General features: G+C 43.7%; 1 protein-coding gene and 1 pseudogene across 1 annotated transcript; both read left to right on the top strand.

The window, feature by feature from the left end:
- The first annotated feature begins 75,788 nt into the window (after window positions 1-75,788).
- On the top strand, window positions 75,789-76,219 carry LOC126009405 (bromodomain and WD repeat-containing protein 1-like; annotated as a pseudogene).
- A 15,278-nt stretch (window positions 76,220-91,497) lies between these two features.
- On the top strand, window positions 91,498-139,330 carry NR6A1 (nuclear receptor subfamily 6 group A member 1; the record flags this gene model as incomplete). The annotated part of the gene is made up of 8 exons (XM_049774217.1): window positions 91,498-91,744; window positions 111,250-111,305; window positions 118,827-118,981; window positions 121,126-121,350; window positions 123,155-123,409; window positions 131,785-131,906; window positions 134,045-134,197; window positions 139,047-139,330. Coding segments are annotated over 8 exons (1,302 nt in total), but the record flags the coding sequence as incomplete, so codon positions are not given.
- Window positions 139,331-144,179: the final 4,849 nt, after the last annotated feature.

The following is a 144,179-nucleotide window of genomic DNA, read 5'->3' as shown; positions in this document are numbered from 1 at the left end:
ATTTAATGCAAGAGCTAACTCGTTAATTGATATGACTGTTTCTCGTTCGAGAACACTGAGGTTCTGGTGTTAGTTGACTTGTCAGAGTTTTTATTGCTACAATAGAGAGGGCTTCCCATACTTGCCTTCTAAAGGATACCCAAACTGCTGGGTTCAGACTAAAAGCATGAAAGTAATTATTATTCTTGGTAACTTATTCTGTATTGCCACAGTCATCACTTTTAAAAAATCATTCATCTCTCTTTTAGAAATTATTCGGAATCTCAGAATCATAGCACTTTCTTCATAACATGGCAATTATGGCTTTGTCATTTAAAATAGTCTGGATTGAAGTACCAATATTTATGTAGGTTATTTGTGGGTCATCTTTTTGGGGGTAGGAGAGGGCAATAAATTTTTCTCAAAGTTACATTGGATTCTAAGACAACTTGATAACAGGGCCTTACAGAGGAATAGTATAAAAATTAGGGGCTGGAGAGATAGAACAGCAGGCAAGATGTTTGCTGTGTATGTGCCCGACCTGGCATATGGTCCCCTAAGTACTACCAAGGACTGTCCTGAGCACTACTGGGTGTGGCCCCAAGCAAAGATAAGAAATAATACAAAGAGGGACTAGAGTGGTACAGGTGGTAGGGCATTTGCCTTGTTCACACTAAACTAGTACGGACCACAGTTTGATCCCCCAGCATCCCATTTGGTCCCCCAAGCCAGGAGCAATTTCTGAGCACAAGCCAGGAGTAATCTGAGTGTCACCAGGTGTGGCCCAAAAAAACAAAATAATAATAATAATAGAATATATAGTATAGTTGTCAAAACTCATTGGGGGAAGTTAGGTAAGAGTTAACATTTGATTAATTCCTGGTGTTTTTTTTTTTTTTTTTTTTTGAGGTAATGATGCTGCTTTGCTCATTACTTAACTTTTTTAGCATCCTATTCTTCAACTCATTTGTTCCCTTTGCGATTTCTTCTGAAATATAGAGTAAAGTGGCTATTCACACCTGCTAAATTCGTCTTTTTTTCACAGAAGCCCATCTTCTGGGCAGTTTCCATTCAGGCATACCATGGACTAAATCATCTATATGTCAAGTCTGGAACTCATCTAAAGTACAATGTTTATCTAGATAGCCACACACACATGCTGGCAACTGTCTATATTTTCCTGACCTTGTTTAGAGAAAGCTCAAAGCCAGAGGAGTTAATCCAGATGTTCCTGGGCCTGGAATCTTCAATTCAGAATTTTAGGTATTAGACTTCACTTGGAAATGTGCCAGGCTTACTCAGCAACTCCTATTGCTAACACATCACTTTTTGGTTTGTTTTCTTTTGGGGCCACACCCAGCTGTGCTTGGGGTATTGTGTGGGAATCAAAATCCTGTTGATTATATATCAAGACAGGTGCCTTACCTGCTTGCTATTCTATCGCTCCAGCCCCAACCATCACATTTTTAGTACCCAATTTCTCTTTTGCTGAGAGAAAAAAAATACCACACCGGAGCTGCATGGAAAGTGACTATCCATCATTAAAGAGGAATATTTTATTAGCTCCAGCAGCCACATTGAGGAGCATAATCCTTGCTGCCTGGAATAAAAGTAAGTGCACTTGTAACTTAATTTGTCCTTTGCCAGATCTGACCTTGTTTATGTTTAAAAGCCTAAAACATTTGGCACTAATAAAAGTAAACTATAATTTTTTCTCCCTCCCCCCAAAAGTAAACTGTTTAGAGCAGAGGTCTCAAACTCGCAGTCCCTGGGCCGTTTGCGGCCCTCCGTACAACATTTTGTGGCCCTGCCCTAGAAGAATCTTTTTTGTTTTGTTTTGTTTTAGTTGTTTGGGTCACACCCCTCAGTGTTCAAGACTTACTACTGACTTTGCACTCAAGGATCACCCTGACTTTGCCTCCTGCGGCCTCCAGGTAGATTGAGTTTGAGATTTAGAGTGAGAATTTAGATTTTGAGTGAGAAGTTGGACCCCATCTGGTGGCACCTTGCTTAGAGGCTACTCCTCTCTCTGTTTTAGGGACCCTTATGCAATATAGGGAATCAAAACAGGATGAGCTGCATCAAGGTAAACATCTTAACACCCATTCACCCTCAATACTATTTCTTTAGCCTGATATAAATGAAAGTTTTTTTGAGGGTAATTCCAGGGCACATGCCCCAGTGATGTTCAGAGGCTACTCCTGAATCAGGAATTGCTCCTGGGAGACTCAAGACCATAGCAGTGCTATGTCAGCCTATATCACACTCAGGTCAGTGATGTACAAGACAAATACCCTCCCTACTGTACTATTGCTATGGCCTACTGTTGTGAGTTCTTCAACATGTACTATTGTACTTTGAAGGATGCTCACTACTTTTTGCAGTCAGCATCTGTTGGAACACTTTCAGTGTTCAGCAGGTAGTATACAAGATGCTAATGATGTGTGTGTGTGTGTGTGTGTGTGTGTGTGTGTATAAATATCTTCTGGGTTTTTTGCGGGGGGTTTTGGTTTTTGGGTCATACCCAGCAACGCGCAGGGGCCACTCCTGGTTCTACGCTTAGAAATCGCCCCTGGCAGGCTCGGGGGACCATATGGGATGCTGGGATTTGAACCACCGTTCTTCTGCATGCAAGGCAAATGCCCTACCGCTGTGCTATCTCTCTGGTCCCAAATTTCTTTTTTTTTTTTTTTTTTTTTTTGTTTTTTGGGCCACACCCTGTGACGCTCAGGGGTTACTCCTGGCTATGCGCTCAGAAGTTGCTCCTGGCTTCTTGGGGGACCATATGGGACGCCGGGGGGATCAAACCGCGGTCCGTCCTAGGCTAGCGCAGGCAAGGCAGGCACCTTACCTCCAGCGCCACCGCCTGGCCCCTCAAATTTCTTTTTTTAATTTCAAGAAATTCACAGTCTGGTAGTAGGCATATACTTTAAATTTTAGTTCATTATTTTCATTTGTTGGTGCACTTTTTTTTTTTTTCTTTCTTCCTGGAGTTAAGTTAACTCTCCAGAAGCCAGCCCCCAAATTGACCCAAGATTAAGTCTTGGATTCCCTCAGTTCTAGAGCATGCTTTTACTTGTTTTTTTGCTTCTTATGGGGCTAGTGGGATGGATTGGGACCACATTTGAGAGTTCTCTGGGGTTACTCCTGGCTTTATGCTCCAGGTTCACTCCTTGGTGGCTCTTAGAGGATCATACGCAGTGCCAGGCATCCAGCCAGGGCTGGCTGCATGCCAAAGGCAATCCACTTTACTGTATTATCACTCTGACCCCTACTTTTCTTTTTTTTTCTACACCCAGTGGTGCTTATGGCTTTGCTCAGGGATCACTCCTAGCAGTTTTCAGGGACCATATGGGGTTCTGGCGATTGAACCCAAGCTGTCCATGTGCAAGGTAATTGCCTTATCCACTGTCTTTCTACCCCCCTCTGACTCCTGCATTTTTGCCTCTTTAAGTAATAACTCTTCTGGCTTGCCTAGAATGAAGATTTATTTGTTCAATGTGGGAGGAGAAGTGCTACTATAATATGAGAGACATTTCTGAGAAGGCCTTGGAATTGGTGGTTAGATGCCTTTATAAATGCCTTTATTTAAGAACACACATTTCTCTATGTTGATTATTAGGTTGTTATCAGGTAAGAATAGGAAAAATGACTTTGTTCTCTCTGGAATGTTTTCATCTGAATTGTTGAACAGTTTGGGCAGAGCCAGAAAGCACTTCATTGTTCTTCATAACTATTTCTGAGCAGATGAGGTCACATTTACTTAGCAGCAGTGTAGTACTATGTTGTAACCTGTAATTTTTTAGCCTTCCTCCTCACCCTCATTTTTTTTGGTGGGGGGGGGGGAGCGGGGGTCACCCAGCAGCACTCAGGGGTTACTTCTGGCTCCGCATTCAGAAATTACTCACGGTAGGCTCAGGGACCACATGGGATGCCAGGAATCAAATTGGAGTCTGTCCTTTATTGCCCAAATGCAAGCAAACACCCTACTGCTCTGCTATTGCTCTGGCCCCTCACCCTCATTTTTAAGGGTTAATATTTTCATTAGAGTTTTCTTATCAATAGGAAAATTTTAAATTGGTCATGTCCAAACCAATTAATCTCAAACAATACATAGAGTAATGACCACTCATAATAATATAATACTTAAATCCTGGGTTGTTTGTATTTTTTGTTGGGTTTTGGGCCACACCCGGCGGTGCTCAGGGACCACTCCTGGTTCTTGTATTCAGAGATCATGCCTGGTGATGTTTGTGCTCAGGGGGCCTGTGTGATGCTGGGATTGAGACTGAGTTGGCCACATTCAAGGCACAAGCCTTATTCGTCATACTATTTCTCTGGGTTTTATTTTTCTGGCTTTATATATAAGACATTTAAAATGTCTAATTCGCTGCCACCTCAATAAGAAAGGCACTTACTGCTTTACTTCTGTCAGGGAAGTAGATGAAAAGATAAGATTAAATACTTTGCCCAAGTTCAAATAACGAGTCAATGAAAGAATCAGGATTTGAACCCAGAATTTCTAGATTCATTGTGACCTTAGTTTACAGATACACCATTTCACAGTCGGTTCAACATTGCATATAAAGAGTTCCCTAAAAGTAGAAGGTAATTGGGCCAGAGAGATAATACAGCAAGTAGAGTATTTGCCTTGCACACAGCTAACCTGGATTATGGATCTCTGGAATCCTATACAGTCTCCTAAGGCATCAGCATTTCTGAGTGCACTGCAGGAGTAAACACTGAGAACTGCTGGGTGTGGTTCAACACTACCTCCCCTCAAGAAATAAGAGGTAATGCTATATAGAATTTGAGTCTCCCTATGTAGGTAGGCATTATTTGTAGACTTGCTTTATATTCAAACCTAATTTAGGAGTCAGCAAGTTAAAGTCTGTCAAAGAAGTTTTCATAATCTTGAGCAGCCATACTAATGACTCAGTTCAGATAAACTTCTTTGGGCTGGTAGAGATGAGCTTTCTGGGTTGAGAACAATACGTTGCACATGGGACACCTGGCTAGATTTCCAGATTCTCAGAACTGATCCCCTGAATGATCCCCTGAATATTGCCAGGAATGACTCGCTGGCACAGAGCAAGTAACCTCTGAGAACTTCTAGGTGTAGCCTACAAGCAAAACAATAAATTAAAAGAGGGGGGGGGGGAGAGAGAGAGAGAGAGAGAGAGAGAGAGAGAGAGAGAGAGAGAGAGAGAGAGAGAGAGAGAGAGAGAGGAGTGTGTGTGTGTGTGTGTGTGTGTGTGTGTGTGTGTGTGTGTGTGTGTTTGGATGTCATTCTCTGGTATTCCAAAGACCATATGATGTAGGGTCTGAACCCATGAGAGAGAGAGAGAGAGAGAGAGAGAGAGAGAGAGAGAGAGAGAGAGAGAGAGAGAGAGAGAGAGAGAGAGAGAGAGAGAGAGAGAGAGAGGAGAGAGGAGAGAGGAGAGAGAGAGAGAGAGGAGTATGTGTGTGTGTGTGTGTGTGTGTTTGGATGTCATTCTCTGGTATTCCAAAGACCATATGATGTAGGGTTTGAACCCATGACTGTTGCATGTAGAGCATAGTCTGTTAAACTGATTTATAGATACAAATTTGTACTTGGTGCTTTTATATTGTCACAAAGCCATGCCTATTTTTTTCACCCAACACCTAGCAGAGCTCAGGACTTATTCTTGTTGTTTTGTTTATATTTGGGGGCCACATCCGACAGAGTTCAAGGGTTACTCCTGGCTCTGCACTAAGAAATCGTAACAGGCTTGGGGGACCATATGGAATACTTGGATGGAATTCGGTCCATCCCAGGTCAGCTGCATGCAAGGCAAACACCTACTTCTGTGCTATCACTCTGGCTCCATCAGGGCTTATTCTCGTCTCTGTGCTCAGGATCACTCCTGGTGGACTAGGGGGATAATATGAGGCATTGGAGATCAAATCCAGCTTGGTAGAATGCAACCTGGATTCATTTTTTACATTTGGCCCCCCTAGAACTATTTTATGTTTTTAAATTGAAATGTTCTGAGTTTTGGGACACTCCAGGGACTGCTCAGAATCTACTCTAGCACTGCTCAATTAATTGCTTAGGGAATCTTGTGATCTTGTGTATCAGGGATTGAACCCAGCCTACCCACAGGTGAAGCATGCACTCCAGCTCAATTTCCTAGGAACTCTTTATATTAGAACAAAAATATAATAACTAACTTTATTCACAGTTTTGCTTTGCTATTTACAGAGGTGCCTCAAGTCCCCACACATGGGAAGCAGGTGCTATACATTTTTATTTTTTTTACATTTGTTTTTTTGTTTGTTTGTTTTGTTTGTTTTTGGGTCAGACCTAGCAGTGCTCAGGGGTTACTCCTGGCAGGCACGAAGACCATATGGAATGCTGGGGTGTGAACCACCATCCGTCCTGTATTGGCTGTGTGCAAAGCAAATGCCCCACCGGCCTATACATTTGGGTTTATATATATATCTTTTTTTTTGAGGGTGTGATTTTTATTTATTAATTTATTTTTGGTTTTGGGGGCACACCCAGTGATGTTTAAGGGTTACTCCTGGCTATGCACTCCTGGCTTGGGGGACCATATAGGACGCTGGGGATCAAACTGAGGTCCTTCTTGGGTCAGTTGCTTGCAAGTCAAACACCCTACCGCTGCTCTATCACTCCGGCCCCTGAATTTATATCTTTTACAGAATTTTCTCCATAGTATTAATGGATTTCTCCATAGTATTAATTAATTTTCTATGCTATACATTTTAATTTAATTTTATTTATTAATTTTTTGGGGGTCACACCCAGCAACTCTTAGGGGTTATTCCTGGCTCTGTGCTCAGAAATCACCCCTGGCAAGCTCGGGGAACCATATGGGTTGCATGCATGCAAGGCAAATGCCCTACCACTGTGCTATTTCTCCAGCCCCCTAATTTTATTTTTTAAGATGCTATAAAAAATTTAATATTATGAAAACAAAATAGGGTTCAGAGTGATAGTAGCAGATGGGGTATTTGCCTTGAACACATCCGACCAGGTTCCATCGCCAGCATTCCATACAGTCCTCCGAGTCTGCTAGGAGTGTTTCCTGAGCTCATTCAGGAGTAACTGCTGAGCACGGCTGGGTATGGCCCCAAAGCAACAACAATAACAACAAAACAAAACATAGCATTAGTATGATAATGCTGTAGTATAGTTTAGCAAATACTTAATGTATTTTGTTAAGTCAGGCTATATTTCTCCTCTTTTGGTTCTGACTAGAATCCACACATTGTAGTTATGGTACTTTCATGTGCACTTGGTTGTGGTATGCTGGAGACAGTATAGTTTTTATTACATTGGAAGTCACTAAAAGCATTTGCACTGGGATTGCATGTGGCATGTGGGGTGGTGCTAGGGATTGTGTGCAAGACAGGTTGTGTCCCTAGGCCCGTATTTCAATAAATTTTAAAAGAGATGGGGCCCGGAGAAATAGCACAGCGGCGTTTGCCTTGCAAGCAGCCGATCCAGGATCAAAGGTGGTTGGTTCGAATCCTGGTGTTCTATATGGTCCCCCGTGCCTGCCAGGAGCTATTTCTGAGCAGACAGCCAGGAGTAACCCCTGAGCATCACCGGGTGTGGCCCAAAAACCAAAAACCAAAAAAAGAGATGATACATTATTTTTCCTTTTTGGAGACTTGAAATTTATAAATAAATGATACCTAGCTATTTTTAAAGTTACATGCATAATTTAGACTGTAAACTTGCTGATATTCAGAAATCTATTTTTGTCATTTGCAAAATTGCATTCATTGTACTGTCCCATATATTTTGTGCTCTTAAAATGTAGTTCTGTTTTAAAGATAAGAGCAGAAAAAGCATTTTCCAGGCTCTAACAGGAAAACTTTTTAAAGGGAGGAAATAGTTCCACCAAATCATAGAAAATCCAATTTGTAGACAGTAATTTGCATCCTAATCTTGACTGTTTCCTAAAGTTTGACAATAGGCATGTAATTTACTTCCAAGTTTCCATATCTTCAGTTATAAAATAGGAACCAATGACAATATTGGATTATTAAGATGGTTTCTGATTAATAAATGACAATGTTTAAAAAACCTCACGTAGTAACATAGAAAAGACAAAATAGACACTAATTTTTGTTTTGTTTTGGGGTCATACCTGGCAGCGCTCAGGGGTTACTCCTGGCCCTGTGCTCAGAAATCACTCCTGGCAGGCTTGGGAGACCAAATGGGATGCTGGGAATTGAACCAGGGTCCTTCCTGGGTTGGCCGTATACGAGGCAAATGCCCTACTGCTGTGCTATCACTCTGGCCCAGATGTTATTTTCTGCTATTTGCAAAGGACATTTTTCCCCCCCCCTTGGGTCACACCCGGCAGTGCTCAGGGGAAACTCCTGGCTCCATGCTCAGAAATTGCTCCTGGCAGGCACAGGGGACCATATGGGAAGCCGGATTCGAACTGATGACCTTCTGCATGAAAGGCAAACGCCTTACCTCCATGCTGTCTCTCCGGCCCCGCAAAGAATTTTATTTTTTTTTTTTTTTTTTTTTTTTTTTTTTGTGGTTTTTGGGTCACACCCGGCAGTGCTCAGGGGAAACTCCTGGCTCCATGCTCAGAAATTGCTCCTGGCATGCACGGGGGACCATATGGGACGCCGGGATTCGAACCGATGACCTTCTGCATGAAAGGTAAATGCCTTACCTCCATGCTATCTCTTACCTCCATGCTATCTCTCCGGCCCCGCAAAGGATATTTTTTATATGCAAGTACCAAAATCAATCTTTTGCAGGTAAAAGGGTCCATCTCTTCCCCCCATTTTGCGGCTACACCCAGCAAAACTCAGCTCTGCCCTCAAGAGTCACTCCTGAGTTGTTCAAGGAACTATATGGGATGCCGAGGATGGTACCTGGGTTGGCTGCATGCAAGGCAAGTGCCCTACCTGCTGTACTATTGCTCTGGCCTGATGTGCATCCTTGTATTATAAACTCTCTTAGTTTAGCTTCAACAGATGGCAAGGAAGTTTTTATTAAATCATCAGACTTATTCACAAAGGTTCTGAACTTAAATTCAATCCCTCAGCACCCTGCATGGTTTGCCAAGTATCAGCAGGAGTGATCCCTGAGTGCAGAGTGAGGAGTAAGTCCTGAGTACTGCTGGATATGACCCAAAAAATAAAAAACAACATGTTTGTGCATAACTAAAAACTACTAAAATTAAAAATAAAACTAAGGAAACCAGAGAGATAATACAGTGGATAGGACACTTGCCTGTATGTGGCTAATCTGGATTTGATCCCCAGATCCCCAGATGGTTCCCTCAGCTCTTCTGGTTGTGGCCCTACTCTGCTCACCCTCAAAAGGGGAAAGAAATAATCTGCTGACTCTTTGCAGGGTCACTTTCCTTTGGAGGAGACTTTTGTGATTTACTTATTAACACTGATGATATTCACAGAAATATTTGTCTTATATCTCTGCTTTGTCTTATTTATAATGTATCTATTAATAGCTAAAATGCTTGTTTAAGCAGTCCTATAAAATATTATGATTGCTAAACTTTGCTGAACTCTGAATGCACTCTAGACAAATTCAAGTTCTTTTCTGAGTGCTAACTGACCTTTTCTTCCAAGCATGAATATGTTTTTGGACTACCATTGACAACAAAGGTTCATATAAGTAACTTATTAAAAGTCACCTTTTAGCTTGCCTTGCATGTGGCCAGCCTAGTTCAATCCCTAGCATCCCCTATGTTCCTTTAGTCTTTTCAGGCACTGTCTTTTAAGTACAGAAATAGGAATAAGTCATGAACTCCACTGAGTGTGGTCCCTATTACCCTAAAACAAGCTACTCCCTTTAGAGTTCAGGGAATGTGGCTCAAATGACTAGGCAATGTATTCAAACCTGGCACCGCAGAATTCTCTCACTCTGCCAGTTAAAAAACATTTTAATGGGGCCAGAGAGATAGCATAGCGGCGTTTGCCTTGCAAGCAGCTGATCCAGGACCTAAGGTGGTTGGTTAGAATTCCGGCGTCATCATACTTGAATTAATTAATTAATTAATTAAGTTTGACTACTAAAACTTTGAGAAGGGGTGCCAATAATGTACTCAGTCTAGATGATTTTTTTGTTTCTTTTAAAAAGTTTTCATTTAATATATCTTTAGAGATTTCACTTGAATTTTTTGTTTTAGTCATCAGCAAAGAAGAACTAAACTTTAAAATTATTTCCCCCTTTTCTACTTTACTTTTAATTTCTTTTTTTTTTATTATTTTATTTTACTAGGCACTATTCTTATTGCTGCTTCAAGGGCAATTACAATGCTGAATTTGAATTCTGGGCCTTTTCACATGCTACACATGTGCTCAAACTTGGGTCATGTCCCTGGCCCCCATAAATTAAGCTTGATATCATTTTATCCCTAAGTTTTTTTTTGTGTTTTTTTGGTTTTTGGGTCACACCTGGCAGTACTCAGGGGTTACTCCTGGCTCTACTCTCAGAAATCACTCCTGGCAGGCTCCAGGGACCATACGGGATGCGGGATTCAAACCACCGTCCTTCATGCATGCAAGGCAAACACCTTACCTCCATGCTATCTCTTCGGCCACTAAGATAATTTTATCGTGTGTGTGTGTGTGTGTGTGTGTGTGTGTGTGTGTGTGTGTGTGTGGGCGTGCGCGCGCACTCGGGCTACTCCTGGATTTGTGTTCAGGGATCTTGTAGGGCTTGGGGACTATACATGGTGCTGGGGACCTAAATGGTGTTTGCTGCATGCAGGGTGAACATCTTGATAAATTAGGTAATTGCTCTTCTATGCCTTTTGGCCTTTCAATTTTGTTGAAGAGACATCACTGTTATTCCAGGGTTTAAAAGCCATTGCATTGTATTCACAGAACAATGCACATGCATTTATTGGTAGAATTGGTTTAATTTTTATATCTAGAACATTATTCTATCTAAAATCTAAGCCTACGTGAGACATAATATACAGGGAGTACGGCATGCTGGTAGTTAACCAGATGTGAATTGAGATTGTTCTGATAAGGCCAGGTCGTAGGTATGGACCCCAAAGGACTGAAGAGAGCTAATTATGACAAACAATTTTTTTCTGTTTTTTTTTTTTGGGGGGGGGGTTACACCCTGCACCACTCAGGGGTTCCTCCTGGCTCTATGCTTAGAAGTCACTCCTGGCAGGCTCAGGGGACAATATGGGAAGTCAGGATTCGAACCATTGTCCTTCTGTATGCAAGGCAAACACCCTACCTCATGCTATATCTCCAGCCCCTCTGTTTTGTTTTTAATTTTTATTTTTGAGTGGATCTCCTCAGCCATGTTCAGGAGCTTAGGGACCACTCCCAGAGATACTCATCTCCACAATGTGGGCCTGGTGGTGGTTTAAAGCTAGGGCCTGGTAATGCATTTCTGCATGGAGTCCGTGGTGCTGGGGGCAACCAGGCCACTCCCAGAGGTGTTAGAGATCAAACTATAACAACCTTGCATGCAAGGTATGCACTGCAACCCTTTGAGCTGTCTCCCTGGCCCTGAATTCTTGTTTTGTAGTTATATCTTAAAAGTATCACAATGCTGGGCCCGGAGAGATAGCACAGCGGTGTTTGCCTTGCAAGCAGCCGATGCAGGACCAAAGGTGGTTGGTTCGAATCCCGGTGTCCCATATGGTCCCCCGTGCCTGCCAGGAGCTATTTCTGAGCAGACAGCCAGGAGTAACCCCTGAGCACCGCCGGGTGTGTGGCCCAAAAACCAAAAACCAAAAAAAAAAAAAAAAAGTATCACAATGCTAAGCTACCTTGTCCCACTTGTCTTACTTTCTACTTAGAGGTTAATTTCTTTCATGTTCAGTTGGATGTGTAGGTACAGACAGGTGTACTGGATATGAGCAGGCCTAGATCAGTATTGCAGTGATGGAAATGTTCTATATTATAATTACACTAAAATATCAGTTATTACATGCAGCTTAGAGTGTTTGAAATGTGCCTAATGTAACCAAGGAATTTAATTTATAATTTATTTAAATAATTAAAATTTTAAGGATTAAAGTATGAGTGCCAATTGGCTACTGTAGTAGACAGAGGTAAGGTTTGAAGTTGTCATCGAACCTTGTTTTAAATGAGTAATGATAGAATTTGAGAAAATCCAATAATTGGTAGTTTAAAAATGATTGATTTCTTTTCAAGCAAAATTAACTTTGGCATGTGTGCAAAGTCATGGGGACAAATAGGTAAAACAATTCCCAAACTGTAATCTCACTGACGAGATATCATATGGGTTTTGTGTTTGCTAATGTATATAAGAAGAAAGGTGGAAAAAGGAAACCATTGATAACATCCTGGGCCAGCACTCCTGTTGAATTGGATACTTGTCTGTCCTGTTGACACTCAGGTGGTAACAGGAAAGTCTGGATAGGTACCCATGGACAGTTTTCTCTACTCACTGATTAAGATTGGAGAATGATCTCTCTCCCTTCATCTAGAACGTCTGTCCATTTAATTTTTAGATCTAAATAGAGTATAGTTAAGGTAATTTTAAAATGAAACCAGTAGCTAAAATAATTAGCTAATCAGCAAGATTGAGATGTATTTTCCTTATTAATCCTTAGGGGTTGGATTATAGTTCTTTGTTTTAGAAAACAAACTGGGAATATAACTGTGTATCCCAGTGTATAACTGGGAAATTTTCTATATAAAATTAGTTTTTAAATTGGTATGTATCTAAGAAACTTGATGGAATTAATAAATGTGATACTTGAAAAAAATATTTTTCCTGGACTCTTGAAACTGACTCATGATTTCAGTTTGTCTAGGTATATGAAATGATTTTTTAAAGATAGAAATTTTGTCACATTACTTGTTTACTAGGCATCTTTTTTCTCTGATACCGGGCCTCTCCTTTCTATACCATTGCTCACAACTAATCAACTCTGGATGCTTTTGATTTTTCTGACTGTGTGTGGGCATTGAATGAAGTTCCTCTAGTGAGAAGAGAGAGCACATGGGACTCGTGACTTTATGTACTCCAACAATAGAGCTTTTATGACATTGGAGGTGGTTAAAAAAGCTAGAAGTAGCTCTTAAACATGGCATCTCTGTGTTGCCTTTTTTTCCCCCTTGTATTCTCATCGCTGCCAGGAGTGCATCAGGCCTGTAATTTCCTGTGCTCAGAATCCCCCATCTTTCTGCAGCTCCAAGCTTTGTGTCCTATAGCCTGTGACTCTGTGCTAACAAATCGCTATTGTCCAGTGGGGCGAATGGTGGCTGGAACTGAAGAATTGCTGTCTGGTTTCTATTCAAATCCAGGTAGTGAGATATATGAATGGACTTTTCGAATCGTCATGTGAATAACATCTGCTCGGCATGAAGGCTCAAAGCCACGCTAGGGAAGATTAACTCCTAGGCTGACTAGTAACATCCTTTGTGGAATGAGATAGAAGACCATTTTCTTCAGTTAATTTACATTTCATTTCCCAAAAGTAGAGTTACCCATTTAATTATTGGTGCTTTTCTCTCAAGTGTTGGTGTCTCTGTTGATAATAAGGAAGTTTGGGAACACGCTATTATTTTTTCACTTAGAACACTTATTTTCTGTCAAAAGTTTTCTGTGTTCACTTATCTTTATATATGTATGTATATATATATAGTATATCCCAAAAATAAGAGAGAGTTTTTCTAAGCAACCAACCCTTTAAAATTCTTTCCAACCATTGAAGGAAAAACCATCTTTCATTGCTTATCTGAAAATTTCTCCCAGAGACAAATTCTATGCAAAGTAAAATTGAAAACTTCGAATGCAATATGTTAGCAAAACAAAATGAACCTCCTTTAAATTAGGCACCAACTTAAGCCTTTGTAAGTACAGCAGAATCAAGACTTTTCAAGAACCATATTTAAAAGCTAGACTATAATTCACAATATTCTTTTATCCTTGAAAAATTCTGTTATCTTTTCCCCGTATACCTGAAAAATGTCAACACACTCGAAGGGCTGTGCTTTATACATTCTTTCCCTATCACAGGTACTATGGAATGGAGAGCCTTTTATGTTCCTTTTTGTCTTAAACTCAGACAGCTTTGTAAGCAGTAGTGTGTAGATTACAAGAGTTAGACAAAAGCAGGCGCGACTGAGAAGAGTTGGGGGCTGGAAGGGGGGGAAAAGCTCGGGGCACTTCCTGTCACTCAACACATTCCAGATCACTAAAAAATTTCCACACCCTCAACATTCCCTCTTGCCCACCCAGAGCCCAGTATTTGCTGATTCCATATGTTGTGGTATTTATCTCACTTCTCTCTATCACAGGGTTCTGACTAGACTGCTTGAGAAGAGATGCATTCCTTTAGATTGCACAAAGCATAGCTGGGAAAATGGCTGGCAGTTTCAGAATCTAGTCACGATCGCACGCATGAGCACCTCACACATCCATGCCCCTTCCCCCCCACCCCAGCCCCCCTCCAGCCCCTGCAGCTGGCTGACCTGTCTCACCCACTGCTGGCCTATCGAACGGCCTGGACTGTCTGGTTTTGGCTCATGCCTTTGTCCATGTCTGGCTTAGTTCCTCTCTGTCTACGCTTGCCTCAACCCCCACCGCCCCAGGCGGCACAAGTGTTTGGCCACACAAAACTATAGATAGAAAAGGTGGTAAAAAACTTCAAACTTTGCTAGCTTCTCCCAACAGTTCTTTTGTGAATTTCTCCCTTCTTTAAATATCCATTAAAAAAAGACACAAAATTAATTATCTAAAAGGCAAAGAATGCGAAGCAACCTTTGTGTTCCTTAGAATAACTGACTTCATAACTCTCTCCAGCTGCGTTATTGGGTATGTATAAAAAGCTTCTGTCTGAGAACAAAGGAGCACGTGCAGAAATGAGACTAAAAAATTCACTGACAGTATTTCGCGACACACATTACTTTAAAAGATTTCAGTCAAGCCTTTCAACAGATTCAATGTTAAAATGGTTTTTAGTTTTAAAAAAAAATTGAAAGTGCTTACCCAGTAAAAGAACCGAAGTAGTCCTGAACAGTTACGTAAGAGTTTTTACAGTTGGAGCTTTGTCAAAAGGGGGTGGGGGTGATGGGAGAAAGCAGCAACAACAATCAAAAAAGTTCGAGCTGCTGTGGCTAGAGAACAACTTCTGTGTTTCCAGATAGGATTCTTGTTGGAGATATGGAACTTCCAGCCTGCACAGCATCCTGTCCCGTAGAGAAATGAGTTTGTCAGTGAAAAAAATTAGATACTGGAACCCAGGCTAGACGAGGTATTGAACCGCGCCAGATTTCCTCGCAGCCCTGTCTGCTCAGCTCGCATTGAACTATATATGACCCAGATGATGGGCAGAAGCACATTCAGTCATGTGCACACTGGAAGAAAGCGGATTTGCTGGTCCCTGGCAGTGCAGGGGTTTGTCTTCTGATTGGGCTGTGCCCTGATCAGTGAAACGTGAAGCCCTCACCATTCAGAGGCTGTAATTCAGGACTGGCAGTTTGAGTGTCTGGCTGCCTGTCCTTACGGAGACTTGGAAGGTGTTGCTTTTGTTCGGTGGCATTGCCCACCCGGAGTTGCTCTACCTAGGCACTTATGTCAGGAACGCTGTGTTAGTCTTTCTGAAGGGCTAGGAGGAAGCTGACTGCCTGAATCCTGTCATCATAGATGGATGAACTTGGCTCTAACTTAATTATTTAAGAATTTCCATGATCATAACCAAGGCTGATGTCCAGACACACTTTGGTCTTGATTTATGGGGTTAAAAAGGTATAAAGGGTGACACTTGACTTAAAATTTAAAAAAAATTATGTACCCTGATTTAGGTACTGATAATGATAAGGTCTCATGCATATACTATTCTGACACCACACCCTTCACCAGAGTGTCCCCATGGGGATGTCCTTCACCATGGTTAAGTTGATTCTGTTGACCAGTTTGACTTTTGACTTTAAAGCTTTCTAGATGATAAAAATTGCCTTAATGACCAATGGGTGAATGGACAGTAGAAAAGTTTTGGATTCTGGAATCTTCAGGAAAACTTTATCTCCTACATTTTTTTTTATCGGAAACTGTCATTCTTGTCCCTAGTCACATAGCTAGCTACATAGGGGACAGGAGGATCTACTGAAGTATAGATCCCACTGAGTTGTAACATACCCTTTTATTATGTGAGATGGTCACAGTCAACTCCCTCTGGTCTATCTGGCTATCCTTGGGGTTTAGTTCCTCATCTTTTACTTTTATTTATTTGTTTGTTTGTTTATTTTGGGTCACACCCAGCAGTGCTCAGGGGTTGTTCCTGACACTACGTTCAGAAATTGCTCCTGGCAGGCTCGGGAGACCATATGGGATGCCGGGATTTGAACCACTGCCCTTCTGCATGCAAGGCAAATGCCCTACCTTCATGCTATTTCTCCGGCTCCAGTTCTTCATCTTTTTAAACCACTAGGAGATCAGGATGTGACAGGGCATTTTAATATATATATATATATATATATATATATATATGTATGTATAGGTCTTTTTAATATAAATGAGTAATTAATAAGCTCTTTTTTTAAACAATAGTTACATAACGAGTTTCTCATTGTTATATGAAATTTATTTTATATGGGGAACTGGGAGGAACGGATATTTTCCGTGTATCTGGCCAACCCGTGTTTGATCCCAGGCACCCTGTAGAGTTCCCCAAACCCACCAGGGGTGATCTCTTAAGTACAGAGCCAGGAGTAAGCCCTGAGCATAGCTGAGTATGTTTCAAATCAAGCAAACAAAAAGAAAACAACAATGAGAGAGAAATTCTACATGGAACAACCATTTTCTCCTGGGAACTTTTTGTAGTTTTAGGAATTGGCCTATTACATATTCCTAAATTGGTTTATATTTTGTCACTTTTATACTTGTAGAAATAAATCAGTTTCGGGGCTGGAGAGATAGCATGGAGGTAGGGCATTTGCGTTGCATGCAGAAGGATGGTGGTTCAAATCCTGGCATCCCATATGGTCCCTTGTGCCTGCCAGGAGCGATTTTGAGTGTGAAGCCAGGAATAACCCCTGAGCATTGCCAGGTGTGACAACCCAAAACCCAAAACAAAACAAACAAAAAAAGAAATCCAGTTTCAATATATAGCATATACCTGTTTTATTGTAAAATATGGGCTTCAATATTTATGTATTTGAAATTACGTAAATGTTAACTACATCACACAGCATTCTCTTTATGAGGATGCTTTGGATTCTTCTCATTTCTTTACCTGGGAAAAACTGAGTTTATATACTGCAACTCCAGATGGAGTTCAATGGTAGAACACATGCTTAACATGAATAGGCCCTGCCCTTGCACCATGAAAGAAGGTTTGCATATTAATACTTGTTTCTTAATTATGGTAAGATATACACGACTGGGGCCAGGAAGGTGGTGCTAGAGGTAAGGTGTCTGCCTTGCAAGCGCTAGTGTAGGACGGACTGTGGTTCGATCCCCCGGCGTCCCATATGGTCCCCCCCAAGCCAGGGGCGATTTCTGAGCGCATAGCCAGGAGTAACTCCTGAGCGTCAAATGGGTGTGGCCCCCCCAAAAAAAGATATACATGACCATAGTTCTAGGGATGTCCTCTAAGCACCTCTGAGTGTGAGCCTCCACCTATCCCCCCAAATAAAGACATAACCTAAAGTTTGCCATCTTAATCATTTAAAACATTTTTTAGTATGTTTGTTATTTTTTGTTTTGGGGTCACACCTGTTAGCGCTCAGGGGTCACTCCTGGCGCTGCGCTTAGAAATTGCCCCTGGCAGGCACAGGGGACCATATGGGATGCTGGGAATTGAACTGGTGTCTGTCCTGGGTTGACTGCGTGCAGGACAAATGCCCTACCACTGTGCTATAGCTTTGTCCCCAGTATGTTTGTTAAATGTGTTAGGTGTGTATAATTGAAAACAAATGTGTATATATAAATAATACTAAGCTAATTATGAATCAGTATTTTGGTAGTATTTTATACTTGGGAACAACTCCCAGCAGTCGACCTGGCAGTTAAGTGCTTAGGCCTGGCACGTGCACTTTGTTCCTTCAGATTGATTATCTGTCCCTACCACTAATCATTTTTAATTGCACGCTTTTATAGCATTATAGCACATCATGTTGATGCTCAGGAGTTACTCCTGACCGTGTGCTCAGTGTCCACTCACTCCTGATGGTTCTATATGAAATGCAGTGCCCGGGATTGGATTGGCATTGACTAATTGCAAAGCTCTATCACTTATACAGTCTCACCAGCCCTAATGTCAGATTTTGTAGAGAGGTGGGTTACACCTAGTGGTGTTCAGGGCCTATTCTTGGCTCTGCTCAGGAGTGACCCCTGGCTGTGCTCTGGGAACCATAGTGGTGTGGGAATTCACTGTGGGGTTAGCAGGATGTAAGGCAAGCACCTGAAACCCTGTGCTATTTTCTCTTGACTCAAGATTAAAAAAGAAAAGCTTATTTAATCTTCAAAACAACCCTACAACAAGTACTGTTGTATTTCTTTATTTCCTTTTTTTTTTTTTTTTTGGGTCACACCCTGCAGTGCTCAGGGGTTTACTCCTGGCTCTATGCTCAGAAATATCACTCCTGGCAGGCTCAAGGGACCATATGGGATGCCGGGATTCGAACCACCAACCTTCTGCATGAAAGGCAAACATCTTCCCTCCATGCTATCTCTCCGGCCCCGTATTTCTTTAATTCTTAACTTACCTAAATCCTTATAGCATGTTAAAAATATATTAGTGGTATTTTGAACTCTGGCTCTCTTGATTTCAGAGTCATCATGCAAGAGGCAAATTTAATAGTGAGATGATTAAAAAGTGGGTTTGAAATCAGGATGTTTTGCTTAAACATTGATTCCAATTGAAATTGTCCTTTTTTTTTTTTTTTGTGGTTTTTGGGTCACACCCGGCAGTGCTCAGGGGTTACTCCTGGCTCCATGCTCAGAAATTGCTCCTGGCAGGCACGGGGGACCATATGGGACGCCGGGATTCGAACCGATGACCTTCTGCGTGAAAGGCAAATGCCTTACCTCCATGCTATCTCTCCGGCCCTGAAATTGTCCTTTTAATGGGCATCAGGTGCCATATATATATATATATATATATGATTAACTCAGAGCAACCTTTGGCACCTTACTTTGGATCTTTTATAGATCTTTAACCAAAATACAGCTGTTGAGGTAAATTCCTGCATATGTCAGTTCTCTTTCACAAATTCCTTTGGAAAGTTCATGTAAATGGAATTCACTGGTCTTTGGTAGATACATACACTGCATATAAATGAGTAAGTATTGACATTGCCAGAGGTGCTGAGAAGAGTCATGACACAACAAATTTCCTGTTGAACTTGCATTCTAATGAGTCAGAAAAATAAACTAACAAAGTCATGATATTAAACAGGAGGCCATGTTGTGAAGAAGACTTTAAAAAGATAATGTGACGATGATTGATTGCAGCTGTGGTTTAGGACAGGGAACTCCTTTAATGAGGAAGTAGGAAGGCCTCTCTGAGAAATGAAACAGACACCAAGAACTTAAAATCTACAGGCTGAGAACCAAAGGCTGACAAGCAGAGCACTGGTATACAAAGAGGTGAGAGAAGGAAGATCTGGGTAGTGAGAAAAGACACATAGAACTCTAAGACAGGATCAAGCTAGCCATGTCTGTGACTACCGCAAAGAATAGGACAGTCAAGCCATGGAGTGAATGGAGTGAATCTCCATGGAGTGATTGGAGACGTGGGCTGGGTTGGTCCCTGTCTAGTGCAGGGATCGGCAACCTGTGGCTCCTCCACTGCCTCTCGATGCTCAACTAATTAATTTACAAAATTTTGGGGCCTGGTGAATTTTTTTTTTTTTTTATAAAAAAGGTAACTTGTTAATTTAACGTTTATTCCAAGAGGAGTAATTCTGAGGGGGTCAAACAAAGGAAAAAAAAAAACCATCATGCCTCAACAGATGAAAATGAAGGTAACGTCTTACAGCCCCGATGTGCAGACACAGTGTAGTGAGGTTTAGGAGCAAAAATCTCATTAAACAGCTAAATTAAATATTTTAATTGGATAGTAATTTGCGCAGATATATTTTAATTGTTAAGTGAAAAAGTTCTTTTTTTCTTCAGTTCAACAGCTAACGGCAGGATCCTGTATATAGCATTAAGATAAGAAACAATGCATGTGTTTTTTTTTTTTTGTTTGTTTTTTGTTTTTTTGTTTTGTTTTGGTTTTGGGCCACACCCTGCAGTGCTCAGGGGTTACTTCTGGCTGTCTGCTCAGAAATAGCTCCTGGCAGGCACGGGGGACCATATGGGACACCGGCATTCAAACCAACCACCTTTGGTCCTGGATCGGCTGCTTGCAAGGCAAACGCCGCTGTGCTATCTCTCCGGGCCCTCATCCACTAAATTTTGTACAGAATATAGACAAAAAACTTCAAGCAGCAGACATCGCTTTGAAAAATGTAAAAATAACAATCAAAGCAAGACTACTACTAATCCCTCCCCCCTCCTGCATTCTTTGCTTTGGAAAGGTCATTTGTGAGAATTCTTTAATTCCATTTTTTGTTGTTGTTTTTGTTTTTGGGTAACTCCGCAGTGTTCAGGGGTTACTCCTGGCTCTACGTTCAGAAATCGCTCCTGGCAGACTCAGGGGACCAAATAGGACGCCAGAATATGAACCACCGTCCTTCTGCATGTAAGCCAAATGCCTTACCTTCATGTTATCTCTCGGCCCCTCTTTAATGCCATTTCATTAAAGACTTGTATCATTAAGGCAGCTACATACTCTAGTAGGACATGGAAGCAAAGCCTAGTTCAAGTTTCAATTCTGCCACTTTCTTGCTATGTAACACCTATGTCAAAACTTTTGAGACCACTTTCTCACCTGTTACATATGCTTAGAAAACTGTAAACTTTAGGGTTTTGAAAATGACATTTTTCTAAGAAAAAGAGAAAGAAAAATATGTCAAATGTAGTATGTAATAAGGGCACTTACTACTTCATTAATCTGTGGACATACAGAAAGCTGTGGATAATGGATTTCAATATAAAACTTTTCTTATAGTAAAAAACCTAAACCACTGGCCAATAGAATGAGACTCTCAAGAGACTGGAGAAGCCAGAGTGATGGCGCAGCAGTAGGGTGCTCGCTTTGCACGTGGCTGATGAAGGACTAACCATGGCTCCATCCCTGGCGTCCCATATGGTCCCCCAAGCCAGGAGTGATTTCTGAGCACATAGCCAGAAGTAACTCCTGAGCATCACCAGATGTGGCCCAAGAACCAACCAAAAGAGAGATTCCACTGGAGATGGCTCAGACATCCCCTCCCCTAAAATAAGTATTTAAAGTGCAATTTTCTATATTTTTCTTTATTTAACCTATATTTCTCAAAGTATTTGAGAACATCATTTAAACATAACATGGGTCAAGTAGTAAGTCTATAGAAATCAGAATATCTGAAATTAACCTTATCTTCCCCAGGGAAAGATCAGTATGCCTTTAAGAAAATCATAGTTTGTTTTTTGGGGTCTACCCAACTGTGCTCAGAACTTACTCTTTGCTCTACACTCAGTGATCACCTCTGACAGGGTATGGGGGACCATAAATGGTGCTGGGGGTCAAACCTGGGTTGGTCACATGCAAGGTAAGCCCCCTTCCCTACCCGCTGTACTATCACCCTAACATGAAGGCATATAAATGCAATAGGTAGGCATCATCAAATGTCAATGACATGTTCTTCTAAATTAGTGACACAGATGTCAGATGTCATGTCTAATTAAGAACTAGATTTTAGGGGCCGGAGAGATAGCATGGAGGTAAGGCGTTTGCCTTTTATGCAGGAGGTCATCGGTTCAAATCCCGGTGCCCCATATGGTCCCCCGTGCCTGCCAGGAGCAATTTCTGAGCCTGGAGCCAAGAATAACCCCTGAGCACTGCCGGGTGTGACCCAAAAACCACACACACACACAAAAAAAGAACTAGATTTTAGGAGCCAGAGAGATAGCACAGTGGTGGGACGTTTGCCTTGCACACGGTCAACCCAGGACGAACCTGGGTTCAATTCCCAGCATGCCATATGGTCCCCCGAGCCTGTCAGGAGCGATTTCTGAGAACAGAGCCAGGAACCCCTGAGTGCCGCTGCCAGGTGTGGTCCACCCCCCCAAAAAAAAAATCTATATTTTATCCTAAATTAATCTATCTAGACAACAGCAACATATGAAGCCACTTAAAAGTAACTATGGGGGGGCCGGGCGGTGGCGCTCGAGGTAAGGTGCCTGCCTTACCTGCGCTAGCCTAGGAGACGGACCGCGGTTCGATCCCCCGGCGTCCCATATGGTCCCCCAAGCCAGGAGCGACTTCTGAGCGCATAGCCAGGAGTAACCCCTGAGCGTCACCGGGTGTGGCCCAAAAAAAACCAAAAAAAAAAAAAAAAAAAAGTAACTATGGGGGCCCAGAGAGATAGCACAGCGGCGTTTGCCTTGCAAGCAGCTGATCCAGGACCAAAGGTGGTTGGTTTGAATGCCGGTGTCCCATATGGTCCCCCGTGCCTGCCAGGAGCTATTTCTGAGCAGACAGCCAGGAGTAATCCCTGAGCACCGTCGGGTGTGGCCCAAAAACAAAAAACAAAAAATGAAGACATGGCCCTCCCCCCCCCCCAAAAAAAAGAAATGAGTACCACCATAGTACTCATGGTAGTAGGTGCATTGCAAAACTATTCATTGTAAATGGGACTGGAGAAATGGAAGCTTACTTTGCACATGCCCCACCCTAGCTTGCTCCTTTACTTCCTATATGGTCCCTTGATATAGAGCCAGAGTAAGCCCTGAGCACAGCCAGGTTTGGAGCCTCCCCAAAATAAAGCAAAAAGAGCCCTTCAAAAGAAAACTTTCTTATTATATTGGTATTGTACATTCTTTAAAGTATTTCAAGAAAAGGTATCAGGATTCAGTGAGGCAGAACCCCAAGCATCATTTTTTTTTATAAATTATCTTTATTTAAACACCATGATTACAAATATAATTGTAGTTGTATGATTATAGTCATGTAAAGAACACCCCCCTTCACCAGTGCAGGATTCCCACCACCAATTTCCCAGATCTATTTACTCCCCACCCCACCCACACCTGTACTCGAGACAGGCTTTCTTTTTCCCTCATTCATTCACATTGTTATGATAGTTTTCAGTGTAGTGATTTCTCTAACTGCACTTATCATTCTATGTGGTGAGCTTCATGTTATTAGCTGCACCTACATGGGAAGATGGGGGGAAATAAGGGTTGGGACTGAGGCAGTAAAATATTAGAAATGGTGGGCCCTGGGAGATAGCACAGCGGTGTTTGCCTTGCAAGCAGCCGATCCAGGACCAAAGGTGGTTGGTTTGAATCCCGGTGTCCCATATGGTCCCCCGTGCCTGTTAGGAGCTATTTCTGAGCAGACAGCCAGGAGTAACCCCTGAGCACCGCTGGGTGTGGCCCAAAAACCAAAAGAAAAAAAAATATATATATTAGAAATGAGATTTGTGGGGCCGGGCGGTGGCGCTGGAGGTAAGGTGCCTGCCTTGCCTGCGCTAGCCTAGGACGGACCGCGGTTCGATCCCCCGGCGTCCCATATGGTCCCCCAAGAAGCCAGGAGCAACTTCTGAGCGCATAGCCAGGAGTAACCCCTGAGCGTCACAGGGTGTGGCCCCCCCAAAAAAAAAAAAAAAAGAAATGAGATTTGTAGGGCAGTATCAAGGTCACAATACAAGATGGATGTTATGGATATATAGAAGATATGCATACAATACTATCAATAGGAAAACAAGGAGAAAAAAATTCCAGTGACTGTCCCAACATAAACCAGTACTAAAATGGCCTGCCCTCCTCCCGAAGCGCATTTTCATTAGTGTAGGGAGAGGTAGGGGGGAAGCCTGAGGACCACTAAGAGTCCACCTGAACCCACTTCTGCCCATTTGAGCTGGCACCCAGGGAAGGCTGGAGTCGGGAAAAAGACAAGGATGGCTGGGGCCCTGCCAAGCCTCCCAGCACTCCCCAGGCCAGGAAGAAGGGCTCCGATATGGGGCCTCCCCAAACCCCATACCTGGCAAGAGCTGGTCTCCAGAATCAAAGAGGAAACCGGAGGCCAGATGTCTGCCCGCCTTCCTCCCCATGCACCTCCCCCCTTGAGTACAGAAGGAGGGGGGAAGCCTAAGGACCACTAGGAGTACACTTGAACCCACTTCTGGCCCATCTGAGCCAGCACCCAGGTAGGGCCTGGAGTTCAGGGGAAAAAGAGGGGGTAGGCTATGGGGCCTGCCAAACCTCCCAGCACTCTCCAGTCTAGGGAGAAAGGCTCCGGCATGGGGTCTCCCCAAACCTCGTGCCCGGCAACACTTTCATAAGCTCAGTTTTTTTGATCTGTTAGTTCAGTGTGAAAATTTCTAATTTCAGTTGACAAATCTTCTTGATGCTTAATTTTGCTCCAGTCAAGTTTATCGATACTTTTATTGAGCTCCCTGAACATTTTCCATAATTCTACTCTAAACTTCTTATTTGAGAGGATATCTATTTGTTTCCTACTTTTTAGATTATTAGAGGAGCCATCTTGATTTCTGTAAATATGGGGGTGTACTGCAAAATTACTTCATTGGCAAGGCTGTAGATTGCTTCTTAAAATGTGCAGAAATGGAATTCAGGGGTTACAAGATAAGCGCAGCCACTTTGCTTCGCTCCGTGCTTTTCAGGTGTGGGTCCTGGAGAGATTATAGTCCTTGGAGTGTCTAGGCAGGCTCAGTAGAAAAGAGGCACAGAGCATGGCCGCCGTGCTTTATAAGTCTCTGGGTACCCAATCTTATGGCAGAAATTGGCCCCACGTGCATTGGGTGGGGACATCTTACCAGGTGTGGTTCCTGGAGAGATAGTCCTTGGAGTGTGTAGGCAGGCTCAGCAGAAAAGAGCCCCAAGCATCAATTTTTAGGCCATCAAAATCTTCAGGAGCTAGTTGGAACATAATTGGACTTAGAATTATTGAGACCTGGAATATATACTGATCTAGAACCTCACGGTTACTGGCAAGAGACAGTAGAGCAAAAAGGTACTTGACTGGTCTGAACACACATCAGCTAGGCTGTTTCAGAGTACTAAATCAGGGCTAAATTTTAGGTCACAGAGAACTGAACTTAGGCAGGTAGCAGGGCACTCAAGAGATGTGATTCTGAGGTAAGCCATTGGCCTGCTTTCCTACCTGTAATTTTCCCCACTAGGTTTATCCAAGCAAATCTATAAACCTTTTAGGTCAAGGTTGTACCTGACGCTGAAATTATGTGCTTCTGAAAAGCTTCTTTGCTTCTTACCCTTAGAGTTACGAATACCTGCTGAGAAAATACTATAGGCATAAATTAGTTTATATATTTATAAACCACTTAAACCATCTCAAGGGAGTGTTTTATAACTATACAATTTTTGAACACAGGGATGGGGATGTATGTACTTAGTGTGTACAGTATGTGCCTCACATGCATTGTGCCCTGCCCTGATGCCCAATACTACAGAAAAACACCCAGGGCCGGAGACAGTCTTAGCGTACAGAATGTCTGGGCTTCATCCCCAGTACTGCTTGAATCCTGCAGGCACTGCCAGTAGCACAGATTTGGGAGTAGTCCCTGAGCACCCACTGGACATGGTTCCAAAATAACCCCATCCCGTCCAGAACACCCAGAAGTTTTGAATATCGTTTTTTGTAAAATTTACTACATTTTCTCCCTCTTGTTTCTAAAGGCAAAATTATTAGTGCTCGAAAACTTATGAAGGAATGTCTTATTTCAATTAATAACTGCTTTTAAAGCATTTTAAAACTTTTTTTTTTTTTTTTTTTTTTTTTGGGCCACACCCGGTAACGCTCAGGGGTTACTCCTGGCTATGCGCTCAGAAGTCGCTCCTGGCTTGGGGGACCATATGGGACGCCGGGGGATCGAACCGCGGTCCATCTCCTAGGCTAGCGCAGGTAAGGCAGGCACCTTTACCTCCAGCGCCACCGCCCGGCCCCATTTTAAAACTTTTATACATCTCACATCTTTGGCTTCATATCCCCCATTATCAATATCTATCACCTGAGTGGCACATTTGGTAAAATTGGGGTGTATGTGACATTAATTTGGAGAAATGCTCAGTTACTGTTGTTCAGAAATAATGCTTTTGTTTCTTTTTCTCTCCTTTCATGTCTTTCTAATAATTGTATGTTGTACCTTTAAATGTTGTTCCTTCAGTTCATAGATCATCTTTCCCTTTGGTGAGGTGGATTTAGATTATAGACAGTTGTGCTCAGGGCGTACTCCTGGCCCTACTCAGAAGTCACTTCTGATACTTGAAGGACCGTATGTGGTGCCAGGGATTGAACCTGTGTCAGCCATATGCAAGGCAAGCATTCTAACTGTCTCTTTGGCTCAAATCTTTTCTTTTTAAATGTTATATGTCTTTTATTTCTTGACGTTTTTTTTTTGTTTTTGTTTTTGTTTTTTTTTTTTTTTTTTTTGGTTTTTGGGCCACACCCGTTTGACGCTCAGGGGTTACTCCTGGCTATGTGCTCAGAAATCGCCCCTGGCTTGGGAGACCATATGGGACGCCGGGGGGATCGAACCGCGGTCCTTCCTTGGCTAGCGCTTGCAAGGCAGACACCTTACCTCCAGCGCCACCTACCCGGCCCCATTTCTTGACGTTTTAATTTGGGAAGTTAGCCTGACCTCCAGCCCAGAAATCTCTGTTCACTCAGCTCCTGTCTGCTAATTAACCCATCTAAAGCTTCCTGTGTTTCTGTTTTAGCACTTATTATTATCACTATCATTAGTTGGTTTGGGGGCCACAGTCAGCTAGCTCAGGGCTTACCTCCGGCTCTATTCCCAGGGATCATTCTTAGTGAGTTCAGAGGACCATGTGGGGTGTTGGAAGTTGAACTTGGGTTGTCCCTATGCATGGGCAAGCTTCTTACTATCTCTTTGGCCCTTATAGCACTTATTTTATAATCTCTGGCATTTTGTTTATCTTCTTAAAATCTTTCATGTTTGTGTTTTGCATTAAAATCTAGCATATTGACTGTAGTTCTTAATTGTTCCTAATGTGATTGGTTATAGCATTCTTAAGACATGGGACACTGACTTTGATGCTTATTCAGTCTTTTCAAACTGAAATTTGCCTTTTAGTATGGCTTGTGATTTTTGTTGCTGTTGCATGTCAGACATGATAGTTACTGATTACAGGGAGCTATACTCCCAGTGGTGCTCAGGACTTATTCTTGGCTCTGAGTTCAGAGTTGATACCCGCAGGCTCGGGGGACCATCTGGGTTGTCAGGGATTGAACCCAGGTCACCCGTGTGCAAGGTAAACATCCTACCTGCTGTACTATCATGTTGGTTTCCAGTTTTGGAATATTATTATTGTTTTTGGGAGAGAGGAGGAAAGAGCTTGTAGATGGTTGTTCAGGATTCCATGCCTTTTCCAGTGCTTCTTGACTCACTGGTGATTTTATACAATGGAACGCCTCTAGAGCTGCAATGCTCAAGAGCAAGCACCACCTGGTGCTGGGGAGTGAACCGGGGTCAACACATGGCAAGGCAGACATATCCACCCCTAGACTAGCTCTTTGCTGTTGACCTCTGTATTTTTGTTGTTGTTGTTGTTGTTGTCATTTTTCATTTGTTTCTGTTTTTGGGCCATACCCGATGGTGCTCCAGGTTTACTCCTGGCTCTGCACTCAGAAGTTGCTCCTGGCAGGTTCGGAAAACCATATGGGGTGCCGGGAATTGAACCTGGTTGGCTGTGTGTGAGGCAAATGCCCTACCCACTATGCTATCGTTCCAGTTCCTGCTCTTGACCTCCTAATTACCTATATGATTTGCAAGTATTTTCTTCCACTTAGTAAATAGATTTTTTTTGGGGGGGGGGATCCCACACCCGGCGGTGCTCAGGGGTTCCTCCTGGCTGTCTGCTCAGAAATAGCTCCTGGCAGGCACAGGGGACCATATGGGACACCGGAATTTGAACCAACCACCTTAAGTCCTGGATCGGCTGCTTGCATGGCAAACGCCGCTGTGCTATCTCTCCGGCCCCGTAAATAGATATTTTACTTTTGCTTTTGATGGTCTTTGATACAAAATTTTAATTTCTTTTATTCCTTGACTATAGATTTCTATGTTCATTAGCGTGTTGTGAAATGTCTACATATTTGTAAATGTTTTATGTTTCCTCTTTCCAATTGATTTCTGTGTTCACCCTGTTATGATTAACAAAGAATCTTGCTATGATTTCTGTCTTCTTAAATTTATAACACTTATTTTGTGGAATCCTGGATTATTTTTCTGTGGCTTAGCAAGCTAAAGACTCTGAGTTCATTTTCTCATTTCATTCATTGCATGTACAGAGCTTGGTCCCAACAGTGTTGTTCTCTGTGATTCCCTAGTGTCACAGGCATTTTTTGGCTACTCTGAAACTGCAGGGGTACAAGCACATAGCCAAGGAAGTGTGTGACTTTGGGCAAAAACCTGTGAGCACACTCAACCATAATGTGTGTAAACAGCAAAACCGAAGGAGTATGACCCTCGTGAGCACATGTCCAAGTACCTCATCTACAGTGTAACCCTTGGCAAGAACTGCAACCTGCTGGCAGCCCTTAGTAAGCATCTTAGCTGAAATGCGTGAGCCTCACAGCCAGGTGTGTTTGTGACATGCTCACAAGTCATCATAGCAGCGACAAAAGGAAGGGAAGGTGGGGAATAGAATACCTTTAAAATTTGAAATAAAAGTAGTTAAAAGATGTATTTTGTGACTTTACAGGTTACTGCCGCAGTTTATACCTAAAAATCTGTAATGGCTTCTAGAATCAGAACTCTTGGATTTTAAATCCTGGCTCTGTTTTCTAGACAGCTTGCTAAGTCTTCATGTTCCATATCTATGACTGTAATAGTATTTGCTCCCTAAGTGTATTTTAAGATTAAATTAGATAATGTAGGCAAAGGCAGCACCTAAACTTGACCAGGCCCAAGGTAAGTGTTCAATTTTGTCCTCTATTACTAATACTCCAGTACTTACTTCCACTCGTTAGCATTATACTTATTTGTGCACTTGCCTTCCTCTTAGTAGAGGATTGGCATCTTGCAGAGTAAGACAATAAAACAGTCATTTTTTTAGAGAGTCATACCTGGTGGTGCTCAGGGGCTTTCCTGACCTGGTGTTAGGTGATTGGCGTGTACTTGATTGTTGGGGGAAAGGGAGAATGTACCAGGGACCAAATCTGGAGCACCCTATCCACTGTATTATCTCTTCGGCCACCTTAATTACATTTTAAGTATAAGGAATGAAGCTTACGAAGGTTAAATATGTTTTATGACCAGTTTTAGCCAGCTAATCAACTTCAGAGCTTGGACAGTTTCCACAAAACCTTGTTCTTTCATTAAATTTTCATGGCCGTGTGTCAAATTTGGAGAGATCTAAACCACGGTATCGGATTGCTACTCTCCCTGCTTTGGTAAGTCTGGCCAACTTGTTTCTTTTAATAAGCAGTTGTTCAATGCTATGGTAATGTTAGGAGAGAGAAAATCTTCAGATGAGAATCGACTGTTGGAAGAATTGATCTTAGTGTTCTTAGTGGTCCTATGTTCCCCTTTCTCTTTTATTGGGGGGAGTGACGGGGGACACATCTGACATGTTCCTCACCCTTTGTATTGTCTTCCCAGCCCCAGTCCTAGGTTTCTTTTCATTGTTGAACATACCCAGTGATACTCAGGATTATTATCTATTATCTGCTTGGGGATCTCTCCTGGCAGAGCTCAGGAGCATGTGGTACCAGAATCAAACCTGGGCCTCCAGACAAGAGAGATAGTACAACGGTTATGTTGCTTATCTTGCATGTAGCTGATCTCAGTTTGATCATGGCATCACATATGTCCTTTCAGCACTGCCAAGGGTAGCACCTGAGCATCACCAGGTGTAGCCACCAAAACCTATCCCTCAAAAGAAAACCCGTGTATCCTGCATGTAAAACATGCACTCAAAGTCCATTTTTTTAAACCCATTTAAAGTTATGTATTCTTTGGGGGCCACACCTTACGATGTTCAGGGTTACTCTTGGCTCTCCTCTCAAGAGTCATTCTTGGTGGTTCAGGAACCATATAGGATGCTGGGTCTGCCCATGCAAGATAAATGCCCTACCCGCTCTGCAATCTTCAATCCTCTTAAACTGTTCAATCTATTAAACTCTGCATTCTAACCTCTATGGAAAAGTAAAGGACCTTACTCTATCTGATGCTAGTGATTTCAAGGATTCCTTGAATAATTTTTATACCACTGACTGCTATAGGCCCAAGTGACAGCATTCTGAAAATTATGTCAACCTTTGTTGGGAAGATCCCTAGGTTTTTCCAAGTGTGGAAGCCTAGAATTGGAGTCCATTATTTGGTGACATTTTTTTCCTAGTATTTGAAGTTGAACAATTGATTGGGGAAAGTAATCTTATCTCAAATTTTTTTAGTTCAGTGGAGAGTAAACTTCCTGTTGTTAAGAGTTTAACAATTTCATGTTAATGAAATGCAATAAAATATATAAATATATAAATGCAGTAAAATATATAAAATACTACATAATATAATATATATCATAGGTAATGGTATTTAATAAAATTAATAAACTGAATGTAATGTCTTATTTCCTCCAACATGGAGGATCCAGGCTATTCAGTCATATGTTTAAGAACTTCTTAGCCTTACTTCCTTCAGTCTTCTCCTAACACACATGTACCTAAAATCCTAGTTTCACATAATTACTTACATTTTCAGAACCATCGATACTTGTAAGCTGTGATATCTTTGTATATTTTGTTGTTTCTGCCTAGAATACATTTCCTATGCCTCCTGCTGTGTGTGTGTGTGTGTGTGTGTGTGTGTGTGTGAGAGAGAGAGAGAGAGAGAGAGAGAGAGAGAGAGAGACAGACAGACAGACAGACAGACAGACAGACAGACAGACAGACAAATAGGGCATGTTGACTACTCAATCAGCAAGTCTGGTCAATTCAATGCTCAAGTCCCAGCACCATAGTTGGTGCTCAGGGCCTCCAGGGCTACACTCATTGATCAATCAGGGGATGTGGTGGGGATAAGTATTGCCAGGGATCAAATTGGAGTCCAGAGTATGGAAAAGGACTCCTGCACTCTATGCAGGATTATCCATCACCACCACTACCACAGATTTATCACACCTGCCTTTGAGTTTTCATTCACATCTTGTTTGTTCTTCTCTCTCTTCATACTGCTTTGGTTTGTGTTCTGCACATGATTTTTGGAGGACACTGACTTTTCCCCCCTAGAATTCTGAGAGCAGCAGTTATTATTATATTTCACTGGGGGCATCTTTTGCAGTATGAATTCTAGATGTGAACAATGTGATGGCAGATTTCTTTGTTTCAGACCATTATGAGATACTGGCCATCCATGTGGTGATTAATCTCATTGTGCAGATTTAACTTCACCATGTGTGCAATTTCTCTGATCCTCTTTGAGCTATCAGAGTAGATTTAGCAGTTGGCATCCTCTTTTTTTCCCCCCTCTTTGCAGGCAATTGGAGATTTGGAAAATTTGGCCTGAGGGAATAGTGACCTTGCCATGCCAATTTAGTGTGATTTCGGGGCAAAGGACGAGGCCATTGACAGTACTGGGGCAGGCCTCCTCTTACATTTGTTCAAGAAACCAGCAGTTGCATTTAGCCTCTGATGTAATTCTCTATGACATATTGAGTTTGTGTTTTAGCCTGAAGAATACTAGAGCTGTGTCCTAATTTTCCTCATGCTACCATCTAATCTTCCTATTACTTTTTGAGGGGCTGAGTGGATAAAAGGCTTCCAAGCAGTGCACAGGTGGCTTGGCTTTGCATTGGTTGGGCAATTGTGCCTGCTGTTTATCAAAGGCCCAAATCAGACCCTGTGTTGTCAGGGATTACTTGGGTGTATTCAGGGCCTCCAGGGCTAGACCTAGTGATTTTTAGGGGACTTTGGGTATTTAGTCTGGGTTGGCTGGCCGCCTTGTGCTGTCTTAACACCTTCTCCTCCCCCCTTCTCCCCCCCCCCCCCCCCGCACCATCCTTCTACCTCCTTATAATAAAGGCATTGCTGTTCTTTATTTCTCCCCTCTCCCTGCTTTGTTGTGGCTTTGATGATTGTGCATGGTCCATTGGGGGTTGCAGTACTCACATACTTGGTTGCCAGACTTGGACATTCCTGTTGTCTATGTACTGCTGGTGGTCACAAATGCACAGTGTTTCCAGTTCCTCTTCAGCCTGTGTTGGGGACTGAATGTGGCCTCCGCCTGCAAGGGAGGTGTTATATAAATGAACTAGTTCTTGCTCGGGGCCTAGGTATCGCTGAGAATTGGTTTTGCCATACAGATCAGCAAAGGACAGTTCTGAATCTTTCTTTGTATAAATACACAAAACTTACCACTACAAAGGAACTAAGTATTGGTATGGGTGGCATGTGATCTGTTGGAGGAGAGGGAAAAAAGGAGAGAGATTTAAGACTTCAATGACAAATCTGAAGTGCAGCAATTACAATCATGCCTACCATTTTCTTTTTTCCTTTTTTTTTTTGGTTTTTGGGCCACACCCGGCGGTGCTCAGGGGTTACTCCTGGCTGTCTGCTCAGAAATAGCTCCTGGCAGGCACAGGGGACCATATGGGACATCGGGATTCGAACCAACCACCTTTGGTCCTGGATCGGCCGCTTGCAAGGCAAATGCCGCTGTGCTATCTCTCCAGGCCCCATGCTTACCATTTTCTGAAAGATCATTTCTTAAGGCCCGACAGTGATCTAACCCAGCGCTGAAACATAGCAATGATATCAACCTACATGGTACTCAGGGTTTATTCCTAGGTCGCTGCCCAGGGATCATTTCTATTAGGCTCAGGGGATCCTATGAATTAAACCTGGGCTGGCCACATACAAGGCAGGCATCCTAACTACTGTACTTAGGCCCCAGTACTTTTAATGAAATATTTCTTTTAAATAGTTAAAATTTGCCCTTTCACTGGTCTTTGAAAGCAGGGACCATCAAGTTCTGTTGACTCTGAATCACTACATGAGATTTGTAGGCACCAAATAAATATTTGTGAAATAAAGGAATCAATTTGCTCTTTGAATTCTTGGATTCTTTCAACAGTTCTTAGTGGGCATGCAGTTTAGACAAGAGGACTCTTATAATCTGGTAAGAGATATCCCACAACAGATTGTCCTTTGGCATTCTTTAAGTGACCAGAGTCCTTCACCATGAAACGATTCCTGACATTTCTACTTCTGTGCTCATATTTCTCATATTTATCTTGTGTTTTATTAGCTGTCCTTTCCGTTGTTTCTTTGAACTCATTAAACATTCTCAACATTTCATCTATAAAATCACGATATTCCAGGTTAAGACTTCAGGGCTTCTATCTCCACCTGCTAACCTTAGTGTGGTTCTATGCTGCTTTTTCATGTTGCCTTTGGGAAAGGAACCCTCTGCTAGGGTTCTAGTTTTCTGAGACATCTCCCGGGCCTGCATAATGACAACAAGACATACATGATAAGTCTTTATCCTTATTTGGGGGTGAGGGGGTCACAGGGAGCAACACCCAGTGATGTTCAGAGGTTACTCCTCTGCACTCAGGAGTCATTCTTGAAATTATTCAGGGGGCCATATGGGGTACTGGGGATCAAACTCAGGTCAGCTGCATAAAAGGCAAAAAGCTCTAAGCAGTGTGCTATCACTCGGTCCCCTTTATCCTCTTTTAAAAAGATGCTTAAGATGCTTGCCTTATGTGGTCAACCTCTGTGTGAGGTCCTCTCAGTAAGCTCAGTGAGTGCTGGTCTCTTCTTTCCCCATCATAGAGATTCTCTCCCAAATTGGTGCACCTGTATAATACTGTGGAGCCTCTTGCACTGATTGAAGGAATGAATTCCTTTTTTTTTGGGGGGGGGGGGCACACACGGTGGTGCTCAGGCATTACTCCTGGTTCTGTGCTCTGAAATCGCTCCTGGCAGGCTCAGGGGACGATCATATGGAATGCTGAGTCAGCTTTGTCAGCTGTCAGCTTAGTGAGTTCAGGACAAACGCCCTACCCTACCTGCTGTTACTCTTGGGAACGAATTCTTTGGCTTGAATGTATTGCTACTCTGTGATTAGGGGTCTCTTGTTTCTTGCTCCCACAGCTACTTTTGTAGGTTGCTGGAGGGAATGATGATTGAAGAATGGGCTAATACACTGTTGGCCCAATGAGTCTGGGGTAGTCAGACAGCCCTGGTGAAAGAAAGTTCAGTAAGAGGCCAAGATGTGGACCAAACGAGATATGGAGGGAGATGAGGAACCAGGACTTCTGTTGGTTGGCCTGTGGGCGGAGCCAAGTCTAGGCCCCTTGAATTAAGGTTGCTCTGCTGACTCAACATTCAGGGTCCTGTTTCTCTTCGTTGTTGGAGGGTCTTGGTGCCATCAGGATGGGACGGACACTCACTAGGAAGTTTAGCCTTCTGGGATGTTTACAAGGAGAGGGAAGTTTTGCCAGGAACCCACACTCATAACTGGAGTTTTTAAAAAAAATGAAGTATGTTTTAAAAGTATTTGAGTAGCAGAATTGTACTGGTCATGTAATTTCAACAGTAATGACACCAGATTTTCTGCTGTGACACTTTGTTGCAGAAAATATCTTGTCATTGTGCAGCTGGCTTCTACTTATCCTATTTTAAGAAAAACTAATATAGTTCAAACAAAATTTATTTTGCCAATAGCAAGCAGTACTTATTTCATGGCATACAGTTCATACAGACAGGAGTGGCTCATGACCTTTGTTGGTACTCTGCAGAAAGGAAAAAAAATGGAGAATTTTTGTACCCTTGAAGCCTATCTATTTGTGGCCTGGAGGATAAGAATTAAGGATGGGGGGCTGGAGAGATAACATGGAGGCACGGCATTTAAAGCCTTGCATGCAGAAGGACGGTGGTTTGAATCCCGGCATCCCATATGGTCCCCTGAGCCTGCCAGGAGCGCAGAGCCAGGAGTAACCCCTGAGTGCTGGTGGGTGTGATCCCCCCCAAAAAAACAAAAACAAACAAACAGAATTAAGGATGGGCCCTGAAGACCATCAAAAATGGCAACTGGGAAGTACTGTAAGAAACAGACCTGGCTCTGGTCTGACTGGTCACTTGTGCCTGGTGTGATTAGCACAGACCAGCTAGCTAGGCTGGCTCATTTAGATGGAAAACAAAAGTCTGACCAAATCTTCCACAAAGTCTTTCCCTCAGCTTCATTGGGAACATGCACTTTTTGTTGCCTTCCCTCAAAATATTTCCCCCTACTTTAGTTTGGCTTTTGAATTTCCAAAGCCTGCTGTATATCACCTGCATCTTTTTTACCCTTTTTTTAATTTAAGTTTATTTATTGGATGAAACTATGTTCTCTAGAGAAACACAACTAATAGAGAATCTATGCATATCGATAGAAACTATAAGGAATTGGTTCATTTGATTATGGAAGTAGTAGATCTGACCAGATTGTAAGGGTTGATCAGCAGTTTGAAGAACCAAGAATGCTAAATATTGCTGTTCCTGTCTGAAGGTTGGCTGGACTATCAAAAAAAGCTGGTTTTCCTTTTTTTTTTTCAGGAGACATGAGGTTTTATTAATAAGAAAGGCCCTATCCACCATGTGCATATTTTACATGGCTTCTAAGCTGACCTTTTAAGCAGCCTCCTTTATAGCTGCCCTTCATCTATTCTGTCTCTGATCTCTCTCTCTCTCTCTCTCTCTCTCTCTCTCTCTCCCCTCTCTCTTCTCTTTCTCTCTCTTTCTCTCTCTCTCTCTCTCTCTCTCTCTCTCTCTCTCTCTCTCCCTCTCCCCCTCCATCCCTCCCTCCCTCCCTCCCTCCCTCCCTCCCTCCCTCCCTCCCTCCCTCCCTCCCTCCCGCCCTCCCTCCCTCCCGTGTCCTTCTCCTGAGGCTCCTCAGAAAGCTGGTTTTCTAGTTCAATCACAAAGGTAGTCTTCTGGAGAATTCTTTCTTGCTCAGGAGAGCCTGTCTTTATGGTGGTTTCAAGCTTTCAGCTGATTGTGTAAGGTCTACCCACATGTGGGAGGGCAGTTTGATTTTCTCAAAGTCCAAAAGTTAAATATAAACTTTATTTAGAAAGTACTTATACATAAAGGGGCCCGAATGACAGTACAGCAGGTGTGCTGTTTACCTTGCATACTGTTGACCAGGATTTGATCCCTGACAATCCATATGGTCCTTCAACCAGCAGAGCCAGGAATAAGCCCTGAGCTGAGTATAGCCAGGTGTGGCCCAAAAACTAAAACTATATAAAAAATACCTGCACACAAACACTTGACCAATTATCTGGTAAGATATCTAGATTGCCTAGCCACTACTCAGTCATCATTGGGCTGGAGAAATAGCACCGCAAACAGGGTGTCTGCTTGCTTGCTTGTGGCCTACACATGTTCAATTCCTGGCACCTCAACTGGTATCCCTGAACCAGACAGGAGTGAACAAAAAGCCGGGTATAAGTCCTGAACACAGACAGATGTGGCTAAAAATCCAAAATAATAAAAACACATTAATCATCACACTAAATTTATTTATTTATTTATTTTTGGTTTTTGGGCCACACAGCCAGTGCTCAGGGTTACTCCTGACCATCTGCTCAGAAATCGCTCCTGGCAGGCACAGGAGACCATATGGGTTGCCGGGATTCAAACCAACCAACCACCTTAGGTCCTGGATCGGCTGCTTGCAAGGCACACGCCGCTGTGCTAGCTCTCTGGCCCCACCATCACACTAGATTTAATGAACACAACAGTTAAAGGATTCTTGTTAATATTATAATAGCAATATTTTTTGTGTGTCTGTGTGATTTTTGGGTCACACCCGGCAGTGCTCAGGGGTTATTCCTGGCTCCAGGCTCAGAAATTGCTCTTGGCAGGCACAGGGGACCGTATGGGACGCTAGGATTTGAACCGATGACCTCCTGCATGAAAGGCAAACGCCTTACCTCCATGCTATCTCTCCGGCCCCAATAGCAATACTTTAGTCAAGTATTTTATATAAGCTTTACCTCCATCATAATAACAGTGAAGTTATCATAGTGGAAATGGACTCTGTCCAAAGAGAGTAGTAAGACTCGGACAATTAGGTGTCTTGTTCTCAATCACAGTGAAGGGGTAGAATGAGTAATGGCTATAACTTGTCCTATCTCTTTTGGCAGTGGAGGTGGGGGGGTGGGGAGGGGGGTTTTGGGCCACACCCGGTGACACTCCAGTTACTCCTGGCTATGCACTCTGTAATCGCTCCTAGCATCGGGGATTGAACCGAGGGCAGTCCTGGGTCAGCTGCAGGCAAGGCAAGCGCCTCACCACTGCGCTGCTGCTCTGACCCCAGGCCAGTCATTTCCCCCTCATTCATTCATTTTGTGGTAGCAGGAAAAAATCTGGAGATGTTTTTGAGAGCCTTGTGGTTTTCCTTCTTGCAGCTAGTATCCTACTACTCCTTGGAACCATTTTGGGATGAAATTTTATATAGATTAGTAGAACCTAAAGAACTTTATCTCAAGAAATGATACAAGTCCTTTAGAGCAATGAATGTGATAGAAATAAGAGGTGGAAGAGAGGAAGGAGGATATTTAGCTACAGAAATAGTAATGTCTGAAAGCAAATAGAGCAGGACAAATGAATTGTAGAGCCATGTTCAAAGCTGTTATTTCTGTATGCAGTGAGGAGGAAGGGCACTAATGTAATGTGATGGATCTGGAACAAAACCTAGGGCACTGTGAAAACTCCAGAGACTCAGCCAATGACAAGACTCAAATTGCAAGGCTTGACTGAACAATGTTTATATTTGATATCTCAGTGTACTTTTTTCGTATTGTTCGGAGAAACTGTCATGTCATGGACCTTCTTCCTTTTCTGCTTTTGGGAAGTAGAGACTCAGTATATCCTGGGCAGGAATGGGATATGAACAGGGGTTTTGGAAGAGAAACCACATAATGTGAAGCTAATTGGAGCATGGCCTACTCAGACAGATGAACTCAAGAAGTTGTCATCAGGGGCCAGAAGAATAGCACAGTGCTCAGGCACTTACCTTGCACGTGGCCGGCCCGGGAAGGACTTGGGTTCGATTCCCGGCATCCCATATGGTCCCCTGAACCTGTCAGGAACGATTTCTTTCTTTCTTTTTCTTTTTTGTGTGGTTTTTGGGTCACACCCGGCAGTGCTCAGAGGTTATTCCTGGCTCCAGGCTCAGAAATTGCTCCTGGCCGGCACGGGGGACCATATGGGACTCCAGGATTCGAACGATGACCTCATGCATGAAAGGCAAAACACCTCACCTCCATGCTATCTCTCCGGCCCCCAGGAACGATTTCTGAGTGAAGAGCAAGGAGTAATTACTGAGCGCCGCTGGGTGTGGCCCCAAAACCAAAGTGTGGCCCCGTCCCCCAAAGGAGAAGTTGTTCTTGTTAAACTTGGTATTAGAAAACTGACCTAAAAGAAGAGAGAAGGTAATACAACTGTCTCAGGACCAGATGACTTAATCCCACAGCTACTGCCACATCCAGAAAACTCCATGGCCCTTAATTAAGAAAGTAGAACTGCCATCATTTGCTAGAAGGGAAATTTCATAAATTCATCTTTTTCTCCTCTGTAAAAGCCCATATTCAGCTCTTTTTTTAATTAGTTGCTGCTACTATTATGCTACTAAAGTTTTTCTTAGTATGCAGGCACTTAGGCAATTTACCTCACCTCCAAAGCCTCGCCCTCTTTATCTCTAAATGAGTACACTTACGTCCTAAATTCTTTTTTTGGTTTTTGGGCCACACCCGGTGACGCTCAGGGGTTACTCCTGGCTATGTGCTCAGAAGTTGCTCCTGGCTTGGGGACCATATGGGACGCCGGGGGATCGAACTGCGGTCCATCCAAGGCTAGCGCAGGCAAGGCAGGTACCTTACCTCTAGCGCCACCACCCGGCCCCATCCTAAGTTCTTGATGATATTTTAGTAATAGAATACACAAAAAATTTTAACATAGGTGCCAGGCACAGAGGGCTTACAAGGATAGAAGAAAAAGTGTAGGGAGGGATGGTGATGGTATAAGTATGGGTTGTAGTGGACTCAAATTGTTTACCAAACAGCCTCAATCAGTAAATACATACTCCTCAACTCTAGCTAAGAAGGCAGAGATGGGGGCCGGAGAGATAGCATGGAGCTAGGGCATTCACCTTGCATGCAGAAGAACGGTGGTTTGAATCCCAGCATCCCATATGATCTCCCGAGCCTGCCAGGAGTGATTTCTGAGTGTAGAGGCAGGAATAACCCCTGGAGCGCTTCCAGGTGTGTTCCCACCCAAAATAGAAAAAAAAAAAAAAAGAAGAATTTGTTATTTATTTATTTATTTTTGGTTTTTGGGTCACACCTGGCAGCACTCAAGGGTTACTCCTGGCTCCATGCTCAGAAATTGCTCCTGGCAGGCTCAGAGGACCATATAGGATGCTGGGATTTGAACCACCGACCTTCTCCATGTAAGGCAAACACCTTACCTTCCATGCTATCTCTCCGGCCCCTTGTTGTTGTTTAAGATTTCAAGTACAGCTGAGAAATGACTAAACTACTAAACTAAGCATTCTTTAATCTGTGATAGGAAAGAGACATTCACACAGGACTATGACTCTAAAATATTGGACTTTGAGGACTGGAGAGATAATAAGTACAGCAGACAGGATGCTTGTCTTGTATATGGCCCTAGCATCCCATATTGTCCCCCGAGCACCATAGGAGTGATTCCTGAATGCAGAGCCAGGAGTTACTTTTGAGCATCACTGGTTATGGCCCAAAAATAATAATAAAAATAAACAGACAAAACAAATGAAAAACAGGGCTGGAGAGATAGAGATAGTTCAGTGGATGCTTGCGTTGCTTGCGGTTGACGTGGCTTCAATTCCAGGTATCCCAGATGGTCTGCTGAGCACTACCAGGATTGATTTCTGAATTCAGAGCCAGGAGTAAACCCTGAGCGTTGCTGAGTGTGGCTCACAAACATACAAACAAAAAAATTGATAAGAGTGTCGGGGAGATTGCTCAGAGAGTGGGTAGGGTATATGCATTGTTCATGGAAGCCCCAGTTTCTATCCCCAGCACCACTTCACCTCCTAAGCCCCTTTGGGTAGCACTCAAGCACTGTGAGGTCCAAACAACAACAAAAAATTAGGTAAAAATTGAATCCATTTATAGAGAGGTATAATGCAGGGTTAGAGTGCTTGCCGTGAAATGCAGCTGAAGATCATTCAAGTCCTGGCACCTCGTGCAGTTCCCAAATACCGCCACGGGACACTCCAGAGCACAAAGTCAAGAATAGTTTTAGCTGGGTGTGTGCATTGTTGATCCCCTCACTACATTCCCAAACCTCCAATTTAAGGCCAGAGAGATAGCATGGAGGTAGGGCATTTGCCTTGCATGCAGGACGGTGGTTTGAATCCCAGAATCCCTTATGATCCCCCAAGCCTGCCAGGAGAAATTTCTGAGCGTAGAGCCAGGAGGAATCCCTGGTGTGACCCCCCAAAAACAAACAAACAAACAACCTTGTATCTTGCCCAGGATCATCTTCTCAATGAGAAAGCCCTCAGTTGAGCTGTGTTTCCTGCCTTTTGGTAGAGATTTTCCAGTACTTTCAAGTTGGGTGGGACCTTTATATGTTAAGTGTATGCTCAGTTTCTGAGCTACATCTTCAATGCCAGGTTTTCTAGGACTTTTCTTGGTTTGCCAGAAATGAACCTTGTTTGTGGCTTTTTTAGACCAACCGTTACTTTCTCTGGCACCCAAATCCTTAATAATCTGATATCAAACTTGTATAAACATAAAAGTAAAGTCCCCGATACATTACAGTGGCCCAGGATTAGTCATTTGCTCACCCTTTTTAGTTGACAAGTCATCTTCTAGGTTTTTCTTCTGAAATATGACAAGGTGAAATGATCTCAGTTGTCAAGATTCAGAGCAGTGGTGTAATTTATTCGAGAATACATCTTATTGTTGAGCAGTGATCAGCAGAAAATGCTAAGGAGATGTTCGTTTACCTCTCTGAATTTATTCTTTCCTCCTCTAAGTGGGTGTGAGGGAGATAGGCTCAGTCAGGTAAATTCAATCCAATTTAAGTGTATAGACAGAGATTTTTCACAGAGAACCAGATCTCTCTACTGAAGTTTTCTTTGATTAGCAAGAACAAAAAAAGACTGTGGGGTTGCTTTAGTTATTCGTGGGCATGTGTTGTTTCTAATGAATCTCAGGAGTGTTTGATTCACTCCTTTGAAGAATGTCATAGGTATCCTTAGAGGGATTGAATTAAATCTGTACAATGCGGGGTCAGAACGGTGGTGCAAGCGGTAGGATGTTTGCCTTGCATGTGCTTACCTAGAATGAACTGCGGTTTGATCCCTTGGTGTTCCATATGGTTCCCCAATCCAGGAGTAACCCCTGAGCGTCACCGGGTGTGGCCTCACCCCCTCCAAAAAACACCTGTACAATGCTTTGGAACCTATTGCCATTTTAATGACATTGATTTTCCCAATCCATGAATAGGGTATGTGTTTCCATTTCCTTGCATCCTCTTTTATTTCTGGAAGCAGTGTTTTCTTTTTTCTTTGTAATAGGTCCTTCACTTCTTTAGTTAAGTTGGCTCCAAGGTATTTTAGTTTCTGTGGTACTATTGTGAATAGGATTGTTGATTTTTGGGGGTGGGTGGGGTCACACCTGGCAATACTCAGGGGTTACTCCTGGCTTTGTGCTTAGAATTCACTCCTGGCAGGCTTGGGGGACCATGTGGGATGCCTTCCTGTGTTGGCCTTCTGCAAGGCAAATGCCTTGCCACTGTGCTATTGCTCCAACCTGGGGTGTTTTGTTTTTTTTTTTGGGGGGGGGGGGACACCTGGCAGCGCTCAGTGGCAGGCTACAAAAATCTATGGCCGGGCCGGAGAGATAGCATGGACGTAAGGCTTTTGCCTTTCATGCAGAAGGACGGTGGTTTGTATCCCGGCATCCCATATGATCCCCCATGCCTGCCAGGGCCGATTTCTGAGCATAGAGCCAGGAGTAACCCCTGAGCGCTGCCGGGTGTGACCCCCCCCCAAAAAAAAATCAAACAAAAAGAAAATCTATGGCCTTCCTACATATAAATAATGATATAGAAGAAATAGACATTAAAAAAAACAATCCCAGGACTGGAGAGATAGCATGAGGTAGGGCATTTGCCTTACATGCAGAAGGACTGTGTTTCGAATCCTGGTATCCCATCTAGTCTCCCTAGCCTTCCAGGAGCGATTTCTGAACGTAGAGCCTGAGTGCTGCTGGTGTAAACTCCCCCCACAAAAAAGCTATGTAATAAAAAATATAGCTGACTATATAATAAACATGTACACAATAAGAAAGAAAAAGAGGGGCCGGAGAGATAGCATGGAGGTAAGGCGTTTGCCTTTCATGCAGAAGGTCATCAGTTCGAATCCCGGCGTCCCATATGGTCCCCCGTGCCTGCCAGGAGCAATTTCTGAGCCTGGAGCCAGGAATAACCTCTGAGCACTGCCGGGTGTGACCCAAAAATCACAAAAAAAAAAAAAAAAAAAAAGAAAAGAAAAAGAAAACGGGAGGAAGATATTTTGATCATACTTGTCTTTGGTTTTCTTTTTTTTTTTGTTTTTGGGCCACACCCGTTTGATGCTCAGGGGTTACTCCTGGCTATGAGCTCAGAAATCGCCCCTGGCTTGGGGAGACCATATGGGACGCTGGGGGATCAAACCGCGGTCCGTCCTACGCTAGCGCTTGTAAGGCAGGCACCTTACCTCTAGCGCCACCTTCCCGGCCCCGTCTTTGGTTTTCTTAATTGCTTCTGGGCCATTGTAGGCTCTGTGTTCATGAGCTACGACTGGCAAGTGCTTGAGGGACTGTATGTTGTACACTCTCTGAATCTAGCAGTGGTCTTTAATCTTTTGATAGACTCTAATTTGGCATTTATTTGTGATTTCAAGGGCTGCAGTATTAAACACAAGCTCAGATTAATTTTGTTTTGTTTTGTTTTGGGGCCACAACCAGCAGTGCTCAGGGAGGGGTTACTCCTGGTTCTGCACTCAGAAATCACTCCTGGTAAGGCTCCAACCCCTCAGATTAATTTTGATGGCTCACTTGGTTCATGATGACAGCCCTTTCATCCATACCTGTTTTTATTTTCTTGGGCTCGTGTCATAATTACTCTAGATTGTTGCTGGTTACCTTTTGCCTTTCTGTTCACAGTAACCGTGCTTTTTTGAACAGAAGGGAGAGAAACTCGGATATGTGTGGTAAATTAATGTACTTGTTTTATTCTTCAAAGAAAAATGGGCAAAGAAGCCAGCAACTTGAGCCTCTCTTTTCAGTGTCTCCAAGGATAGGTCTCTAGCCATCTCCTGTGGCAAGATCCTAGATGATAAAAGCTTGACATGTAAATTACTACATCCCTGGTCAAGGGGAGGGACAGTATTAGATATTGTTGTTTGTGCATAAATTCCAGTTTATTTTTCAGGATCGGGGCCAATTATAGCTCCCTGGTCTCCGAAACCTGGTATGTACTGTGCTGCCTTATGGAGTTTGTCTTTTTGTCTTCTGATCATCTTCCTCTCCACTCCTTCGCTTCATCTTGTCCTTTAGTCTGGTGGCATGCTGCCCTCTGCTGGCAGACAGTGAAATGCCCACAGCACTTTGGAGGGGTCTGACCCACTGGGAAACTGACAAACTATATGGAGACAGTTCTGCAGTTTAGCTTTAATGAATCAGCACCTCTTTTAGTTATGAAATAATAGTCATTTGAATGTATTCAAGTGTAAAGACATTGCAGCATTTGAAGTGGCTAAGGAACACAACTACCTGTTAAAATGGGTTATATTCTTTAAAAACAAATACAGAAGAATGACATTATTTTTCATGAGACAACAATAAGGCAGAGGGAGCAGGAGTGATAGTACATTGAGTAGCGCTCTTGCCCTGTACATGGCCAACCTAGGTTTGATTTCCTCAGTATTCCTTATGGTACTCCAAGCACCACCAACAGTAATTCCTGAGTGCAATTGCAGAAGAAACTGCTGAGTACTACCTGGTGTGGCTCAAAACAAAAACAAAACCAAAACAAACCATGAAGGGGGCTGGGGCTGTAACACAGTTGTAAGAGCTCATGTTTTCTGCCACAAAACCCAGCTGGGCATATACCCGTGTCAGCCATAACTGTGTTGGCGGGTTCCCTTGGCTCAAACCCAGGACGAGACAGTGCATGTGCTCCACAACTGAGCTGCCTCCTTGGCCCCATGGAGGCATTTCTTAAAACAGGATGTTAATCTAGAACCTTCAAAGTGATCAAAGCTAAAATGGTTTCCTGTGATACTTCATTAATATTGATTTTTTTTTTTTTGGGTTTTTGGGCCACACCCGGTAACACTCAGGGGTTACTCCTGGCTATGTGCTCAGAAGTTGCTTCTGGCTTGGGGGACCATATGGGACACCGGGGGATCGAACTGCGGTCCGTCCAAGGCTAGCACAGGCAAGGCAGGCACCTTACCTTTAGCGCCACCGCCCGGCCCCTTCATTAATATTGATAATAAAACAGTATGCCCAGACATTTAAAAGCTTTATATCTGTCATCTTTCTCTTCTTTATTTTTCCTTCCTTCCTTCCTTCCTTCCTTCCTTCCTTCCTTCCTTCCTTCCTTCCTTCCTTCCTTCCTTCCTTCCTTCCTTCCTTCCTTCCTTCCTTCCTTCCTTCCTTCCTTCCTTCCTTCCTTCCTTCCTTCCCTCCTTCCCTCCCTCCCTCCCTCCCTCCCTCCCTCCCTCCCTTCCTTCTCCCTCCCTCCCTCCCTCCCTCCCTCCCTCCCTCCCTCCCTCCCTCCCTCCCTCCCTCCCTTCCTTCTCCCTCCCTCCCTCCCTCCCTCCCTCCCTCCCTCCCTCCCTCCCTCCCTTCCTTCCTTCTCCCTCCCTCCCTCCCTCCCTCCCTTCTTCCCTCCCTCCCTCCCTCCCTCCCTCCCTCCCTCCCTCCCTTTCGGTTTTTGGGTCATATCCGGCAGCACTTAGGGGTTACTTCTTGCTCTATACTCAGAAATTGCTCCTGGCAGGCTCAGGGGACCATACAGGATGCCAGGATTCGAACCATCACCCTTCTGCATGCAAGGCAAATGGCTCTACCGCTGTGTCATTTCTCTGGCCCCTGGATAGGCTTTGTGTGTGTGTGTGTGTGTGTGTGTGTGTGTGTGTGTGTGTGTGTGTGTGTGTGTGGTTTTTGGGTCACACCCGGCAGTGCTCAGTGGTTTTTCCTGGCTCCGTGCTCAGAAATTGCTCCTGACAGGCACGGGGGACCATATGGGACACCGGGATTCAAACTGATGACCCCCTGCATGAAAGGTAAACGCCTTACCTCCATGCTATCTCTCTGGCCCCTGGATAGGCATTTTTAAACTTGATTTCCTCTGAGCAAAGAAAGAGTAGTCTGGTTTTTATTTTATCTTTATTCATTTTTGAGGTGAGTGCTTGATATACAAAAATTATACATATTTAGTAATACAACTCAGTGAGTTTAGCAAAACTATATACCTATTATTCTATCACATAGTTAATGTCAGAAACTTGCTGCTTTTTATGTGGCAGTAACGATAGTATTTACGATAAGAATATTTAATGTATGGGGCCCGAGCGGTGGTGCAAACAGTAAGGCTTCTGCCTTGCCCGTGCTAGCCTAGAACGGACCTCAGTTTGATCCCCTAGCGTCTCATATGGTCCCCCCAGCCAGGAGTGATTTCTGAGCGCGTAGCCAGGAGTAACCCCTGAGCATCACAGGGTGTGGCCCCAAAACCAAACCAAACCAAAAAAAAATACTTAATGTAATATTTTTATGGCTATTGTTTTGGGGGTGGTTTTGTTTTGTTTGAGTTTTGGGCTACACTCAGCGGCGCTCAGGAGTTACTTGGCTCTGGTCTCAGCTTCTGGCAGGCTCTGGGGATCATATGGGATGCCTTGGAACGAACCCGGGTTGGCTGTGTGTAAGGCAAATGCCCTAACTACTATGCTATAATATTGTTCATTATGGTCACCATACAGTGGTAGATAGCTAGGATTTAGATTTAAGCAAACTTTGCTTTCTTTTTGGTTTTTGTTTTGGGGCTATACACACCTGTGCCTAAGGTTTACTCCTGTGGGCTCAGGAGACAGTATGGGATGCTGGGATCAAATCAAGGTTGACTTAGTTCAAGACAAGCACCCTACCACTGTGCCATCTCTCCAGCTCATATAATAACTAAACTGTTTCCCTCTTCCCCTGGCAATCAACATTCTATGGGCAAGTTTCTTTTCTGGCTACCAAGGGAAACTTCTTCTACACTCTGGTCTGAGCAAACATTCATTCTCACTAGTGAACTTTAAAGACTTCTTGGAAAACCTAGCTCATTGTGCTTACGAGTAAGGAGAGTAAGAATTGTTTCTGGGGCCCGGAGAGACAGCACAGCGGCGTTTGCCTTGCAAGCAGCCGATCCAGGACCAAAGGTGGTTGGTTCGAATCCTGGTGTCCCATATGGTCCCCTGTGCCTGCCAGGAGCTATTTCTGAGCAGACAGCCAGGAGTAACCCCTGAGCAATGCCGGGTGTGACCCAAAAACAAAAACAAAAAGCAAAAACCAGGGGCCAGAGAGATAGCACATCGGTAGGGTGTTTGCCTTGCACGCAGCCAACCTAGGACAGATGGTGGTTAGATCTTTGGCATCTTACATGGTCCCCTGAGCCTGCCAGGAGCTATTTTGAGCAGACAGCCAGGAGTAAACTCCTGAGCAACGCCGGGTGTGGCCCAAAAACAAAAACAAAAAAAGAATTGTTTCTGAATTTGCTAGGTTCTTATTTAGGGGCATACCCTTCTATGCTCAGGCATTACTTCTGGCTTAGGAACCACTCTGCAAGGTGCTTGGGGGACCATATGGGATGCCAGGTATTGAACGTGGGTCGTGCAAGGCAAGTGCTGTATCTGCTATACTGGCTCTCCAGCCTCAGTTTGCTACAGTAGATTCTTAAGTGCATTTAATATACTTTCTCAAACAAAATGGCCTGACTTTGCCCATCCCTACCCCCTTTTTGGTTTTTGGGCCAGACCCGGCGACACTCAAAGGTTACTTCTGTGTGTGTGTTTTTTTTTTTTTTTTGGGTCACACCCGGCAGTGCTCAGGGGTTACTCCTGGCTTCATGCTCAGAAATTGCTCCTGGCAGGCACGGGAGACCATATGGGACGCCGGGATTCGAACCGATGACCTTCTGCATGAAAGGCAAACGCCTTACCTCCATGCTATCTCTCCGGCCCCCAAAGGTTACTTCTGGCTCTGCGCTCAGAAATTGCTCCTCAGGCTCGGGGGACCATATGGAATGCCGGGAATTGAACCCAGGTTGACTGAGTGCAACGCCTTACTTAGTACCACTGTGCTATCTCTCTGGCCCCATGATCGGCATATGTTTAAGATTTGTGATTGCAGTTTAGGTCTCATGCTTGAAGTTTATCTATGTGTATCTGCATATAGCACGTATGTACATGTATATGCCTATACTTATGAGCTTGAGGCACCTGTCCGAACCATTACTTCCTGCCCACCCCTGATACCACTCCATTCCCGGTTTCTTGCCTTCCTACCCTTTGTGTTTGATGACCAAGGGTAATCTAGGTACTCCCCTTCAAAGCCATTCATTCAAAACCTCCTGACGGTCTTCTTTTTGCCACAAATAAGTGAAGTCATTCCATATTTGGCCTCCTCCCTTTCTTTTTGTTTGGTAAGGAAAGTGAGCCTCAGAGATAAATAAGCTTTTTCTTCCTCTTAAGTCTGAGTGAAGGCTACAACTGCTGATGGGACAAAGAGACACTTCCAGGTGGTGGGGCCCAAAACAGCACTCCTAACTAATATTCAGAAAGGACACTTTTTTGGCAGGTGAGAACGTTACCATTGAATCACCAATGCTCCATCTGGAAAGGACATTTGTTTGGGGTCAGAAGCATTTCTCACCTTAGCTAACGATTAATTTCTTAGGTATGTCCAATTAGAGTTAATATAGTCTTCTATCTTGTCTCCCACAAAATGAAGAGGTGAGTTACCTACATTATATCACACTCTGCCACCAAATAGGCAGTGTCCTCTGTCAGTTGACAATAGTGAGCATTGTGGGGCAAGCCAGGGACCTTAACCCTTATACTGTCTATTCCTGCTAGGAGAAATTTGAGTTTCTATGGATTTATTTAGTTACTCATCTCTAACCAATATAATCTTGTTTTTGTTTTATTTATGACCATACCCAGATTCTTCATGCAAAGATCACTCCTGGCAGGCTCAGAGAACCCTACGGGATGTCAGGAATTGAATCCTGGTCTGCTGCATGCAAGGCAAACTCCCTACCCACTGTACTATTGCTCTGGCCCTAACAAATATATTCCCAGAAATTATTTTTAGTGAATCAAACTTTAATATGTCAAGTTTATCATAGATATTTTTTAAATAATGGAAAATTTGAAGCTATGCTAGCAAAAGGAGTTTTGTTGATATTACACAGTGTGCAGTAATGGAACACTTTGATGCTGTTAAGTACCATCTTTCGGTGGGGAATGTGCCAGGATTTTGTCGCATACACAGAGTATTTAAAAAATGTTCATCGAGTATGAATCGAGGAGCGTTTTGTGTTAGGTTCTGTGGTAGTAGATACTAAGAACAGAGATAAAAAAAAAGAACAGAGATGACTCATCCCTTTTTTGGGGGGGAATACTTAAAGGATATGTAGTCTGAATTTACTGAAAATGAATAGTTTGAAGAGGAGCCAGAGTTAGTTCAGTGGATAAGACACTGCCTTGCACATAGCTGACCCATGTTGATCCGGTATCACATTTTGTCTCTTGAACACTGCTGAGTACGACCCCAAAACAAAATCAACAACAACAAAAATCTAAAACTAGCTAGGCAGAAGGAAGAGTCAGAGCAACAACACATTTGGGAAACTGCAAGTAGCAGTTTGGGAGGATTAGGCTTTTATGAGAAGGGAGAATGAAGAGGGTGACAAGGGGCTTTGTTGATCAAAAACAATCTTTCATGCCTGAGAAGGAGCCTTATTACAGCAATGACATTTTTTGTAATGGAAATGTTATACGGTTGAGTTTTAGTTAGGGCAGGGGTGAAATAGAGGAGTGATAGTTGCTCCTCAAAAGCAAAAGGCAGAGGCCGGAGAGGTGGCGCAGGGCTTAAGGCGTCTGCCTTGTGTGTGCTAGCCTAGGACAGACCTTGGTTCGATCCCCCGGTGTCCTATATGGTTCCCCTAGTCAGGAGTAACCCCCGAGCATTACCAGGTGTGGCCCAAAAACCAAAAACCAAAAAAAAAAAAAAAGCAAAAGGCATACTAAGGATACAGAGATAGGGGCCGGTGAGGTGGCATTAGAGGTAAGATGTCTTTCTTGCAAGCACTAGCCAAGGAAGGACCGCGGTTCGATTCCCCTGGTGTCCCATATGGTCCCCCCAAGCCAGGGGCAATTTCTGAGTGCTTAGCCAGGAGTAACCTCTGAGCATCAAATGGGTGTGGCTGAAAAACAAACAAACAAAAAAAGATACAGAGATAAAAACAAGAGATAATGAAACAGACCTATAAGGAAGCTCTTGAAGTAAATCAGATAAAAGATTATCTTGGATGAGAGTAGGACAGTGGGGATTGAAAAAATAGAAGCATTCAGGAATATTGTTGATTTGTTTAGATTACTAGGTAGCATACCTACATAGTAATATATAAAGTAATGAATTCCATCTATCCATCTTCAGCCATCCTATGGCTAATTTTGTCTTATCCTTATCCATTTTTCTTTCTTTTTTGGGGGGCCATATCTGGTGGTGCTCAGGGGTTACTCCTGGTTCGGGAGACTGTATGGGATGCCGGGGATCAAATCTGAGTTTGTCCTGGATCAGCCATGTGCAAGGCAAATGCCCTACTACTGTGCTACCACTCCAGCCCTCTTTATCCTTACCTTCTATGATAGTTAATTTATCTTTAAAAATATTTTTGTTGGGCCCGGAGAGATAGCACAGCGGCGTTTGCCTTGCAAGCAGCCGATCCAGGACCAAAGGTGGTTGGTTCGAATCCTGGTGTCCCATATGGTCCCCCGTGCCTGCCAGGAGCTGTTTCTGAGCAGACAGCCAGGAGTAACTCCTGAGCACTGCCGGGTGTGGCCCAAAAAACAAAAAAAAAATTTTTTTTGTTATTATTTTTGTTGTTGTTGGGTTTTTTTTTTGGGCGGGGGGGTCACACCCGGCAGTGCTCAGGGTTACTACTGGCTCTATGCTCGGAAATTGCTCCTGGCAGGCACAGGGGACCATATGGGATGCTGGGATTCGAACCAATGACCTTCTGCATGAAAGGCAAACGCCTTACCTCCACACTATCTCTCCGGCCCCTAAAAATATTTTTTTTATTACTTTTATTTATTTGAGGAGCATCTTCCTAGCAGCACTGGAGAGCAATACACAGCTAAGCAATGGTAGGGCTGACAGGTACCTGAACCCTGTGGTGCTGGGAATGCCAAGATCACACCAGTGGTTCTGGGAGTGCCATAAGAGGTCAGTGATTGACTTGGGGTCTAGTGCATGCAAGATAAGCATTCCTTGAGCTATCTCTCTAACCTTCTATGTTTGGGGTATTTTGAGGGGGGTAGCAAGGAGGGCATTCCCAGCAGTACTCAGGGCTGACTTCTGCTGCTCATACAGGGGTTACTAATGGAGGGGCTCAGGGAACCCTAAGGGATACCATGGATTGAATCCAGGTCAGCAGAATACAAAGCAAACACTCTTCTTGCTATACTGTTCTCTAGCAACAACACCTCTCCCCCACCATGTATTTTATTTATTTATTTAGTTAGTTAGTTTTTGGGCCACACCCAGTGGTGCTCAGGGGTTATCCTGGCTTTGCTCTCAGAAATCACCCTGAGAAAGCTTGGGGGTCCATATGATCCCAGGTCCGTTCTGGGTTGGCCATGTGCAAGGCAAACACCCTACCTACCTAACTACCTACCACTGTGTTATCTCTCTAGCCCCTGCCATGGTTTTTTTTTTTTGGGGGGGGGGTGTTTTTGGATCACACCCAGCAGTGCTCAGGGGTCACTCCTGGCTCTACACTCACTACTACACCACTGTCCTTCTGCATGCAAGACAAATGCCCTACCTCCATGCTATCTCTTCACCCGCCACCCCACTTTTTTTTTTATCTTTAAAAGGTCTTCATTTGTATTTTTTTTTTTTTTTTTGGTTTTTGGGCCACACCCGGTGATGCTCAGAGGTTACTCCTGGCTATGCACTCAGAAGTCACTCCTGGCTTGGGGGACCATATGGGACACCGGGGGATCGAACCACGGTCCGTCCAAGGCTAGCGCAGTTAAGGCAGGCACCTTACCTCCAGCGCCACCGCCTGGCCCCTTCATTTGTATTTTAATAAACCATTAGAAATGGTCTCTATTCCCCGACGGGGAGCCAAAAAAAAAAAAAAGGTCCCTAAAAGTATAATTTATTTGCATTTCTAAACAAGGGTTTGTGGGGCCGGAGAGGTGGGCTAGAGGTAAGGTGTCTGCCTTGCAAGCGCTAGCCAAGGAAGGACCGCGGTCCGATCCCCCGGCGTCCCATATGGTCCCCCCGAAACCAGGGGCAATTTCTGAGCACTTAGCCAGGAGTAACCCCTGAGCATCAAACAGGTGTGGCCCCAAATAAAGCAAAAAAAAAAAAAAAAACCACAAGGGTTTGTATCACAAATCATGATAATGAGGGAAGAAACGATTCATATTTATGTATAAAATAATGATTACAAAATGTGAGTATTAGGGGCCGGAGAGATAGCATGGAGGTAAGGCGTTTGCCCTTCATGCAGGAGGTCATCGGTTCAAATCCCTGCGCCCCATATGGTCCCCGGTGCCTGCCAGGAGCAATTTCTGAGCCTGGAATAACCCCTGAGCACTGCCAGGTATGACCCAATAACCACAAAAAAAAAAAAAGAAAAAAAAGTGAATATTAATAACTTCCCAGCATAGCTGAAGGGTGTGTACCCTTGTAATACCACTTTTATTTTTTAAAGCAAGCCTTTCCCCAGGTAGTCTGAATATTTGCTTCCATAAGAAGATATATACTGGGCCGGAGAGATAGCATGGAGGTTAGGCGTTTGCCTTTCATGCAGGAGGTCATCAGTTCGAATCCCGGTGTCCCATATGGTCCCCTGTGCCTGCCAGGAGCAATTTCTGAGCCTGGAGCCAGGAATAACCCCTGAGCACTGCCGGGTGTGACCCAAAAACCACAAAAAAAAAAAAAAAAAAGAAGATATATACTATTTTAGGATCTGGGTAAGTGTCTCAAAGGAATGGAGCACATACTGGGCATGCTGGTACCATGGGTTTGATCCTACCACCATATTGTCTGCCAAACACCACCAGTTATGCACCCTGAGTAGTGAGCCTAAAATAGGCCCTGAACACCACTATGATTGTCCCAAAATTAATAGAATAATGATGCTGTATATTGTTTTTTTTCTTTTTCTACTATTATGCTATTCATAATGTCTAGAATCTATTAATTCATAGCAGTTTTAATTCAAGCCCAGTTTTTCTTGTTCAATAGCTAGCACTAAGAGAAAAATGTTATAGTTTGCTTTGTGTGTGTGTGTGTATGTGTGTATGGAAACAAATGTCCTACCTGCTGTACTATCGCTCTTGACCTCTATGGCATTTTTTTGCCCTGTCATATAGATCATAAGTAAAATCAGAAAAAAAATTTTACTTAATGCTTTTCAAGATACTTTTGGTATTCTAGTAGCCTACAGTAGGAAAAGATTAAGTTTTTAGATTATGAATTTGTGTATATAACCATTTATATTTCAATCAGTTTAGTTTATTTTTGTGGGGATGGGAGACCACATTTGGCAGTCTATATGGGGCTTTTCCTGAATTTATTCTCAGAAATTACTCCTGGCATTATTCAGGGGAATCTATGGGGTGCCAGGGATCAATTTGGGGCTGGCAGCTTGTAAGGTAAGCATCTTAACCCCTGTACCATCTCTCTAGTCCTGAAATTTAAAAAAATAGAGCCTATTATGAGTGGGACAGTGCTTATGATGGGGGGTAAGAACCAGTCCTGTCAATTCTCAATTCTGATATGCTTGGACTAGCGGTACTATGAGGTCACCAAAACTACAGCAGTTGGTGCATGGGTCAGTGTGGTACCAGGACTCAAACTCAGGGTCTTACCCATGCTAGATGTATACTTTACCAACCAGGCTATCTCTACTACCCAGTGCAATTACTTAAAAAAAAAAAACTCAATTGCTTGGGCCAGAGGGGTAGTAAGCATCACAGGGGGTAGCTGATTCAGCAACTACAAAGTAAGGACAAGTTGACTAAGGTGAGGTCAGATGGCAGGAAGGAGTCAAGGAAAGAGGTCCAGGTTTTTGACTGGGGTAGTTGAATCCATTCCCTGAAGCAAGTTGCCCAGAGGGGGGAGGAACAGATTTGAAACTGAAGACATATCAAAGACAGATCTGAGGGATTCTTGACAACATCTGGTTGGATGCCCAGGAGGCACCTGAAGATCCAGATGAGAGACTTAAGAGAGCAATCTTGACTTTGGGGTCCTGGATAGGACTCAGCTGCAATAATAATACTGCCTTATAAGAACTCTTTAGGTTATATCTTTTTTTTTTAAGCCAGTCAAATTGAGCAGTGGGGTTATATACCAACTTTTGTGATACTAACGTTAATAAGTTCTGATAAACCACTGCCATCAGAGCAGCCTAGGTTGTATCTTATTGGATAAAAATCACTTCCAATTTCCAGTTGAGGTCAGATCCTACCCCAGAGTAAGACTTTCAGGCTCTGATTTTCTTCTCTTCAAGTTCCCAGAGTGTCAGGTTCAATCTCTAATACAATTGGAGGACCAGAGAGGTATATTACATTTTGCCTTGCATACACCTGACCAACTTTCAGTCCTCAGCATGCCAGTTGATCCCTCAAGCCCATCCAGAAGTAATCCCTGAATGAAGAGCCAGTAATAAGTCCTGAATACCACTGGGTATGGACCATGTCCCCCTAATCTCCCTCAAAAAAAAAAAAAAGACAAGATAGATGCAGTTGGTTGCAGATAGAATTGCTACTTGGCTGGTTTGCAACCGGTCTTTTTGGTTTGCAGATTTATTACACCTAGTCCCTCATTTAGAGAATTTTGTGGCTGGCTAGAATTTACTGAGGTTGGTATTGAGGCTGGAGAAACTGGTTTTTGCTTTCAGGAATGGCCTACGGCAACCTTTTTGTTAAATTTATTTTCCTTGAAGGGCTTTTTCTTTTTACCGTATTTTCCGGCATATAAGACAACTTTTGAAACAAAAAAAAAGTCAACCGAAAATCAGGGGTCGTCTTATACGCTGAGTATGTCCTGAAAAATGTTTCAATATGCCGCTAAACAAAAATTGTCTGAATATTGCCACAAAACGAATTTTCCAACTCGATCCTGCACCAATCGCTACCAGGCTGCTCGGACCGCCTCTCTAACTCAGCCAATCCAAGCAGGCTTTTGATGCATGCAAATCAGACAATGTTCTGGACCGAATCTACACTGTCAAAAGCCTGCTCAAATTGGCCAGAGGCAGAGAGGAAGTCTATGACAGTATAACCTCTGAACCTTTGCTTGTTGTGATTGGCTCACTGTGGTACATACAGTTGCAGCACAGGAACGTTCTGTGTGATACAGCGAATATAGGCCTAAACCTATGTTTTAACTGCAAAGTTAGGGGATCGTCTTATATGCCGGCAAATTTGGTGCAAGCAATATTAGAAAAACCAAGGGCCTCATATATAAGAAAGTATATGCCCTACCACTGAGCTGCATCCCCCAGCACTTGAAGGATTTTCTCTCCCTCTCCCTCCCTCTGCCTTCCTATCTCCTAACTCCTTCCTTTTCTCCCTTCCCTCCCTTCCTCCCTCCCTCCCTTCCTCTGTCCCTTCCTCAAATATTCTTTGAGCACCTGTTTGTACAAAGGTGAATAAGAATAAGGGCATAGTGCCTTTTGTCCAGCTCTAGAATTTAGATGGTACTGTCATGATGTTTTAAGGATTCCAGCAGAATGAAGGTACATGATTTAAAGAATACTTTAAAATACTATAAAAAGAAATAAGGGGCCGGGCGGTGGCGCTAAAGGTAAGGTGCCTGCCTTGCCTGCGCTAGCCTTGGACAGACCGCGGTTCGATCCCCCGGTGTCCCATATGGTCCCCCAAGCCAGGAGCAACTTCTGAGCACATAGCCAGGAGTAACCCCTGAGTGTTACCGGGTGTGGCCCAAAAACCAAAAACCAAAAACCAAAAAAAAAAAAAAGAAATAAAAAATTTTTTCTGGGGCCATATCTAGAGGTACTTGACAAGTCATGTGTTGCTAGGGATCAGATTTACAACCTCGTGCACCCAAGATTTGTGCTCTGTGCTTCCCATATCTATCTGGTGTCAAAGAGGATGGGGGAAGGTGGTAGTGAAATAGAGAAGTCACCAGGGGCTAAATTATAAGGATTTTGTTGATTGAATACTGAAGGTCATGCCATAGTTAATGTTCGTTATTGTTTTTAACTAAAATTCCTTAATTGAATCACCATGATATACACAGTTATAAAGTTGTTCATCATTGAGTTTCAATCATACAATATCCAGTGCACATTCCTCCGACAGTGTCCCGTTTTTCTCCTGCCCTCCGCCCTGCTCTTTTTTTTTTTTCTTTCGGGTTTTGGGTCACACCCGGCAGCGCTCAGGGGTTACTCCTGGCTCTATGCTCAGGAATCACCCCTGGCAGGCACGGGGGACCATGTGGGATGCTGGGATTCGAACCATCATCCTTTTGCATGAAAGGCAAACGCCTTACCTCCGTGCTATCTCTCTGGCTCCCGCCCTGCTCTCTTAAGACCCTGCCTGTCTCTCCTCCTCCCTCTCCCTCACTTTCTCTTTCCCTTGCTTTCCCTCTTTCTCGCCTCCCTCTTTCTTTTTTCTTTTTAGATACTGGTTATTGAAAAAGTATATTGTTGTTGTTATATTGAAGAGGTATCATACATATTACTTTACCTTCGTTCCATTCCCAGTTCTTGTACAGAGTGATCATTTCCAACTATAATTGCATAGTGGTCCCTTCTTTGTAGTCGTTCTCTCTCTTCCTCCCTCCCTCTCCCCCCCCCCTCTTTCCACTTCTCCCCCCCTTCCAGGCCCTCACCTCTTTTGTCTTTGGGAATTGTTACTATACTATCTTGTTTGTTTTTGGGTGACACCTAACAGCGCTCAGGGGTTACTCCTGGCTCTGCGCTCAGAAATCACCCCTGATAGCTCTGGGGGCCATATGGGATGCCAGGACTAGAACCAGGGTCTGCCCTGGGTTGGCTGCGTGCAAGGCAAACGCCCTACTGCTGTGCTCTCTCTCCAGCCCCTAAAATTCTTAAATCAGAAGCCAGAGAGATAATAAGTTCTGAGTGCCACAGGTGTGGACCAAAAACAAAACCAAAAAACTTGTGTATGTGTGTGTGAGAGATTATTAAATGTTTGTGAGATTATTAAATCAGACCATGTGAAGTCTTTTTTGTTTGTTTGTTTTTGGGTCACACCCAGCAGCACTCAGGGGTCACTCCTGGCTCTACACTCAGAAATTGCTCCTGGCAGGCTTGGGGGGACCATATGGGATGCCGGGATTCGAATCATTGACCTTCTGCATGTAAGGCAAATGCCTTATCTCCATGCTATCTCTCCAGCCCCGTGAAGTCTTTTTTTAAATTGAAAAATATATTACTCTTGCCTATAGAATTAAGTCCTATGAATTTGTCTTTGACCAACACCCACTTGTGCTCAGTGATCACTCCTAGAAGGGTTTAGAGAACTATACGGGAGTGCCAGGGATCATACTCAGGTTGTCTGTGTGCGAGTACCCTGCCTCTCTGACCCTAAAAGCTATTTTGAAGTTGAAGACTATTCTTTCAAATATTGAAACATTTTTCTTCCTGTCTTCCTTCGCACATTTCTAAGTGTGGAATCTAAGATTTGTTTCAGACATGATGCCCTTTATGTGATATCCCACCCTCATATAATTGTTCCTTTATCTTGTTCCCCCAATATTTAGTACCCACCTATTTCAGCATTTATAAAATCACGTTGTCAGTTACCTGCTTACTGTGAAGTAACAGAGGATGAGGCTAGAAGTTAGCTCCTTGAGCATCGTATGATTTCTGTCACTTGGGTATAGTGACTAGCTCGTGTGTGTGGAAATACATGCATGCACACACAGAGTTTCTGAGTACTTATTTTTGTTTTCAACTCTGAGTTATTTTGTCCTTATATTCTTTTTTTGTTTGTTTGTTTGTTTTGTTTTTGTTTTTGGGCCACACCCAGCAGCACTTAGTGATTACTCTGTGCTAGATTGGCTCTGTGCTAGAAACAGTTCAGAAATCGCTCCTGGCAGGCTCGGGGGACTATATAGGATGTTGGGGATCAAGCCTGGTTCACCTCATGCCTTACCACCAACGGTGGTTCGAATCCCGGCATCCTATCCCCGAGCCTGCCAGGAGTAACCCCTGAGTGCCACTGGTGTGGCCCAAAAACAAAACAAAACAAAAAATGCCTTCCCCAATGTGCTAACTCTCCTGCTTTCTTGTATTCTTTATGAGATTAGCTTGTTTGTTAGTCCCAGATAATGTGGATTTCATTTGACTGTTCATAATTTCTTTTTAATGGAGTTTAATTTTTTTTTGACATAGGGAATATTTTGACAGATGAGAATTGGACTGTGGGTGGGTGGTTTGCAGGATTAAAATGGAATTTTAGACACTCGAGTGTTACTGATTTTCTAAAATGTATCAAGATTTTCTTAATAGTTGTCCTCCATCAGAGCAGTCACTTGCTTTTCACTCTTCATCACACTTTCACTGAAGCTTCGGGACCTCAAAAATGTTACTCATGTGCCTTACTGTTTTGAGTCACATCCGCCATTTTCTTCCAGTGAAACATTTAAGACTGAAATTAGACTATAGAGATTCTGTCATAAGTGTGTAGAATTGCCTTTTTTCTGTTCTAATTAGAAATTAAATAGACATTTATTCTTCAGCTTCAAAATATGAATCTTTCATTGAAAACTTTGAATAAAAAAAAAAAAGATGAGAAACAATGTTGACTTTCCAAAGAGTCCAAAGAGTCTTGGCTTTTTCTTCCAAGATATGTGTAGAATGGAAGAAATGTAGGACCCAGGATACTTGTTTGTTTTTTCTATTAGTGTGATGACTGCAGCCTTTTTCTTTTGCTGGAAGAGGCAACCTAGCCTTAAAATGAAATTGGAATCTGTCTTTTGTATGGTTAAGTAAGATTCTTTACACTCAACTTTTTCGGGGGGAGGTAGGGGTTGGGCCATAGTCAGTGATGCTCAGGGATTACTTCTAGCAGTGCTAGGATATCATAAGTGATGTCAGGGATTTTTTTTTTTTTTTTTTGGTTTTTGGGCCACACCCAGTGACGCTCAGGGGTTACTCCTGGCTATGCGCTCAGAAGTTGCTCCTGGCTTCTTGGGGGACCATATGGGACGCCGGGGGATCGAACCGCGGTCCGTCCTAGGCTAGCGCAGGCAAGGCAGGCACCTTACCTCCAGCGCCACCGCCCGGCCCCGTGATGTCAGGGATTGAACCCAGGTCAACCATGTGCAAAGCAAGTACTCTCTCTATACTATTGCTCTGGCCCTTGGACTCAGTTTTTGAATTTTATTAGATAAGCAGTATGCACGTGCTAATTTACTATAGAATAGTGTTGATTTCCTTTTTCTATCATCACAAAACCAATATTAGCAAGTGGAAAATGTTGCTGATTTTTTATTTTATTCATTTTTTTACCTTCTAAATTCTTAGAATCCATTCATTCTTTTATGATTAGTTTTCTTTGCCATATTTGTTTGTTTGCTTGCGAGCCACACTTGCCACTGCTCTCAGGGCTTACTTCTGGTTCTGTGTTCAGGAATCTCCTGGCAGTGCCTGAGAGATCAAATGTGGTGCCAGGGACCAAACCCAGTTGGGTGCATGCAGGACAAGTGCCTTACCTGTTGTACAGTCTTGCTGGATCTTGATTTTATTTTAAAACAATTACCGGAAGACCAATTAAGAGTTAAAGATTTGGGGGCCACTTTTGTGATCAGTGATGTGTATGTTTCTACCTTTGTTTACCCTTTGTCCCCGACTAATTTCCTGTGTGAAGAGATGCTGAAAAAGGGGCCGGGCGGTGGCGCTGGAGGTAAGGTGCCTGCCTTGCCTGCACTAGCCTAGGATGGACCGCGGTTCCATCCCCCAGCGTCCCATATGGTCCCCCAAGCCAGGAGCGACTTCTGAGCACATAGCCAGGAGTAACCCCTGAGCGTCAAATGGGTGTGGCCCAAAAACCAAAAAAAAAAAAAAAAAAAGAGATGCTGAAAAAATAAAAAAGATGACTTTAGATCTAAAAATATACTTTCCAGGGCCAGAGAGATAGTATGGAGGTAAGGCGTTAGCCTTGCATGCAGAAGGTCATTGGTTCAAATCCTGGCATCCCATATAGTCCCCTGAGCCTGTCAGGAGTGATTTCTGAGCACTGCCCGGTATGACCCCCCCCAAAAAAAAAAACCCACAAAAAATAAAAATAAAAAAACATGCTTTTCTATCATCTTTACATTTAGAGGGTACTTGCTGATGCTCAGTGTTTACTCCTGATTCTGCTCAGGCTCACTCATTCCTGGTAGTTCTTTGGAGGACCATAGTCAGTGTGAGGGATCAAGCCAGGGTCAGCTTGGTACAGGACAATTACTTTAACCCCTTTAACCACCTGGGCCCACCCATCTTACTTGAAAGTTTAAATGGGCACGTTATGTTTACTAAGAAAAATTAAGATTATTATGATTCTTAAAAACCAAGAGCTTTGCTTCAGTTTTGATACTAGATGCTAATAGCTCACTATTTGATGTCTTCCTTTAGAAGTTGTTGCAATAACGGGGACGGAGCGGTAGGGCTTTTGCCTTGCATGCTTCGGACCCAGGATGGGTTCGATTCCTGGTATATGATTCATATGATCTCGTAAGCCTGCCAAGAGCGATTTCTGAGCGCAGAGCCAGGAGTAACCCCAGAGCAATGCTGGGTGTGGCCCCAAAACAAAAGAAAACAAAAAACAAAAAAAGTTGTTGCAATAAGCCAAAGAAGCTTACTACACTCTGCTGTGTGTAGATATAGAATTCAGATAAACCTGCACATTTCAAGGAAGTACCACTGAACGAGTGCTCTTACTTGAATAGCTTTTGGCTGGTGATTACCCCCTTGTTCAGCCTCCTTTCCTCTTCCCTGTACAGTCACTTTACTAAAATGATTGGCATTAAGTTCTCCAGAAGTAAATGTCAATGGCTTGTGTGGATAGGAGTGAAGATGGGGAATTGGTTTATCTGTTGGTAAACTGATAAGGTATTTGAGGTAGTGACAGAACATTTATTTTTAGGGAAATTATAGCCTTTCCTCTTCTTTTATTTTTTTTTTTTTTTTTTTTTGGTTTTTGGGCCACACCCTGTGACGCTCAGGGGTTACTCCTGGCTATGCGCTCAGAAGTTGCTCCTGGCTTCTTGGGGGACCATATGGGACGCCGGGGGATCGAACCGCGGTCCGTCCTAGGCTAGCGCAGGCAAGGCAGGCACCTTACCTCCAGCGCCACCGCCCGGCCCCTCCTCTTCTTTTAAACCATTGGTCTCTTTCTCATGAGGCCCTATTTGTGAAATGATCATAGTAAATATTCTCCATTGCTTGGGGAAAATCCTTTTATTTTCTACTCTAGTCATATTTGCCATTCAGTTATTTGACTTCCTAGTGACAGATTCTACTTCTATTCTGGGAAAAATATTTTTCTTAGAATTTTTACAATGTTACCAAAAATAATTTTTACAATGTACTTCTAAATTATCTCCAAGTTATGGAAAACTTGGATTTTTGGGGGGAGGGGTCACACCTGGTGGCATTCAGGGATTGTTACTCCTGGCTCTGCACTTGGAAATCACTCCTGGCAGGATTGGGACGCCATCTGGGATACCGGGATTCGAACCACCGTCTATTTGAATCAGCTGTGTGCAAGGCAAACATCTTATCACTGTGCTATCTCTTTGGCCCCGAAAACTTGGAATTTTGTAGAACCACTTTACATTGATACAAAGCATTTATCAGTTTTCCTTATTATTGGTTCTCTGACTCTTCTTGGTGTAATTTGCCCTTTATGTATAGCTGAATATATACAGTAGTATGTATATATGTAGACACAGTATATGTATGTATTCGCTTTATGTCTAGCTGAATGATAACAGACTTGCCAGTTTTTGCATTTCTACGGCAAAGTTCCAGCAGCAGCAGCAGCAGCGTGTACAGCTCGTATGATATGACTGACATTCTGGGTTGCTGGTTTGGTTCCCGAGTCAAGGAAGCACTGCAACGATTGCCATTGCGATTGCTTAAGACCTTAGGTGTTCTAGAGGAATGGAGCAAGCTTCCTCTAAAGATTAAGCTTTTGACTGGGGGCAGAGTGAAATTTCTAACCTTTGCTTTCTAAAAGGATTGTAGAGACCTCTGTTTCCTTTTCTTCAAATTCTTTCAAATGGAAGTATATAAACCAGAGCTTGGCAGTGTAAGGGGCCAGAGGCTAAAGTAAACTCTGTAAATAACTGAGTTGGGAGTTTTAATTTTCTCAGAATCTGCCTTGTCATTGTTTATTATAATGACAAAGAGCAGGGAATCTCGTTCCCACTCCCCTCTCAACACTGGCGTAACATGGAGTTTTATTTTGTCCTGCTTGTGCCAAGGATTTAACTCTAAATTTACTAAATCAGAGTGCAGAAGAACTTAACTTAGAAAGGAGAGAAAATAAAAGTGCATTCGTTTACAGGAAAGTGCTGCTTTTTTTTTTTTTTTTTTCATTTTAGCATCCAATTAGAGGAAAACTGGTGGACTATTTCCAATGAAATGTTCCTGTAGTCGTTTTCAAAGCTACAGTGTTGTTAATGGTAGAAAATAAGTTTATCAGTTCCACTTAGATAACCTTTGGCAATAAACGAACTCCATCCACATTGTGACCTTAGCGCCTGAACTTTCTAATCACATGACCGGCTTGTAAACTGACCTGTGAGGATGACTGCCGGAGTCCCGGCTAAGAGAGAAATTGGCCAAGTGTCGGAAGGGTGCTCAGTAAGCTGGCTCGTCCTCTAAATTCTGTTTCTTCATGGCTGCATTAGAACTTCTCAACAGACTCCGAGAAGCATGAAATGGAGACATGGGAAGGTAAAGGAACTCATTAGCTGTCTCTTTGAGCCTGAACCCCGATGGAAGATTTGAATGTTCTTTGCCGGGTTTTAGACCAAACTGTAGCCTTGAGGGAGAAGGGAGGTCGACAGTTCCTTTTTTATGTCTTGGAAGAATTCAGTCAACAAGTTTTCAGGTTTTTAGTAACTGACTGTAAATGTTTTAGAGTAGAGAAAAGTGAGGGGAAATAGGTGAATTGGAACTGGTAGTTGATGTTGTTCAGGATAAAAGGAAAGAAAAACAAATTTGAATTTAGACTGACTTGAAATGTTTAAATCTTGCTTTCTGTTACAGTCATTAGGTAAAGTTTGCATTTAAAATGTTTTCTGTTTTCCTTTTGGCAGAATTTATTGATGTTTTCAATTCCTTAATCTTGTTCACCATCTGCCAAAGCCTTATTTAGTATTGTTAATTATATATAGTAATGAGGTCATGAGGCTGTTGATAAAGTAGCCTTTATTTCCCTTTGGAGAAATGTTATGGCTTGGGATATAAGACCTAAACCATTGCTGATTTCTTTTGAAGTGGGTTGGGTTTACAGTAAGTAAATTCATTTCTATGTCTCTCATACTCACATTTTTTATTAGCAATAACTACTTATAATTTATGGGTTTGGAGATAGGTTTATTCTTGTATAAGAAACAGCTAGAATATGAGTCTTAGTGTTAAAAATTTGGAGTGTTTATAAAGTCGTTAGAGTTTGCCAAGAATTTGTTTATTTTTGTAGTGAAACACTCCTGAGCTGTACTCGTTTCCTATGGGGGATGGGGGTTGTGAGTTTCTAGGAATGGCATTACCTCCGAAAAAGCTCACCCTGGAAAGGCATCCCAACCTCCTGCAGCATGGCCAACATCTGCCATAGAGAGCTTTGCAGTTCCATTCTCACCCTGAAGATGCACGCACCAGAAACGTGCAGCCCCCCTCCCGGACAGTTCTTCAGTAGTTAGCACCTTATAATCACTTTCCCTTCCATGTTCTTGTCTAACACTTTATAAACTAACATTATCTACTTGGTTTTCAGTTGTAAATATCTGGAAATAAGTTTACAGAAATTACCATTGCATGCAAAATGTGTTATTTTTTACTATGACCAGCTTTCTCTCCTTCCCCCAGCACATACAGAAATTTCTTCCTTAAATATGTCCGGATATACTAGCATTTCCAGAAAGAGTAGTTCAGGAAGATTTGCTCTGGCTGTATGGGAATAGGAGTTTAGGAATAAGTAGAGAAATACCAGAAGGGTGTTCATAAGAATTTAAAAAGAATGACTGTAGGAGATTTGGACTTTTTTTTTTTTAGCCAACTTTAATCCTTTAGTAAAATTTCCTTTGGTTCTAAGGGAGAGAAAAAGATTTAAACAGAAGCTGTCCCCACATTGTCCTCTTTCCCCCACTAAGTTATTGAAATGTAGAATTTTCTTACCTATTCAGTGACAGAAAGTAGCTTAAAGTTCAAAACAGCACTCCCATTAAACATGAAAGTGAAATAATCTTTTTTACTTGAATCTCTCAAACAGATTTTAATAAAGCAAAATAAATTATCCCAGCTGACGTAGGTTTGTGGAAACTTTCAAAGCAAAAGCAAATCACATAGAGATCAGTGAAAATGCTACTGTAAAAAAAAAGTGTTGCCTGTTTTTAGATATCGGGCCCTTGTCCATTTAAATTAACCTTTGTCACAGCTGGCCATACAAATGTTTTGTTTTAGTTCACAGAGGGTTAACTCTATTCAGGCTTTCACTGTGGCAGGCCTGATCGGTGGAGTCCTACAATCTGGCCTTTCAGCCCTGCCAGTGGCTAGGCAGGAAGTCTTATTTCTTAAGCTATCTTTCAGAATGGGGGCTGGGATTTGGGACGAGGTGGGGGAAGGGCCTCGGAGCATATGTAAGGATCAATAACAGAGAGGCCGCGAGAGAAGCCATTGTGCTCACTTCAAGATAGATGCAGCGCTGGGCTGGGGCCCAGCCTGGCAGCACAGACACCTAAAACCAAACAGCACCGCTGAATGCATTCCCTGTGAAAATCAGCTTCTGCTGAAAGAAGGAAAATATTTAGAAGGTCCCCTTTAACATCAGCAATACTGTTGTTTCTCTGCTTGTGGGAATCTCCACTAGAGATACTCCAAATTGATTTTTAAATGCCTTTTGTCCTCATGCTAATACTGTATTGAATTAGCGATAATTTTTACTTTAGTCTCATGCATCAAAGCAGGGAGTACTTTTTTTTTCTTTTCTGCTGCCCCCCCCCCCATGTTTGTTTTATTTTATTGGTGTGGAGGCATCATTAAGGGAATGGAAAAAAAAAAACAACCAAAATTTGGTTACAATTTGAGTAACACATGTGTGAAACCACTCCTCCAACAGCTGGTATTAGCTCTTGAAAACTTCAACTGAGCTAAACAGATGCTCTTAGTGTGTTATTTTCAGATTGTTTAAATCAGATATGTAGCAAAAAAAAAAACAAAACAAAAAAACCACAGAAAACCATAGCTTTTTTTTTTTTAAAGTGCTTAAGTTGTGATATCTTGCCGCATTGTATGGGCCCTAAGATGGCAGAACTCAATTTCATAATTTCAGAGATGCCTACGAAATTATGATTTTATAATGTACTGCCAAATTTTAAGTTATTTCACTCCAGCACAGTTTCATCTTTCCAGCTCCTCTTTTCCAAAACCTGACTGTAACATTCCTGTTTTTACTGTACCTGTTTTCAAAGGACTAAGGCAGTAATTCAGTAGGTGCTTTTATGATGCAAATTCTTTATGGCAGTTGGGAAGAGTAAGGTGTCCTTGTTGTATTGGTCACAGCTGATGGAAACAGCTCTGCAAACCTCTGATACCCTTCTTCCAATTTAAAATCTTCCATGATGAATGAATAAACCATCATGTGGCTTGAAAAAGAGCAAAAGGAAAAGGATAAGGAGCAGGTTGGGGTGGAGATGGACCGGGAAAGCCTGCATTTGAAGTTTAATTTATACCTGAATTGAGATCTGAAATATTAGCCCAGACATTTTTGAGCTTCATCGGACACTCGAATATTTTTCGAATATTTTTAACCCATCTCTGACCTGTACCCCCTGTCTGAGGAAAATTATGTATTCAAAATTCAATTTAATACAGTGACTGGATGCTCTTGCTTGTGCTTCCCTTTTGTAATTTTTCATTCCTATTTAAGCCATGGGATCAATTCTTAGATATTAAGGGGCATATTTTAGAGGAGTACAGATATTAAGAACAAACACAACTTGGAAGTTAGTTACCATTTACATTGTATTAAAATGGGGTATGAAACCTACCATGACCCTTTTGAACAATGTGGTCTTTAATGTGCATTAGGGGGAGGGTCTAGAAAAGGAAAAAGCCATAAAAGTCTTCAGGGTTCAAGATGAGGTTGGTTGGATCTTAGTGCATTGCTTTTGTCATTTTCACACACAACCATCACTGCCTTCGTGTTTGATTTAGGTCTTTAATACAATGATGTGGGAAGACAAAAGGTTATCAGAGGCAAAAGTTTGGAAGTCAAACATTCTTTCCACCCCATCCATATTTCCCACCCCATAGTTATATATTTTCAGTGCATTTTTTCCTCCATTCCCCTGCTGCTGGTTTGGAATTTGTTTTCTTTAAGCCAAAGGAGTCAGCATATTTGTGAGAATCTGCTTTTTTTGCATGCCTCAGTGGTTTGCCTGGCAATTGAAAACCAAGCTGATCCTCAAAGACACTTTAGCCATGTCTCAACACTTGGTAGAAACACCATAATTAGAAAAAATGCAGCTACTCAAATTTCAGGGTTGAGAGTTTGGGGGCGTTCCCACTGCACAGCTGTTTTACATATTTTGAAAAGCCTGATAGATGTAAAGGTCATTGCTAACTCTTAACAGGGTCTTGATGCTCACTCGTGATCCAAGGACCTTGCATTAATTAGGATGCAAAGCATGGAAGGTCAGGAGTCAACTGACTGGTGGGCCTTAGTAGATTGTTCATGGGGCCAATCAGAATTTCTAAAGGATTTTCAGCCTCTAACCAGAAAACAAACATAAACAAAACCTGCTGCTGCTTCCAAGGCTTCCCCTGGCCCATGTGGTAGAGGCTCATCTCCTAACACCCAGATGCCTTGTAAAAACTTGACTGCAGCTGGTGCAGCTGGTGCAGCACGAAACTACAGGTTTCTTGCTAAGGAGAGAACCATAGCAGTCTCTGCTGTCACTTGGCTAAGTCATGTGAACCAAGCTTCCCTTTCCCTCATATGTATGGTGGGGGATAATACCAATCTCATCAGTTTCTATTCCCGTTGGAACTGAATAACAAAACCAGACCTTTTGTGTGTTTGTTTGTTTCGGGATTTGGGCTACATCCAGTGATGCCCAGGTTATTTCTGGCAGGCTTGGGGAAACAGATGGGGTGCTGGGGATCGAATCCAGGTCAGCTGGATTCTTGAACCCAGATGCAAGGCAAACTCCCTACCTGCTGTACTATCGTCAGCTAAGGTTATTATTTATTATTCTCTACTTAGCACATGCTGAACATGCTTTGAAACTGCAATTGATTTTAAAGAGTAGCAGATTTAGAGAGTCAGGGAAGGAAGGAAGGCATTCTTGGCTGAGTTGTGTTTATAATTTGCATTAAAAAGTCCCTGAGGGGTCCCCTCATTCAGTGAGCAACAATATGAGGGACTCTGGAAATATGGCCTTGAAAATGTCGCTCAACCAGTGAGACCAGATGCTGAGCAATTCTCCTAGAACCAATCACTGTGCTAATAATGTTCCTACACCAGTGAAAATAATTAGTAAAGGGTGAGTTTCAATGAAAGTTGTGGCTTTTTCCTCTCTAGAAAGTATGTTGATCAGAAGATTGGGGGGAAAAGTAAAAAGGAAGGCTGGATTGTGAATTCAGAAGTTGAAGTTCAAGAAAGGAAGGATGGTCAGGTTAGTCTTACCTCCTTACATCTATTTTAGAGGTAAATAGATGGCAAGAAAACTTAAGGCCCTTTCTCAGAAACTTTGCCAGGAAGCAGTATCCTTAGGAATATTGGCATGGTTCTCCTTTTGAGTCTTCTGTCAATTCCAATTTCTGCCTTCTGAGGACTGAGAGGTTGTATCAAAGCTTATGTAGACTAGTCAGCATTCGTAGAACATTACTATTCTATTCTAAGTCCTGGGAACAAAAGTGAATCCGATGTAATTCCTCATCTGAACCGCACCTTCTTTTTTTTGAGTTAAGAGAGGGAGAGTAATGTTGCATAAACCATTCTTCTTTTAAAACGGTTTGTGTGTGTGTGTTTGTGTGTGTGTGTGTGTGTTTGTGTGTATGTGTGGTTTTTGGGTCACACCCGGCAGTGCTCAGGGGTTATTCCTGGCTCCAGGCTCAGAAATTGCTCCTGGCAGGTACAGGGGACCATATGGGACGCCAGTATTCAAACCGATGACCTTCTGCATGAAAGGCAAATGCCTTACCTCCATGCTATCTCTCCGGGCCCGTTTTTTTTTTTTTTAACTTTTATCTATTTATTGATTGATTTCTGGACCACCCGCAGCTGCGCTCAGGGGTTACTCCTGGCTGTGCCGTCAGAAATTGCCCCTTGCCGGCTGGGGGACCATAAATGGATGCTGGGAATGGAACCAGATCCCTCCTGGATCGACAGCGTGCAAGGCAAATGCCCTACTGCTGTGCTATCTCTCCAGCCCCTAAAAAAGTTTTTGAGGACAGTTGAGAGGAGAAAAGAAGTATGTGGCTGCCAAAACTGCCCTTTAATACTGGTTTTGTTCACTTTGTTGGCTGAATACTTGTTGAAATGTTTCTCCTTTTCCAAGTGTATGATTGTGAAATTAAGTATTAAAATATTTTTCTTCTTTTGTTTTATTTTTGGAGCACACCTGATTTGCTCAGTTTACTCCTCCTGCCTCTGTGCTCAGGGATCTCTCCTGGTTTCTGGGGGAGGGGTCAAACCTGGGTCATCTGCATGTAATACAAACACTGTACTACCTCTCCAGTCACCCATCCCAGTCTTTTTCTTAACATGATGACAACATTATTGCCAAGTAACAAAAAAAACCAATCTGATTTCTGTGTCTATGTTGGTAGCAAAATGCCTTCCTTTTGTGAGGTTTTAACAAGTATTCTCAGTGTCCTGACTATTGCAAACTCACTTTGCTTTTAAGAGGAATGGCTAACGTATGGCAGTTGTTAAATTCAGATGTTTTTAATTACAGTTTATATGATTTATGCATGTTTTGACAAAAAACAATGCCCCCCCTCCCCATTGGCCATTTAATCTTGAAACAAGGAACCTAGAGAGAGCTCAGTGGGCTAAATGCATGCAAAGCATACCCATATACAATTCCAATCATTTCATGGTCCCTTGAGCACCAGGGAATGACCCCCATGAAAAGAGCTAGAAGGAGCTTTGAGCAATAGTGGGTGTAACTCTAAAGTAAAAATAAAAACATCAAAGATCCTCAAACTTTATATGGAAATATGGAAACCAAAGACTTAAAGGCTCAAAACCCATGTTGTCTATAATTTCCTAAATGATATTTTTATTCTCAGGGTTTTTTGCTTGGGCGCATCATAGGCAAAAATACTAGGTTTAGGGCCCGGAGAGATAGCACAGCAGTGTTTGCCATGCAAGCAGCCGATCCAGGACCTAAGATGGTTGGTTCGAATCCCGGTGTCCCATATGGTCCCCCGTGCCTCCAGGAGCTATTTCTGAGCAGACAGCCAGGAGTAACCCCTGAGCACCGCCTGGTGTGGCCCAAAAACAAAACAAAACAAAAACTAGGTTTAAAAGGAGGTTCTATCTATTTTGGATGGACCCTCAAGTTGTTTATTTACACAGGGAGGTTCTCTGCCTTCAACATTTTGTTTTGGTTTGTGACTTAATCTCCCATCTATAAAAAAAATCTGCCGTACTTGGTATATCAATTTCGGACCTCATATGAACTTTCGCCTGGACTAAGAACTTGAATTAAGTTCAGATACCTATTGATCATCATTGCAAGGGCCCCCACTGTGTAGGGGGTATGTGCCTCTTCCACCAAAAAAAGGGCCTAATTCACTGCCCTCAAAGATGGGCTTTCTGGTCTACCTGGACTTGAATGGAAAATGTGCTTCCGAGCCGGAAAGATAGCATGGAGGTAAGGCGTTTGCCTTTCATGAAGAAGGTTGGTGGTTCGCATCCCATATGGTCCACTGAGTCTGCCCTAGGTGCTACTCATGAAGTACATTTTGTTACTATTGTTTTAGGGCCACACTCAGTGATGTTAGGGCTTGTTGCTTCTACACTCAGGGATCACTCATGGTGGGCTTGGGGAAACATGGATGTCAGGGATCAAATCCATGACAGTTGCATTCAAAGCAATCACCCTACCCACTGTACTATCATTCCAGCCCCATTTTGTTACTGTTTTTGGGCTGCTCAGGAGCTACTTTCAGTTTTGTGTTGGAGGTCACTCTTGATCAAGCTTCTGGGATCCAAGAGATTCCAGGACTTGAATCCAGACCTCCTGCAGGAAAGCATATGCTTTTGCCCATTGAGCTATTTCTGGCCCTGTTGTTATTATTTTTGGTTCTGGGGTCACATCCTGTGACGCTCAGGAATTACTCCTGGCTCTGCGCTCAGAAGTCGCTCCTGGCAGGCGTGGGGGACCATATGGGATGCCGGGATTTGAACCATAGTCTGCCCTGGATCTGCTGCATGCAAGGCAATCGCCCTCCCACTGTGCTATCTCTGGGGCCCTGTTGTCATTTTTTTAAAGAATGTGTGCATGTATGCATTTTTATGCATTTGTGGGTTTTTCTGCTTACCTTAAGGAGTTGTTAATTGCTCCCTTGCTTTTTTTTTTTAAATGAGAGGTGATGGTGTGCTTCAGTTAGTATTGCCCTGTCATCTTAAATTGTTAGAGTTTTTGGCTGGTGGGGTTTTTTTTGGTATGTGTTTTTTTGTTGTTTGTTTGCTTACTTTGGGCTTTTTGTTTTGTTTTTTTTTGGGGGGGAGTGCCACACCCGGTGATGCTCAAGGGATTACTCCTGGCTATGCGCTCAGAGATTGCCCCTGCAAGATTTACTAATTTCAATGAAATATTGAGCCAGTAATTCAGAGAAACAGAACATTTTGGTTTTGGTGACTGGTAAAATCATATAGTTATATTATGTGAAGTAAATTGTATGTGCATTGTCTTCATAATTTGTGGACTTAGTGATAAATTAGAGTCCATCACTCATTACAAAATTGTTTTAAACAGAATTTTAAATGTTGTGAAAATGTTTAGGCAAATAGGATAGTAATCTTATTAGTCTGTCTGTGTTCTGGTCCTCTTATGTGTAGAGGTAGTCCTTTTATGCAGCTGTGTGGTAACTACATTTTCCATCTTCATACAGTGTATGGTTTTGTTTAAAGCATGCTAATTGTCTCTTTTTCAGCAGGACCTAGGGAACTGAGATCTGAGCTTTGAATATTGGCAAAAAGACTTTAGACTGGCATACTTGTTTGATATCTACAGTGGCATCTTATAAACATGCCATTTGACTTGCAGTACAGAAGCTACACTAATAATTCAATATATTGACTAGTGATTGCTCTGTGACTAGACTGGTGTTGAGTTACTTGCATTAGGGATACAGAAGAGTAAGACTCTTTGCACAATGGATTGTCCAAGTGTTATATAATAGATTATCAAAGTGTTAGAAGCACAGCAATGGTAATTATGCAGGATTCAGAGATTATGCACAGATGGACATGCTCTTTGAGCTCTCAAAGTAGGCTACAGATAGGAAGGTTTTTTATTTTGTGTTTTGTTGTTTGTGAGCCACACCCAGTAGGGCTCAGACTTTACTCTTGGTACATGCTCAGGGATCACTCTTACTGTACTTTGTGAACTTTATGGGGTACCAGGGATCAAACTCAGGTCATTTATGTGCAAGACAAGCACATTACCCACTGTACTAAGATTCTGGCCTGAAATTTTCTTTTTAATTGTTTATTGTAATTAATTAATTAATTAATTTTATTTAAACACCTTGATTACATACATGATTGTGTTTGGGTTTCAGTCATGTAAAGAACACCACCCATCACCAGTGCAACATTCCCATCACCAATGTCCCAAATCTCCCTCCTCCCCACCCGACCCCCTCTAGACAGGCTTTCTATTTCCCTCGTACGTTCTCATTATTAGGATAGTTCAAAACATAGTTATTTCTCTAACTAAACTCATCACTCTTTGTGGTGAGCTTCCTGTGGTGAGCTGGAACTTCCAGCTCTTTTCTCTTTTGTGTCTGAAAATTATTATTGCAAGAATGTCTTTCACTTTTCTTAAAACCCATAGATGAGTGAGACCATTCTGCGTTTTTCTCTCTCTCTGACTTATTTCACTCAGCATAATAGATTCCGTGTACATCCATGTATAGGAAAATTTCATGACTTCATCTCTCCTGACAGCTGCATAATATTCCATTGTGTATATGTACCACAGTTTCTTTAGCCATTCGTCTGTTGAAGGGCATCTTGGTTGTTTCCAGAGTCTTGCTATGGTAAATAGTGCTGCAATGAATATAGGTGTAAGGAAGGGGTTTTTGTATTGTATTTTTGTGTCCCTAGGGTATATTCCTAGGAGTGGTATAGCTGGATCATATGGGAGCTCGATTTCAAGTTTTTGGAGGAATCTCCATATCGCTTTCCATAAAGGTTGAACTAGACGGCATTCCCACCAGCAGTGGATAAGAGTTCCTTTCTCTCCACATCCCCGCCAACACTGTTTATTCTCATTCTTTGTGATGTAAAAGATAGTTTGGTGTTGATATCAAGAATGGTAAACTGGGGGCCCGGAGAGATAGCACAGCGGTGTTTGCCTTGCAAGCAGCCAATCCAGGACCTAAGGTGGTTGTTTCGAATCCCGGTGTCCCATATGGTCCCCCGTGCCTGCCAGGAGCTATTTCTGAGCAGACAGCTAGGAGTAACCCCTGAGCAATGCTGGGTGTGGCCCAAAAACAAAAAACAAAAACAAAACAAAACAAAAAATGAACGGTAAACTGGGGACTGGAGAGATAATGCAGCAGATAGGGTGCTTGCCTTGCGTGTGGCAGACCTAGCTTGATCCCCAGCAGCCACCCACCCCCTAAGTATCCAAGAGCGATTCCATCAGGTGATGCATGCATCTCTTGGGAATTTTTACATACAGGATAGGGATGTGAAGTGGACTCTTCTTTTTTTTGGGGGGGCACACCCAGTGACCCTCAGGGGTTACTTCTGGCTCTGCACTCAGAAATTGCTCCTGGTGATGCCTTACGGCTCCGCGCACCGCTCAGGCCCCCTTGAAGTGTGGTCTCTTATTTAGTCTTCTCAACAAGGATAAGACATCCTCTCACAGACTAACTTCTTTCTGGCTTTCCAGGGTTCCAGTATTTCTGGCTCCTCAGTGCTCAAGAGTTGCACTCACCAGTACTGGAAGGGGCAATGTGGTGCCAGGGATCAAACTGCAGCCTCTCATAGTCAAAGCATGCACTTCAACCCCAAGAAATATGGAGGGAGGGAGGGAGGGGGAGAGAGGGAGGGAGAGAGAGGGAGGGAGGGAGGGAGGGAGGGAGGGAGGGAGGGAGGGAGGAAGGGAAGAAAGAAGAAGGAAGGAAGGAAGGAAGGAAGGAAGGAAGGAAGGAAGGAAGGAAGGAAGGAAGGAAGGAAGGAAGGAAGGAAGGAGAAAGAGAAAGAGAAAGAGAAAGAGAAAGAAGAAAAAGAGGAAGGAAAAGTGTTGTGGCCCTGAATGTACCACACTGCCACCAGGGAGCCTGGGCTTATTTATGATCTCGGCATTGAGCCTGGGCTTATGATCTTGGCACTACAGGGCCTAGGCAGCACCACCTTCTTGGACCCCACATTGACCTGCCAGCCTTGCTGGCCAAGATCATTCCAGCACCCTTGAGGTTGAGGTGGGGCTGCTATCATCCACTTTGGCAAAATACTGGCTTTAGTCCCGATCATATAAGGGTTAGATAAAACCCATAGATTTCATCGCATGTGCAAGTGAAATAAATTTTTAATAGAGTTTTAAAAACTGAAGTAACATTGCATCATAATGTGTTTCAGGTATGGGTTATTAAAGATAGCATGGGGTGAGATAAGGCAGAACTGGAATACCTCCCAAGCCTTGTTCTGTGCTTGGCTTATCCATATGTCTTATGAGTGAAATTATTATATGACTTTTCACATATTTCACTGAGTTTAATGTTCTTATTCCATCTGTTTTGTTGAGGATGACAAGATTTCATGTTGTATTTTTTTTAAATAACTGAGCAGTATTTCTTGTGTATACGTATGACACATTTTTTCAATCGTTTTTGATGAGCACTTAGGTTGTTTCTAGCTTTTGGCGATTGTAGTTATGCTGCAGTAAACAGTAAAGTTGGTAGGGTTGCGTGTATCTTTATAAATTTAGTGTTGGGGCTGGCGAGGTGGCGCTAGAGGTAAGGTGTCTGCCTTGCAAGTGCTAGCCAAGGAAGGACCGAGGTTTGATCCCCCAGTGTCCCGTATGGTTCCCCCAAGCCAGAGGCAATTTCTGAGCGCTTAGCCAGGAGTAACCCCTGAGCATCAAATGGGTGTGGCCCGAAAAACCAAAAAAAAAAAAAAACAACAAAATAAATTTAGTGTTTTTGTAATTTTCCAGGGGGACAGCAAAATATTACGGAATTTCTGTTTTTAGGGTTTATTTGTTTTGTTATTTTTTTTTTTTTTTTGGTTTTTGGGCCACACCCGGTGACGCTCAGGGGTTACTCCTGGCTATGCGCTCAGAAGTCGCTCCTGGCTTGGGGGACCATATGGGACACCGGGGGATCGAACCGCGGTCCGTCTCCTAGGCTAGCGCAGGTAAGGCAGGCACCTTACCTCCAGCGCCACCGCCCGGCCCCTGTTTTGTTATTTTTAAGGAATCCCTGTTCTAGTTTCCATAATGACTGCATTAATTTATATTTCCACCACCAACGTGTTGGAGTTCCACAGAAGAATTTTTTTCTTTTTTGTTTGTTTTGTTTTGGGGCTACCACCAGAGGCACTCGGGTGTAACTCCTGACTCTGTTCTCAGAAATCACTCCTGACAGGCTAGGGGACCATATGGGATGCTAGGGATCTAACTTCTGTTGACTACGTGTAAGGCAAACACCCTATACACTGTACTATTCAGCACCCCTCCGAAGAGTTTTAGTAACCCCCCCCCCAACACTCCAGCCTCTGCATAGCAGAATTATAGAAAGGGAGAACATGAAAAGTATAAGGACTATAGACTTGAATGGTCAACTAAGTGAAGCTTTATCCCAGACCTGTAGATGGAGAATAGATTTGAGACTCATTTCAGAAAGAGAAATGATAGGGCACACTGATGACAGTAATAGGACAAAGACTACTTGTTTTAGATTGGGACAGCAAATGGATATTGGTTTCAGTTAATAAAATGGAATGATCACCCAATAAACATGTTGATAAAGGAGAAAAGAGTAGATGTTGACTTACTTTTTGATAACTTGGAGAAGCCTAATGGAAAATCAGACAGAGTACCAAGACATACAAGGGCTAAGATAATACAGGGGTTGCCTTAAACACAGCTGACCTGGGTTTGATGCCCACCATCACATATGAACCTCCCAAGCCCTGCCAGGAGCAAGCCTTGGTACAAATTATCCCCCCAATAGACAGTTTAGATGTATCTGGAGATCAAGAGAGCTTTTTACTTAAAGACATACTTTGGGGGCCTGGAAATTAGTTTAAAAGGCTGGTGTGCATGGCATGGTCTCCCACGCACCACTGGGAGTGACCCCTGAGCATCATGCCAGGAGTAGCCTCTGAGCACAGCCAGGTGTGGCCAAAGACTAAACAAAACAAAACAGGTAAACTTTGAGGAATTAGCATAATATAGGTAGAAGGCCAAAGTTGAAAGAGAGAGAAAAGTCCACCTAAACACAAGCCAAGAGTAAGCCCTGAACTAGGTGCTGAAAGGAGGAAAAGTGATGTGCATGGTACCCTGTCAGTAACAGTATTATAAACCGCAGTGTCTTAAAAGGAGGAGTGGGGAGGATTTAAAAACATCATAAAACAGTGCCAGTCATAGAGGCAGGAGGGAAAGTGGGGGCATTGGTGAAGGGGAATGGACACTGGTGATGGGATTGGCCAGGAGCAATTTTTGAGTGCAGAGTCAGGAGTAGCCCCTGAGCGCCGCCGGGTGTGAGTCCCCACCCCTCAAGAAAGGGAAAAAAATAATATTAAATAAGCCCTAGGCATCATCAAAGAAAAAGAGGTTCAGGGACCACCCCCTAGGCTAGGGAATATTCAGGCATTCCATAAAACAAACTGAAACACTAGTGATCTAAGTAAAAGAAAAACCAAGAGAGTAATATTCTGGAAGCCAAGGGAAGAAAATGTATTAAAAAGGAAAGAGTGCTCGGGGAGAGGGTGTAGCTAGGGGGATGTTGGCCTGCTCAGGCCTCTCCCGGCCTTCACACCTTGCCCACACTCCCAGCCTGCGCCCACCATGGCTAAACCGTCCTCGCCCGTCTGGTGCCCGGCAGCCCCTCATCGAGTCGGAACTTTACTTCCTCATTGCCCACTACCTCTTGGCTGGCCCATATTGTAGAGCCACACAGGTGCTGGTGCAGGAGCTGGAGCAGTGCCAGCTGCTACCCAAGAGGCTGGACTGGGCAGGCAAGAGCATACCAGGAGCTTTGAGGAGTTGGTTCTGTCCAACAAACATGTGGCTCCTGACCACCTGCTGCCAATTTGCCAGCGCATCGGTCCCATGTTGAATAAAGGGATTCCACCCAGCATTTCCAGAGTCACTTCCTTCCTTGGTGCAGGGAGGCAGTCTCTGCTCCGTACAGCAAAGGGTACTTTACTTTGAAGAAGTGTCCCCTTTGTAGAACTAGTAATCGCACTAGTTGTGAAGCACTGTCAGCAATGCAGAAGAAAGGTGATCTGTGACGGATAAAGTTCTCCTCATTTAGCCTCGTGTTCAATAGGGCCTTCCTTTAAGATAAAAATTTACAATAAAAATGATAAGGTATAGATGTTAAGCTAAAGAGCTTCAGTTTTATTTTGAGATATGAGAAGTTTTATCAGTGTGAGTTCCTAACTCACATTTTGTAGCACTTAAGAATCCTTGTCTGGGGGCCGGAGAGATAGCATGGAGGTAGGGCGTTTACCTTGCATACAGAAGGACGGTGGTTCGAATTCCGGCATCCCATATGGTCTCCTGAGCATGCCAGGAGCGATTTCTGAGTGTAGAGCTAGGAGTAACCCCTGAGCACTGCGGGTGTGACCCCAAAACCAAAAAATAAAATATGGTAGAAATAAAACAAAAAAACACTTCAAGAGCGGTTTAGTACAAAAGCTTAATAAATAAATCTTTCTTCACCAATCCAAGCAGTAATATCCCAAAACATAGGTAGACATAAAGCTAAGGAATTGATCAGCAACTCTAGTACTGTACCTGACTAGTAGTGGAATGCAACAGGCCAGAGACATTCAAGAGTTAGATTACAACCACAACCCCCCTCTTAAAATTTTTTTTTTTCTGGGGCCGGAGAGATAGCATGGAAGTAAGGCATTTGCCTTTCATGCAGAAGGTCGTTGGTTCGAATCCTGGCATCTCATATGGTCCCCCGTGCCTGCCAGGAGCAATTTCTGAGCGTGGAGCCAGGAGTAACCCCTGAGCACTGCCGGGTGTGACCTAAAAACCACAAAAAAAAATATTATTTTTTCCAATTGAATCACTGTAAGTTACAAAGTTATTGATGGTGAAGTTTCAGTCATACACTGATCCAACACCCATCCATCCCTTCACCAGTGCACGTTTCTCATCACCAGTACCCAGTTTACCTCCTCAGCCATCCACTCCAGCCTGCTTCTATAGCAAACACTTTTCTTCTCTTTCTCTTTTTTTTCCTACCCCTTTTTTGAGATATTTTCTCCTTTCCCCTTTTCCTCTGGTAGTGGTGGTTGTGATGCTAGGCTGAATTCACTTGGTTGCAGGGTGTGCATACTTGGTGTGGTGTGTTAGATATATCCAGATATATTTTTCATAGGAACCTTGAACTTTAGAAATACATGGGGCTCTTTCTCATATGATGCTGTTTAGTCTTCCTCATAGGATATTTTCAGGAGAAATCATTGTGTTAATTTAACAGTTGGATATGCTGAGACAAAATAACCATGATTCAAAAGTTATGATAGCGGCTGGAGAGATAGCATGGAGGTAAGGTGTTTGCCTTTCATGCAGGGGGTCATCGGTTCAAATCCCGGCGTCCTATATGGTCCCCTGAGCACTGCCAGGTGTGACCCAAAAACCACACACAAAAAAAATGTTATAACAATTTAAACTTAAAACAAAAAAAGGGGGCCGGAGAGATAGCATGGAGGTAAGGCGTTTGCCTTTCATGCAGGAGGCCATTGGTTCGAGTCCCGGCGCCCCATATGGTCCCCCGTGCCTGCCAGGAGCAATTTCTGAGCCTGGAGCCAGGAATAACCCCTGAGCACTGCCGGGTGTGACCCAAAAAAAAAAAAAAAAAAAAAGACAAAAAAAATGAAAAATATAATTTAAACTTACTGAGAATTATATTAAGGACTTTAACAATCTAACTCTGTCTTGAGTCCTTAGCATAACAATTATAAGACAAGTACCATTGTTAATTCTACTTTACAGATGAGGAAACTGATGAAACATTATAGCCAGACATTATAGCTTTGAATTCAGTCTAACTTCTTTGTTTTGATTTTGGGCTACACCTGACTGCGCTCAGGGATTACTCCTGTGTGTTCAGGCATCATTCCTGGTGGTGTTCAGGGGATAAGAAGGAGAAACAGATTGATATGGAGTTGGCCATATGCTAGGCAAGCATCTAAATCCCTGTATTATTTCTCCAGCCTAGATAGTCTAACTGTATAATAGTGTAGCCTTTTAATCACTATATTGTATTGATTATAAATGTAATAATAGGGCTGGAGAGAGAGCACAGCGGTAGAGCGTTTGCCTTGCACACAGTCGATCCAGGATGGACGATGGTTCGAATTCTGCCATCCCATATGGTCCCCCGTGCCTGCCAGGAGCGGTTTCTGAGCCCAGAGCCAGAAGTATGCTCTGCGCTGCCAGGTGTGACTCCCCCCAAAAAATAAAACCCATAATAATTATGTAGTGATCATGTCACAGTATATGTAAATTAAGGTGTCACCTTAAAAGTATACAATATTGGTGACAGGGCAGTAATACAGTGGGTAGGGAGGGCAATTGGTTTGCACACGGCTGGCCCAGGTTTGATACCCAGCTTCTCACATGCGTCCCTGAGCACTGCCAGTAGTAGCCCCTAAGCATTACTTGAAATGGCTCCCAAACAAAAGGTTGGACAATGTTGTACATGAATTATATCTCAGTAAACTGGATGGAAATAAATATAACTATGAAAAATAGTAAACTTTGTGTATAGAAATAACCCTGAAGCCGGAAAGATAGCACAAAGGGTAGAGTGTTTGCCTTGCATGTGGTTGACCCAGATGGACCCAGGACCCAGGACTCAGGACCTATTCCCAGCATCCCATATGGTCCCCCGAACCTGCCAGGAGCGATTTCTGAGCGCACAGCCAGGAGTAACCCCCTGAGCTCCTGCCGGGTGTGGCCCAAAACCAAAAACAAAACAAAAAAAAACCTTAAGGAATTAGAGAGATAGTATAGTGGTAGGGCACTTACTTGCCTCACACATGGCCAACGTGGGTTCAGTCCTCAGCATTCCTTATGGTTCTTGGAATACCATCAGGAATAATTCCTGAGTGCAGAACCAGAAGCAAGCCCTGAGCACAGCTGGGTGTGATACCCAAGGCCTCGCAGATAAATAACATTATTTGGTGTTGGAAAGAGAGTACCCTGGTTTAGGTGCTTACCTTTCCTACAGCTAACTCAAGTTTGATCTCCAGCATCACATATGGTTCAAGCACCACCAGGAGTAAACCCAAAGCACAGCTGAGTGTGACCCAAACCCTGCCCCCAACACCCTTAATCACTGGATTGGACCAGAGTTCAGCAAACTTTGCATGCTGGAGGCTATTTGCCTCCCTAGCACTGGTGGCAGCAACTCTGAGCACTCACTGAGCAGGAAGTAGCATCTAAGCACCTCTAGTTATGACTTTAAAATGCTCTAATGTGCTCACACACAGAGACGCATCCCACTGTGTTTGGAGAAGGGGATTGAACCACATGCCTAGTGCTCCGATGGCTTCCTGGATCTGTATTCAGGGTTAAGTCCTAGAAAGGCTGGGAGAGCTCTGTGTGGTACTATGGCTTGTGGGGTGCCCAAAACGCTGGGTTTGTCCTACCTATACTCTCTCTCCATATTACTTTTTGATATGGAGTGAAGTGACTGCCTAAGATCATAAGTCTAGCTTTTAGTCCTACCAGTATTATATTAAACACTGCAAATACAGATGTAGAATGTGGGTTGTGGGTTCTTCTTGTATGTTCCAAAGTAGGAGGGAAAGCGCGTGTTCTCATAATTTAAGAACATTACATTAACTCAATAGGCAATAAAGCCTTATGTGAGATATCAACACCCACACTATAGGATGTAATGAGGCAACTGACTGGCAAAACTGAAAAAAAGACTGAGATGTTTAAGTTACTATACTAGTCAGTACTAATCCTTATGTGATCATACATGTTTTCAAAAATACATTAAAGGGGTCTGAATAATAGCACAGCTGTAGGGCGTTTGTGTTGAATGCAGATGACCTGGGATGGACCCAGGCTCCATTCTCCGTCTCCCATATAGTGCCCTGTGCCTACCAGGACCTATTTCTGAGCCCAAAGCCAGGAGTAACCCCTGAGCACTGCCGGCTGTGGCCCCCAAAAAACAAAAAATTAAAAAAAAATACATTAAAGCTGCCCCTAAGGTGGCAAACCTAGTTTGCATGGATTAAACATGTATAAGGAGAAGTAGGGTCTGCTCTGTACCACACTAGACTTTGAACATTATATTTTCATATGATTCTTTCAAAAAGGGAGGGTAGATGATCAATACAATAGGGGACCAGAAATCATAGATCGTGTAATTAGTTGCTGGGACTCGGGGTACTAAACTCCAAAGGCTGTAGAACCCTTGGGTGGAAAAATGAGAGTGGTTTGGTTTGTTGAGCTGACGACTCACATATTAAATCAATGCTTCTCAAATAGTGGGGTGCGCCCCCCCCCTGTGGAGGACGCTAGGCTCCATAAAGGGGGGGCGTGTTTGACCTCGGCAAACACTGTCATAATAAGCTAAGCCCTGTGTTTATGTCATTGTATATCTCTGGAGCTGAGAGTTGCTGTGTCCTGCTTCAAACCCTGCTTCGAAAAGCTATGCATTGCAAAACGTGCTCATTGTAGCCATTAATCCAGACATACCTCTGATTAAAAAATCAGCTAAATTATTTTATATTTTTTTGTTTTGCAGGTTAAATTTTAATATACTATTTACAGTCGTATGGGGCGGGGCAAAAATGTTTACTTCTTCCTAGGGGAGTATGACAGAAAATAATTGAGAAGCATCATATTAAATCAAGAACCATATGTTTGGGCCCAGAGAGATAGCACAGTGGCGTTTGCCTTGCAAGCAGCCGATCCAGGACCAAAGGTGGTTGGTTCGAATCCCAGTGTCCCAGATGGTCCCCTGTGCCTGCCAGGAGCTATTTCTGAGCAGACAGCCAGAAGTAACCCCTGAGCATCGCTGGGTGTGGCACCCCCCCAAAAAAAAGAACCATATGTTTTTGGGTTGTTTTTTTTGGTTTTGTTTTGTTTTGGTTTGGTTTGGTTTTGATCCCAATCCAGCTGTGCTCAGGGCATATTCCTGTTTCTGTGTTCAGAAAGCATTCCTAGTGGTGCTGGAAGGGGGGACCATATATAGTACTGGAGGTTGAACTGGACTAACAGCATGCAAAGCAGGCGTCTAGACCCCTGTCCTACCTGTGGCCCCAAGACCCCCTATGTTTTTATTTTAGGGAGTCATATTTTAATCTTTTAGAGCTGTCGCAGCTATTTTAACCCTTTTGAAGACCTGTGGAGTAACATTTCTTTTTCATTTCATCTCCCAGCCTTCATTACCACCATTACCAGAAAAACCAACAGTTCTGCTTTTCTAGCACAGAGCCATCCTACTGGTCATGCATTTCCAGTTTGATCACAAGCTCATGATCCCTGTGTCTCTTACAAAATCTTGAGAACAGAATTACATTGGCGAATGTCTTCCCAGTTCACTTTACAGTAGCCATTGTCTGTCTCTGTCCCAGTCATCTTGTTTAACAGCTGAAATCTAGCACCTCACAGACTGAGCAGTGACTGTTGTCAGAGAAAAGAGATTTGGTTGGTGTGAACTGAACCAGCAACACAAAAGAAATCTGATCTAGTACAGAGTCAGCCCTTGCCATACGATCTTGTTACTTACCTGCTGCCTTTCTACAGAGGTGTTCCAAGTCTATGCCACTCCAAAAGTGCATGCTCTTTTCTGCATCAAGGGCCGCCTCACCTCCCTCTCTTTGCCTTATATTCCCCACACCCAAAATACTTAAATAACTCCAGCACATATTCTGTTCCCTCTGGATGAAATTTCCCATGGCTTACTTCCACTACTCGGAAGCCCAGTTAAAGTTACATTCTTATCTTCTCCATCTAGCTTCAGAATCATTCACTTTTCATTTGTTCACTGTGTCTTCTCTTTCTAGTTAAAGGGTTGACTGGTCTGTATTAAATCATGGGACTGAAAGGTCGGTATTCGCCTCCTATTGTAATATGAACTACAGAGAAGAGAAGAGCTCTCAAATATTTATTCAGCAACAGATGTCAAGAACTGTTCTGAAGCAATAAGTAAATCAATGTTAATTTTTCCAACTTAAAAAATATTTGTTGTTTGTCTCTACTTTGTGCTAGGCAAATGCCCTACAGCTATGCTGTCACCTATCACTCTGGCCCCAGATACTTGTTTTTATATTTTTTTTCAAAGAAGACTTTGTAAACTCAACCCATTTTGTTTTCTTTTTGTTTGTTTTGATTGGTTGGTTGGTTGGTTGGGTATGGGCACACCCTGTTAAGCTTAGGAACGGACTTTGCTCTGCACTAAGGAATTACTCGTGGTGCTGCTTGAGGGACCATATGGGATGCTGGTGATCAAATTTAAGTCGACTGACTGCATGAGAGGCAAACTCCTTTCCCGCTATACCAGTAACTTCCCTTTCTTTTTAAAAAATATTTTGGAAAAAAAATTTTGGATTCATATATTTCAAATTAAAAAAAAATTTTTTTTTGTGGGGGCACATCAGGCAGGCTCAAGGCTAACAACCCCTGGTGGGCTTAGTGGACCCTATGGGATACCGAGCAGTGTGCAAGGCAAGCCAGCACCCTACCTGTTGGGTTATGATTCTAGGCTTTCTTGTTCATTTAAGGCAAACCATGGGGGAACAAAGTCTGTTAAGTGTGGGCAGCATTTTCCCTAAATTCATTTCTTGGAGCTTCATTTAGTTAAGATTTGTGACCCATTTCATCTTTTGCAGGCCCAAGTGGTTAATGATAATATTTTCCTTTGACTTTATTCAATCTTTTACTCAATAACCTGTAAGTGTAATTCTCAGAGTCCTTATTAATTATAATTAATCTTTTGAATTGCTCACATGTTTTCATTCAGCTAATTTGAAATGAGGAGATACAGTTGGTAGTCTCAGGGATCACTGCTGACAGTGCTCAGGGACCATATGTAATATGACTAGGGAACAAACTCGTGTCTCCACAAGTGCCTTGACCCTGGTACTGTCTTTCTGACCCATAACTGATGTTTTAAAAATATTCTAGAAACTTTTTTTTTTTTTTTTTTTTTTTTTTTTTTTTGGTTTTTGGGTCACACCTGGCAGTGCTCAGGGGTTATTCCTGGCTCCAGGCTCAGAAATTGCTCCTGGCAGGCACAGGGGACCATATGGGGCGCCGGGATTCGAACCGATGACCTCCTGCATGAAAGGCAAACGCCTTACCTCCATGCTATCTCTCCGGCCCCTAGAAACTTTTTTTTAATACTGTTATATATGCAAGTGAGGAGAAAGGGAATTTCTGTAGAGTAGAAATCCTCTGGGGTTTTTTGTTTGTTTTTGTTTTTTTTGGGGGTGGGTTTGGGCCACACCCAGCAGTGCTCAGGGGTTACTCCTAGCTAACTGCTCAGAAAAAGCTCCTGGCAGGCATCCTATTCTCAGACCCTTATTGGCCCACACAGCTGAGAATAACTGGTGGGGCTCCTGGAACATGTCTTGGAAGACCCCCATGCAAACAATCATAATTAATTTTTTATTATCGTCTGAGAAGTATATTGTTTTGATTCTGGATCTTTATTCTGTTAGGGTTATTTTGCATAGTATGAGATAGAATCAAGTTTCCCTTTTCATTTTTGATGGGAAGGGTCCTTGGGTCACACCTGACAGTGCTCAGTGCCTGCTCCTCGTTCTGTACTCAAGGGACCATATGTGGATTTGAATCCCTGAGCATGATGCAGGGCAAGCTTCATAGCCCCTGTACTGTGTCTCCAGCCCAAATTTTCATTTATTTCATATAGATACCCAACAACACTGTTCAACACTATTAATTAAAAGATTTGTGTGGGGGCCGGGAAGGTGGCGCTAGAGGTAAGGTGTCTGCCTTACAAGCGCTAGTGTAGGACGGACCGCGGTTCGATCCCCCGGCGTCCCATATGGTCTCCCCAAGCCAGGGGCGATTTCTGAGCTCATAGCCAGGAGTAACCCCTGAGCATCAAACGGGTGTGGCCCAAAAACCAAAAAAAAAAAAAAAAAAAAAAAGATTTGTGTGGGGCCGGAGAGATAACATGAAGGATGGTGTTTGCCTTGCATGCAGAAAGACAGTGGTTCGAATCCTGGCATCCCATATGGTCTCCCAAGCCTGCCAGGGGCGATTTCTGAGCATAGAGCCAGGAGGAACCCCTGAATGTTGCCGGGTATGACCCAAAACGCCCCCCCCCAATTGGGTTCTCCTCACTGCTTTGCAGTGCTGCCTTACTTATAAACATTTATATTCTTGGCTATATTGTAATAATTCTCAAGTCCATTCTCTTGGTGTATTGTCTATCCTTTAGCCATTAAAATGCACCTAATACGCTCTTTAAAATAAATCATCATGCATGTTTAATTAGGTCTTATTTTTTAAGTGTCTGCCAATTTTTTGAATTTTCATTATAGAACTAACTTTTCAGTTATATATAGAGGTGAAGTTTGTCTTATGCTTACATCCATACATTACAGTACACAAGAAACCATGTGGTGCTGGGGATCAAGCCTGGGGCTTAGCATGCAAAGCATATGATCCAGCCCTTTGATCATGGCACCTCAATTTTAAATTAAATTTTATTGAATCTTTAGACCTTGACTGTAATGATAACTGTAAGCATAGTATATCCCCCCATTTACTAAAATCCTTTCTCATCTTATCATAGAAATATTTATTTTTGGGAGGGTCACACCCCTGGCTATGCACTCAGAAATCGCGCCTGGCTTTGGGGACCTTATGGGGTACGCCAGGGGATCGAACCGCTATCAGTGCATGCAAGGAAAATGCCCTACCACTTGTGCCACTGCTCCAGCCCCAGAAATGTTTTATATTATATATTTTACTATTTCCCCTTAGAGATCTTGAATGTATATTGCCTTTATTGGGTTAAACCTTTATTAGACCTAAAATCTAGGTATTTAGTTTTTTTGGGGGGGCGGTGGCCAGCTCGTGGTACTTGGGTTACTCCTGGCTCTACACCCAGAAATGGCTCCTGGCAGGCTTGGGGGACCATATGGGATGCTGGGAATTGAACAGGTTCGTCCTTGATTGGCCATATGCAAGGCAAACGCCCTACCACTGTGCTATCTCTTGGCCCCCATATTTAGGTTTTTGGATGTTATTGTAAATAGCATCTTTCAAATTATTTTGTTTGTGAAAATAAAGTTATGGGCTAGAGCGATGGCACAGTGAGTGGTAGGGCATTTGCCCTACATGCAGCTGTCCCAGAACGGACTGTGATACGATTCCCCAGCATCCCATATGTTCCCCCAAGAAGCGATTTCTGAACAGATAGCCAGGAGTAACCCCTGACCATCACCAGTGTGGCTCAAAAAAAATTAAGTTTTAATTTGGGTGTATTTCTGTTTTACACTATTCCTAGAACTGCTAGTAATGTTGAAAGGCAGTATTGATGCTGTACTATCTTTGACTTAAGCTATCTACAAAGTGAGTTTGTTTGTTTGTTTGTTTTGGTTTTTTGGTCACACCCGGCGGTGCTCAGGGGTTACTCCTGGCTGTCTGCTCAGAAATAGCTCCTGGCAGGCACGGGGGACCATATGGGACACCGGGATTCGAACCAACCACCTTTGGTGCTGGATCGGCTGCTTGCAAGGCAAACGCCGCTGTGCTATCTCTCTGGGCCCATCTACAGAGTTATTTAAGTATCTTTTTTTTTTTTTTTTTTTTTTTTTTTTTGGTTTTTGGGCCACATCCGTTTGATGCTCAGGGGTTACTCCTGGCTATGCGCTCAGAAATCGCCCCTGGCTTGGGGGGACCATATACGCTAGTGCTTGCAAGGCAGACACCTTACCTCTAGCGCCACCTTCCCGGCCCCTTAAGTATCTAAAGCTTATTGCATAAGTATGAAATTTGGTATAGATTGTTTTCATAATAAGCAAAACTGTATTCTGTTCTCAGTTTGCTAAGAATTTAGTAATAATGGTAGTGGTACTAAAGTCTGTTAAAGATTCTTTAGAAAAGTAAAACACTGTGCTTAAGATGGTTGTTTTTTGCTTGTTTTGGTGTTAGCAACTGCTCCCATCTCATCCTAGCAGTGATGGGGAACCTTATGGTGCTGGGAATCAAACCCAGACCTCTTGAATGCAAAGCATGCAGTCCAGCAGATGAAGCTATCTCTCTAACTCCCTATTGCTGTTTTTGCAGATAAGAAACTACCTGTTCAGAAGTTTCAAATACCTATCATTTTTCAAACCCTCAGCTTTTCATTAACGCCTAGGGTTTTGTTGTGTTGTGTTATTTTGTTTTGGGTCCACAACCAACTGCTCAGGGTTTTACTCCTGGCTTTGAGCTCAGGAATCGCTCCTGGCAGTACTCTGGTGGCCATATGAATAAGATACTGGGAATTGAACCTGGATTGACTGAATTGCAAGGCAAGTGCTCTCTACCCACTATACTATTGTTCCAGCCTCATTTCTCAGGTTTGTTTTTTTCTGGTTTTTTTTTTGGCCACATCCAGCTGTTCTCATCCCACTCCTGGCTCTACACGCAGACAGAGAACACATCTGGTAGAATACAGGAAACTATTTGAGATGCCAAGAATTTTTTTTTTTTTTTTTTGGTTTTTGGGCCACACCCGGCGGTGCTCAGGGGTTACTCCTGGCTGTCTGCTCAGAAATAGCTCCTGGCAGGCACGGGGGACCATATGGGACACCGGGATTCGAACCAACCACCTTTGGTCCTGGATCGGCTGCTTGCAAGGCAAACGCCGCTGTGCTATCTCTCCGGGCCCAGATGCCAAGAATTAAACCCAGGTCACCATTTACAAGACTTACCCTGTAGTGCAGGGGTGGCGAACAGGATTTTTACCCTCACTCAAAATGGCAGGATGCAATATGTATTTAATAGATCATTGATAAAATCATATGCTTTTGTGTGAGTTTGTCTGTTTTGGCAGGTCACTGCATGGTGTGGTTCTCTGACTCTCACAGTTTAAAATTTTGGCTCTTTGTGTCGAACTTATTCGCCACCCCTGCTGTAGTGTCTCTCCAGGCCCCTCATTTTGTGGAGTAATATAGATTAAGAACAAAGAATTAATAGATAAAAAGTATTAAATGAGGAAAGGTTTATAAGCATTTCTTTTGTGTTTTATTCACTTGTTAGAAATTTCTGTCGGGGCCGGGCGGTGGCGCTAGAGGTAAGGTGCCTGCCTTGCCTGCGCTAGCCTTGGACGACCGCAGTTCGATCCCCCGGTTTCCCATATGGTCCCCCAAGCCAGGACAACTTCTGAGCGCATAGCCAGGAGTAACTCCTGAGCATTACCGGGTGTGGCCCAAAAACGCAAAAAAAAAAAAAAAAAAAAAGCAAAGAAAAAAGAAATTTCTGTCAAAGTAATCAGTGTGGAATTCCAATGAGGCTTATAACTAGTTATTGATAATGATATTGTGCATATTAAATAGACTAAAGTAGGTGAGGGGGCGCTAGAGGTAAGGTGTCTTGCAAGCGCTAGTCCCATATGGTCCCCCCAAGCCAGGGGCAATTTCTGAGCGCTTAGCCAGAAGCATCAAACAGGTGTGGCTGAAAAACCAAAAAAAAAAAAAAAAGACTAAAGTATCTGGCCTAAATAAGAGTCAAACACAACTATTTTCAGAATGCAAATGCTTGTATCAGATTGGAGTTCTAACTTGCCTAAGGCCATACTCTGTTTAAGGTTCCATTTTAAGCATGGAAATGAAAGCAATATTGAAAATGAAAGGAAAGGAAGGTAGGAGAAATAACCAGTATACTAGGTGGAAATCCTAGGTACTCAAAGATTTCAATGGACTGTCATGATATATAGAATTTATACATACAGGCCAGAGCGATAGCATAGTGGGTAGGGCATTTGCCTTGCACATGGCCCACTGGATTTGTTCACCCAACATCCCATATGGTCCTCCAAGCCTGCCAGGAATGATTTCTGGGTGCAGAGTCAGGAGTAACCCCTGAGCTTGTTCGGTGTGGCCCAAAACACAAAAACAAAAAGAATTTAGACATAAATATAAAATTGGCCATAGACTAATATAAATGCCCTAGCTTTGGGTTTAATATTCACCTTCCCAAGAATGGACTAAGAAAGGTATGAGTTCATGGCATATATAATAATATTTTAGATTTTATTTAATGTATCAGGGGCCACCAAAGTGCTCAGAGCTTGGGAGATCACATGGGATCTGGGGATCGAACGTGGGTTGTCTGTAAATGCCCTACTCAGTATGTTATTGCTCAGGCCCCAATAGTTCAGATTTTAAATGTCTGTGAATAATTAAATGTGGGGAGATTGAAATTTAGAACAGAAAGGTCTTAGACTTTATTATTATTTTATTTTTAATTTTGGGACCACACCTAGCGGTGCTCAGGGGTTACTCCTGGCTCTGCACTCAGAAATTGCTCCTTGCTCAGGGTACCATATGGGATGTCGAGATCAAACTACACCGTCCTGGGTCAGCCGCATGCGAGGCAAATGCCCTACTGCTGTGCTACCACTTTGACCCCCATAGGGCCTTAGATTTTAATTTCAAATTCACTCATATAACTAAGATTATATATATATTTTTAAGCTTTGGTTACCCTTTCTGTTTTATATTGTTCTTTTGGACCACATCCACTAGTGCTCAGCCTTATTCCTGGCTCTGTTCTCATGGATCACTCCTCAGGGGTGCCAGGAACTGAACTCAGGTTGGCTGTGTGCAAGGCTCTATTATCCAGCCCCAGATATGTCTGTTTCTAAGCCTTTGCTGGAAATTTAATATCCCAGGTTCTGTAAAGGATCATGATCTCTCAGTCTTTTGTAATGAAAAACAGTACATGTGAAATCTTCTTGAACAATGCATAGTTCATAATTGATACCCCTGAGTGTTCTTTGCTTTATCTATAAGGTAGAAGAAATAATCTTTACCCCTGCCTGGTAGAAATGACATAGTGAATTTAAACATGTTTTAAATATCCTTCAAGTTCCAGTGGTGTTTAGGGGCTCCTCCTAGTTGGGGAGAACATGTGACACCTGCATGCGGAGTATACCCTCCAGCCCTTGAGCCACCTCTCTGCCTTCTATGAAGTTCTGTGTAATAGGAAGTGAGCGATCCATATCTGACTTCTGGCTGGGCTCCAAGAGGGAGATTGGCCTTTATATATTTTTTTTTTCAATGGCTTTGGTTTAAATGGGCAAGGTCCTGAATTATATGGAAAAGGATAGATAGATTTGGGGCTGGATAATACAATGGGTAGGATGCTCGCCTTATAGCTGGCACTCTAGTCTTTTTTTTTTTTTTTTGGTGTTTAGGCCACACCCAGTGACACTCAGGGGTTATTACTATGTGCTCAGAAATTGCTCCTGGCTTGGGGGACCATATGGGACGCCGGGGATCTAACCGAGATCCGTCCGTGTGCAAGGAAACACCATACTGCTGCACCATCTCTCTGGCCCTAGCACTCTAGTCTTGATCTGACTTTTTTTCTTTTGGTTTTTGGGCCATACCCAGCAGCACTCAGGGGTTTACTCGGGCTCTCTGTTCAGAAATCGCTCCTGGCAGGCATGAGGGACCATATGGGATGCCGGGATTCGAACCAACATCAGTCCTGCGTTGGCCGCATGCAAGACAAGCCCTACCACTGTGCTATCTCTCCAGCCCCTTGTTCAGACTCTTTGATGGAAGATTCTTGTACCTGCTAGACAGTCTGACACCTGGTTCAGCAGAGTGCTTTTTGTCATGTGCTTATTGTTTGGTCCTGAGTAAATGGAATGTGAAGGAAGCAGAAGCACAGAACTGAGTTCCTGCCTGAATTTCCCCTTCAACTAACTTGTTTGTGGCTAGATAGTGATTTCCCTGACCACAACGGTTACGGGGACTACCCTTGGACTTGACTAGTCGTTCTATGGGAATGTAAAGCTTACGCCAGAAAATGTGCAATTGCTTATGTTGTTATGCTGGGTATCAAGCCCAGGACCTCACACATGCAAGGCAAATGCTCTCCTGCCCACGTGCATCCCCACCTCATGCCACCCAGCCAGGACTTTGAGTCACTGCTGTTCTGTGCCTAAACTTGTGCTCTGCCTGTCTGCTGGATTGCCAGCTGACTGACTTAGATTGATTTAAGTTTCACTTTGCTATTCAGTTGCAGCTGTCATGTATGACTCTGTGCCATGTGAGGGGCACTTACTGTCTTGTCACTAATCTTTACCACCCTCTCTTGGCATAGAAGTGATGGTGCTGGGACTGAGGAAAGTAAAGAAAAGGGAGGGGTCAGAGAGATCTCCAAGACTGCTGTCTTGGATACTGATTCTGGTGATGATGGAAAGAAACCCATGGGAAGAGCAGTAGTTGTCACTCTTTTTTTTTTTTTTTTTTGGTTTTTGGCCCACACCCGGTGCGCTCAGGGGTTCCTCCTGGCTGTCTACTCAGACATAGCTCCTGGCAGGCACGGGGGACCATATGGGATGCCGGGATTCGAACCACCATCCTTCTGCATGAAAGGCAAACGCCTTACCTCCATGCTATCTCTCTGGCCTCTAGTAGTTGTCACTCTTAAGAGATGCTGTATTTGTGTTATCTTCCCGTAGAATCTGTTCCTTGGACAAGCTCTGTGAAGAGGAGGATGAAATTCTCGATCTCCCCAGAGTGGAGTTGCTTGTTTTAGAATTTCAGGTTTATTTAACACCAGAAGGCTCAACTAGCACCAGCCCTGCCAATAAATCCTCAGATAATAACAACTTCCATCCTTGTGGGATACAACAGTGATCACAATTAGACCAATTTATTGATCTAAGTTTTGATAATGACATTTATTTTTATGTTGTAACAAACAATATGAAGCAAATTTGTTAGTGCCTGCTAAGGATGCAGGCTGGAATAATGGGCTGGGAAACAGGATATTGGTGGATAGAAGGTCACTCCAGAGTGGTGGGGTTGGTGTGAGTACATTTATTGCCTGAAACAACTGTGTTATGAACAAGTTGGTAAATCATGGTGCTATAAAGAGAAGTTAAAAATATATATGAAATAGGGCGGTGGCGCAGAGCAGTAAGGTGTCTCTGCCTTGCCTGTGCTAGCCTAGGATGGATCACGGTTTGATCCCCCAGCATCCCATATGATCCCCTGAGCCAGGAGCAATTTCTGAGCACATAGCCAGGAGTAGCCCCTGAGTGTCACAGGGTGTGGCCCCCCAAAAAGCAAAAAAAAAAATTATTTATTTATTTATTTATACATACATACATACATATATATATATATATATACACACACACACACACACACACACACACACACACACACACACACACACACACACACACACACACACATATATATACAGCCATTATTTCTATCGGATTTTAACTTGAACGAATATGTTCAGTTTCTGTTCCAGATGATCGGGCCGAGCAACGAACCTGCCTCATTTGTGGGGACCGCGCCACAGGCTTGCACTATGGAATCATCTCCTGTGAGGGCTGCAAAGGGTTTTTCAAGAGGAGCATTTGCAACAAGCGGGTATATCGATGCAGTCGCGACAAGAACTGTGTCATGTCTCGGAAGCAGAGGAACAGGTGCCAGTATTGCCGCCTTCTCAAATGCCTCCAGATGGGGATGAATCGGAAGGGTGAGTAGTTCTTGGAGCCCGACTGCCGCACCTCTGCTTCATTTTGCCTTTCATGTCGGCAATTTATAATAATTATTCCCTAAGCCTGCGCTAACTGCCAGCCTTTATACTCTGTACTCACAACCCCAAAAGTGGGTCTGTCACAGTTTCTGATAAGTGATATCTTCATAGAGTGGGGAGAAAGCCTGGTGAGTTGTTAAGACTGCTGGGAGAGTAAATGCACACGCCCATGCAGCAAGACCCCAATTAGCAATCAGATCAGGTTTGGAAAGAGAGTTCAGTGGGCTGAGTGCATACTCAAAATACAGGAGCCTCAGTTGCAACTCCCTGTTCTGCATAGTTCCTCAGATATTGCTGGTAGCAACCCCAAAGCAATTAGTCTGGAGTAGTTCCTAAGTACCACCAGGTATGATCCCAAAACCAAAAGAAAAATCTGGGCCTGAAATTACTATATCTCATCAAAGTCATTAGAAGGAATTTTTAGATGATAAATCAGGAGTGCATTGCATTTCCTGATATGACCAGAAATATGGGGCCTCAGCGATATCACATAGTGGGAAGGGCATTTGCCTTATATGTGGCCACTCTGGGTTTGATCCCAGCATCCCATATGGTCCCCCAAATCTGCCAGGAGTGATTTCTGAGCGCAGAAATACGAAGACAGATTTGGATGCTTAGGGTGGGAAAAGCAAAAAAAAAAAAAAAATATATATATATATATATATATATATATATATATATATATATATGCCTGCAACAGATTTTTTTTTTTTTGGTTTTTGGTTTTTGGACCACACCCGGCGGTGCTCAGGAGTTACTCCTGGCTGTCTGCTCAGAAATAGCTCCTGGCAGGCACTGGGGACCATATGGGACACCGGGATTCGAACCAACCACCTTAGGTCCTAGATTGGCTGCTTGCAAGGCAAACACCTCTGTGCTATCTCTCCGGGCCCAGATTTTTAACAGTACAAAGGAAAGACAGAATCTAATGGAGAGGGAAAATATGGCACCGATGTGAATATATGAAAACTCAGAGATACTGGTAACATGCTGGGTATTGGGCAACACTGGAAATCGAAGATTTAGATTAAAATTGATGGCACTACTGGGAGAAAGTCAGATTCAGAAAGCAGCATGGAGCAAAACACAGACTTTGAGATACTCCCAAATTGAAGATATAGGATTGGAGCTAAGGTATAAAGTCCTGCCTGCAATTAAATTTGTGGAGGTGTGGAGATAATGGCAGGATTAGAGTTTTATTCAAGGGTACACTGCAAAGAGAGAATTTTGATACCATGAAGAAAATAAAAAAAAAAGAGGGTCGGGCCATTGCCAGAACCTTGGAGACTGGTGGAAAGTCTAGAGTAGTGCAGGTGGTTCAGGAGAAGCCGTAGAGTGGTGGAGACGGCAGGTAGACAGACCAGCTCTGCAGCTGGCAGTTTGCTTTATGTCTCTGATGTTTTACCCTGGGACCTTGGGGCTGGAGCAGTGGCACAGCGGTAGGGCGTTTGCCTTGCACCCAGCTAACCTAGGACGGACCAAGTTTCGATCCCCATATGGTCCTCCAAGCCGGGAGCGATTTCTGAGCGCATAGGCAGGAGTAACCCCTGAGTGTCACCTGGTGTGGCCCAAAACAAAAAACAAACAGTCTTACCTTAACACCTAAGGGGGTTCAGTGATTAAGGCACCTGACTTGCGTGCAACCTCCAGTCTCCAGGCATCTTCATGTGCAGCCTTGGAAGCCCCTTGGCATTGCCAGTGATGCCAGTTTGTTTCTGGCCCTAATAGCACTTGTGCCTTGTATGTTTAACTTGCTGACCATTTGCCCCTGACAATCACCTGGAGGGGTCCCCAGCCTTCTGAGCCATGAAAGCCTGCCCCCTCACTCTTCCACCGAACATACCGTATTTGCCGGCATGTAAGACGACCCCCTAATTTTGCAGTTAAAACATAGGTTTAGGCCTATATTCGCTGTATCAGACAGAACGTTCCTGTGCTGCAACTGTATGTACCACAGTGAGCCAATCACAACAAGCAAAGATTCCAAGGTTCTACTGTAAGACTTCCTCTCTGACTCTGGCCAATCTGAGCAGGCTTTTTACAGTGTAGATTTGGGTCCAGAACATTGTCTAATTTGCATGCGTCAAAAGCCTGCTTGTTTTGGCTGAGTTAGAAAGGCGGTCCAAGCAGCCTGGCAGTGATTGGTGCAGGATCGAGTTGGAAAATTCGTTTTGTAGCAATATTTAGACAATTTTCGTTTAGCGACATATTGAAACAATTTTTGGAATATACTCAGCATATAAGACGACCCCCGATTTTCGGTTGACTTTTTTTTAATTAATGCTTTACCTTTCAGAATTTTTTTTAAATAATATATTTCTTTAAGCACTAGGATCACAAATATGTTTGTAGTTGGGTTTCATTTATACAAAAGAACACTCCCCTTCATCACTGTAACCTTCCCAACCACCCCATCTTCCTCCGCCCCCCCTCTCCCACCTGTCTCCGATACTGGCATTCTATTTCTCTCACTACCATTGTCATGATAGTTGTTAGTATAGTTAGTTATTTCTTTTCTTTTCTTTTTTCATTTTGTTTTTGGATTACACCCGGCAGCGCTCAGGTTAGTCCTGGCTCTAGGCTCAGAAATCGCTCCTGCCAGGCTCGGGGGACCATATGGGATGCCGGGATTCGAACCACCGTCCTTGTGCATGCAAGGCAAACGCTCTACCTCTATGCTATCTCTCTGGCCCCCTTATTTTTCTTAAATCCCACAGATGAGTGAGAGTATTCTGTGTCTGTCTCTCTCCTTCTGACTTATTTCACTCAGCATAATAGTTTCCATGTCCATCCATGTATAGGAAAATTTCATGATTTCATTTTTCCTGATGGCTATATAGTATTGCATTGTGTATATGTACCACAACTTCTTTAGCCACTCATCTGTTATCAGGCATCTGGGTTGTTTCCAAACTCTGGCTATTGTAAATAACATTGCAATGAATATAAGTGTGCACAGCACATTTTTGTATTGTTTTTATGTGGAATCATAAGTTATATAGAAGAACATGTAAACACTATATGACATTGAGACTAAAGGCATCTTCAAGGAAGAAACATCAATTTCCAAATAAGTGGAAGCAGAGGTAAACAAATGGGACTATATTAAGCTAAGAAGCTTCTGCACTTCAAAGGAGATAGTGACTAGGATACAATGGCCACCCACAGAATGGGAGAAACTATTCACCCAATACCCATCAGATAAGGGGCTAATATCTAAGCTATACAAGGTACTGACAGAACTTAACAGGAAAAAAACTTCTACCCCCATCAAAAATGGAGACGAAATGAACAAATACACTTCCTAAAAGAAAAAATACAGATGGCAAAAAGGCACGTGAGAAAATGTTCCACATCAGTAATAATCAGGGAGATGCAAATTAAAACAACAGTGAGGTACTATCTTATGCCACACATCACAGAGAACAAGAACAATCAGTGCTGGAGGGGTGTGGGGAGAAAGGAACTCTCACTGCTGGTGGGAATGCCCTCTAGTCTAGTCCTTATGGAAAACAATATGGAGATTCCTCAAAAAACTGGAAATTGGGGCCAGAGAGATAGCACAGCAGTTGGGCGGTTGCCTTGCACGCAGATGATTCTAACAAATGGTGGTTTGAATCCTGGCATTTCATATGGTCCCCTGTGCCTGCCAGGAGCAATTTCTGAGTACAGAGCCAAAAGTAACCCCTGAACTGGGTGTAGCCCAAAAACCAAAAACAAATAAACAGAAAACCAACCAGTAAGGTATTAGACCTATGTAATTAACAGTACTGGTAGGTTTACAAATTTATAAACTGTTTATATAGGTTTTGTAGCATTCATGATTGCAGACATCCACTATACTTCAAGCTGCATTTAAAAAATGGTTTTTGGAAGGAGACGCATACCAAGTGGATACCTGGCCACAGTTGCTGGTGCAGGAAGAGGCATTTGGTGGTGCCAGGCATGTGTTTGACATATTGAGCCACATCTCTATCCTCACATGTATAACTTTTGCATGTGGAACACACCCCCAACCTCACTGTGTGTGAGTATGAGAGAGAGAGAGAGAGAGAGAGAGAGAGAGAGAGAGAGAGAGTATGTGTGTGTGTGTGTGTGTGTGTGTGTGTGTGTGTGTGTGTGTGTGTGTGTGTGTGTAAGAGTTAAAATAGATGTTACAGTAGATCTATATCTACCAGTACTGTACTGGTGGTTATGTTGACAGTTAATAATTGTTATGTTATCAGTCAGGACTTGTACCTTGCCACAGACAAGTTGCTCTTTTTTGTTTTCCACATGCATGACGGGATGTCTTTAACATTTTCTAAATGAGAAGCCTGGAATATGGAATTCAACTGTTAGCAACTTAGTCCTTGTCTTTCCCCCTATGTTCTCATGTAAGGCGTATTGCCTTATCTGTCAAAGCATATTTTTGGGTTCTTTTTTTTTTGAGGGGGGCCCACACTCGTTTGACGCTCAGGGGTTACTCCTGGCTAAGCACTCAGAAATTGTCCCTGGCTTGGGGGGACCATATGGGATGCCGGGGGTTCGAACCGCGGTCCTTCCTTGGCTAGAGCTTGCAAGGCAGACACCTTACCTCTAGCGCCACCTCACCGGCCCTATCAAAGCATATTTTATAGATTGCCTTCTCTCTGATGAATCATCCAGATTATCCACAGGTGTTGGAATTGGTGTTGGAGGTTTCAGTAAATTCAGTTATTTCTGGAAGAAAAGGGTGTCTGCCACATAACCTCTGCCAAAGACAGGAGAAGATACAAGGTGGACTTGGTGGGATAGAAAGCTACCCATCAGGTCTATTTTCTTGGCAGTTAGGCTGGTGAAAAGTGCCTCTCAGAGAGAAATTCTGCCATCTTCTGGTTGAACTGAGAAAGCAGAATTAAATTTGCTGTTGGCATTAAAATGTTTTTGAATGATAAAACTATATTAAATAACTATATGACTATTAAATATTTAAATATGTTATATTAAATGGTATTAAATGGCTATATAAAATATAATTTATGGAATTCATACTTTGTGTGAATATATTTGAAATATGTAGCTGAATAGAATATAATTTAATTCTATATAGAATAGTTATAACTAGTCTTTGTTTTGTTTTGGTCACACCCGGCGAGATCAGGGGTTACTCCTGGCTCTACGCTCAGAAATCGCTCCTGGCAGGCTTGGGGACCATAATGGATGCCGGGATTCGAACCACTGTCCTTCTGCATGCAAGGCAAACACCTTACCTCTAAGCTATCTCTCCAGCCCCTATAGTTTTATAGCTAATGTGTCCAACACATAATTCTATGCATTTGTCAAAACCTTCACTTTTACTTTTCAAGCAAACTAGTATGTGGAGGGGGAGGCAAAATGGATTGCAAACTGTGACAAATCCATTGATACTAGAAATAAATCCCACAAACATGCTTGCAGGGAAAGAAGAGGGAAGAAGGGAAGGCTCTGACCTTGGAAAACAGTGTTTTGACTGTGTTGTTAGACTGAAGACAAAAAGAACCACATACAAAGCACTCTGTTTGTAAATGCATTTCTCTCAAGGCTATAGGTTAGGAATTCTGTCACTGTATTTGTATACTAGAGTTGAGCAAACAAGTAAATATATTGCAGATAATGACAGACAAGTTTCTTTGCATCAGAGAAAGAAGTTATAAATCTAGGAAAAGGTAACACTTGATTGAAGCCTTCTGGGCTAGATTGAATCTCTTAAGATATGGCCCTGTGTTTACATTGACAGACAGATGAAAAATACAGATATGTATGTCAGCATATATACAAACATTTTCTAGTTCTAGTTATTGAGAAGAACTTGAAAGTGATGTCCCAATAACACATCTGGTGACCCAGATCAAGTTTCTATAAGCAAGGGAATCAGAACAGATTGTAGAGTGGATTAGCTGTAAGACCGAGACAAGGAAAAGCACCTTGAATGTCTGTGGTGCCAGAAAATGAGAATGTGCAATTTCTGTTGTTTGTTTTTTGGCCACATCCAGCTGTGCTCTTAGCTTACTCCTGGCTCTGTACTGGGGTGGCAGGTTAGAGGTAGGAAGTAGAAACATCAAAATAGTCACAGAAACTAACCTGAAATACCTTTAGTGGCCAGTTCGAACGAGAGCAACGAAATAACTATATTAGCTTATAACCAAAATAATAATATATCCTTTGGTTCATAATAATAGAAATAATTGAATAAAAATAAGTGACAACTTCCTTATGGAATAGTTCTAATGAATGTAGGAATAAGTGAAGAAAATAGAAAATCACCATGGTAATAATTGCTGAAAATAAGATACACCTCTGGATACTAAAATAAAATAGCAGAGATTTAAACTAATAATATTTGTATGGTCTTGGAATGTTTTGAAATTACTACAGAAAAATAGTAAGTTTCAGTAGAGAATTCTGGCAAGCTACCCAAGAGATCAACGTTAATGCCACTAGCAAAGTACTGACTTACCCTGATATACCAAGATGGGCTCACATATACACACTCTCAGAATAGCTTTGTTTTCTGTTTAATCATGAGAAATAAACAAGTCCAAATTAAAAGACATGGGTCAAAGCCATAGCATAGCAGTAAGGTGTTTGCCTTGCACATGGCCAACCCAGGGCTTACCTGGTTCAATCCCCGGCATCCCATATGGTTAGGAGTGATTTCTGAGTGTAAAGCCAGGGGTAATTCCTGAGCACTGCCAGATGTGGCCCAAAAATCAAAAACCCAATTAAAAGACATTCTTCAAAATAACTGACATCCTATAAAAGATTCCCTCAAAGAGTAAAGACACAAAAGACAAGGAAAGACTGTCACAGATGGGAGGAGTGTACATGACCTTGTGCAATGTAGGGTTCTGGTTTGGGTTCTGGACTTGAAGAGGGGCAGTGGAATAATGGGGAGTCTGTAAGGTGTCTGAACTCTGATTAATGGTATTTGTTTTGCCAAAGTTGATTTCTTAGTGTTATTGAAATTGACTGGTTATGTGAGTAATTGGAAGAAGAGGATAGCTGTATGGGAAATTTCTGTCCTTTTTTTTATATGTATAAATTCATTTATTTAAACACCATAATTGGTGATAGCATAGCAGTAGGGTATTTGCCTTGCATGCAGCCAAACAGAAACCGACCAGGATTCAATCCTCAGTATCCTATATAGTCCCCTGAGCCTGACAGGAGCAATTTCTGAATGCAGAGCCAGGAGTAGCCACCAGGTGTGGCCCAACCCCCAAATAAATAAATAAATACATACTATGGTTGACGAAGTTGCTCATAATGCAGTTATTTCTGGCATTAAATGTTCCAGTACCAGTCCTACTCACAGTGTAACATTCCCTCCACCATAATCCCGTTTCTCACCCTTTCCCAAGCCTGCCCCTTGTCAGGTATGAATAATTTTCTTTTTTTTTTTTTTTTGGTTGAATAATTTTCTTAATATTCCTAAATGGTTATTATTGAAAGTGGCTTCATGAAAAGAAATTTTGTGAAAATTGTCATATCATGGGGCCGGAGAGATAGCATGGAGGTAAGGTGTTTGCCTTTCATGCAGAAGGTCAGTGGTTTGAATACCGGCATCCCATATGGTCCCCCGAGCTGGCCAGGAGTGACCCAAAAACCAAGAAAAAAGAAAAAAAAGAAAATTGTCATATCCACAATGGAGTCATCATGTCACTGACAGTTTACTAAGCTGTTTGTTGCTATTTGAGCATTTATTAGGGTGGTTTTGTGTGTGTGTGTGTGTGTGTGTGTGTGTGTGTGTGTGTGTGTGGAGTTTAGATGACTTCTATGATAATTTCATATCTAATCTGATGCTTTCCTACTGGGATATCAGTATTGAAAACATAGTGAGGTATCAGGGAGCCCCATATTGTGGCCACACCAGTCAAGGACTTCCAGGATCTGTGATGCTGAGTTGATGAGCTGACATGAGGGCCTGTGGCTTGTGGGTATGGTTGCTGGGGCTTATGGAAGTGCAAAGGCACTGCTAGGAGGGTGGCTCTAAGAAGACTCCAGTGATCTCAGCCCCAAAACAGCATACCTGGAATTTTTGGCTGGAATTAGTTGTCTCTGCAATTAGCAAGATGAACTGTTCTCCTTTTTGGGGAAAATTAAGGGGATTGGGCCATGACTAACAGTGTTAAGAGCCATATTCAGGGATCCATATTCATGGATTGAACACCAGTATTCACAGATCCATGCCATGCCAGGAATTGACCCAGGTTCAGCTACATGCAAGGCAAGAACCTTTTTTTTTTTTCCCAAGGGGGGTTTGTCTATTTGAAGGGGCTACTATAAATCATGTGCTGAGGATTTGCTCAGAGATCAATCCTGGTTAGGAGACTTGCCCTATCCCTGGGGATGGGACCTGAGTTACCCACATGCAAAGCAAGCTCCCGTTCACTGTCCTATCAATCCTGGCCCTAGTGTAAGTACCCAGTTTCAAATGATTAAGTTCCCTCTAGCTTTGACATAAGAAATTCATTCTTTCCCTTTTGGGGACTTAACACATTGTTTCATTTTCCTGGAATTTTCTGCCTCCTCTTCATCTGACTCTCAGACACATTTTTCACCATGCTAATTTTTTATTTGTTCCTTTCTCTGGAAACCTCTGGTAGCACTGCCTACTACCAGGTAACCCCTTCATACTGCCACCATTTTTTTTTGTCCTCTGTCATGACCTTTATCACCTTACACTACCTTTATTTACTGTTTTTCCTACAACCCATTGGGTGCCATGACCAACTCAGGCTTGTCTATCTCCCTCTTAGGAGATAACCCAGTTAAAATAAGATACTTTCTGGTTTACCGGTTTGACTGTGTTGGAGGGCCAGGGCAGTAAGTGGGATGGAGAAAATACTGCTAGAGGTAAGCAGAAGCTAAATGGAGCCATAATTCATCTCATAACTATGTAAAAAGACAAGATTCCATTAATTTTGATATTTACTGAGCTCCACAAAAGATAGCTGGAGAGATACAAGTACATATAGATGACTTTGGGTCAAGCTCTGGCACCACACAGTTCCCTGAATATTACAAAATGTAGCCTTAGAGGCCCTTGAGTACTGCCAAAGGGGTCTTGGGTAATTCCTGGCACTGCAGGGTCAGACCTTGAATCAGCATTCTCACATACTCGAATTGAGCCACCCACACAATTGGCTTTATGTGACCAACTCGGGTTCGATCTCTAGCACACCTTAAGGGTCCCCAGGCATAATCATTGAGCATTGCCAGTTGTGGCCCAAAGAAAACAAGAATAAAAAGAGAAAAGAGGAAGAGAGGAAGTAAAAGAAGAAGAAAAAAAAAAAACTGGAAACCTAGGGGCTGAGAGAGAGTATCAGGGTTGAGGCACTTGCCTTGCATATAGCTGGCCCCAGTTCCATCTGCAGCGCCATATATGGCCCCCCTGAGCATAGCCCAGGAGTGACCCCTGAACATACAACTTTGAGCACCTCTGGGTGTGACCGAAAACAAGAAAACAATAAGCTCCTTTAGAGGAGGTTGCATAGAATGACATTGTTCTATACCAATTATGTGGCAGCCGCTGTATCACTTTACCAGGATAAATATGGAGCACAAAGACATCTCAGAGATAATATCTGAGCAGAATCTTGAAAAATAGGAATTAAGACTCCTTAAAAACATAAAAAGCTCTTTTATAACTCCACCTCCCCCTTCTCTCCCTGTGTGTGAATATTAACCATTTGGGAACAAGTTACAGACATTCTGTCATAACCATAGCACTGTTCTCAAAATTAGGACATTTAACTTGATTGTTGGCTTGTTAGCAGAACTTGAATTTTGCAAATTATCCCATAGTTCTTTATTCTTGTCTAGGAGGCAGCATCAGTTTTACACATTGTATTTCATTTTATGTCTCTTTAGTCTCCATTGATCTGAAATGGCTCCTCAGACTTTGGAGTTTTTAGTAACATGGGCAGTTTTAAAGAGTAACGTGGGCAGTTTTAAAGAAAACAGGTCATTTAGTTTTGTAGACTATACCTCAACTTGAGTTTGTCCATTTTCTCATGATAAGATTTTTTAAATAATATTTTTAATTTAATTTAAATCTTAATTTTTAATTAGATTTTTTTAAAATAATAGTTTCAAAAAAGTTGAGGCCAGAGTGATAGCATTTGCCTTGCACATGGCCATCCCAGTTCAATCCACAGCATCTCATATGTACACTTGAGCCCTCATATGTTCACTTGAGCCCACCAGGAGTAATTACTGAATGCAGAGCCAGAAGAAACCCCTGAACCCTGCCAGGTGTGGCCCAAAAGTAAAGAATTTCACAAAAGCAAAATTATGGGAAGTTCTTTCAGTGTATTATTAGGTTATGAACATTATAGGGGGGCCCGGAGAGATAGCACAGCGGTGTTTGCCTTGCAAGCAGCCGATCCAGGACCAAAGGTGGTTGGTTCGAATCCCGGTGTCCCATATGGTCCCCCATGCCTGCCAGGAGCTATTTCTGAGCAGACAGCCAGGAGTAACCCCTGAGCACTGCCGGGTGTGGCCCAAAAACCAAAAAAAAAAAAGAACATTATAGGGACCAGGGATAATTCAGAGTGGTGGAGCCCTAGACTTCTGCAGCACAAAATGTTTCCACCCCATTACTGCCCTGTTTTGAACTGGTGACCCCTGAGCACAACTGGGTCCAAATAGCCCTTGGCCATTGGGAGTGGCCTCCAGCCCCTCTAATCACTGCTGTGAAGGACCAAAATAATAATAATAATAATAATAATAATAATAATAATAATAATAATAATAATAATAAACAAAAAAGAGATTTTGTGTAAGTTTGTCTTATTGTGTTCATTTTAATCACTTTGTTGATGTGATGTGTCACTTGTGTTAGGTGGTAATGCCTGTTCTTTCCACTATAAAAGTTCTAAGTATAACAAACATTTTGTGTTAAACAGCATGGCTCATTTAGAGGCCAACAAATAGTTCTCTGTTGGTACTTAAAACATTTGTGGCTAGAGATGAAAAGTTGAGAGGAACACGATCATGAAGCCTTGTAAATGCCAACCTTGATCACTTGGATTTTGGCCTACAGAGCAGAGAGAGCCAACAGCAAGGCTTCAATGCAGTTTGATGGTCCTCCCCATTTTGCCAATTTCTGGATGTGGTTGGCTTTTCAAGCCCAAGCATGTGAGGAATGGTAGTTACATGAGTTTCAGCATAATAAAAGCAACGATTTGTGCTACTTCTGAGCAAAAAAGGAATCAAAGTTGGGGCTCACTTCTCTTCAACTTGGAGAAGGAGGTACAGCAGAACCATTTCTGTGGTCCTATTCATAGAGCCCTTGCTTTTTTGAAGGGGCTACACTCAGCAATATTTAGGGGTTTTCCCAACATGGTGCTGAGAATGAGGGTCCGTTGTTCCTGACACTGCTCAGGGAACCATGTTTTACCAGGGACCAAATCCAGGGCCCCCACATGCAAAACATGTACTCCAACCCACCTTTTTTCAATTAGGACTCAGCCCTGCTGAAAAATTTGTCTTATTTTGTTTTGTTTTGTTTTGTTTTGTTTTGTTTGAGCCACACCCGGCAGCGCTCAGGGGTTGGTTACTCCTGGCCATCTGCTCAGAAATCACTCCTGGCAGGCAAAGGGGACCATTCTGGGATACCGGGATTCGAACCACCTATGGTCCTGGGTCAGCCGCTTGCAAGGCAAACAGCCTTCTGCTGTGCTATCTCTTCAGCCCCTGAAAAAGGTGTTTTTAGCTCAAGGAAACAACAAAAAATAGTGCACCTTCTTGGCTTAAAGAGAGAAGCCTTATCTCTGTTAGTTTTTTCCTGAGCAACAGGAAGCAATTTCCTTTACCTCTCTGAACTTCCATTTTCTTTTTCTTTAAACTGTATAAGATGATAATAATAATGTAAACCTTTCAAGGCTGTCATATATATATATATATGCCCTATATATGTCATAGCATATAAGTCATTAAGCTTTAAACCATGACCCACATTGGGGCCTAAGTAATAGTGCAGTTAATAGGCCATTTGCTTTGCATGTGGCCAACCTGGTTTTGATTCCTGACATCCCATAAGGAGTAATTTTTGAGTTCAGAGCCAGGAGTAACTTGAACACTGTGGGGTGTGGCCCTCAAAACACACACATGTGTGTGTGCGATTGATCCATATTTCTGCTTTAACATTGATAACTGTGATCAGATGAATTTTTTTGCTGACTTTCAGTAATTTCAGGCCTTTTTTTGTTCAAGTCACACATGATGAGACTCAGGGCTTAACTCTGCTCTGCTCTCAGAGATCACCTTTACTCATGGAACCTGCCTGTTGCCCTACCTCTCACACCCAGTCATGCCATCTGAAAGACTTTAACCATCTGACCTGACCCACTACTATTGTTTATCTTATGGTCTTATTTATGTCTGATTTTTTTAAATCAAAATGAATTTTTGTCACCTCACCATATGGAAAATCAGTATTTTTGGATCAAGTAATTTTACATTTATATGTATACCTATAATATTACCTTACAATTACATTTCTTTAAGGAGATATATACACTATAGGACAAACTAGCAGTAAAAAAGAATGTTGGTTTTCGTCCGATAGTCTAGTTTCTAAGCTTGATTTTGCTTATTTGGTTATTGTCAGTTTAAGCAGAACACTCAATTTCTTTTATCCTTAGAATTCACCTTTTCAGGACTCAGAAAGTTAGCTTGGGAACGGTGCTTCTTGAATGCAGCGAGCCCTACTTCAGTCCCTGTCACTGCATAGGAACACCATCAGGAATGATCTCTGAGCAACTTCGGGTGTGACCCTTTGCCCATGCCCACCACTCCCCCCTAAATTAAGAATCTATCTCTTCAGGGACTGGAGAATAGTAGGGTAGGACACTTGCCTTGCTTGCAATCAACTGGGGTTCGATGCTGTACCCTGACTGGTCCCTGAGCACTTCCAGGCGTGGGTCACTCCCCACCACCAAAAACAATTTCTTCCATTGGACTGAACTGATACTTTTCTTATGGATTTTAGTTTTCCCAGAGAAGCGCTGGACACAAAGTATGTGTCAGTCATACATGAAATTTCTTAGTTCTCCAGGTAGAGCTAAGACAGTCCAAATCTTTCTGATTTACTTAGTCCTTTCGACAAAAAGAAAAGTGAGGCCAGAGAGATAGTCCCAGCAGGTAATGTGCTTGCCTTGCACGTGGCCTTGATTCCCAGTACCACAGATGTGTGGTTCCCTGAGCACTGCTGGGTATGACCCAAATTCCTTATTTCCCCAAAGAAAAATAAGCAAAAGTATGTTAGATTCTGTCTTCACCTCAACATCAGTGACAGATAGCAAATGATGACTGGAGCAGTAGTACAATGCGTAGGACACTTGCCTTGCACACAACTGACCCAGGTTTAATCCTACCACTTTTGCACATGTGGTCCACCAAGCCACCACCATGTGTGATCCCTGAGTGCAGAGCCAGAAGTAAACCTTGAAAGCTGCTGGGTGTGGCCCAGAAATGGAGAAAAAAAAAATTAAGAATAACCAGTGTTTGGGCTGGAATGATACAGCAGGGAGAGCATTTGCTTTGGATGTGACCAACCTGACTGGGTTCAATCCGTGGCACTCAGTATAGTTTCCCCAAAACGCACCATGAGTGATCCCTGAGCAAGCACTGAGCACCTTCGAGTATGGCCCAAAAACCTAAAACACAACACCGGAAAACTATGATTGTATCTGCCAGCGATAGATCTCTATTCTCTCCCTCTGCAAAGATATCAGTATGGGAAATAAAAATCACTGAGGACTGCCATTGAACTGTAAACAGTAAAATTCCTAAACAGAATTTTAAGGATTTTAGAACTTAAAAACTAAATAGGAAAGAACTCCCAAACTGCATCCAACATGCATCTGCCTCTAAAACAGGCTTTGTATGGTTTTTTTTTTTTGTTTGTTTGGTTTGGTTTGGTTTGGTTTGGTTTTTGGTTTTTGGGCCACACCCGGTAGTGTTCAGGGGTTACTCCTGGCTGTCTGCTCAGAAATAGCTCCTGGCAGGCACGGGGGACCATATGGGACACTGGGATTCGAACCAACCACCTTTGGTCCTGGATAGGCTGCTTGCAAGGCAAATGCCACTGTGCTATCTCTCCGGGCCCGCTTTGTATGGTTTTCCCTCCACATTCATAGCAGCCTTTGTGGACTCTTGCTTCCAATTAACAGATGAGGATATTAACACTCTAGCAACATTGAAAGTGAAAGCTTGGATTTTGTTTAAATCTTTTGTTTGTTTGTTTGTTTTTGGGCCGCAGCCAGCAATTTTTAGGACTTAATTCCTGAGTATTTTTGGTGATAGTGATGTAAAACCTTTCTTTGTTTTTTTTTTAATCACTGAGATACAAAGTAAAAAGTTGTTCATAGTTGAGTTTCAGTCATACAATGTTCCAACATCCATCCTCCACCAGTGTGATGTAAAACTTAAAATTTTATGTGGTTCCCTTATTTATTTATATTTGGTTTTGATACCTTTGCCAGTGGGGTCAAATCATTGAAGACACCTCTGAAGTTCATGTCTTAGAGAATTCTGTTTTCCTGAGTTTTTTTTTTTAATTCTGGTCTAATCTGGAGAATTTAATCCACATATATATGTATATGTACATATATATTCATTGTATAAGTTTTTTTTTTTTTTTTTTTTTTGGTTTTTGGGCCACACCCAGTAACGCTCAGGGGTTACTCCTGGCTATGTACTCAGAAGTTGCTCCTGGCTTGGGGGACCATATGGGACACCGGGGGATCGAACCGCAGTCCGTCCAAGGTTAGCGCAGGCAAGGCAGGCACCTTACCTTTAGCGCCACTGCCCGGCCCTTCATTGTATAAGTTTTTCACATCCTTTGTTTAACAATTAATTTCTAGATATTATATATTTTTACACTTTTTGCGGGGAGGTCACACCCAGCAGCACTCAGGGGTTATTCCTGGCTTTTTGCTCAGAAATCGTCCCTGGCAGGCTCAAGAGACCATATGGGATGCTGGGATTCGAACCACAGTTGGTCCTGGGTTGGCTGCTTGCAAGGCAAACACCCTACCACTGTGCTATCTCTCTGGACCTACACTTTTTTTTTGGTTTTGGTTTTTTAGGCCACACCCATTTGATGCTCAGGGTTACTCCTGGCTAAGCACTCAGAAATTGCCCCTGGCTTGGGGGGACCATATGGGACTTCGGGGATCGAACCACGGCCCTTGGCTAGCACTTACAAGGCAGACACCTTATCTTTAGCACCACCTCTCTGGCCCTGCTCAGGGTTTTACTCCTGGCTATCTGCACAGAAATAGTCCTGGCTGGCACAGGGGCCCATATGGGACACCAGGATTCGAACCAACCACCTTAGGTCCTGGATCGGCTGTTTGCAAGGCAAACACTACTGTCCTATCTCTCCGGCCTCGGACCTACACTTAAATTGGGTTGTCTTTTTTCATTTTTCTTCTAGAAAACTTGGGTATTTGTTTGTTTTTTTGTTTTGTTTTTATTTTTGTTTTATGGGTCACACCCAGCAGCACTCAGGCTATTCCTGGCTCTATGCTCAGATATCGCTGCTGGCAGGCTCAGTGGACCATATGGGATGCCGGGATTCAAACCACCATCCTTCTGCATGCAAAGCAAACACCTTACCTCCATGCTGTCTCTCTGGCCCCCAGGGTATTTGTTTTTGTTTTGTTTTGGTGCCATATCCAGTTGTACTCAAGGATCATGTTTGGCTGGCTCAATGGACCATGTGGGCACTGGGGCTTGAACCCAGGCCGGCTGCATGCAAGACATGCACCTTCCCCTTGGGCTAACACTTTGAGCCCTGAAAAGGTAGATTCTAAGGCCCAGAGAAATTTAGTATTTCTCAGCCCTCAAAAACTTCTAATTGTTAACTACTATGTTCAGAGAAGAGAAGCTTGGAAGACGGCATTTAATTATCGAGTACTTGTTTATATGCCAATCCCTCTGCTTAGTGCTATTGCTGTCTTATTTTACCTATAGTCCTCACACTAGCCCCTAAACAAAGTTCTGGTCACCCTCTGTATTCTTCAATAAAACAGGTTCTGAGAGGTGAAAACCCTATATGCAATTATATAATACAGATCAAGCATAAAAAGTATTTAGATTAAAATGGTCTAGTTCTAAAATCTGAGGATGCCAGAAATGATGTCTAGTTTAGGGGTATCAACTTCCTGTTACCCTTTAGATACTATAGGAACTCAGTAATAATATTAACAGTTTTCACTTTTTTTCCTGGCCATGGCTACTATGCGGAATTTGTACATTCTCATATGTGATCATGGTTTTTCTCTGGATTGGCATGTCTTAAGTAATTTCAGTCTGGGTACAGTTAAGTGTGTGATTATACCCTGTGATAAAAGGGGTGTCCTGTTCAGGACTGGGTGCTGCCTTGTACCTTTGCTAGCGCCCTGATGATCTTGCACGGAGATGAGTTGGTACTGGGTGTATAAGTGGAAAATACTGTTTAATATTAGAAGTGTGTGGGAGGGGCTGGAGAGATAGCATGGTAGTAGGGCCTTTGTCTTGCATGTAAAAGGATGGAATCCAGGAATCCCTGCGAAACACCAAAGCCTTTGTGATTGCACGTCATTGTGTGGGAATCTTTATTTAGAATGTTGGTGAGGTTTTTTCTGAGCAGAAATATCCCACAAGAGCTTAACTTATATGAAGTTTTCCCCATAATGTGAAGTTCCATTATACATTATTTCACTTAAATGGTTCTAATTTCCAAGAACCCAGTGATGTGAAGTGAGAACTTACTGCATGTTGTCTCTTATAGCAAAACTTACTCTTCCAGCTCCCATTATTCTCTGTTAGTAGGAATCCTCCTTAGTCACTTCCCTCAGTGACATGGTTTTTTAGAAACATCATTCTAAGCACATCTTGCTCCTGTATTTCCTCCTACTCTCTGGCTCTTCTGCTAAAGTACATAACTTGAACATCTCCAAATGTTCCATTATCTGGGCACACTTCTTTGGTCTCATCTGACCACCTTGATTCGTGCTTCAGCCACATTCAGCCTCTTAGAAAGTCTCATATGGGAGGTAAGGCATTTGCCTTTCATGCAGAAGGTCGGTGGTTCTAATCCTGGCATCCCATATGGTCCCCTGAGCCTGCCAGGAGCGATTTCTGAGCATAGAGCCAGGAGTATCCCCTGAGCGCTGCCAGGTGTGACCCCCCCCCCCTCAAAAAAAATTCTCATAGGGTGGTTCAGGGGTGGGGGCTGGAACTACTCCATACTAACTCTCAACTTGTGCCTTTCTGTACATAATACACTCAGCCTTTTCCTTCCTGTGCAATTCTGTTCATTCTTTAAGACTTAGTGCAGAATGACCTTCTCCAGGAATTCCTGCCAGACACCAAAACCTTTGTGACTGCACGTCATTGATTCTTTCTCTGTGCTCCCAAACTAGGTGCTCCATGAAAAGTCATGGCAATAGTTTTAGTAGTGAGGATGGCACCATTTTGTTGAGCTGATCCAACTTAAAAGAATGCTTTTCAGGGGCCCTGAGAGATAGCACAGCGGCGTTTGCCTTGCAAGCAGCTGATCCAGGACCAAAGGTGGTTGGTTCGAATCCCGGTGTCCCATATGGTCCCCCGTGCCTGCCAGGAGCTATTTCTGAGCAGACAGCCAGGAGTAACCCCTGAGCACCGCCGGGTGTGGCCCAAAAACCAAAAACCAAAAAAAAAAAAAATGCTTTTCAGAACCTGAGCCAAATATATATGTGTGTGTATATATACACACACAATACATATATACATGTATATATACACATACATACATACATACACACACACACACATATATATATATGTATATGTATATATATAGCATAGCAGTTGCTGACCCAGAACAGACCTGGACCTGGGTTTGATCCCTGGTGTCGCACACGCACATGGCCCCCCAAGCCTGCCAGGAGTGATTTCTGAGTGCAGAGCCAGGAGTAACCTGAGTGTCACCAGGTATAGCCCAAAACAAGAACAACGAAAGAATGCTTTTCTTATTTAGGAATTGCCCTGTAATAGCTTCCTTTTTTTTTTTTTTTTTTTTTTGGTCACATCTGGCCGTGCTCAGGGGTTACTCTTGTCTCTGCACTCAGAAATCGATCCTGGCATGCTCAGGGGACCATATAGGATGCTGGGGATCGAACCTGGGGCTACCCGTGCAAAGCAAACGCCCTACAGCTATGCTATCCCTTTGACCCTTAATAGCTTCTCTTTGAGTGGGAAATCAACTGCAAGGAATTTCTCCAAGCTACTTGGGGGGTGGGGGTGGGTCATGACGGCAGCGCTCATGGATGACTTCTGGTTTTGTGCACAGAAATTACTTCTAGTAGTTAGGGACCATATGGGATGCCTGGATTTAACCCAGGTTGGTCGTGTGCAAGGCAAACTCCCTACTCGCTGTGCTACCACCCCAGGCTACTTTTGTGCAATGAACTAGTGAGATTAAATTTTGATTATTAAAACCAAAAATCTATTTTCATTATCCCTGCAAATTAGATTCCTACAGCCTGCAAGTAAAGCTATTTTGGTTATTCTTTCTTTCTTTTTTTTTTTTTTTTTTTTTTTGGTTTTTGGTTTTTTTTTGGGTCACACCCAGCGGTGCTCAGGGGTTACTCCTGGCTGTCTGCTCAGAAATAGCTCCTGGCAGGCACGGGGGACCATATGGGACACTGGGATTCGAGCCAACCGCCTTTGGTCCTGGATCGGCTGCTTGCAAGGCAAATGCCGCTGTGCTATCTCTCCGGGCCCTATTCTTTCTATCTACTGCCCCCTCACCCAAAATTTCCTAAACTCTTTGAGGCTTCATCCCAGTGGGGTGTTTTTGTTTTAGGGTCACACACGAGGAAGTTCTCAGTAGCTACTCTAGCTCTGCTCCATGCTTGATCCTGGCATTGTTCAGGGAGCCATCAGAGCTGGGGGTTGAGCCTGAGCCTCCTGCATGTGAAGCATGTGCTCCTGCCTGCTGAGCTCTCTTAAACTCTGGTGGGATTTTCTTAACTGGGGCTCTTAGTAATGCTATCCCCTCTTTTGAGCTTATTGATCATATGCAATTTGTATAGTTTGTATCAAGTATGTGGAGGGGGGCCCAAATATATCTGCTGCCCCAGAAGCTGCCTAAAATAGTGAAAAAGAAAGGAAATTAAAATAATAGAAAGAGTATGTGTGGGCTGGAGAGATAGCATGGAGGTAGGGAATTTGCCTTGCATGCAGAAGGACAGTGGTTTGAATTCCGCCATCCCATTTGGTCCCCCAAACCAGCTAGGAGCAATTTCTGAGTGTAGGTAGAGCCGGGAGTAACCCCTGAGTGCTGCCAGGTGTGACCCAAAAACCAAAAACCAAAAAAGAAAAAGAAAGGAAGAAAAAGATTGCTTTTTTAAGGTTTTGACCCTTTTATGAGCTTGCCTTTGACTCTGGCTTCTGTTTCCTTCTAGCAATTAGAGAAGATGGCATGCCTGGAGGCAGGAATAAGAGCATTGGGCCAGTCCAGGTGAGTTCTAAGCTTTACTCACTATTGTGACTCATCCAAGGACCTAATTTCCAGATGTTCCTTTTACTACTCATCTTAATCCTCTCATCTGCTACTGGGGGAAAACCATCTTTGCTTTCATTCCTGTGAAACTGCTTTTTATGTTTATGTTTTTGTTTTATTTTGTTTTGTTTTGAGATACACCCAGCAGCTCAGGGGATACTCCTGGCTCTGGGCTCAGAAATCACTTCCTGGCAGGCTCAGGAGACTATATGGGATGCCCGAAATCGAACACAGGTCTGTCCTGGGTCAATCGCATGCAATGCAAATGCCCTACCCTATCCTTCGACCCTGCAACTGCTCTCTTATTTATTTTGTTTGTTTGTTTGTTTGTTTGTTTTGTTTTTGGGTCATACCTGGCAGCGCTCAGGGGTTACTCCTAGTTCTACGCTCAGAAATCACTCCTGGCAGGCTGGGGAACCATATGGGATGCCGGGATTTGAACCACCGTCCTTCTGCATGTAAGGCAAACGCTCTACCTCCATGCTATCTCTCCAGCCCCTGCTTTTAAATTTTCCACATGAGGGGTCAGAGAGATAGTATAGCATTTAAGCTGTTTGCTTTGCACATAGTTTACACTGGTTCTAGCCCTGCCACCACACGTGGGTCCCCTGGGTCCTGCCTGGAGTGACACCTGAGTGCAAGCCAGGAGTAAGCCCTGAGCACCACTGAGTATGGCCCAAAAACCTGTAACTAAATAGCTAAATATAGACTACAAATGAAGGTGGGGTTTTTTAACCTTAAACATATAAAATAATCATTAAAACTTTTAAAAACTTTTTTTTTTTTTTTTTGGTTTTTGGGCCACACCCGGCGGTGCTCAGGGGTTACTACTGGCTGTCTGCTCAGAAATAGCTCCTGGCAGGAGCGGGGGACCATATGGGACACCGGGATTCAAACCAACCACCTTTGGTCCTGAATCGGCTGCTTGCAAGGCAAACGCCGCTGTGCTATCTCTCCAGGCCCTTAAAAACTTTTTTTGTGATGAATTTCACTGAAAGTGAATTTAGTTCTAAACCAACCAGATCCCTCTACCCCATCCCTTTTTCTTGTGTTTTTATGTTGGTCACTTAAGATTGTTGGATGGCTTTGCAAAAAATTCTAAAACTGGGACCAGAGCAATATAGCACAATGGCAGGGACTTCCTGTGTTCTCTCCATAGCATCCTACATGGTCCTCGACTACCACCAGGAATAATTCCTGTATATAGAGCCAGGAGTAATCCTTGAGCATCGCCAGAAGTGAACTCCCTAAAACAAAAGTCACAACACAGGATCATGCACAGAATAAATTAGTATTTATAGGACTAAATGAATAAAATGCCAAGTCTATTTTGCTGGGGTATATGTAGGTTTTGATTCGTTGATTGGTTTGCTGGCCACACCCAGCACTGTTCAGGGTTCTCTCTTGGCTCTACACTCAGGAATTACCCATGGCAGTTCTTAGGGAACCATATGGGATGCCTGCGTTGGCCACATGCAAGGCAGACTTCCTACCCACTTGACTATCATTCCAATCTTCTATTTTACTGTTAAGTACATCAAATATTAGCAGAAACTTTACTTGCCCATACAATAGAAATGATCATATTCATTTAGTCCTACAAATACTAACTAGTATTTACTCTCTGCTAGATTTTGTATTATGAATGAGCTTAATAGGAGACAGACATAAAAATATAAGCACATCTCATAATACCTTTAGACATAATAGTATTATATGCAGAGGGTACAGAAAGGAGGGACTAAGTTTTATGTTTGGGCAGGCATAATTACTCAGCATTAAAGATACACCAGAAAGAATTCTAGAAAAAAGTAAGAGTTTGTACTGAAACCTGAAGGAAAAAGAGGAATTAGCTGTGATGTGAGAAAAGTGGGAAGACAAACATCTTTCACTCATGCTAGGTAGAACAGACTGTAAATAGACACAGGAAAAAAAAACAAATGCTCGGAGTCAGAGAGATAGCATGGAGGTAAGGCGTTTGCCTTGAAGAATGGTGGTTCGAATCCCGGCATCCCATATGGTCCCCCGAGCCTGAACATAGAACCAGAGTAATCTTTAAGTGCTGCCAGGTGTGACCCAAAAACCAAAAAAAAAAAAAAAAAAAAAAAAAAAAAGGCAACAACAACAACAAAAACCAAATGCTCAAAGGCAGTGGAAACAAAGAACATAAAACTGTAACAGTAGGGGAGCTGGAGTTAGGATAGGGAGGAGACCATGACTGTGGTGGAGGGGGAGTGCTTAAAGGTGTAAAGTGTTATGTATGAAGCCCTTTTAGCAGCAGGCCTGTAAACCAACTCCTTGCATAAACATCTATATTTTTAGGGCCCTTGTAAAGGCAGATTGGTGAGTGGGAAACATACATGAGGGTGTGGGGGCAGGGATTGGTGGTGGGAAGTGTGGACCCTGGTGAAGGGACTAGTGTTGAAACAGTGGATGCCAGAAACCCAGTCATGAATACTTCGGAATTGCACAGTGACTGAATACATTTTTGTTTAAAGCAGCCAGAGGTGAATCTTCAAGGAATGACAAGTTTGTTTAGGTTGTTACACAGACTACTTATAGTAAAAAGGAAAGACGGGCTAGAGCAACCATATAGCCAGGAGGGCGCACTTGCCTTGCACAGTATTGACGAGGTTCAACCCAGCACTGCAGATGGTCTCCCAAGCACTACCAGGAGTTAAGTCCTGAGTACCACCGAGAGTGGCCCCAAACCTCCCACTCCTGATACGAGCTCAGGTTAAACCCGGATCTTAGAGACTGTTTATCTTGTTATTTTTACCCCCAAATGCACCAAATATCATATGGCATTGTTTCTTTTTGCATAGGCACACTAAAATGGGGAAATCTTATGTATAGAAAGAAGTTCTTATCTAATAGGGATGAGAACCCATAAATTTTATAGTGTGAGGATGCCTTTCACCCTGAACATTTATTTGTCATGGGGACTTGAATTAGGTCTCAATTGATTAGACATTGACCATCCAACCCAGAACCTCAGATCCCAACCTTAGAACTGGCACAATTTTCTGCACTAGCATCAGTGGGTAGGGTCTTTGCCTTGCCTGAAGCTAATCTGTGTTCAATCCCTGGTACCGTATGGTCCCCTAATTCTACCAGGAGTGATCCTTCAGTGCAGAGCTAGGAGTAAACCCTAAGAACTCCGAGTCTGTCTGTCTGTCTGTCTGTCTGTCTCTCTCTCTCTCTCTCTCTCTCTCTCTCACACACACACACACACACACACACACACACACACACACACACACACACACACACACACACACAATTATTGGTGTGTTAGAGCCAGAGTGATATACGAGGGTTAAAGCTTTCATTACACATAGTGGACCTGGAGTGATCCCTGAGCACAGCTGGGTGTTGCTCCAAAATAAGCAGATAAACAAAAAAAGAATTACTGGGGCTGGGATGAGAAAGCTCAGAGGACAGAGTATGGTACCAGGCCTGTTTAGAGCTCTGGGTCTCCATCTCCCTACTCCACATTGTCTCCAGAATTGAGCTTACAACACAGTGACACCTATTTTATCAGCCAATGCATGTAACTTTGGGATACTGAACTTTTGGGGGTTTTTCTTTGGTTTGGGTGCCTTACACAGAAGTGCTCTAAGGCTCTTGACAGATTGAGTTACTGGTACCTATGAGTTACTCCCACACCAGATGCCAGGAAGCAAACTGGGACTCCAGCAAGTATTTCAGTTTTTTTTTGAGTTATCTTATCTCCTGACCACATGCTGAGCTTTTCTTTTTTTTTTTTTTTTTTTTTTTTTTTTTGTGGCTTAACAAATTTATTAAAAGTCAAATTAATGTTGTTTTTCTATCTTGAGGCTCTTCCAGAACCCTTTCAAATAGTCCACAGGAGTATTGCTCTAAAATATGCCCTCGATATGAGCTTTTCTTATTTCTTGTTTCTTTCCTTTACTCTTCCTAAGTGTAGAGACAGTAGTAATGTCCTGAATGTTGGTTGTTCCTATTTTATTCTGTTCTGTTTACTTTATTTAATGCTTTCTTGGAGAAGAACCCTCCCAAGCAGTTCCCAAGGTAGTTAGGGGCCATTCCTGTTGATATTTTGCCAGCCAGGCCAAAGGATTTGATGTGCTGCCCCAACAGAGCCATTTTGCTTGGGCCCTGCAGTGCTGAAGACTACCAGAGCCATACCCTGAAGAGACAGGATTGGCACCTACTACTTCAGAATAAACTTGTGGGCCTCAGCCACGAAAAGCATACACTTACTTGAACTATCTTTCCAGCCCCTATTTAATTGTTTTTAATAATAAAAATAAAGGGTAGAATTTTCACCTGTGGTTAAAATTTATACCTGCACTTTATAACCTTCTTTAAATTAAATTATTTATTTGTTGGGTTTTTGGGCCACACTCAGCGGTGCTCAAAAGTTATTCCTGGCTCCGCATTCAGAAATTGCTCTTTCCTGGCTCGTGGGACCATATGGGATGCTGGAATTTGAACCACCGTCCTTCTGCATGAAAGGCAAATGCTTTACCTCCATGCTATCTCTCCAGCCCCAGCACTTTCATTTTTATACTGATTTTGGCCCATTAATTGAAGAGTTAACACCTACTTTTTGGTTTTGTTTTGGAGGCCACTCTTAGCAGTTCTCAGGAGCTTGGTTTGTTGGGATTGTAACCAGCAGTGCTTGGGGTACCTTTTGGTGCTTGTGATAAAACCGGGGACTCCCGGGGCCGGAGAGATAGCATGGAGGTAAGACATTTGCCTTTCATGCAGAAGGTCATTGGTTCAAATCCCGGCATCCCATATGGTCCCCCAAGCCTGCCAGGAGCAATTTTTGAGCCTGGAGCCAGGAGTAACCCCTGATCACTGCCAGGTGTGACCCAAAAACCAAAAACAAACAAACAAACAAAACAAACCTGGGACTCCCACATGCAAAGCCCCGATCACCTCTTGGCCCAAATTTTATAAAAGTGATTTTTTTTTTACTTCCTATATCGTATAATAGCTGGGCCATAGAACTTAGCACTTGGAAACTTTGGTTCCTTCGTCAAACTCATGATACACAATATAATATTAGGCAAGTTGGTTCTTTGAGCTACAACATCTATAATTCAGTAGACTGAGGAACATCTTTCTTTTTTTTTTTTTTTTTTTTTTGGATTTTTGGGCCACACCCGTTTGATGCTAAGGGTTACTCCTGGCTAAGCGCTCAGGAATTGCCCCTGGCTTGGGGGGACCATATGGGACGCCGGGGGATCAAACCGAGGTCCTTCCTTGGCTAGCGCTTGCAAGGCAGAGACACCTTACCTCTAGCGCCACCTCGCCGGCCCCAATCTTTCTTACTAAGAAAATCTACCTGGAAAGTACATCAGTACTTAAATAGTGAATGTTTGTTCATTCACCTACATGCATTTTTCTTCGTTTATTTTTGGATTCACACCCGGACCAAAAGTCAGTTAGTCGGGGTTTACTTTGACTCTTCACTCAAGAATTACTTCTGGGGTCCAGAGAGATAGCACAGCGGTAGGGCGTTTGCCTTGCAAGTGGCTGACCCATGACCGACATTGGTTCAAATCCCTGCTTTCCATATGGTCCCCCTTGCCTGCCAGGAGTAATTTCTGAGCACAGAGCCACCCCTGAGCACCGTTGGGTATGGCCCAAAAACAAAACAAAACAACAGCAAAAAAAAAAAAAAAAACCTACTTCTAGCAGGCTCAGGAAAACCAAATGGGATGCTAGGGATCAAACCCAGGTTGGCTGTGTGCAAGGCCAGCACTCTACCTGCTGTAGTATCTCCAGCCCTCCTACATCCTTTTTTTTTTTTAATTGGTTTCTGGATCACACTTGGTGGCACTCTGGTCATTCCTGGTTCTCTACTCAGAAATCACTCCTGGCAGACTCGGGGAACCATATGGGATGCCAGGGATTGGACTTGCTTGTAGTCAGCCTATGCAAGGCAAATGTCATACTCGCTGTGCTATCGCTCCAGTCACTCCTACATTTATTTTTAAATACTTTCTAGCTCTAGGTATTGTAGATTATATTTTTTATCATCCACTACTGTAAGTGCTCTAAAATCAACAATGATGACACTATCATTGTCAACCTTCCATATTACTGCTACATGTTAGGCCTTTTTCTGATTATATGGTAATAAATCAACTAGTTTATTTTTATTTATTTTTTTTTTTTTTTGGTTTTTGGGCCACACCCTGTGATGCTCAGGGGTTACTCCTGGCTATGCGCTCAGAAGTTGCTCCTGGCTTCTTGGGGGACCATATGGGACGCCGGGGGATCGAACCGTGGTCCGTCCTAGGCTAGCGCAGGCACCTTACCTCCAGCGCCACCGCCCGGCCCTAGTTTATTTTTCAAGTTTTAACATTTGTGGGATCACAGCAAGTGCTCAGGTACCATCTCAGCTGTGTGCAAGGGAAGTTCCCTTCCGTTTGTTACTGTTGTCATTGTGATAACTGTAGGTCACCACACTTGGCTGTAGTCCTTGTTGACGTTGCATATCTGGTTTGTGATACGTTCGTATTCAGCCTCAGTGATTGCTGGGCAATCACACACTTCAGTTAAAGTGCACGCATATATATGTATTGAGATTCTTATTTAGTTGTGATGCTTGTCCATGGTTCTGATCGCTGTGCTTATTGTGGGTCACTGTGGTTCTCCACACACATCCTTGCCAGGAGAGACACACACCTGGCTGTTACACACGTGGGAAGTTGCACATTGTTGTGGCATTGCCGACTCTCATAATTAAAGAGCTTAGTTTAAGTGGTTACATTTGACTTTCACAAGATTTTACAACTAGAAAATTAACATTTATGTTTTTCTGCCTCAAAATTACAGAATTAAGAATGCATAGGACTGAACATTCTATTTAGAAAAATATAAAAGAGTGCATATAAAGGATGACATTTGAATTGAGTCTTTCTGTTTTGTTTTGAGGCCACATCCAACAGTGCTCAGGACTTACTCCTGGCTCCTTTTCCAGGGATCACCCTTGCAGGCTTGGAAGACCTTGTAGGGTACCTGATGTACAATTTGTCCAGCCCCCTGAATTGAACCCGAAAGGGCAAGTAATTAGTTTGTTATTAAAGAGAGTTGTTGGGCCAGAGAGCTAGTAGAGGGGTTAAGGCACTCTCTTGGCTCCCAAATAACTTCAGTTCAATCCCTAACACTAATATGGTCCTCCAAGCATTACCAGGAGTGATCCCTGGATTGCCTAAGTATAGTCCAAAACCATGACTAAAAGTGTCATTTTGGGTGTAGGAATAGACTCAAGGTTGGGGAGGAGGGGCTGTTGAAGAGCCGATAGGTGTTTTCGGCTTGAGAGTAGGGGTGAGTAAGCAAGAGGTTGGCCAGGGTAAGCCATGTATCTACCAAGCTGCCCAAAGACTAGTGAGAGGGACTCTTATGAGGCCTAAGTTCCCAGTCCTAGAGCAAGAGTGTCCTGCGAATCGAATCCAACATACTGATTCCTTCTCACAGATATCAGAGGAAGAGATCGAAAGGATCATGTCTGGGCAGGAATTTAAGGAGGAGGCCAATCACTGGAGCAACCATGGCGACAGCGACCACAGTTCTCCTGGGAACAGAGCTTCAGAGAGCAACCAGCCGTCTCCGGGCTCCACACTGTCGTCCAGGTGAGCTTCGTAGCGGGCTTAGCTCTGAAAGGGGTTACACTCAGAAAGGAACCCACGAGAAACGGCTGGGCTGGGGGTTCCTGCCAGTCTCCCTCTGCCTTCAGGATGGGAACTAGGATGATGGAAAGCCTGCTTATTTCCCAGCCCATTTTTTGCTAAGGACCTTGAAAGTGTCAGCGGTCTCTTCTACAGTCTGATAAATGCTATAGATAGTATCTGTGTCCATAAATTCTTCACCTCACCAAATAGCTTATGTTAGCTTTTTCAATTTTTCTCTTACTTTCCTATAATAAACCACATGACAATAAGTTTCAAGAAACAAAGAAAACTTTGCAGTAGTCAGATTTGCTGCTATCATCAAATATCAGTTTAGAGAACTTAGTGACTCAAGCATCTTAGTTGTTCATTGTGAGTTAGAGGTTTTTAGCTACCAAGGAAAAGATCTCGCTGGAAATTTTTGATTTTTAATAGGTATTATTGACAAATGAGTGTAAGACTAGAAGGTAAATATTTGAGGTTACAGATTCAAGTTGTCTTGTCTCAACTACTGAGTTCTACCATTGTAGACCAAAGTAGCTATAGATGGTATGGAAGTAAGTAATCTAACTGTTCCAGTAAAGCTTCTTTTTTTTTTGTTTTTTTTGTTTTTTTTTTTTTTTTTTTTGGGCCACACCCAGTGACGCTCAGGGGTTACTCCTGGCTATGCGCTCAGAAGTTGCTCCTGGCTTCTTGGGGGACCATATGGGACGCCGGGGGATTGAACCGCGGTCCAGGCAAGGCAGGCACCTTACCTCTAGCACCACCGCCCGGCCCCATCAGTAAAGCTTCTTATCAAAGCAGACCTCCTTTGATCAGTATGCCTCCTTCTGTTATAGACAAATCTGGTTGATACTCGAGATTTTTTGTTTTGTTTTGGGTTTTTGGGCACACTTGGCTGCACTCAGGGATTACTTCTGGCTCTGCACTCAGAAGTCGCTCTTGGCAGACTTGGTCATATGGGATGCTGGAACCCATCCCAGTTTGGCTGCATGCAAGGCAAACACCCTATCGCTATGCTATCTCTCTGGCCCCTCGAGGGGATTTTTAAATTTGATAGTGTGGTCAGAATTCTACAGACTGGAGTGATAGAACGAGTAGGGTGTTTGCCTTGTACATGGCCGTTCCATAAGCCTGTGCACCTGATAGATGTCTGCAGGTGTCTAGGACCAGGAGCCTGGGGACCAAACAGCCTCAGTGAGAATTCCTTAAGATTCCCTGGTCTTGGGGCTGAGAGATAACATGGAGATAAGGGTGTTTGCCTTGCATGCAGAGGGATGGTGGTTTGAATCCCAGCATCCCATATGATCCCCCAAGCCCGCCAGGAGTGATTTCTGAGTATAGAGCCATGAGTAACACCTGAGTGCTGCTGGGTGTGACCCAAAAACCAAAAACAAACCAAAAAAGGGTAAGATTTCCTGGTCTTGGGGCCAGAGCAATAGAACAGTGGTAGGGAATTTGCCTTGCATGTAGCCAACCCTGGATGGACCCTAGTTCGATCCCCGCCATTCCATATGATCCCTGCCAGGAGTGATTTCCGAGCGCAGAGCCAGGAGTAACCAGAGTGCTGCTGGGTGTGGTCCAAAAACCAAACAAACGAAAAAGAATTCTCCAAAAAGGAAAATCAGATTCTGCCCTTTTTCTTGACATTGTAACTTTTGTTTATTCACTTGTTCCTTAGTTCCATGTGAACATAGGAGTTGTTGCCACTTGTTCCTTGCTAGAACATTTGTTCTGTAGCCTGGCAGGCACTTAGCCTGTCTATGGCTCAGTTTTTCTTGCCACTCATAAGTCCAAACACCCACCTCTGTCATCTTACGCTTTGAGTTTCTATTAAAAACTCTACAAGTGGTACCTGTACAAAGAATCCATTGAGCCAGTAAGAGTCTAGTTCCTGGTCTGTCCAGTGAGATTCTCTCTCTCTACCTCTCCTCTCTTTTCCCCACCCCCCTCTCTCCCCTCTCTCTCCCCTCTCTCTCCCCTCTCTTTTTCTGTTCAGTGCCTGTAACCATTCCGGAGAACATCTTTGCTCCTTTTGGTTCTTTTCCTTTGAGTAGGCAGCAGTCCTGCCAGCATTCTGCTTGACCCGAGGCTTTTCTCCCCAGTAGGTCTGTGGAACTAAATGGATTCATGGCATTCAGGGAGCAGTACATGGGCATGTCTGTACCTCCACACTATCAGTATATACCGCACCTTTTTAGCTATTCTGCCCACTCGCCGCTGCTGCCCCCGCAAGCTCGAAGTCTGGATCCCCAATCCTACAGTCTGATTCACCAGCTGGTATCAGCAGAGGATCTGGAGCCCCTGGGTACACCTATGTTGATCGAAGATGGGTAAGTGAGCCACATCATGTTTGGCCCCTCGTTTCCTGTTCCATGCCCCTAGTCCCTAGCTGGTACACCCCCAAAATGCAGAATGAGTTGGAGGTTAATGAATGAGCGAAGGTGACTCACACTTGAGAGAACAAGTTATTCCTTAGCCTTTGAAGTCGTGTTTCAGCATTTTTCTCTTGAGTATCTTTTCTCATGTGGGGTTATTTGTTAGTGCCTGTAGAATAGGGATTAAAGGTTTCTGTTTCTGCATGGGCCAAAGTGGGCCTAAGTGAGCTAGGCCCTGAGATGGGTCTGAACACTGCACCAGAGATAAGCTGTAAGTATGAGGCTAATCATCCATCATGTCTCAGACCCTTAATAAGGTGCACATGGTCCTAGCTGATCATGGCGGATCTTCCTGCCTGAGTGAGTGGAAGGAATATCCTCCTGAGTAGATAATAGGTCAGCCTTTAGGCCTACCTATATTGCTGCACCTATTATTTCTTTGGCCAGGAGTATAGGTTATTTTGTGTTATCTCAACTTAATGCCCCCACTTCCCACAATGAAATAAACAAAGCAAACACCAAAAATTTCTAAAGTTGGGGCCGGAGAGATAGCACAGCGGTGTTTGTCTTGCAAGCAGCCGATCCAGGACCTAAGGTGGTTGGTTCGAATCCCAGTGTCCCATATGGTCCCCCGTGCCTGCCAGGAGCTATTTCTGAGCAGATAGCCAGGAGTAACCCCTGAGCACAGCCGGGTGTGGCCCAAAAACAAAAAAACAAAACAACAAAAAAAATGTCTAAAGTTAATTTCCAATTTCAGAAGAGGAAATTTAAATATCTTCCCGAAGAGCACACAAAATCTTTGTTAGTCTGGACATGGAGGTGTGATGACTTGATCCGCCAGACCTTGAGAAGAAAACTCACGGACTCCTCTCTCATCCAGTCCAGTGCTGAGAAATGCTCTTCTCTTAATTCTCGGCCTTCCTCAAAAGGGCTGAGCAACAACAAAGTCCCCATCTCTCAGCACCAGGGGGCGCCATGAGAACAGGAAAAGTTCCTGAACAAATTCTGTTCTCTTTCAGCCCTGAGACTTCTTTCCCTGACTGTCCCAACCACCCTATGAAGCTTCATTGCAGAGTAACTGGAAATTATCCTTAGACAAAGAACATATTGGTCACCTACAATTTGGGTTTTGTTTGTTTGGAGCCATAGCCAGTGGTACACAGGCTTATTCATGGATCAGCACTCAGGAATCGCTCCTGGAGGGCTAGGGGACTATATGGGATCCATGGGATCAAACCCAAGTCAGCTATGTGCAAGGCAAACACCCTCCTCATTGAACGCTTGCTCCTGTCCTGGTCATCTACATTTAAAAGTCATACTCTCGGGCCGGGAAGGTGGCGCTAGAGGTAAGGTGTCTGCCTTGCAAGCGCTAGCTTAGGACGGACCTCGGTTCGATCCCCCGGTGTCCCATATGGTCCCCCCAAGCCAGGGGCGATTTCTGAGCGCATAGCCAGGAGTAACCCCTGAGCGTCACTGGGTGTGGCCCAAAAACCAAAAAAAAAAAGTCATACTCTCTGATTCATACACAAATGTCTCAGACTTCTTTCCTCTAGCCTCCTTATCTACTCCCATCTCTCCAGAAATTTCTACTTGCCCAATTCTGCCCCTTTATGATTCAAATAAAGTGAAAGCTAGAAGTCCTTGGTTCAAGGCAAGAAGCTCACTGCTGACCCTTTCTGCCCTAGGGCTGCCCTCACCCAGAGCCACCTTCTTACTCTCTCTGGCCAGTGGAAGTGACTTTTCCCTTTCCTGCCCCTAGATATGCTGTGACCCAGGCAGAACTGTTTGCCCTGCTCTGCCGCCTAGCTGATGAGCTGCTCTTTAGGCAAATTGCCTGGATCAAGAAACTGCCTTTCTTCTGTGAGCTCTCAATCAAAGATTACACGTGCCTCTTGAGCTCTACGTGGCAGGAATTAATCCTGCTGTCCTCCCTCACTGTCTATAGCAAGCAGATCTTTGGGGAGCTGGCTGATGTCACCGCCAAATACTCACCTTCGGATGAGGAGCTGCATCGGTAAGAGTTCTTGCTGGGAGGATGGTCCAGACAGCCCCTGTTTCATCCTTCTGAGGCAGGTTATCTGGTCTCAAAATGGTGGGTCCAACAAAACCACCCAGGGTTCACTTTTACTCTCTATCCACTAGCTCCACAGCTTTAGTCAATTCTTGGGTCCTTAGGTTCCAAATTTATAAAATAGCCTGGTAGCAATTCTCCAAAATGTGTGTGACAAGAGACCTGAGCTATAACACATTCGGATACGTATAGGGCATTTGCCTTACACGCCGCCAGCCTAGATTCGATTCCTGGCATCCCATATGGTCCCTGAGCCTTCCAGGAGTAACCCTAGCACTGCTGGGTGTGGCCAAAAAAAAATGTGTGACAAGTAAGAAATATTATGCACCGAAGCTTAGCTGAGTGCTAAGAAATTTTTTGGCCATGCTGGATTATTGAAGTAAAAATAATATATCTATAAAAAAAAATACTTTGCCTACAGGGTTAAAGTTCTGAGTTGTAATTTATAATGCAACAATCATACATTAGGACTCATTGTGTGCCAAACACTAGATTTGGTATTTCATATTGTTATTTTGGGGAGAATTGTTTTCTGTTTTGTTTTGGAGCCACGCCTGACAATGCTCAGAGGTTACTCCTGGCTCTGTACTCTGGAGTCACTCCTGCTGGATTCAGGAAACATGAACTGCCAGGGATTGAACCCAGGACAGCCACATGGAAGGCAAGCACCTGTATACTGTACTATCTCTCTGAGTCCACAGTATATCATATTGTCTTGTTTTATTTATTTCTCAGTCTTTAACATTGTAGGTAATAATTTTTTTGCTTTTTGGGCCACACCTGGCAGTGCTCAAAAATCATCCCTGGCAGGCTCAGGGGACCATATGGCATGCTGGGAATCAAACCTGCGTCTGTCCAGGGTTGGCCGCTGCAAGGCAAACGCCCTACCACTATGCTATCACTCCGGCCCTTGTTGGAAATATTAAACCTGCCTTATAGGTGAGAAATTTCAGACAGACTTATTCTTGAAGTTTGTAGGTTAAATCCAGAGTTAAGGGGCTGGAGTGATAGTGACTGTGGGTAGGGCACTTGCCTGACCCAGGTTAAATCTCCAATATGGTTCCCTGAATATCTCCAAGAGTGATCTCTCGAGCGCCGAGCCAGGAATAATCCTGAGCATTGCTAACTGTGGCCCAACAGACAAATAAACAACTAGAGTTAAATGTGAACATTGTTTGCCCAACTAGACAGCTTGGACTCTTTCTTGGGGTTGGGGCTGAGGGATGGTGTCACAGTAAAGGGTACTTAGATGCTCTTCTGGTGCTTGGGGGACCATACAATGCATCAGCCCATTTGAGTCATCCTTTGACTATTAAACTCCAGTCCTTTAAGTTGTCTCTCAGATGCAACCCAAAAGCCTAAGCTTAGGTGCCATGAAATGGGAAGGAAGCTCAAGAATGGGGAGACCAAGTGGGTCCCCTTTTCTGCTTTGTAACCAGACTCATCCCAGTTGAACAAGGCCCTGTCTAGAACATTATTCACTTGAGCATCTAGAAGACTTAGAGCTCATGGTGACACCCCCAAATGACCCATTATGATGATTTTCTTGGCTTCCTATTTTATGTGATTTCATACATCAGAAAATTAAGGCTTAAGTCGTAATTCACATATGCGTTTCAATATTCCCTTTTGTTGGGCAGTTTAAAATAAGTGTGGTAGTCTTAGGAGCACCAAGAAAAGGGAAGAAAATAGCCCCGCATTCTCTGCTGGAGTACTGGGTTGCATCTTGCTTCCCTGCACAGACACCAGGGCACATAAAGACTCGGAACAGACCTCCAAAACGACCCTAAATGGTAGGCTGACCAGTGCGATGATTCTGGTTGCTAACCCCCAGGCTTTATATTTTCTTATTAATGAGCTTACTTCAGGGTGATTTGTAAGTACCAGTTTTTTAAACCCAGCTGACACTTTGTTATGTAAACACAATTAATCTGATATTGCAGATGACCTAACCCCTTGTCTTGAGTCTCTAATTCATTGTTTGCATCGAATTGTTTGCATAGTAGACAGCTTGCTCTGATAGTGTCAGAGTGCCTCGCTGGTCCAGCAAGCCCTCCTTTCCTGTTCTTTGGATTCCCTGAGTCAGGACTCTGCTTTGGCAAGATTGCTGGATTTTCTCAGGCCTCTGCAGGTAGAACAGAATCTCTGGCTCTAAAGGGCTTTACATACTAGACTTTGAGCTTCAAGCGCACCCCATTCCAAGAATGAGGCACGGGTTGGTAACAACTGAATTAGGAACATTTTATTTCCTAAGAAAGTTTCTTAGCAAAATGAATTTCAAGCTGGACTGTTTATTATAATAGTCTATGCATAGCGGCGTTTGCCTTGAAATCAGCCGATCCAGGACCAAAGGTGGTTGGTTCAAATCCCGGTGTCCCATATGGTCCCCCGTGCCTGCCAGGAGCTATTTCTGAGCAGACAGCCAGGAGTAATCCCTGAGCAACGCCGGGTGTGGCCCAAAAAAACCAAAATAATAATAATAATAATAATAATAATAATAGTCTATAGCCTCAGTTAGCTTTTATTAATTTATTTTGGTTTTTTTTTTGGGGGGGGGGCCCACAACCAGCAATACTCACAGGTTACTCCTGATGTAATATTAGCTCGGGGGAACCATATAGGATGCCAAGAATCAAAACCCCCAGGTCTGCCACATGCAAGACAACTGGCCTACCTACTATCACTCTAGCCCTCTCCAATGGCTTTTTTTGTTTGTTTGCTTGTTTGTTTTTGAGTCATACCCAGCGGTGCTCAAGGGTTACTACTGGTTCTGTGCTCAGAAATGCTTCTGGTAGGCTCGGGGAACCATATGGGATGCCAGGAATCGAACCGGAGTTCGTCTTGGGTTTGGCTGCGTGCAGGGCAAATGTCCTACTGCTGTGTATTGCTCTGACCCGCCAATGGCTTTTTACTTAAAATAAATTATAGGGGTTGGAGAGATGGCACAGCAGTAGGGCGTTTGCCTTGCACACAAGTGCATGTGATTTCATACTCACTTGTTGAGCACTGTTTTGCTTAGTTGGTTGGCTTTTGGGCCAACATGTCATCCATGCGCAAGGCAAACGTCCTATACGCTATGCTATCACTCTGGACCCAGCTGAGCAACTTTTGTATTGGATGGGCTTCCGGAATCACAGATGGTACAGATGTGATGTGCTAGGTGGGGGGAACTACTCCACTCCAAAATGTTCTGGAGTTTATAATGCTAGGATCAAACCGGTGAATTCCCTTACACAAAGCCCATTTTGGGATGTAGGAACTGCAAAATAAACAGAAAGAGAACACAGCCTACAGTGCAGGGTGGGACTGGAGCAGACATGGGGGCATTGGAGGAACTGTGCAAGCACAGACTGGGAGAAGACAGGATAATGATACATAGTCCCCAAAGTTAAAGAATCTGTTACTGAAAACAACAGCGCAATCCTGTGGGTCAAATAAATTGTGAGGTTGTATCTTAGAAAGATAGATCCCTGTGATGTCAGGACATTCAGCTTGGAGGGCTGCAGTTACACTTGGAGGGCTGCTGGTAGTTCCATAGCTCCTGAGAAAGAACAAGACCTGGACATGACTGCAGTGACCATGGGGAGCAGAGAAGGCAGCAGCAAGGGGTAAGGTCAGTGGGACATCTGAGTGTGAAAAGTTGAGGCTGTTGCTCAGCAGATAGGTACTAGTTCACCTGGCAATGGAGTCTTAAGAACAGGCTAGGAGGTGAGTTTCCTCCTAGCTTCTGAGTGTGTCTGGAAGAGGAAGCAGCAGGGCTGCCTTCAAGCGCCTCCCTGGGAAGGCGCCCACTTGCTGCTGGAAACCCAGGCAGGCGTAGAGTCTGTAATTGGCCAGAGCTTTCTTCTACCTCGACTGCTCCCGTGTTACTCCCACAGCTCAGGAGTGCAAGTGAGTTCCTGCTGTCACAGAAGGGCTTTTCCCGGATGATGCATGACCACCTCCTTTCCTCTCTCAAATATTGGAACAAATTTATGATACTCATTTTCCTTAATCAGGCTGTTATCTGACAATGAGCTGGGTGAGTTTGATTAAAACAGTTTGTAGCACCAGCCAGTGACTTGCTCCTGGCCCTAATCAGACTCTTTCCCTTTTGGGTAAAGATACTTTACTCTCAGTATGGGCCTTAATGGGCAGTTCTGGCTCGTGAGAGCTTCGAGCTGTATTTCTAACACATCTGGAAAGTTTCCCTGCCCAGAGCTGTTATGAATTTCAGGAAATGGATGCAGTTTTGTTTTGCTTTCTGTTTGTTTTCTGTGTAAGGCCACATCTGACTGAGTCAGAGCTTACTCCTCTAATTGCTCACGGACCCTGGGGGGTACCAGGGATTAAACTCAGACCAGCTGCATGCAGGGCACGGGCCCTACCCATTGCACTTCTATCTGTACCTAAATATTTTTTTTCCCTTGTGATACGGGGACTGACGACACTCTTAAGAATGATAATAGCAGGGCTAGAGAGAGAGTACAGTGCGTAAGACCCTTGTCTTGCATGCAAACAACCTGGACTTCATCCCTAGCATCTCATCTGGTCCTGGAGCTCTCCAGGAGTAGTTTTTGAGTACAGAGCCAGGAGAACCAAGAGTACCACCAGGTACGACCTCAGAAAAAAATGGTAATAGCTAACAGCTACTGTTTGTTATACCAAATCTCATCTGAAATGTTTTATAGGTTTTTTTTTATTATTTTTTCCTCACCACCACCTTTTTTTGGGGGGATTGGGGCCACACCCGGTGGTGCTCAGGGGTTACTCCTGGCTGTCTGCTCAGAAATAGCTCCTGGCAGGCACGGGGGACCATATGGGACACCGGGATTCGAACCAACCACCTTGGGTCTTGGATCGACTGCTTGCAAGGCAAACGCCACTGTGCTATCTCTCCGGGCCCTCACCACCACCTTTTGACACCTGTACTAATTGCTCTACTGTACTAATGCCTGTTCTCTCTGTCCTACGAATGCAGAGCATGAGATTCAGAAATGTGAAATCACAGGTTACAAAGCAAGAAAACCATGGCATGAAGATCATCCCCTAAATCTTTTACTCTATGTTAAATACTTGAACTTTCTCGAGTGTTTTGTCTTTCTGAGACGTGTCTGTCTTTCCTGCTGAAATCTGTCGGTTCTGAGATGTCTGTTCCTCTAAGGTTCATTTAGAACAAAGGGGAAAGAGACTCTGGGGCTTCTCCAGTCCCCTTAATGGGACATAACTTATTTAGTGTCAGTTTCAATTGCTGATTGAATGGTCCAGTGGTTTGGGGGATATTGGCAGGAATGTTTTCCCTGTCCCAGAATGTGTGCATAAGGGGAACCTGGAAGAAGAATGGGGGTGTTTGTTCAGTTTTCTGTCTTGCCTGCAGATAACTTGTAGACAGGGAAGGCAGGGTGTCGGGCGTGTGGGGTGGGCAGATGTGGAGGAGGCGCGGCTCAGGGGAAAGCACGCCTCTGGAACAGAGAACAATTTGTTTATCAAGGGGTGGGATGTGGGGTGTGGAGGAAAGTTTCACAGCCGGGCTGTGCAGGCTGAGTGGGGGCCACTGGGCTGGCTGCCAGCTCCCCACCACAGCCAGGGCTTCCTGATGGGTCCTGCCTGGGAAATTTGGAAAAGAAGTGTGTGTTCTCCCTCAAAGAAAGGGCAGAGCTGGAGCACATGCGCTGGCCAACACTGAGCCAGGAATAGGCTTGGCACTGCTGGCAAAGGGTCCAGTTGATAGCCACACACCTGCAGCTTCTGCGGTGCCAGTGCCAGCACTTGGGGCAAGAGGTACTGATTAGGAGGGAGTGTGTTATCTTCGCTGACTGTTTCTGCCCGGCCACCAGATAGATGCTGGCATCGCTGTTGTGCTCATGGTCTCCTTTCTCTGCTCTGCCCTATTCCGTTCTCACCCTCACCCTCCATGCAGATACTGAGGAAGTTTGTAGCCTAAGAAGTCCTAGGATGAGGAGAGTTCTCTGCTCCCTTGCGTCCTGTCCCTGTGTCAGCCCCTGCAGGGTCAGCTCATAGCAAAGGCAGCAGCAACTGAGGTTGGATCCAAGCTGAGTTGGCATTGGGGACACGGAGCTCCTGAGGGTGTGTGGTGATGGAATATACTAAGCCTTTCCAGGCACCAGTAAAAAACAGTATATTTGAGCCAGAGAGCCCAGAGAGTTGTAGCCTACGCATTGCTTGCAGGAGGCCTATCTATGTTCAGTCCGTGGCACCTCACAGTCAGTCAGTCCCCTGACCACCTCTGGGAGTAATCATTACACAACTGGGTCAGGAATAACCACTAAACACCACCTAGTATAGCCCCCCCCCCCCCAAACAGAAGAGTAGTACAGTTAAGGATAAGACGTTGTAGTGCTAAGAAAGTAACAGGCTTGAATTTAAAAACTGGGGCTCAAGCCTTGGCCCCATGACCCCCTTACTGCTGTAACCTTCGGGGGGAAAGTGTCCTTCCCTTGTTTCCTCATCCCTGACAGGTAATACTTCCCTCACAGGTTCCTGGGAGAGTAAGATTTAAGAGCTGTAGCTTGGGCACAGGAAATAACCTGAACTTTTGTTTCCATATGTGAACAGAGAGTCCTGGAGTAATCCTTTTGTGGATATTTTGTAACAATCCAACGAAATAAATATTTGTTGCATATTTATAAGAGTGCCTAACAAGCAGCACTCAACCAACGGTTGGGTTTAATCAGGTTGTAAAAGCATGAGGCCAAGCACAGGGGATAGCGAAGTTAGCCCCAAGTTCTGCCCTCATACATGGGGTTTGGTTGGCTAAAAGAAACTCCACAGGACTGAGTGGAAGTCACATGCCGAAGCTGGCATGTGATTGTGGCTAAGCCCCCTCGTGCTTGAGAGGTACAGGTGGGCTCTGGCCCTTGCAAAACCTTTACAAGTCACTGCTACAGTGGTAGTTCCAGCCCACACAGAGAGTGTGTGATATATCAGGAACCTAAGGGAACCCTACCCACAGAGGCCTTGGCCCTTCATAGGACTGTAGGGTAATGCCCAGACAGGAACAGATTACCAAAAGCTGCCCAGGGGTGACTCATGACCCTCTGGCTGAGTTAGATCATGCATTCGTCTCAGGGCAGCCCTCTCAGAGTGCCTCCGGAACTGACCCTTGCCTTTTCTTCTTTTTTCATTCTCTCCCTTCTCAACCTTCCCTTTCTCTATTGTCTGGGAGTTCCACTCAGGCCTGGCTTTGCTCACACATTGGCAATGATGTGCTCACACACTGCTTGCCAGCAATCAGCATGTGCTCGCTGGGGGGCCAGACATCAGGTTGTAGCGCTTGGCTTGCACTTAATCTCTGGGGTCTCACTCTTTCATTGAGGTGCACACGTTACCTTTACAGTGCTCGTTGGGTAACGGGCTGTCACAGTGCTCACATACTCCTTGCCAGGAATCGCACTTCCTGGCCATATCACTTGCTAGCAGCTGTGATTGCTAGAGATTGCACCCTTTTGTGGTTATCACGCACAACTGGCTCCAGAAATTGCTTGTGGCACCAGATACCAGACAGCAGAAGTACCTGGTTCAAACAGCAGTAACTCGAATCACACTCAGCAGATGTAGCAGTACTAGGGATTGAACTGATGACCATGGCAGACCTTCTAAGGTACTAAGATATTTCTTCCTGACCCTCACTTTTAGAAACTCTTGCTTCCACGGTATTAAGCTTTTATCTCCTTTGTTTAGTGGCACCTTCACCTCTGGTTTGGAATGCTTAATTCCTGGCTCAGCACTGAGGAATTATTCCTGACAGTGCTTGGGATGCCGGGCATCGAACCCAATTCAGCAGCATATGCAAGATAAGCGCCTGACCCACTCACTATACTAGCTCTCCAGAACTGGAATTATAGTTTGTCGTCTGCATGTTAGTGATCATCATCTTAAGCCCATAGGGCTGAGAAAATGAAAGAAATTATAACACAAAATGTCATTAATCTCACGTGGCATGGAGGCTCAGTTCATGTTTTCCTCACTCCCCAGCAGAAATCAGCAGTACCTATAATCTTTTTTATTGTGCATCATCTCAGCCCTGCTAGAAGTGAGGAACCTAAATAAACGCAATTGGCCGCTTTTTCTGCGGTGTAGCAAAGGCTCCCAGAGTCACCATGGCAGCTGCAGTGAGTCTCGAAACTGCAAGTCAACAATAGCAGTATCTCAATAATGCCGTGCTTTCCACATTTACATCTTGAACCTCCTCTGGCTCTTTCTACCCAAGCAAGCAAGTGTTATTATTTTGCAGAATGTTATTAATTCCCCGTGGGAGGCTCTGTCCTCCCTTTCCTGGTATCGGAGCCCACTAGTAGTAACCTGTGTCTGTTCTCCAGATTTAGTGATGAAGGGATGGAGGTGATCGAGCGGCTCATCTACCTGTATCACAAGTTCCATCAGCTGAAGGTCAGCAATGAGGAGTATGCTTGCATGAAAGCAATTAACTTCCTCAATCAAGGTGAGTGGCAGAGGGGAGGAAGCAGGAAAGACCTTTTTGAATGTGGTGCTGGGCATCAAAACCAGGGCGTAATATGTAGACGTGAAGCATATGCTCCACCACTGAGCTACAGCCCTGGCCCTGGGCTTTTTTTTCTTTACCTTTTCATTACTATTTGCCTCCTTGTACTCCTGACTCCATTTTACCTTCAGACCCCACCACACCGAATTTGTCTCCTCATGCGGGGCCAGTCTTGGAAGGCCTGTGCTTCCTTCACCATCTTCTTACCCCTCTCAGCACTTGGGTTATTTTTCCTTCCAAGTTAAATGCCACTGTCTCTATAACTCATAGAGGAAGGAAGAGGATTCGCTTTGTTTAGTCAGTTTTAATGCATTTAAACGCAGACACCAAGGACAGTACATGCGTCATTTAAAATATGTCCCAAGTTTACCATCGACTGAAGAGGAGCCGTATGATGAAACTGTTGGTGATAAGGCCTCGGTGACAGGCTGGCAGTGAGTGGTTCTGATGGCAGAAAGGGGGGGGGGGGGCGTGCATAAAAATTGCACACACATTCCTCAAGTATGGTACGGGTTGTTTGTTTTTGTTATTTGTTATTTGTTTTGTTATTTGTTTTGTTTTGCTTTTTGGCATGGTGGGCCACAACCAGCTGTGTTCAGGATTCTGTGCTCAAGTATCACTCCTGGCAGGGAGGGTTTGGTGGACCATGTGAGCTCTCTGGGATTGAACCTGGATTGACTGTGTACAAGGCAAGCACCTACACACCATATCATCTCTCCGGCCCCAAAGATTCTTTCTTGTTATCGTCTTTAATTTGCTGGTGTAGGGGGTACCCAAGCAGTGATTAGAGGGCCCTGCTCCATTCCCAGGAACACAATGCCATTCAGGCTGGAAAGTTCACTGCTAAGATCTGGTGCTGTAGTATTACTTGGGCCCAGTTGTGTAGGAGGCCACCAGAGCCACCTGGCAGTGTTCAGAAAACCAACCTTCAGGACTGTTCCCATTAGTATTTGGATGAGTCCAGAAAGTCAGAATTCCCTCCTTTGTGCCTCTTCCCCTCGACTGACCAAGCCTTCTCCTCACCCTCTACCTGCTTCCCAGTGTTTCTTGCTCTTTTTTGAGGTTCTGCATGCCTGCCGTAGACCAAGCCCTGTCATAGACATGGCCTCGGAATTGGTTCTGATGGCACTTGGCACATGACTTGAGCATCAGGGAGAGATCAATAGCAAATACTTGGGGTGGGGGGGGGAAGAAATCTGAGATGGAGGGGTTGGAATGATAGCATAATGGTAGGGTTTTTGCCTTTCATGTGGCCAACCCCGATTAGATTCGTTTGATTCCTGGCATCCTATATTGTCTGTCCCCCTAATAGAAATATAGGGGGACAAACACCATATGGTCCTTCGAGCCTGCCAGGAGCGACTTTTGAGCACAGAGCCAGGAGTAACCTCTGAGTGCTGCTGGAGGTAGCCCAAAAACCAACACGCCCCCCCCCCCCCAAAAATCTGAGATGGACCTCAAAGGCTTTGTAAGATTATATGTATGAAGAGAGAGGATAAAGTACAGGGGTAGGGGAACTATGAGATGGAATAGACCAGAATTACCCCAGAAGACCATGTGTACAAACATAAATTTATGTTTATGTTTTTGTTTGTTTGGGTAGGGGCTTGGTTTTGCTTTGGGGACACACCTGGCCATGCCAGAATTTGACCAAGGTTAGGAAAGCACCTTTACCCTTGTGCTCTCTCCTAGCCCCCTCAGCATGTGTTTTTTGGCCAGCTCCAGCAGAGGACATATTTAGAACTACTGAAAAGGTTAAGTTGGAAAAGGTACATAATTCATTCAGTTGCCCAATGTCCAGTGGTGCCTGTGTTGAGCCAAGCTCTGTGCTGAGCTCTGCATATGAGGTTGAGAAAGACAGACTAGACCTGAAAGGCTCCATCGAGGGGTTGTGCCTTCATCTTCCTTCTCTTATCCTGAACATTGTTCCTCCATGTCCTAAAGAAAAAGGCCCCTGTTGTGACAGTATTTAGGAACTTGCAGCTGAAGATGCACGAATCCCGGGAGCCAGGGTTTCTTCCATATCCGAACACTCCTCCCATTTCCTGCTTTGTTTTTGTTGGTTTTTTTCTCCACAGATATCAGGGGTTTGACCAGTGCTTCACAGCTGGAACAGTTGAACAAGCGTTATTGGTACATTTGCCAGGATTTCACCGAATATAAATACACACATCAGCCCAACCGCTTTCCTGACCTCATGATGTGCTTGCCTGAGATCCGATACATTGCAGGTAACATTTCTAAAGTAATTCTCAAAATTCTGTGTTACGGGCCCAGAGAGATAGCACAGCGGCGTTTGCCTTGCAAGCAGCCGATCCAGGACCAAAGGTGGTTGGTTCGAATCCCGGTGTCCCAGATGGTCCCCCGTGCCTGCCAGGAGCTATTTCTGAGCAGACAGCCAGGAGTAACCCCTGAGCACCGCCGGGTGTGGCCCAAAAACCAAAAAAAAAAAAAGAAAAGAAAAGAAAATTCTGTGTTTACACAGGAATTTCTGTTGTGCTGTGTTCTTGACCACTTCCCTTCCTTTGGGGGAGATTTTGGACTCCCCCAGGGGTGCTGAGGTGTCCTAGTGGTGCTCGAGGCACCAGGCGGCATCAGGGGTTGAACCAGATTTGGCCTGAGGCATCTTGATACCTATCTTGTCTCTCTGGCCCTCTTCTGCACACCTTGCATGTATATGGTCCGACTCCTAGCTGTGGCATGTAGGCAGACCAAGCTTGCATTTTGGACCATTCTAACTAGAATTTGTTCTTTTTGGGAGGGAGAGTTATTTATTTTTTTTTAAAGTAAATTGTAATTCTATCCCTGTTTTCTTTTAGAAATTTTTCATTCACATAGATTGAGGGTTTGGGAAGTGGGTTGTGTTGTTGTTGTTGTTGTTGTTGTTGTTGTTGTTGTTGTTGTCTTTGTCATCTGGAATTCACCTGTCAGAAAAGTTCCTTGCCAGGAACATTTGACAGAAATTTTTGTTTTGTTTGTTTGGAGGCCATCCAGGGTGTGTGCTCTGGGACCACACCTGATGGTATTCAGGGATACTTGGCATCTGTGGTACCAGGATTTGAAGCAGAGTTGCAGCTGCATGCTAGTCAAGAGCTTGTGTACGCTCTTACCAGCCCACAACAGAGTATCTTTGGAATAGGTGTTAGGTAAAGTGCTAAAAATTCAGGCACTTAAGTATTAATAACATTTGAGAAATGGTGCTTTGGTTCAATGAAAGATGTAAAACATAGTCATAAATAAAAGCATTTCAGTGTAGCGTCCTGTCTTCTATTGCTATTGCTTTATTTTATTTGCTAATGAGTCTTATTTATAGTACCTAGCATATTCTGAGGATCAGTGGAGATATAGCAGAGGGATTAAGGCTCACCCTAATTTGAATCCCCAACACCACAGGGTTTGCCCAAACCACCCTCCAAACTCCCAATGAAGGAAAAGTAGAAATGTGGTCTCTGGGTTGAGACTTGAGCCTGTAAAATCCAGTTGAATGGGGCCAGAGCAATAGTACAATGGGTAGGGCATTTGCCTTAGGTGTGGCCCACCCAAGTTCAACCCCTGGCATCCCATATGGTCCCATGAGCCTGCCAGGAGTGATTCCTGAGCACAGAGCAAAGAGTAACCCCTAACAACCACTGGATGTAGCCAGAAAAAAAAATTCAGTTGTATTATTTTTTGTTTCATTCCTTGCCCTTATTGTCTTGATGACTGACAGTTATGCATATTTGATTGTGGTGTTTGCACACACACTTTGTTGCAGCAAACCAAAGGTCAAACACATTTTGTGGCAAGTATAATGGCTGGGGTGGTACTGTGGATTAAAACTCATGCATGGGGAGCCAGAGTGATACAGCACAGCAGGTAGAGCATTAACCTTAGCATGTGTCCTACCTGGGTTTGACCTCCAGCATCCCATATGGTTCCCCTGAGCCTGCCAGGAGTGACTCCTGAGTGCAGTGCCAGGAGGAACGCCTAAGAACACCTGAGTATGGCCCAAAAACAAACAAACAACACAGCATCAAAAACCTCAACTCATGCCTCAAACTTGCAAGGTAGGCACTTTGCCACTGAACTCTGCCCAGACCCCAGTAACATAATCAATGCTAATGAGAGAACTGACAGATGTTGTCCTGGCTACTGCTGCTGCAGTGACCTGAGGTCACACACATACAGTTGTGGTACTTGTTGGGGATTGCACACAAAGGTTACTTGACAACCTTTTTTCCTCCTGTTTTTGAACATGGTACAGTAGCAGATCTTATTTGACTGTTGGAATTTTACGGGTGTTTTTCATTATGTTTCAACATTTTTAAAACAGTTGTACAAATGATATACTGATCAGGGGCTTTGTGGTATAAAGTGAAGTTGGTAATTAAGCCTCACTCTCCCTTAGCAGAGTTGGGGTCTTGATCCTGGTAGAACTTTGAGCCACCTGAGAAACTTTAAAATAAAATTTTTGAGAGAGAGAGAGAGAGAGAGAGAGAGAGAGAGAGAGAGAGAGAGAGAGAAAGGGAGGGAGGGAGGGAGAGAGAGAGAGAGGGAGAGAGAGGGAGAAAGGGAGGGAGGGAGGGAGGGAGAGAGGGAGGGAGGGAGAGAGAGAGAGAGAGAGAGAGAGAGAGAGAGAGAGAGAGAGAGAGAAATATAGTAACTAAGGCACTTGCCTTGCATGTAGCCACAGCACCATATCGTTTTCTGAGTCCTGCCAGAAATGATCCCTGAGCTCTGCTGAGTGTGGTTCCAAAACGAAAACTCAGAATAAATAAATAAAAATCTCTGTTCTCAAAGGGCTAGAGTATGTGCTTTGCATGAAGGAGCCCTAGGTTTGATCTACAGTACCACATGGTCCCATGACCTAGCCTCACCACTACCCCAGCATTGTCAGGTGTCGCTCCAAAACAAAAAATCAATAACAACATCAACAGCAAAATCTATGCTTGGTTGCATTGCCAAAGATGGTTTCGGTGGGTATGGAGTGGGGCCCAGGCATCAGTATTCTTGCTAACTCAGCATATCACTCTGAGGTACTGCTGGGAAAGAGAACCCCACGCTCTGATATTAGCAGTATATGAGGACACTGGATGCTCTGGGAAGTTGCGGATCAAGAGACCTGTACACCTCATTGGCTGAATTTAGGGCACTCTCCTGGCTGTGTACTTGGGTTTCTCCTGGTGCTCAGACAGGGATCAACCCTAGCCTCCTACATGCTGAAAGCATATGCTCCAGTCAGTTGAGCTAGTTCTCTGGCCCCAAACTTGCATATCCTCTTTTGGGGTTTGTTTTGTTTTATTTTGGGGCCACATTTGGCTGTGCACAGGAATCAATTCTGAATCAGCTGTGTGCAAGGCAAGTTCTTTACTCACAGTACTATCTTTGTCTTGGAGTTTCCTTCAGGCACTTCAGTTTCCTTCCATATCCCAAAGTGACTGGCCTATATGACCGTCCCAGACTAGGGCGGGGGCAATGACTGCACCCTGAGGATCTAGGCTAAGTTTACCCACCTTCCATCCTGAGGTGGTTGGGAATAAATGAACATAAATTATTGCTTACTATTAGAGTTTCTCAGATCTTTATTCAGAAGGGTAGTGATTTGGGGGAGGCTAGGGGCCAAACCTAGTGGTGTCCAGTGCTGACTCCTGGCTCTGTGGTCAGAGGTCACTCCTGGTGGAGCGTGGGAGACCTGAGTGCTAAGGATCAAGCCAGGGTCATCAGCTTGCAAAGCAAGTGCCTTCACCCTATAGTATCTCCGCCCTACCCTTCGTTCCCCATGTTTCTTTATTACCAAAATTATGTCACAGGAATTTAACTCCATTGATGAGCCTGTGATCAGTTGCTTTAATATATTTGTTTGGTCAAAGTGGCAGTTTCCAAGAACCTATCCAAGAACCATTCGGTGAGAACAAATTAACAAATTTCACTTTACAGTTAACTTTTCTTAATACATTGTATTATTGAGGAGCAATTTTTTATAATGCTAGTTAGAGAATATTAAGATTTAAAAAAAATAAGAACCAGTGGGGCCACCGGAGAGATAGCATAGAGGTGGCACGTTTGTCTTGCAGGCAGACGGACGGTAGTTTGAATCCTGGCATCCCATGTCGTCCCCCAAGCCTGCCAGGAGCAGTTTCTGAGCGTAGAGCCAGTAGCGCTGCCAGGTGTGACCCAAAACCAAAAACAAACAAACAAAAAAACCCCAGATGTGTTCGTATGGTTGAGTTCTAAAAGGACATGTGGTGATACTTCTTAGTTTCCCCTTTTTTTGGTTTTTGGGCCATACCCGATGATAAATCACTCCTGGCTTGGGGGGGGTCCATATGGGACGCTGGGGGTTGAACTGAAGTCCGTCCTAGGCTAGTGTTTGCAAGGCCTTACCTCTAGTGCCACCGCTCCAGCCCCATATATCTATTTCTTAAAAGACCACGTGTCGGCCAGAGAGATAGCATGGGCGTTTACCTTGCATGCAGAAGGATGGTGGTTCGAATCCCGGCTTTCCATATGGTCCCCCAAACCTGCCAGGAGCGATTTCTGACATAGAGCCAGGAGTAATCCCTGAGTGCTGCCGGGTGTGATAAAAAATAGTATCACGGGGCCGGAGAGATAGCATGGAGGTAAGGCGTTTGCCTTTCATGCAGGAGGTCATCGGTTCGAATCCCGGCGCCCCATATGGTCCCCTGTGCCTGCCAGGAGCAATTTCTGAGCCTGGAGCCAGGAATAACCCCTGAGCACTGCCAGGTGTGACCCAAAAACCAAAAACCAAAAAAAAAAAAAAAAAGTATCACATAGAAATATTGATAGTTGAATGAGATGCAGGGCTGGGGGTGTCATTCAGCAGAACACTTGGATCTGGTTTGGTCTCCAACACCTACTGAAAAGGAAAAGTGTCTAAACACTTGGCACAGGGTAAAGCAATGCGTAGGGCATGCCCCATTCCCAGGCTCCTCAGCACCAGCGTGCGCCTGGGAATCAAAAGGTCAGCGCCGTGTGTCTCGCCCCTGTGCTCCTACCTGGCACTGGCTGGCACCATCGCTCGGAAAGCCTCCCTCCGTTCATGGCTGCAGCTCACTCCTTTCCCACCCGTTCCATTTCCAGGAAAGATGGTGAACGTGCCCCTGGAGCAGCTGCCCCTCCTCTTCAAGGTGGTGCTGCACTCCTGCAAGACCAGTGTCGGCAAGGAATAAGCCGAGCTCCGCCCTGCTCTGCCACTGCCGCCGCGCCGTGCCATGAGGGCCAGGACGGGCTCCAGGAGGAAGAGCCCGGCCGGGCCACGACGGAGGCTGTGTCACTGCGTTCCCCGGTTGCTTCCAGAGCAAGAAGCGTTTTTGTTTGTTTGTTTTTTTAACCTCATTTTTCTATATATTTATTTCACGACAGAGTTGAATGTATGGCCTTCAACATGATGCACATGCTTTTGTGTGAATGCAGCCGATGCATTTCCTTGCAGTTTACAGAATGTGAAGATGTTTAATGTTACAGTGTTGTCATTGTTTAGAGATAGTTCTTTTCTATTTTGAGGGAGAGGGTGGGATGGGGCCGAGATGACTGTTTCCATAATGTTGATAAAAGACAACTACCTCAGTGGGAAGGGAGGGGTACATCCATCCCTGCCCTTGCCACGTGTTCTCTCTCCGCCGACTCAGGCATTTGTCTGGCCGAGAGAAAACTTCCTTTTCCTAGCCATAGAGTTGCCAGATGAAAGAGCACAGCTTACTGGGTAAAGCCCAAGGGGAGGTTTCGTACGCAGAGAGTAAGTCTTGGAGATTGAGGCATCTCTTCTCTTGGAAAGCAGAAAAACGGAGAGGGGCCCGCACATTGACCTTCCCTCTTCACAACCTCTCAGGGAGGAGGGCAAACGTGCACGGCCGACCGGCACTGCCGCTAACTGTCTGCTTTCGCCCAGGCAGTGTCCTGGCAATAAGCTTACCCTTGGGAAGTGCCTGCCAGCTAGCTCCCTTGGGGCTCATCGATTCTTGGTTCCTTTCCCAGATCGACCAGGCCCACCTTTCCCAGATTCCTTGCCTCTCTCTGTGACCCCTTTGAAGAAAATGAAGTGAGCAAAAGGGCCTGTTCTGAATTCTGAGCCCACTACTGGTTTCATCGCCGTTAGCCCTGCTTTCTTCAGTCAGTGGGAAGGGAGACAGAGGCCAGACTGCCAAAAGAAGAAAAGCCTCATGCTCGGAGTTTCCTCTGCCGCCCTCCCACCCCCCAGGTCACTGTTCAGTCCAAAACTGGAGGCTCTTTGGATTTGTGGGGAAGACCCTTCTTTCACAGCTGACCAGATCTCTCTCTCTCTCTCTCTCTCTCTCTCTCTCTCTCTCTCTCTCTCTCTCTCTCTCTCTCTCTCTGTGTGTGTGTGTGTGTGTGTGTGTGTGTGTGTGTCTCTCTCTCTGTCTGTCTCTGTCTGTCTGTCTCTCTCCCTTCTCCTAACCTCTTTGGAATGAGACCATGCTTCCTCAGAACAGAAGTCAAGGCCCAGAATGGCCCTGCTGCCCCTTAGAATGTCAGTGGCCCAGCTGAGCAAGATCCAGAGGGCTGAGATCCAAAGCACATAGAAGGGATGGGGGGGGCTTTAAACTACCTCATGCTCCTGAGGGCCTGGCTGCTTCCTCTGCAGATATTGCCTGGTCCCTTTGTTCTTTCACTACCTGCCCCTCTGATCCCAGAAAGTGTTCCTCACCCTCTTGGCTTTGGCCAGCAGCCACACTTGATGGATCCTGGAGCTCTTTTAAATGTGTTTCCCTTCTCTTCTTCACTCGACACCTGTTCCTGCCTGCAGGGCCCATGCAGCAGACAGGCCACTCAGCTGGCTTGAGTTCCCTGAGAGGGAGGAAGGGGCCTTCAAGCACCTCCTTTTTGCCTGTGTAGTCAGAAACCCTTTTCTCTCTCCCCAGCTCAGCCGAGCATATTTACCCAGTGGGTCATCACTCCCTGTGCGTGTTGTGTTGGGTAGTTTGTGTCAGATTGTAATTTTTTCTTTCCGGTGAAATGTTACGGGTACCAACAGAGTGATGACTTTGTCTGAACCCTGATGTCTCTGAAACTTGGAGCATTATCTCTCAGTGTCATTTCCCCAACTGCTCTGAGAAAGAAAAAGTTGAATGAGGCTCCTCAGGAAAAGTTCCAACTAGAATGTTTCACACATCTATGGCAAGGTGTGTGTGTGTATTTCTAAGTCCAAATTTTTTGTTTCCAACTAGAATGTGTGTGTGTGTTTGTGTGTGTGTGTGTTTCTAAGTCCAAATTTTTTTGTTTCCCACACATCCGTGGAAAGGGTGTCTGTGTGGGTGTGTGTTTGAGTCCAAATTTTTTGGTTTTTTCCCACAATTTTTTACTTTAAGCACCAAAATCACATTCTTTAGTGACTATGCGACTTTGAATTGCTTTCCTCAAGCTAGAGAGGAGGCATCAAAGCAGAAGCCCCTTCTCCAAAACAGTTCCTTTCTGCAGCATCCTCTTTTGGTTACTCCTCCTCCATCTGGAAAATGGCTGACTTTTTTTTTTTTTTTCATTGTTTTTCTCTTCATCAAAGTATTTGGTTTTCTTGAGGAGTCAAAGGAAGCCACTCTCTGAAGAGATGAGAATCATGTCTCTTCCATAATACAGCATGAAGCAGAGCAAGTTGTTAATTTAATGGGGGGAAAGGTTCTGCAAGTTGCCATTGTACGATTTCGTTTTTTACCAATGTTTGCAGTTGATTTCATAGAACAAAGAGCCCATTCATTGCCGAGGGCCTTGCCGAATCTCTGAGCCAAGCAGCCATGTGTTCCAAGACTGAGCCTGACCTGTGGTCCGCCTTCCATGTCCTCTGTGCCCGGTCCTTTTCTGATGACATGGGCTTTTTTTAAACAGGGTAAAGTGAATGTGTTGCATTGCAAACTCAGGTATTATGAGGAGAAGGTAGGAGTATAGTTAGCAGTGTGGGGACATTAGGTCAGCCACTAGATGTATTTGTGAGTTTGGTTTGAAGGACGCAGAGAAGCATTGGAGGGGGAGGTGTGGTGTGCTTGTTTTCTGCCTGTCTTCTCATATGTTTGGTTAACCCGCCTTTTTTGCTCATGGAAGAAGAAAGTTTTCATGTTGACTCTAATCCCCCTCCCTTCTGTCTTCTTTCTCTCTGATCCCCTTCCACCAACAGCGCCCTCACTTTGAGTTTTTTTCCACCACTGAAATGAATGAGGACCCTCAAAGCCATGCATTAAAGGAGGGTCTAACTCCTCGCACTGCACTCAGCTCAGCTAAGCAAGCTCCCCACTCCTTTTCCTTGGAACTTCACCTTCAACTAATGCTCTGTCTCCTTTATAGACTTTGGAACCTTTCACAAGGATTGATGGTCTTGTCCTGAGTTTGGAGAAACTCCCCCCAAATCTGTCTCCAGGCACTCCACCTGACTCAATAGACACCCCACCATGTCCCAGCCAACTTGGAACAGGCGAGCCTCCAGGGCTGTTGGGCAGTGGCCTCCCTGTCCTACTCCTTAGAACCAAAGCAACAAAGGGATAGAGAGAACCTAGGGGGCTTTTTTTACCCCGTCCTGGGTTGGGAGTCATGTCTGGTGGTACTCAGGAGACCCTGCAGTGCTAGGGATCAAGCCAGCGTCAGCCACATGCAAGGCAAGCACCTTAACCCATTTCCTATCTCTCCGGCCCTGAACCGAGGGGTCTTTGTGTTACCACTGGATGCCGCCCACTGCATGCTGACCTCCTCTGGCCCCCAGCTGACTTCTCAAGGGAAGTGAAATGACTGCTGGCATGGCCAGTAAATGTCACCAGGCTGGATAACCCCTCCCCAGAGCTGCCTCCTCTCCACCATACTACCTCATACTACCTCAGTTCTTCATTTCCTGGGGTGTGAGTCAGGAATGAGAGATGAACCCCACATGGCCACACTGTCAGCTGTGCCCAAGGTTGTGCCCAAGATTAAACCCTAGTTCCAAGTCTTTAGCTCTGGGCCTCTGGTCTGTCTCTTCTCCCCTTGTTGCTTGTTTTAAATTTTGCAGTTCTTTAAATCCATTCTTTCAGACCAGCCCTTTTATTAAGCTTTAAATGTTTCTTTATTGACCTTTTTAAAGTAAAAAATTAAAAGGACAAAAAAAAAAAACCTTAAAATAATAAAAAAGAAAAAAACTCACTCCTCTTCCTTTCCCCTGTGTGATCCATGAGAATCCCTCTTGTCCTCCTCACTGCCTTTGCAGTTAATGATTCCTCTCTCTTTCCTTGGCTTGAAGCGTCTTATGTCCAGTGTCTGTGAAATGATGTTTTATCTCAGGATGAGAAGCGGCAATCGTCCACCAGGTGCTGGATACTGGTTAGCCTTGAGGCAAGGGTTTCTAGGGCCACAGCTCAGGGATGTGTATTTAATTACAGGGTCCCCAGAAACCCCTCTCTCGGTTGCCATAAGCAACAGCCTCTCTTCTGGGCTTGGGAGCCAGACCTGGACTGTTTCCTCAGAGGCAGGAGCCCCAGAGAGCCCACCAGCCTGTGAGCAAGCTGGGCTCTCTCAGGCCAGATCTGGGTTATCTTGAGGCTCACAGTCCTGCCTTTCTGGATCCTGCTGCCCAGTCCAGGCTCCCCTAGCTTCCCTCCTCTAGGTCCTCTGCTCCAAGCTCGAAAAAAGAAAAAAAAAAAAAAAAAAAAAGCATTGTGTCACTGGTGATGGTGGCCCTGCCAGCCAAAGGCTCAGCTGCTTTGCCCTTTGGTGACCATTGTTTTCTTTCTCTGAAATGTCTTGTAATAGTTGATAATGTTATTAACTCGAATTTCCCTGAAAAAGAAAAAAGAAAAAAAAAAAAACAACTACCTCTTGAATGACATCCTGGCCGATTCCTCTGTGCAGACCCTTGTGGGAAGAGAGCCTCTTGCTCCGGCTCTGTTTACATGCTTCTGTTGGGAAAGAAAGCCCGCCTGCTCTGCTGTGTTGGTGTTTCTGTCTGTGTTGCCATCCCAGGCCCGCGATAGGGACTTGTGGCTGCATTGTGGTGTCTGGGCTATGTCTGGGAGTCCCTCCCACCTGCCCAGACAGGGACTAGCCACTGTCTTGAAGAGGCCTCCATTGATTTCCTTCCTGTATGCAAGACCTGAGGAGGACCATTTCCCAGCACCGCCACCTTCAGGGGCCCCGGCAGCACATGCGTCCATGAGCCAGTCTGAGCTACCTGCCCTCGCGCCCGCCTCTGCTCACAGGCCAGGGTAGGAATTGAGCACACGGATGTCTGAGCCCTTGTTCCCA

Source organism: Suncus etruscus, chromosome 5, assembly GCF_024139225.1.
Source record: "Suncus etruscus isolate mSunEtr1 chromosome 5, mSunEtr1.pri.cur, whole genome shotgun sequence".
Lineage (NCBI taxonomy): Eukaryota > Metazoa > Chordata > Mammalia > Eulipotyphla > Soricidae > Suncus > Suncus etruscus.
This window is presented reverse-complemented; position numbering and strand designations above follow the sequence as displayed.